The sequence below is a fragment of the Scyliorhinus torazame genome, chromosome 14, assembly GCF_047496885.1.
Source record: "Scyliorhinus torazame isolate Kashiwa2021f chromosome 14, sScyTor2.1, whole genome shotgun sequence".
Lineage (NCBI taxonomy): Eukaryota > Metazoa > Chordata > Chondrichthyes > Carcharhiniformes > Scyliorhinidae > Scyliorhinus > Scyliorhinus torazame.
In genome coordinates this window covers 109210304-109354482 of record NC_092720.1, presented here as the reverse complement: position 1 = coordinate 109354482, position 144179 = coordinate 109210304, and the positions used below count along the sequence as shown (strand labels likewise).

At 46.2% G+C, this 144179-nt stretch overlaps 1 protein-coding gene across 2 annotated transcripts; it reads left to right on the top strand.

The window, feature by feature from the left end:
• The first annotated feature begins 35858 nt into the window (after window positions 1–35858).
• Window positions 35859–142719, top strand: LOC140389954 (SH2/SH3 adapter protein NCK1-like). Of its 2 annotated transcripts, none has more exons than XM_072474653.1 (3): window positions 35859–36099; window positions 139410–140122; window positions 140627–142719. In XM_072474653.1, the coding sequence occupies exons 1-3, from the start codon at window positions 35874–35876 to the stop codon at window positions 140819–140821; spliced, it is 1134 nt and encodes a 377-aa protein (XP_072330754.1). In that variant the 5' UTR covers window positions 35859–35873; the 3' UTR covers window positions 140822–142719. The 2 variants fall into 2 exon arrangements, with proteins under 2 accessions (XP_072330754.1, XP_072330756.1); XM_072474655.1 differs by lacking the exon at window positions 35859–36099 and adding an exon at window positions 73722–73860.
• The last annotated feature ends 1460 nt before the right edge of the window (window positions 142720–144179 follow it).

Sequence of the window (144179 nt, the reverse complement as noted above, 5' to 3'; positions counted from 1 at the left end):
CAGGCATCCCCTCCACTGGGTCCGCAACATACAGCAATAAATCATCTGCATACAATGATACCCGGTGTTCTTCTCCTCCCCTGAGCACTCTCCTCCACCTCCTGGAGCCCCTCAGTGCTATGGCCAGGGGCTCAATCGCCAATGCAAACAGTAACGGAGACAGGGGACACCTCTGCCTCGTCCCTCTATGAAGACGGAAGTAGTCAGACCTCTGCCTGTTCGTGATCACACTCGCCACCGGGGCCCTATGCAGCAGCTGTACCCATCCAATAAACCCTTCTCCAAAACCAAATCTCCTCAGCACATCCCACAGATAGTCCCCCTCCACTCTGTCGAATGCTTTCTCGGCATCCATCACCACCACTATCTCCACCTCCCCCTCTGGTGGGGGCATCATCATCACCCCTAGCAGCCTCCGTATGTTCGTGTTCAGCTGTCTCCCCTTAACGAACCCAGTTTGATCCTCGTGGACCACCCCCGGGACACAGTCCTCTATCCTCGTCGCCATCACCTTGGCCAGGAGCTTAGCATCTACGTTTAAAAGGGAAATGGGCCTATAGGACCCACACTGCAGCGGGCCTTTTTCCTTCTTCAAAAGGAGCGATATCGTTGCCTCCGACATAGTCGGGTCAACTTCCCCCTTTCCCTGGCCTCATTAAAGGTTCTCGTCAAAAGCGGGGCCAGTAGGTCCATATATTTCCTATAAAATTCCACCGGGAATCCGTCCGGTCCCGGGGCCTTCCCCGCCTGCATGCTCCCAATCCCCTTTATCACCTCCTCCACCTCAATCTGTGCTCCCAGTCCCGCTCTCTCCTGCTCCTCCACCTTCGGGAATTCCAGCTGATCCAGGAAACATATCATTCCCTCCTTCCCTTCCGAGGGATGAGCCTTATATAACCACTCATAGAATGCCTTGAACACCCCGTTCACTCTCTCCGCTCCCTGTTCCATCTCTCCCTCCTCATCTCTCACCCCACCTATCTCCCTCGCTGCTCCCCTCTTCCTCAATTGGTGGGCCAGTAGCCGACTCGCCTTCTCTCCATACTCCTACTGTCCACCCTGTGCCCTCCTCCACTGTGCCTCTGCCTTACCCGTGGTCAGCAGGTCAAATTCCACATGTAACCTTTGTCTTTCCCTGTACAGTCCCTCCTCCGGTGCCTCTGCATATTGCCTGTCCACCCTCAGAAGTTCTTTCAACAGTCGCTCCCTTTCTTTACCCTCTTGCTTCCCATTATGTGCCCTTATGGATATCAGTTCCCCTCTGACCACCGCCTTCAACGCCTCCCAGACCACTCCCACCTGAACCTCTCCTACCTCCAGGCCTACCCAATGTGGAGCGTGGTCCGAAATGGCTATGGCCATATACTCCGTCCCTGTCACCTTCGGAATCAGTGCCCTTCCCAAGACAAAAAAGTCTATCCGTGAGTATACTTTGTGAACATGGGAGAAAAAAAGAGAAGTCCTTACTCCTAGGCCTACTAAATCTACAGGGATCTACTCCCCCCATTTGCTCCATGAAGTCCTTGAGCACCCTGGCCGCTGCCGGCCTCCTCCCGGTCCTGGACCTCGACCGCTCCAGCCCTGGATCAAGCACCGTATTGAAGTCTCCCCCATTACCAACTTTCCTGCCTCCAGGTCCGGGATACGTCCCAACATGCGCCTCTCAAAATTTGCACCCCCCCCCCTTGTCGACTAGCCATCTCCTTTTTTAACCCAGCTCCTCACCCGGTTCCCACGTACCCGTATATCCCACCGACGGTGCCCTCCCGCCTCGACCACCCCATCCCAAAACAGCTCCCCCTTCCCCTTAGCAGCAGCAACCCAGTTAACCCCCCCCCCCTCTCCGCTGGATCCCCCTCTAGCGTAATTGCACCCCCCATGTTGCTCCCAGAAGTCAGCGAACTCTGGCTGACCTTGGCATCCCCCCTTGTCCTCGGGCCCCCACTGTGCGAGGCCCCCTCTTTTCCTGCGTCCCAGTTCCCGCCACAATTACCATAGCGCGGGAACAAAGCCCGCGTTTCCCACTCGGCCCCGCCCCTAATGGCGCATTTCCCTTCTCCTTCCCCTTTCCGTCCCACCGGCGCCCACAGTTCCTCATACTCCCCCCCCCCCAACATGGGGAAGAGAGAAAAATTACAGGATCACAGAATTAACAAATTCAAAAATCATCCCCCTCCTTTCCCCTTCCTCGCCCCACATAATCACCCCACCACTTTGTCCCAGAAGCTCTTTCTCTCGCCAGACTATTCCAGCTTCTCGTCCACAATGAATGTCCACGCCTCTTCTGCCGTCTCAAAGTAGTGGTGCTTCCCTTGGTGTGTGACCCACAGTCTCGCCGGTTGCAACATTCCAAATTGAACCTTCTTTTTGTGAAGCACCGCCTTAGCCCGATTGAAACTTGCCCTCCTTCTCGCCATCTCCGCACTCCAATCCTGGTATACGCGGATCACCGCGTTCTCCCACCTACAGCTCCGAGTTTTCTTCGCCCATCTGAGGACCGTCTCTCTGTCATTGTTGCGGAGAAACCTCACCACTATAGCTCGAGGTAATTCTCCAGCCCTTGGTCTTCGCGCCAGAACTCGATAGGCTCCCTCCACCTCCAAAGGGCCCGTCGGGGCCTCCGATCCCATTAGCGAGTGAAGCATCGTGCTCACATATGTCCCGACGTCCGCCCCTTCTGCGCCTTCGGGAAGACCCAGGATTCTTAAATTCTTCCTCCTCGAGTTATTCTCCAGTGCTTCCAACCTCTCCACACACCTTTTGTGCTGTGCCTCGTGCATTTCTGCCTTCACCACCAGGCCCTGTATTTCATCCTCGTTTTCAGCATCTTTGCCTTCACGACCCGAAGCTCCAGCTCTTGGGTCTTCTGCTCCTCCTTTAGCCCTTCAATCGCCTGTAATATCGGGGCCAACACTTCCTTCTTCAACTCCTTCTTCAGCTCTTCCACACAGCGCCGCAGGAACTCTTGTTGCTCCGGGCCCCATAACAAATGGCCACCTTCCGACGCCATCTTACTTTGAGCTTCCCTTCCTTGCCGCTGCTCCAGAGGATCCCCCGTAATCCGGCCGCTATCCTCTCCCTTTTCCATGCGTGTCCGGGGGGGATTCCCTTCTGGTTTACCGCACAGTGTTTTTGGCCGTTCAAATTGCCGTTGGGGCTCCTATTAAGAGCCCAAAAGTCCGTTCCAACGGGAGATGCTGAAACGTGCGACTCAGCTGGTCATTGCCGCACCCGGAAGTCACACTTCCTTTTTCTTGAATGGTATGCTGCCATCCCTTAAAGGCAAGTTACAACAGAGCTGTTTTGAATATTTGCAACCAGCGGCCGAATTATTGCTCATGCGAAGGTGCAGGAAAGGCCAAAGTGCTTGAGTTGGAACCCAGGCTCTTTTGCTTTTCCCCCCATGGCTATCCTTGCTATTGTCAAGCGCTAAGATTTTTTTAAAAGTCAGTTGGGATGCTACAAGGCACTCTTTTTTTTTTAATAAACATTTTATTGAGGTATTTTCGGTATTGTAACAACAACAAAATAAACCATATACATGAAACCATAAACATAGTGCAAAGGCCATTTACTTTTCAAACAGGTCCCACCCTTATTAACCTCCTACTCTAATCTAAACTACTCCAGCCCCCCCCCCCCACCCCGGTCTGCTGATGATTAATTTTCCGCAAAGAAGTCGATGAACGGTCGCCACCTCTGGGTGAACCCTAACAGTGACCCTCTCAAGGCAAACTTGATTTTCTCCAAACGGAGAAAGCTAGCCATGTCCGATAGCCAGGTCTCCGACTTCGGGGGCTTTGAGTCCCTCCAAGCTAATAGTATCCGTCTCCGGGCTACCAGGGAAGCAAATGCCAGAACGTCTGCCTCTTTCTCCTCCTGGATTCCCGGGTCTTCTGACACCCCGCTAATCGGCACCTCTGGACTCAGTGCCACCCTTGATTTTAACACAGTGGACATGACATCTGCAAACCCCTGCCAGAGTCCCCTAAGCTTTGGACATGTCCAGAACATGTGGACATGGTTCGCCGATCCTCCCGCACATTTTGCGCACCTGTCCTCCACCCCAAAGAATCTGCTCATCCAGGCCACTGTCATGTGAGCCCGGTGAACAACCTTAAACTGTATCAGGCTGAGCCTGGCACATGTTGTGGATGCGTTGACTCTATTCAACGCGTCCACCCATAGACCCTCCTCTATCTCACCTCCCAGCTCCTCCTCCTACTTGTGCTTCAGCTCCTCGGTCTGCGTCTCCTCCGATCCCATAAGTTCCTTGTAAATGTCCGAGATGCTCCCTTCTCCTACCCACCCTCTGGAAAGTACCCTGTCCTGGATCCCCCTTAGCAGTAGGAGCGGGAAGGTTGACACCTGTTTACTTAGGAAGTCCCGCACCTGCAGATATCTGAATTTGTTTCCCCTCGCCAACCCAAACTTCTCCTCCAGCGTCCTAAAACTCTGAAAGCTCCCCTCTATAAACATATCCCTCATCCTCTCAATCCCCGCTCTCTGCCATAACCGGAACCCCCCCCCCGCCCGTCCATACTCCCTGGGGCAAACTGGTGATTAGCACAGATTGGGGCCCAAACTGATGCTCCCACTGCTCCTGTCCACTGGCCCCAAACTCTCAGGGCAGCCACCACGACTAGACTGGTGGAGTACCGTGCCGGTGGGAACGGCTGAGGCGCAGTTGCCAACGCCCCCAAACTGGTGCCCTTACATGAAGCCGCCTCCATGCGCACCCATGCCGACCCCTCCCCCACCACCAACTTCCTGATCATGGTTATATTCGCCGTCCAGTAATAATTGCTAAAATGTGGCAACTCCAGCCTGCCCCTCTCCCCGACTCCGCTCAAGCATTATCTTCCTTACTCGTGGGGTCTTGCCCGCCCAGACAAAGCCCATGATCACTCTGTTGACCTGCTTAAAAAAGGACTGCAGAATAAAAATGGGGAGACACTGAAATACAAATAGGAATCTCGGGAGGACCGTCAACTTTACCGTTTGTACCCTCCCAGCTAGAGACAATGGAAGCGCGTCCCATCTCCGATAATCGTCCTTCATTTGATCCACCAGCTGGGCCAGATTCAATTGATGCAGGTGGTCCCATTCCCACGCCACTTGGATGCCTAGGTACATAAAGCTTCCCTTTACTAACCTAAACGGCAGCTCTCCCAGGCGCCTCTCCTGTCCCTTCGCCTGGACAAACATCTTACTCTTTCCCATATTAAGCTTATACCCCGAAAACCGGCCAAATTCCCCTCCAGTCCTCATGATTTCTTCCATCCCCTCTGTTGGGTCCGAAACGTACAGAAGCAGGTCATCCGCATAGAGCGATACCCTGTGCTCCACCCCCCCTCCCAACCCCAACCGATCAAAAGCCTTTTCTGCATCCATTGCGATCACTACTTCCACCTCCCTACCTTCTGGGGACATCATGATCACATTTAACAGCCTTCTTACATTGGCCACCAACTGCCTACCCTTAACAAACCCTGTCTGGTTCTCCCCAATAATGTCCGGAACACAATCCTCAATCCTGGAGGAAAAGATTTTGGCCAGCAACTTGGCATCCACATTTAACAGGGATATCGGCCTGTAGGACCCACACAGCTCCGGGTTCTTGGCCCGCTTAAGAATCAGCGAAATCATTGCCTGTGACATCGTCGGGGGCAGCACCCCTCCTTCCCTTGCCTCATTGAACATCCTCATCAACACCGGCCTCAATATCCCAGAGAACGTGTTATAGAACTCCACTGGGTACCCATCCGGCCCCGGGGCTTTACCCGACTGCATGGCGTTCAGACCCTCCACTATCTCTTCCAACCCGATCGGAGCCCCCAGCCCTTCTACCCGCTCCCCGTCCACCTTTGGGAAATTCAGCCCCTCCAAGAAGTACCTCATCCCCTCCAGCCCCGTAGGGGGTTCCAACCTGTACAGCCTGCTATAGATGTCCCTAAATGCCTTATTCACCCCTCTTGAATCATCAACCAGGTTCCCAACTCCGTCCTTTACTTTCCCTATCTCCCTAGCTGCCTCCCTCTTCCTAAGCTGCTGTGCAAGCATTGTGCTGGCCTTCCCTCCATGTTCGTAAATCGTCCCCCTCGCCTTTCTCAGCTGCTCCACCGCCCTCCCTGTGGTCAGCAAGCTGAACTCCGTCTGAAACCTCCGCCGTTCCCTTAAAAGCCCTGCCTCTGGGGTCTCTGCGTACTTCCTATCAATCTGTAGTATCTCCTTTACCAGTAGGTCCATCTCTGCCCTGTCCACCTTCTCCCTATGGGCCCGGATCAAAATCAGCTCCCCCCTGACCACCGCCATCAGTGCTTCCCACACCACAGCTACTGAAATCTCCCCCGTGTCATTGACCTGCAGATAGCTCTGAATACATTTCCTCAGCCGCTCACACACCCCTTCATCCGCCAAAAGTCCCACATCCAACCTCCAGTGCGGGCGCAGATTACTGTCCTTACTAACCTGCAGGTCAACCCAGTGCGGAGCGTGGTCTGAGACCGTAATCGCCGAGTACCCCGTGTCCACCACCCCAGCCTGCAAGGCCCTACTCAAAATAAAGAAATCAATCCGGGAGTACACTTTATGCACTTGTGAGTAGAAGGAGAACTCCTTCACCCTCAGCTGCCCAGGCCTCCATGGATCCACCCCCCACCCCCCATCAGTTCCATGGACCCTCTTAGTTCCTTTGCCATTGCTGGCACCGTGCCCGTTTTCGAGCTTGACCGGTCCAAGCCAGGATCCATAACTGTGTTGAAGTCCCCTCCCATGACCAACCTGTGCGAGTCCAGGTCCGGTATCTTCCCCAGCATCCTCTTTATAAACTCCACATCATCCCAATTTGGCGCATATACATTTACTAATACCACCTGCTCCCCCTCTAGCTTCCCACTGACACGAAAAGTCATTGGCAAATAGGGTTAAGGAAAATCCCAAGGCTTTTTACACATACATAAAAAGCAAGAGGGTAGCCAGGGTTGGCCCACTGAAGGATAGGCAACAGAATCTATGTGTGGAGCCAGAGGAAATGGGCGAGGTACTAAATGAATACTTTGCATCAGTATTCACCACAGAGAAGGAATTGGTTGATGTTGAGTCTGGAGAAGGGTGTGTAGATAGCCTGGGTCACATTGAGATCCAAAAAGACGAGGTGATGGGCGTCTTGAAAAATATTAAGGTAGATAAGTCCCCAGGGCCAGATGGGATCTACCCCAGAATACTGAAGGAGGCTGGAGAGGAAATTGCTGAGGCCTTGACAGAAATCTTTGGATCCTCACTGTCTTCGGGTGATGTCCCGGAGGAGTGGAGAATAGCCAATGTTATTCCTTTGTTTAAGAAGGGTAGCAAGGATAATCCAGGGAACTACAAGCCGGTGAGCCTTACGTCAGTGGTAGGGAAATTACTGGGGAGAATTCTTCGAGACAGGATCTACTCCCATTTGGAAGCAAATGGACGTATTAGTGAGAGGCAGCATGGTTTTGTGAAGGGGAGGTCGTGTCTCACTAACTTGATCGAGTTTTTCGAAGAGGTCACAAAGATGATTGATGCAGGTAGGGCAGTGGATGTTGTCTATATGGACTTCAGTAAGGCCTTTGACAAGGTCCCTCATGGTAGACTGGTACAAAAGGTGAAGTCACACGGGATCAGGGGTGAGCTGGCAAGGTGGATACAGAACTGGCATAGAAGACAGAGAGTAGCAATGGAATGGTGCTTTTCTAATTGGAGGGCTGTGACTAGTGGTGTTCTGCAGGGATCAGTGCTGGGTCCTTTGCTGTTCATAGTATATATAAATGATTTGGAGGAACATGTAACTGGTCTGATTAGTAAGTTTGCAGACGACACAAAGGTTGGTGGAATTGCGGATAGCGATGAGGACTGTCAAGAGGATACAGCAGGATTTAGATCATTTGGAGACTTGGGCGGAGAGATGGCAGATGGAGTTTAATCCGGACAAATGTGAGGTAATGCATTTTGGAAGCTCTAATGCAGGCAGGTAATATACAGTGAATGGTAGAACCCTCAAGAGTATTGAAAGTCAGAGAGATCTAGGTGTACAGGTCCACAGGTCACTGAAAGGGACAACACAGGTGGAGAAGGTAGTCAAGAAGGCCTACGGCATGCTTGCCTTCATTGGCCGGGGCATTGAGTATAAGAATTGGCAAGTCATGTTGCAGCTGTATAGAACCTTAGTTAGGCCACACTTGGAGTATAGTGTTCAATTCTGGTTGCCACACTTGCAGAAAGATGTGGAGGCTTTAGAGAGGGTGCAGAAGAGATTTACCAGAATGTTGCCCGATATGGAGGGCATTAGCTATGAGGAGCCGTTGAATAAACTCGGTTTGTTCTCACTGGAACGACGGAGGTTAAAGAGCGACCTGATAGAGGTCTACAAAATTATGAGGGGTATAGACAGAGTGGATAGTCAGAGGCTTTTCCCCGGGGTAGAGGGGTCAATTACTAGGGGGCATAGGTTTAAGGTGCGAGGGGCAAGGTTTAGAGGAGATGTACGAGGCAAGTTTATTACACAGAGGGTGGGTGCCTGGAACTCGCTGCCAGAGGAGGTGGTGGAAGCAGGGACGATAGTGACATTTAAGGGGCATCTTGACAAATACATGAATAGGGTGGGAATAGAGGGATATGGACCCAGGAAGTGTAGAAGATTTTAGTTTAGACGGGCAGCATGGCCAGCACGGGCTTGGAGGGCCAAAGGGCCTCTTCCTGTGCTGTACTTTGCTTTGTTCTTTGTTGACCATAATGTACCGACCTCTCATGTCCGAGACTATTCTACCCGCCTCAAACACCACCCGCTTATTGATCAGGATTGCGACCCCTCTAGTCTTTGAATCTAATCCCGAGTGAAAGACCTGACTGGCCCAGCCTTTCCTCAGTCTAACCTGGTCCGTTACTCTAAGGTGCGTCTCCTGCAACATTACCACGTCCGCCTTCAATCCCCTAAGATGCACGAACACACGTGCCCTTTTGACTGGCCCATTTAACCCTCGAACATTCCAGGTGATCAGCCTAGTTGGGGGTCTCATTGCCCCAACCTGCGCCGATCAGCCATCCCCTTTTTTAGGCCTGCCTCCAGCCCGTGCTCCGCACCTCCACCGGTCCATCCCCAGGCAGCCCCGCCCCCCAACCTCCTCTCTGTCCCTCAGCTCACGTCCCTCCCTCATCAGCAGAACATTCACACCACCCCCCCTGGTAACAACACCCTGTAACCCAACCCCTTTACTAAACCAAACATATGCACACCCACCATTGCGCTTCCGTGAGCTAGCTCGCCCAGCTAGCATGGTGGCCCCCATCCCCGGCGCCAGATAGTCTCCCACCTATTGTCGTCGTGTCCCCCCCCCCCCCCCCCCCGCTCATACAAACAAACTCCAGCATCGAACAATCCCCACACAATTGCCCAACAGAAAAAACACCAAGATCAAATATGAGCACACCTCCATCCTCCAACAGTGCAAATGAAAACCTTAGCTCACTCAGCTCTACCGCTGTTCCAAATCAATGCAAACGGCAACACGAACATCTTCCATAAAACATAAAATGAGAAAAAGAAAGGAAAAAAAACCCCATAAACATGAATGTTGCAGCCAAGTTCAAAAGTTATCAGTCCTTCGCCAGCCCTTTCTTTTTCGCCAAGTCCAATGCGACCTCCGGCGACTCGAAATAGAAGTTTTGATCCTCATGCGTGACCCAGAGACGGGCTGGGTATAACAGTCCAAACTTCACCTTTTTCTTAAAAAGGATCGACCTAATCTGGTTGAAGCCTGCTCTCCTCCTGGCCACCTCTACACTCAGGTCCTGGTAAACCCAGGATGCAATTGTCCCACTTACAGCTCCATGTCTGCTTACCCCACTGTAGAATGCGCTCCTTGTCCGAGAACCTGTGGAATCTCACCACCATTGCCCTGGGGGGGGGGGTTCTCCCATTCGTGGCTTCCTCGCGAGTGCTCTGTGAGCCCTATCCACCTCCAAGGGCCGGGAGAATGCCCCATCCCCCAGCAGCTTCACAAACATGTCTGCAATGTATGCCCCAGCGTCCGTTCCTTTGGCACCCTCCGGGAGCCCGACGATTCTTAGGTTCTTCCGGCAGGACCTATTTTCAAGGTCCTCCACCTTCTCCAGGAGCTTCTTCTGCTGGTCCCTCAGCGTCCCCACCTCCAGCTCCACTGCAGTCTGATGTTCCTCATGCTCAGTCAGCGCCTTCTCCACCTTCTGGATCACCCGATCTTGGGCGTTCAATCTATGCTCCAACCGTTCAATCGACTCTTTTATCAGGTCCAAGCAGTTTCTGCGTAGCAAAGCCTTCCCGAATGACTTGCATCAGCTGCTCCATAGATGCTGGGTCGACAAGCCCGAGGTCCGAACCTCTGCCATGCTGTCTTCTGTTGCAGCTACAGCCCAAGCCTTCTCTGTCTTTTTATTTCTGCCCTTACGAACACTTCTAGTCCTCCTCTCCATGCACCGAAGTGGGAATTCAGTAAACAATTGCCACTAACATCCGTTTTACAATTCAAGTCCGGTAGAAAAAACGGGGGAAAGGTCCAAAGGTCCGACCAGAGCAGGAGCCACCAAATGTGCGACTTAGTCAAGTCGCTGCAAGGCACTCTTGACAGCTTCACTGCGGTTTGTGAACAAGTGCAAGAAACCTGGGCGGGATTCTCTCATCCCACGCCAGACCGGAGAATCGGCGTGCTGGGCGCGAATCGCACGAGGACGCCCCGAAGACGGTCCGCCGATTGGCGCGGCGCCGGAGCGATTCTCCGCCCGGAATGGACCAAGTGGCCGCAAAAAAAATCCGATTCCCGCCAGCGCCGTCCATGTGTGGTCTTACCCGGCGGGACCTCGGCGTGCATCTTTTCGGGGGTGGGGTGGAGGGGGTTCCGACCCCGGGGGGGGCCTCCGCTGTGGCCTGGCCCGCGACCGGGGCCTACCGATTGGCGAGTTGGCCTCTCTGGCTGGAGGCCTATTTTGCTCCACGCCGGCCCTGTAGCCCTACGCCATGTTGCATCGGGGCCGGTGCGGAGAAGGAAGACCCACGGCGCCCGTTTGAGGCCGGTATCGGCAGCTGGAGCGGCGTAGGTCGCTCCAGTGCCGTGCTGGCCTCTTGTAGGGATTGGAATAGCTGCTCCTGTGGGGCTGTTGACGCCGTCGTAAAACGCGACGGCGTCAACACTTAGCCTCAGGATCAGAGAATCCCACCCCCTATATCTGTGAATATCATCTGAAAAATTCATTGAGCGGATCTAACCTTTTGTCCCTGTGATTTCAATTAAGGGGACCAGCTGGCTAAAATCCACTTTTGACATTGACTGTCCCAATTTCCCACCATGCTTTAAGATCGACGAGGATCCTTAACTGTTACATTTTTCACTTGACTCATTTGACTGCCCAGTGTTGCCTCCCACATTTCCAGTCACTCACTCATTTCCTTAAATTGAAATCATGTTTCCATGAAGACACTGGAATTGTCCTTTTATGAATATTCCTGGAACACAAAGTAATTAAGTTAATGTAAGCATTTGACCCATCATATGGAAACTCTTCATTGCTGGCTCTCCTTTCTGTGAGCCGCCGTTGTTTCGCTGGCCAGCATCCTGCTGGCAAAATCTGCTGAACTAAAAGTTCACAGGCTCCACATTCAGGACACCAGCAATGTTCTTGGCAATGACAACTGAAGTGCTGCACAGCGATGCCTGTTTTGTTGGAGTTGTCTCTTGAGTCATGACACAGCATCTTTGAATTATCACACACTCTAACCTTTATTTTAAATTTGGATTGTCCTCTAGTCCTTCCCTCGCCTTTCCCATGCAATATACAGCAGTGACTTTGTTGATTAGAGTAAGAAGTTTTACAACACCAGGTTAAAGTCCAACAGGTTTGTTTCAATGTCACTAGCTTTCGGAGCGCTGCTCCTTCCTCAGGTGAATGAAGAGGTATGTTCCAGAAACATATATATAGACAGATTCAAAGATGCCAGACAATGCTTGGAATGCGACCATTAGCAGGTGATTAAATCTTTACAGATCCAGAGATGGGGTAACCCCAGGTTAAAGAGGTGTGAATTGTGTCAAGCCCGGACAGTTGGTAGGATTTTGCAGGCCAGATGGTGGGGGATGGACGTAATGCGACATGAATCCCAGGTCCCGGTTGAGGCCACACTCGTGTGCGGAATTTGGCTATAAGCTTCTCCTCGGCGATTCTGCGTTGTCGCGAAGAATTGCTGAAACTATCATAGCATTTCCTTGAGCTAGTATTTCATAATTTGAGTTCATGTTGATCCCACAGAAGCTGTAATTTGCTAAAGCTCCCCGTACAGTTTCCATTGTGCATTTCTATACATTTGCTTGAAAATCAAGGACCTAGAATTTAAATCTTGCTGTGTAAAACGGGCAACTAAATAGTAGGTGGGAGGCATGAGCTCATTCTGTGTTGGAGGTTTGTGGCCTGTCTTATTGGATTGGACTCGTCTTAAGTCACTACAGCACAGACGGAAGCCACTTGGCTCATTGAGTATACTCGGCTCTCCATAGAGTACTCCTGTCAGTTCTAGTCTCCCACTCTAAACCTGTAGCATAGTGCATTTATTTCTCTCGACTGCCTATCCAATTTTCTTCTGAAATTATTGATTATCTCTGCTTCTATCAACCTCTTAGGCAGTGGATTCGAGGCCATTTCTACTCCCAGCATTTTGAAAAGACGCATTTTCTCACACACACCTTTTTTCTCTTGCCCAATACCATAAATCTATGCCACAGCCCTTGAAAAGCTAATGGCAATCTATTTAAACTTATCATGATCATACCTCTCCTCAACCTCCTTTGCTTAAAGGAACAACCCCAGCTTCTCCAACTTGACTTTGCAACTAAAATTTCCACCATGAATTCCAGTAAGTCTCAATTGCACTCACTCAAGGATCCTTGCATCATTCCCAAAGTGTGGTGAGCAGAACTGGATGCAATTTTCTAGTTGTGGCCTAACCAGATCTTCATATAGGTTCAGCACAGCCAAGATCCTTAGAACCCATATGCTTTGCTAGCTTCTCTCTCAATATGCCCCACCGCCTTCAAAGATCTATGCGCATGAACCTCCTCAGTCCCTTCACACACGTCACAACTATGCCATTAAGTATATATTGTCAGTCCCTATCCCTTCTGGCAAATTGCATTACCTCACTGTATTCCATTCCAATTACCTCTTGCCTGCCCATTTTGCTAGCCTACTGTGTTCTTTTCCATTTGATTGGTATCATCCTCTCTGCTTGCCACATCTCCAAGTTCGGTATCATTGGAAAATTGAAGGCTCATTACTGGATATCTTCTTCAAACATCCCTCATGACCCTCGTCAGAAACCTGGGCACTGCTACAGAGCTGGCCGACAATGGGAGCCATGCTGACAGCAGAAATATCACTCAGCAGACAGTTTGTGTGTCCAAACATCACTTCTGCTTTGACTGTGAGTCCAGACTTGTGGTCAAGTGCTGCACACTACTTAAATATGTATTACGAGCAGCCTACCTTCGCTATCACCTTGGTAGTAGAAAATGCAGGAGGAGGAAGAGCAGACAAAGTGGATCATAAGCAGCATCAACCACTAGTGCCACTAAATGCCAGAATTCTTAAAGAGAGCTCATGCAAGAGCCAATGTTGCAACCTTCATCATCACTGTCCTTACTATGATTGATTCCTGGAATTCAGCCTTTTAGAACTCCTCCTCACGTAGAATTTACAGTGCAGAAGGAGGCCATTTAGCCCATCGAGTCTGCACCAGCCCTTGGAAAGAGCACTCCACTTAAGCCCACACCTCCACCCTATCCCTGTAACCCCATCTAACTATTTTGGACACGTAAGCGCCAATCCACCTAACCTGCAAATCTTTGGACCTGTGGGAGGGAACCGGAGCACCCGGAGGAAACCCACACAGACACAGGGAGAACGTGCAGACTCTGCACAGGCAGTGACCCAAGCCTGGAATCGAACCTGGGACCCTGACGTTGTGAAACAACAGTGCTAACCACTGCCGTCCTGCAAACGTTACCACCAGCACCTAATGCAGAAACAAAAATGTAATGCAACAACTCAGTTCCATCCGTCTATAATATTTGCGAGAATCACTTAAAAATAATTTTTTTAAATAAAAATGTTTTTTTTGTCTGCACTGCTTGTTTACTCATCTTCGTGCTTTGAACTGTTTCCGGGGTGGCTGCAGTTTTGTGAGGTGGAAGGCTGCTTAAATTCCATTGAGGACTCTTCAGATGACTGTGGTAGATAACAGTGAACACCTCTGTCATGTGGCTTCATCTTTGTCCTGGACCAGGCCAATTTGGGTGAACAGACACACTTGAGAAGAGGCATTGTAGATTGGCCTACCTTCTAAGTTGCCAAGTAGTTATGGTCATATGGTTATTTGCAAGAGGGGCAAAAAATTATTTTTTAAACTGCAGCTGCAACTTTCAGTCATGTATTTATTCCATTAATCATTAATCCGACATTAAATTCAATTGGGACACTGTTATCAGTATTGGGAAAGAAGGAGCTCTACCACTGGGCTGGCCCTCACCTGAACAGCGCTCGGACCAATTTCCTGATGAGTCATATGGAGCTGCAGAGAGGGACTTGAATTAAATAGCTGGGCTGGGAGACAGGGTTCACATGAGGAGAGATTTGGAAAGTTAAAGAGCAAGGATAAAACAATAGTGCGATATGGGTATTGGCAACCAGAATGTGCTAGGAAAGGACAGCGTGGATAACCATAAGAATGCACCTGCAAATATGGTCAGAGTAGGGGAAAATGGCTTTAAGCTAGGAGATGGAGGAGGATTTGGGTGAAAGAAGATTTAGAAATCCTAAGATAAAAGTTGGGTAATAGAAAAGTATCTTGTTTTTGGTAAAGACGAGCTCAGTGGGATAGGGAGGGAGAGGCAACAGTGCATCAGAGAGTAAGGTTCATGCAGGGAATGGTAGTAAAAAAAAACTAAAGTCACTTTATCAATCAGGTGGATGAACTAGTGGCACAAATAGAGACAAATCTTTTCGATCTAATCATCCTTACAGAGACATAGACACAAGGTGACCAATGTTGGGAAACAAATATTCCAGGGTACACAACATTTTGAAAAGTCAGCGAGAATGGAAATGGAGGAAGGGTAGCCCTGATAAGTGAGGATGACATAAGGACATTAGTAGTAAAGGATCATAGCTCAGAAAATCAGGAAGTTGAATCAGTATGGGTGGAGGTTAGCAAAGCAAGGGTTAGGAAATGCTTGTGGGAGTAGTTCATGCCCTGGTTCACAGGACAGAATCTCAGCTACCTTCTGGAAGGTAAGAATTGTTTTTTTTAAGGGCCTAATGGGTTTTTAATCATTATTTTTTCTTCCCTTTTAAATCTCTTTGGAAATTCAGATCAGAAAGAATGGAAGTTAAGGCAATTGCATGCTCCTCCTGTAGGATGTGGGAGGTAAGGGACACCACAAGTATCCCCACTGATTACACCTGCGGAATGTGCACCCACCTCCAGCTCCTCGGAGACTGCGTTAATGAACTGGAGCAGGATGAACTTCGGATCATCCGGGAGGCAGAGGGGTTGATAGAAAGGAGTTACAAGGAGGTAGCCACACCCAAGGTTCAGGACAAGAGTAGCTGGGTTACAGTCAGGGGAAGGAATGGGAACGGAGACTGTGAAGGGATTCCCCTTCAAAACAACAGGTTTGTTTCGATGTCACTAGCTTTCGGAGCGCTGCTCCTTCCTCCGGTGAATGAAGAGGTCTGTTCCAGAAATACATATATAGACAAATTCAAAGATGCCAAACAATGCTTGGAATGTGAGCATTAGCAGGTGATTAAATCTGCTAATCACCTGCTAATGCTCGCATTCCAAGCATTGTTTGGCATCTTTGAATTTGTCTATATATGTGTTTCTGGAACAGACCTCTTCATTCACCTGAGGAAGGAGAAGCGCTCCGAAAGCTAGTGACATCGAAACAAACCTGTTGGACTTTAACCTGGTGTTGTAAGACTTCGTACTGTGCTCACCCCAGTCCAACACCGGCATCTCCACATCATGGCCTTCAAAACAAGTATACAGTTTTGGATGCTGTTTAGGGGGGGGTTACCTACCAGAGGAAGGCCATAGCAGCCAGGTCTCTGGCACTGAGCCTGTCTCTGTGGCTCAGAAGAGAAGGGGAGAGAATGGAAAAGAGATAGTGATAGGAGACTCAATGGTTAGGGGAACAGACAGGAGATTCTGTGGTCGCGAACGAGACTCCTGGAAGGTATGTTGCCTCCCAGGATGTCAGGGATGTCTCAGATCCGGTCTACAGGATTTCTAAGGGGGAGGGGGAGCAACCAGAAGTCGTGGTGCACATTGGCACCAACAACATAGCTAAGAAAAGGGATGAGGATCTAAAAAGTGATTTTAGGGAGTTAGGTTATAAGCTAAAGAGCAGGACGAGCAGAGTAGTAATTTCAGGGTTGCAACCGGTGCCACTTGCAAGTGAGGCGAGGAACAGAGAGCGAATGCAGCTGAACACGTGGCTACAGGGCTGGTGCAAGAGGGAAGGCTTCAGATATGTAGATCATTGGGACACCTTCTGGGGAAGGTTGGACCTGTACATGAAGGACGCGTTGCACATAAACTGGAGGGGCACCAATATCCTGGTTTGCCATAGCTCTTCGGGAGAGTTTAAACTAGTTTGGAGGGGGATGGGAACCAGAGCTACGGATCTGAGGATAGGGTAGCTGTTGAACAGGCAGAAATAGTATGCAGCAAGTCTGTGAGGAAGGATAGACAGTTGACCGGGCAAAGTTGCACTCAGTGGGATGGGTTAAAGTGTGTCTGTTTCAATGCAAGGAGAGTCAGGAATAAGGGAGATGAGCTTAAGAGCATGGATCAGTACTTGGAACTATGATATTGTGGTCATTACGGAGACATGGATTTCACAAGAATGGTTATCAGATGTTCTGGGGTTTAGATACTTTAAGAAGAATAGGGAGGGAGGTAAAAGAGGAGGGAGTGTGGCACTGTTAATTAGAGAGTGCATCATAGCGGCAGAAAAGTAAGTAGTTGAGGAGGGTTTGTCTACTGAGTCAGTATGGGTGGAAGTCAGAAACAAGAAAGGAGCAGTCACTTTATTGGGAGTTTTCTATAGATCCCCCAATAGCAGTAGAGAGATGGAGGAACCGATTGGGCAGCAGATCTTAGAAAGGTGCAGAAGTAACAGAGTTGTTGTCATGGGTGACTTCAACTTCCCTAATATTGACTGGAACCTCCTTAGCGCAAATGGTTTGGATGGAGTAGATTTTGTCAGGTGTGTCCAGGAAAGATTCCTGACTCAATATACTGTGCTGTACTGTTCTATATTCTAACAGTAGTTGTGTTGTTGGACAGAGAATTAATCAAGAAATTATTGAAGCATGTAAGAAAGGCAATGCAATAATTGTGGGGCCTTTCAGTCTTTATATAGAGTGGGCCAATCAAATTTGCAAAGCTGATCTGGGAGATGAGATAGTAGAATGCTTTTGTGACATTTTCCTGGGGCAATATGTTGTGGAACCAACTAGGGATAAAGCTATTTTAGACCCAGTATTGTGCAATGAGACAGGGTTAATCAGTAATGTCACTGGAAAAGATCCACTGGGAAATGGTGCTCATAATACCATACTCCAATCACAAACAAGAAGCTTAAATTTTAACAATGCCAAGTACACAGGCATGAAGGGAGAGCTGGCTAAAATTAATTGGGTAAATGGGATAAAAGGTATGGTGGTAAATAAATAGTGGGAAACATTTAAAGAAACAATTCAGAATATGCAACACAAATGTATTCCATTGAAAAACAAAAACCGAGTGAGAAAATCCATCCATGGCTTACTAATGAATTTGAGGACATTATTAGATTAAAAGAAGAGGCTTATATTCTAAGTATGAGGATTGGGACTTTTTATAGAACCCAACAACTGGGGGATGCCCCAAAGATATGCTGGGGAATCACTCTCAGAACTTCCCAGGCAAGGGTTTACCAAACAATTGTCCAAAAGCACCAACTTCCCCTGGACAATTCTGCTGGGATCCATCCAACAAAGCGATTCAAATTGCTTATTTCTGATGGTTCTGCCAATAGTTACTCTGAAAGAGTCAGAAGAGAAAATTACACATAACTTCAATGTAATTATTTTAAACACTCAAACCGAGACCCGCACAGGACACTCCACTCACATTCTGGACCCAGCCATGGGATTCCCCTTACCCCCCCCCCCCCCCCTCCTCCCAAACCTCGACTCTCAGCCACGCAGGATACCCCCTCCAGTTTTACTGGGCCCTTTAAATCAAAACTGTTTTCTGTCAGCCAGTGCAGTAAAAACGAGTATGGCCTCCCTGAGCTCGCTGGAGTTGCACTGCGCTGTGGACTTTGGGGCCTCTTTCTTTGCAGGTTCCAAGCAGCTCCAGCCAGCGGAGATTTGAACAAGTTTTCCAGAGCAGGTCAGTGCTCTTTAAAATCTTGTCATTCCAGCGGGCCATGGCTTTGCACCACTGGGTGGAAGTTATAGCCTAAATAGTATTTTACCGTGGTCACGTAGCACCAATGGACAGTATTGTCTAAGGCCCTGGAAAGTCCCAACATTTTAATTAGATTTTTTTAAAAATTGTTTCTTCTCCCAGTATTGAATAAATGTTTTTCCTTGCTAATGATGCATAATTTAATCTTGATCTACTGCTATCTCTTCCCCCACTTTCAAAGCAAGGTGCAGTGATCTCAATGTATCTTCATAAATAAGGTTGGGTTTTGTCATGATATGCACTCATGCACATAATGAGATACAGACAGGCTGTGACAGACAGCTAGTCAACACACAGGACAGAACACAACCAATCACCAGGCAGAACACGAGAAGGTGGTCTCCCACTATGAAACACACGAGGCATCAACACTCTGCCTCTTTCCACTGATGATAACTGCACTGACAGTCAGGGTGTATATATCAGTTAGCACCTTCTACACGTGGCTCAGAGCTAGTCTGGTCCAGTTAGATATAGTTAGCACACTTAGATTAGTTGAGTGTCAACCCACAATGAACTGTGTGCACTGCTCAGCAAGTTCAATAAAGAGTATTGAACTAACATCAAAGTTTGGAGTCTACTTTCAAGTACAACTGCATCCAGTTGCAGTCCGTGTTAACCCAGGGTGAATAACACGACAGGTTTCATTTAAATGGTACATCAATAATTATTTGAATCATGCAACTAATTGCAGCAGATCTGTGCCGTAATATGTCACATATTTGGATGCTGTTGTACATGTCCACGCATAATGTTTGCTAGTTGGATCTTGAGCATGAAGCATCACCTTTCTTGAAACATAATTGACAAAAAAATGTTTCTGATGAATATGTTTCCAACAAGGGCCTGATTCAACATCAAAGGAGTACAACCCCAAAACAATGTCCGGTTAGGTCAGTGAACTGCTTGTTCGTTTTTGTGTGGTACCAGTTATGTGGTACCTATTATAAAGTGCTTGGTGTTTTTTTTTCAAGTGAGCAAATTTTAAAGCTCAACTTAAAAGGACTTTGTTGAGAAGGAAGCTGGTGGTTGTGTTTGGTGATGCTGTTGCAGATTTGTGGAATGTTTGAATGGACCTGGTTCAGAGGTTGTTTTCATTGATCAACTACTAATGTGTCTCAGGGTTTGTGTGTTTCCCTGCCAGTTTGCACTTCAAAGATTCTGCGTGTTTACATTTTTCTGTCCTAATTTGAATAAGGAAGAACGGAAGCAACTGCAGTCTGATGGCGTATTCAACCACATGACAGTTAAAATAAATTCTGTGCAGTGTTATTGCACAACTCTGTAAAAATAAACTTTAAAAACAATGTAGCCATTGTATCAATCCAGTCTGTCCAAACATATCCTTTTTCTTTTTATATAAATTTAGAGTACCCAATTTTTTTCCAATTAAGGAAATTTAGCGTGGCCAGTCCGCCTGCCCTGCACATCTTTGGGTTGTGGGGGTGAAACCCATGCAGACATTGGGAGAACGTGCAAACTCCACACGGACAGTGACCCAGGGGCTGGATTGGAACCTGGGTCCTCAGCGCCGCAGGCCCAGTGCTAACCACTGCGCCACATGCCGCCCTGTTCAAACATATCCAAATCATTGTCTGCTTTTTACTGCAGAGAGAAATTATGCATTACCTATTTACATCATTGATCTTTATCTTTTTCTTGGGCATGCATGTTCTTGCAGTTCGTGAATGTGTCTATAAGTCTGTTCACTTTAAAGGCTTGCTGATTTGATTTTTTTCAGGTTTATTTTTAACCAATCCTTCCATTTAATATAATGCGCATAACTGATATCAAAATCCCTGGGTGGAACCCTTCATCAGAAAATATGATGGTTTAGATTTTTCCCTCCTCCATTACCCTCACTTTACAAACTTCATTAATATGGGGCCTCGCAGTGAAGCCCCCTCTCATTCTTGAGTAAAGGAGCAGTTCTTTATTGGCCATTTTGGGGGAGTAGCATGGAGGGGGAGAAGGGAGGATGTATTTTTGTAAATTCATCTAATTTCAGAAGTTTAGAATCTTGCTCGGATCGTGAAGGGAGGTTCATAGAACATAGAACATAGAACGTAGAAAATACAGCACAGAACAGGCCCTTCGGCCCACGATGTTGTGCCGAACCTTTGTCCTAGATTAATCATAGATTATCATTGAATTTACAGTGCAGAAGGAGGCCATTCGGCCCTTTGAGTCTGCACCGGCTCCTGGAAAGAGCACCCTACCCAAACTCAACACCTCCACCCAACACCAAGGGCAATTTTGGACATTAAGGGCAATTTATCATTGGCCAATTCACCTAACCTGCACATCTTTGGACTGTGGGAGGAAACCGGAGCACCCGGAGGAAACCCACACAGACACGGGGAGGACGTGCAGACTCCGCACAGACAGTGACCCAAGCCGGACTCGAACCTGGGACCCTGGAGCTGTGAAGCATTGTGCTATCCACTATGCTACCGTGCTGCCCTTAAGAACAAATAAATCTACACTATATCATTTTACCGTAATCCATGTACCTATCCAATAGCTGCTTGAAGGTCCCTAATGTTTCCGACTCAACTACTTCCACAGGCAGTGCATTCCATGCCCCCACTACTCTCTGGGTAAAGAACCTACCTCTGATATCCCTCCTATATCTTCCACCTTTCACCTTAAATTTATGTCCCCTTGTAATGGTTTGTTCCACCCGGGGAAAAAGTCTCTGACTGTCTACTCTATCTATTCCCCTGATCATCTTATAAACCTCTATCAAGTCACCTCTCATCCTTCTCCGTTCTAATGAGAAAAGGCCGAGCACCCTCAACCTTTCCTCGTAAGACCTACTCTCCATTCCAGGCAACATCCTGGTAAATCTTCTTTGCACCTTTTCCAGAGCTTCCACATCCTTCCTAAAATGAGGCGACCAGAACTGTACACAGTACTCCAAATGTGGCCTTACCAAAGTTTTGTACAGCTGCATCATCACCTCACGGCTCTTAAATTCAATCCCTCTGTTAATGAACGCGAGCACACCATAGGCCTTCTTCACAGCTCTATCCACTTGAGTGGCAACTTTCAAAGATGTATGAACATAGACCCCAAGATCTCTCTGCTCCTCCACATTGCCAAGAACTCTACCGTTAACCCTGTATTCTGCATTCATATTTGTCCTTCCAAAATGGACAACCTCACACTTTTCAGGGTTAAACTCCATCTGCCACTTCTCAGCCCAGCTCTGCATCCTATCTATGTCTCTTTGCAGCCAACAACAGCCCTCCTCACTATCCACAACTCCACCAATCTTCGTATCGTCTGCAAATTTACTGACCCACCCTTCAACTCCCTCATCCAAGTCATTAATGAAAATCACAAACAGCAGAGGACCCAGAACTGATCCCTGCGGTACGCCACTGGTAACTGGGATCCAGGCTGAATATTTACCATCCACCACCACTCTCTGACTTCTATCGGTTAGCCAGTTCGTTATCCAACTGGCCAAATTTCCCACTATCCCATGCCTCCTTACTTTCTGCATAAGCCTACCATGGGGAACCTTATCAAATGCCTTACTAAAATCCATGTACATTACATCCACTGCTTTACCTTCATCCACATGCTTGGTCACCTCCTCAAAGATTTCAATAAGACTTGTAAGGCAAGACCTACCCCTCACAAATCCGTGCTGACTATCCCTAATCAAGCAGTGTCTTTCCAGATGCTCAGAAATCCTATCCTTCAGTACCCTTTCCATTACTTTGCCTACCACCGAAGTAAGACTAACTGGCCTGTAATTCCCAGGGTTATCCCTAGTCCCTTTTTTGAACAGGGGCACGACATTCGCCACTCTCCAATCCCCTGGTACCACCCCTGTTGACAGTGAGGACGAAAAGATCATTGCCAACGGCTCTGCAATTTCATCTCTTGCTTCCCATAGAATCCTTGGATATATCCCGTCCGGCCCGGGGGACTTGTCTATCCTCAAGTTTTTCAAAATGCCCAACACATCTTCCTTCCTAACAAGTATTTCCTCGAGCTTACCAATCTGTTTCACACTGTCCTCTCCAACAATATCGCCCCTCTCATTTGTAAATACAGAAGAAAAGTACTCGTTCAAGACCTCTCCTATCTCTTCAGACTCAATACACAATCTCCCGCTACTGTCCTTGATCGGACCTACCCTCGCTCTAGTCATTCTCATATTTCTCACATATGTGTAAAAGGCCTTGGGGTTTTCCTTGATCCTACCCGCCAAAGATTGTTCATGCCCTCTCTTAACTCTCCTAATCCCTTTCTTCAGTTCCCTCCTGGCTATCTTGTATCCCTCCAATGCCCTGTCTGAACCTTGTTTCCTCAGCCTTACATAAGTCACCTTTTTCCTCTGAACAAGACATTCAACCTCTCTTGTCAACCATGGTTCCCTCACTCGGCCATCTCTTCCCTGCCTGACAGGGACATACATATCAAGGACACGTAGCACCTGTTCCTTGAACAAGTTCCACATTTCACTTGTGTCCTTCCCTGCCAGCCTATGTTCCCAACTTATGCACTTCAATTCCTGTCTGACAACATCGTATTTACCCTTCCCCCAATTGTAAACCTTGCCCTGTTGCACGTACCTATCCCTCTCCATTACTAAAGCGAAAGTCACAGAATTGTGGTCACTATCTCCAAAATGCTCCCCCACTAACAAATCTATCACTTGCCCTGGTTCATTACCCAGTACTAAATCCAATATTACCCCTCCTCTGGTCGGACAATCTACATACTGTGTTAGAAAAGCTTCCTGGACACACTGCACAAACACCACCCCATCCAAACTATTTGATCTAAAGAGTTTCCACTCAATATTTGGGAAGTTAAAGTCGCCCATGACTACTACCCTATGACTTCTGCACCTTTCCAAAATCTGTTTCCCAATCTGTTCCTCCACATCTCTGCTACTATTGGGGGGCCTATAGAAAACTCCTAACAAGGTGACTGCTCCTTTCCTATTTCTGACTTCAACCCATACTACCTCAATAGGGTGATACTCCTCGAACTGCCTTTCTGCAGCTGTTATACTATCTCTAATTAATAATGCCACCCCCCCACCTCTTTTACCACCCTCCCTAATCTTATTGAAACATCTATCACCAGGGACCTCCAACAACCATTTCTGCCCCTCTTCTATCCAAGTTTCCGTGATGGCCACCACATCGTAGTCCCAAGTACCGATCCATGCCTTAAGTTCACCCACCTTATTCCTGATGCTTCTTGCGTTGAAGTATACACACTTCAACCCATCTCCGTGACTGCAAGTACTCTCCTTTGTCAGTGTTCCCTTCCCCACTGCCTCACTACACGCTTTGGCATCCTGAATATCGGCTACCTTAGTTGCTGGACTACAAATCCGGTTCCCATTCCCCTGCCAAATTAGTTTAAACCCTCCCGAAGAGTACTAGAAAACCTCTCTCCCAGGATATTGGTGCCCCTCTGGTTCAGATGCAACCCGTCCAGCTTGTACAGGTCCCACCTTCCCCAGAATGCGCTCCAATTATCCAAATACCTGAAGCCCTCCCTCCTACACCATTCCTGCAGCCACGTGTTCAGCTGCACTCTCTCCCTATTCCTAGCCTCGCTATCACGTGGCACCGGCAACAAACCAGAGATGACAACTCTGTCTGTCCTGGCTTTTAACTTCCAGCCTAACTCCCTAAACTTGTTTATTACCTCCACACCCCTTTTCCTACCTATGTTGTTGGTACCAATGTGCACCACGACTTCTGGCTGCTCCCCTCCCCCTTAAGGATCCTGAAGACACGATCCGAGACATCCCTGGCCCTGGCACCCGGGAGGCAACATACCTTCCGGGAGTCTCGCTCGCGACCACAGAATCTCCTATCTATTCCCCTAACCATTGAATCTCCTACAACTATTGCTTTTCTATTCTCCCGCCTTCCCTTCTGAGCCCCAGAGCCAGACTCAGTGCCAGAGACCTGGCCGCTAGGGCCTTCCCCCGGTAGGTCATCCCCCCCCCAACAGCATCCAAAACGGTATACTTGTTTTGAAGGGGAACGGCCACGAAGGATCCCTGCACTGTCTGCCTGTTTGTTTTTTTCCCCCTGACTGTAACCCAGCTATTCTTGTCCTGTACCTTGGGTGTGGTTACCTCCTTGTAACTCTTCTCAATCACCCCCTCTGCCTCCCGGATGATCCGAAGTTCATCCAGCTTCAGCTCCAGTTCCCTAACACGGTCTTTGAGGAGCTGAAGTTGGGTGCACTTCCCGCAGGTATAGTCAGCGGGGACACCGGTGGTATCCCTCACCACCCACATCCTACAGGAGGAGCATGCAACTGGCCTAGCCTCCATCCCTTCTTACCTGACAGAATATAGCTGCCCTGTGGACTAACTAGATCTCCGCCCTTCCAGAAAAAGGTATAATTGCCAAAGAACATAATTTTGGCGGCATGATAGTACACTAGTTAGCACTGTTGCTTCACAGCTCCAGGATCCCAGGTTCGATTCCCGGCTTGGGTCACTGTCTATGCGTCTGCACGTTCTCCCCATGACTGTGTGGGTTTCCTCCGGGTGCTCCGGTTTCCTCCCACAAGTCCTGAAAGACGTTTTTGTTAGGTGAATTGGATATTCTGAATCCTCCCTCAGTGTACCCGAACAGGCGCCAGAATGTGGTGACTAGGGGATTTTCACAGTAACCTCATTGCCGTGTTGATGTAAGCCTACTTGTGACAATAATAAAGGTTATTATTATTAAGAAGAAAAGTGGGGAATTTTGCATCTTTAAAAATTATTTTGTGAAACATTGATCAGGTAACTGTTCGGAATTTGGGAAATTAACAAGGTTAACAGTGAATTTGAGTAGGAAACAAAATAACGGACAAGCAGCAAGACTAGCAATCATCTAGAGGAATAATGAGATGTGTGTTGCCCAGTAACAAGATTGCATCTAGTGAAATTGAGGTGTAAATGGCATTTTCAGAAACATTTGTTTACCGGCGATCAGTGGGGCAAATAATAACTTCTAAAGTCCATGAATTTGAAAGATGCAAACAGCCAAATCCACAGGATGGGATTTCAAAGAGACTGAACAGTAGAACTGCTAGCAGCCTCATTGGGAAAGGAGGCTAGTTCTCCCATGAGGCTGAACCAGGAAGAGACAATTTTACAGCCTTTGTCACCCAAGCAGTATTGATTGGTAACTGTTAGCTGGATTTGACCTCTAGAGTTCCTAAAATTGGATGTTGGGAAAAGGGGTATCTCAGTGAGTTCAAGCAACATGGGTCTATTTTGGGAACAAGAGGTAACTTCAGATAAAATGGTGTGTTGTGTCATTAATATACTTAATATCATAGTGTATATTAGTCTTTTTTTTAACTTTAATAAATATTCTTCATTAATTGTCTACTCAACAACTGGTCTGGTTCCTCATTGGTTTGTACATTGTTCCAAACAATTATACACCACTACAAATCAGTGTCGCAAGATATCCTTCGGTAATATCAGCGGGATTCTTTTTTTTAAAATATATTTTATTGAAAATTTTTTCCCTGAGCAACATTTTTCCCGCTTACAAAACAAGCGAAACGATAACAGTAACAAAACAGAAATTTTAAAACTTTTTAACAATAGTAATAATAGTAGTAATAATGTACAAGTAACAAAACCTCGTACTCTATTGCCCTATACTCAACTGCCTCCCCCTCCCCCCTGGGTTGCTGCTGCTGGTCATCCGTCTTCCCTCTAACGTTCCCCTAGGTAGTCGAGAATTGGCTGCCACCGCCTGGTGAACCCTTGAGCCGATCCTCTCAGGGCAAACTTTATCTGCTCCAGTTTAATAAACCCCGCCATATCGTTTACCCAGGCCGCCAGTCCGGGGGATTTCGCCTCCTTCCACATGAGTAGGATCCTGCGCCGGGCTACGAGGGACGCAAAGGCCACGACATCGGCCTCTTTCGCCTCCTGCACTCCCGGCTCTTCTGCAACTCCAAATAGAGCTAACCCCCAGCCTGGTTTGACCCGGGCCTTCACCACCTGCGAAATCACTCCCATCACTCCCTTCCAATACCCTTCCAGTGCCGGGCACGCCCAAAACATATGTGCATGGTTTGCCGGGCTCCCGCCACACCTCCCACATTTGTCCTCCACTCCAAAGAACCTGCTCAATCTTGCCCCCGTTATGTGTGCTCTATGTAGCACCTTAAATTGAATCAGGCTAAGCCTGGCGCATGAGCAAGAGGAATTTACCCTGCTTAGGGCATCCGCCCACATACCCTCCTCTATCTCCTCCCCTAATTCTTCTTCCCACTTTCTTTTTAGTTCGCCCACCGACTCCTACCCCTCTACCCTCATCTCTCTATAATTCTCTGACACCTTGCCCTCTCCGACCCACACCCCTGAAAGCACCCTGTCCTGTATCCCCTGTGTCGGGAGCCGCGGAAATTCCCTCACCTGTTGTCTAGTAAACGCCCTCACCTGCATATATCTCAAGAAATTCCCCTGGGGTAACTTAGACTTTTCCTCCAGTGCTCCCAAGCTCGCAAAAGTCCCATTTATGAATAAATCTCCCACCTTCCTAATTCCCAACTGGTACCAGCTCTGAAATCCTCCATCCATTCTTCCTGGGGCGAACCTATGGTTGTTCCTGATAGGGGACCCCACCAGGGCTCCCCGCACCCCTCTCTGTCGCCTCCACTGTCCCCATATGTTCAGTGTTGCCGCCACCACCGGGTTCGTGGTGTACTTTTTCGGTGAGAACGGTAGCGGCGCCGTCACCAGCGCCTCTAGACTCGTCCCTTTACAGGACCTTCTCTCCAGCCTTTTCCACGCCGCTCCCTCACCCTCCATCATCCATCTACGTATCATTGCCACATTGGCGGCCCAATAATAATCTCCCAAGTTCGGTAGTGCCAGTCCTCCTCTGTCCCTACTGCGCTGCAGGAACCCCCTCCTTACTCTCGGAACTTTCCCTGCCCACACAAAGCTCATAATGCTCCTATCTATTTTATTAAAAAAGGTCCTGGTGATTAAAATAGGGAGACATTGAAATACAAATAAGAACCTCGGGAGGACCATCATCTTAATTGCCTGCACCCTGCCCGCCAGCGATAAAGGCTGCATGTCCCACCTCCTAAAGTCCTCCTCCATTTGTTCTACCAGCCGTGTCAGATTAAATCTGTGCAAGGTTCCCCAGCTCCTAGCGATCTGAATCCCCAAGTATCGGAAGTTTCTTTCCACTTTCCTTAACGGTAAGCCTTCTATCTCTCTACTCTGGTCCCCTGGATGTATCACATATAATTCACTCTTCCCCATGTTTAACCTATACCCCGAAAATTCCCCGAACCTCCTCAAGAATCGCATAACCTCTATCATCCCCCCCGCTGGGTCCGACACGTATAGCAATAGGTCATCCGCGTATAACGAGACTCTGTGTTCTTCTCCCCCTCTAGTCACCCCTCTCCATTTCCTGGAGTCTCTCAACGCCATGGCCAGAGGTTCAATTGCCAGCGCAAACAACAATGGAGACAGTGGGCATCCCTGTCTTGCTCCCCTATATAATCGGAAATACTTCGATCTATGTCGACCTGTAACTACGCTTGCCGTTGGTGCCCCATAAAGTAGTCTAACCCAGCGAATAAATCCGTTCCCAAACCTCCTTAACACTTCCCATAAATGCTCCCACTCCACCCTATCAAATGCCTTCTCTGCGTCCATTGCCGCCACTATCTCTGCCTCCCCCTCCACTGAGGGCATCATTATCACCCCTAATAGCCGTCGCACGTTAACATTTAATTGTCTCCCTTTTACGAACCCTGTCTGGTCTTCGTGCACCACCCCTGGGACACAGTCCTCTATCCTCGATGCCAGCACCTTTGCTAGCAGTTTGGCGTCCACGTTCAATAGTGAAATAGGTCTATAGGACCCACACTGCATCGGATCTTTGTCCCTCTTCAAAATTAGCGATATCGTCGCCTCCGACATTGTCGGGGGTAGTGTCCCCCCTTCCCTGGCCTCATTGAACGTCCTCACCAACAACGGGGCCAACAAGTCCACATATTTTCTGTAGAATTCCACCGGGAACCCGTCTGGCCCCGGGGCCTTCCCTGCTTGCATGCTTCCCAGTCCCTTAATAACCTCGTCCACCTCAATCGGCGCCCCCAGGCCTGCCACCGCCTGCTCCTCCACTTTCGGGAACCTCAACTGATCCAGGAACTGCCGCATCCCCTCCTCTCCCTCTGGGGGCTGAGACCTATACAGTTCTTCATAAAAGGTCTTAAACACCTCATTTATCTTTCCTGCCCTTCGCACGGTGTCTCCCCTTTCATCCCATATTCCTCCTATCTCCCTCGCTGCTGCCCTCTTTCGCAGTTGGTGCGCCAACAGGCGACTAGCCTTTTCCCCATATTCATATCTCCTCCCCTGTGCCTTCCTCCACAGTACCTCCGCCTTTCTGGTGGTCAGAAGGTCAAACTCGGTCTGGAGTCGTCTCCTCTCCCTGCACAGCTCCTCCTCAGGGGTCTCTGCAAATTCCCTGTCCACCCTTAAAATCTCCCCCAGTAATCTATCCCTTTCCTTGGCCTCTGTTTTCCTTTTGTGGGCCCCAATAGAAATCAGCTCTCCTCTGACCACCGCTTTTAGTGCTTCCCAGACCACTCCCACAGGAACCTCGCCGTCGTCATTGACCTCCAGGTATCTCTCGATACACCCCCTCACTCTTGCACACACTCCCTCATCCGCCATCAGTCCCACATCTAATCGCCAGAGTGTTCTCTGCTCCCTGTCCTCTCCTACTTCCAGGTCCACCCAATGTGGGGCATGATCCGAAACCGCTATGGCTGAGTATTCAGCTTCTTCCACCCTAGAGATCAACGACCTTCCTAGAACAAAAAAATCTATCCGGGAGTACACTTTATGGACGTGGGAGAAGAAGGAATACTCCCTAGCCCTGGGTCTAAGAAATCGCCATGGATCCACTCCCCCCATTTGGTCCATAAACCCCTTAAGTACCTTGGCCGCTGCCGGCCTTCTTCCAGTCCTTGAGCTGGATCTATCTAGCCCCGGGTCCAGCACCGTATTGAAGTCCCCTCCTAAAATCAAATTTCCTGCCTCCAGATCCGGAATACGCCCCAGCATCCGTCTCATGAACCCCGCATTGTCCCAATTTGGGGCATACACATTAACCAACACGACCTCCATTCCCTCCAGCCTACCACTCACCATTACATATCTACCTCCACTATCTGCTACGATGTTCTTTTCTTCAAATGCTACCCGTTTTATCAGCGGGATTCTTAACAGTAACCATGCAAGCAATTAAGAAATTAATGGATAGAGCAAATATGTTGATATCAAACTTCAGAGAAAAGAACATCCCAAAGGACTTCAGAAAAAAATGAAGGATATGGTTAACATCTGAGATTGAGAAGGATGAGCAGTGATAATTCACTACAGTGATGGGATGTAAAATTGGTTTGATTAGAATATGTTTGAGTGCTGTGCCAGGTGGAAACCTGATTTGGAGAAATTTAAACAGGAATTATGGGAAGTTTAGACATAGATTTCGGAGACAACAACACCTTCAAGGAATTTGACGAGGAAGGCGAGCTTGAAGACGGAGCAGTTTTCATGCACCGGAAGATTGAGGGTGGGTATTTTGAGGATGTGGGTAATACTTTTAAAAGAACTGAGGGGCAGTACCTTTGAGTGAAGCATTAACAATGTCCACGAGCCTGGGAATCAGAAAGGGAAGATGGCTGGTCAGCAGTTTAACAAGACTGTGTTGTGATAACCCTCACGAGGATCACGTGGGATCGCTGATTGATCTCCCTGTGAGCTTCGTAGAATAAGAATTCACGTGTTCAACGGGCTGAGTTCCTCCCAGCTGGGGCTCGTTAGAAGGACCTTTAAATGTAGCTCCCAGACCCGGGCCAGCAGTTCCCAATAGTCCTGGGCTGGGACGTTTGTTTTGTGTGCCATGGTAGCGGCTTTACTTTCAGTTTAAAATAAACCAGTTAGGCCTTTCGCTCTGTGCCTCCTGGAATTATTACAGTTTAATTTTTTGTTTTTGCTAAATCAAAATGCTGCAGATGTTAGAAGTATGAAGGAAAAACTGAAAATATTGAAAGTGCTGCAGTAGGTCAGGCAGCTTGCATAGTAAGAACAGACTGATTTGCTTCAGCCCGCGAATATAATTGGAAGAGAAAAGAGACTGCACCCAAATCTCCACAGATGCTGACTGGCTTCCTGTGTGTTTAGAGCAGTTTTTGTTTTTATTTTATTCTGTTAACTTAAATAAGTTGAAAGCTATGATTAATGGTCACGTAGACTCGAGAGGTAATTTCACTAAAACGTTTGTTTTATCTTTCTCATCCTATGCCTATTGACACTTCTATGTCGATGAATAATCATTCCTCTCTCCTGTCGAGCCATCTGGACCTGTAAAGGCTTAATTTCCTGCAAAAACTCTCATTCAAAGTATCATGGTGCATCATTGATTTTGTCTGTATATATGTGTTTGTGGAACCCACCTCTTCACTCACCTGATGAAGGAGCTGCGCTCCGAAAGCTAGTGATTCCAAATAAACCTGTTGGACTTCAACCTGGAGTTGTAAGACTTCTTACTGTGCCCACCCCAGTCCGACGCCGGCATCTCCACATCATGACCAATAATTGAGTGACGAGATGAGATTTACAGCAGAACTCCCGGCTAACTATTTTGCAGCAAACCGTGTCTATTTACAAGTAAACAGAGTCCACTTAAATAGGACTTTATGGCAAATAGTGTACAGTTCTATTTTAAAAGAGGCTCGACAAACCCGGGCAGACAGAACTCCTGACTAAAATACAGCAACGTGTCACAGCAAAACAAAGGGTGATTTTGCTAAAGAACGGAATGAAGTCGAGAACATTTAGCTGTAACTTATTTTTAAAGTCGACCCTTAGCACATATAGCAGTGATTGGATGGGAGGTTCCCCCCGATATATCTCCATTCTGTCCAGGGTTAGAGGTGTGATGATATGGAACCACTTATTCAGTTCCTGGGCAAACATGGTCTGCTTCCTCTGCTTACTTGATGTTACAGCAGCACTGATGTGTTGAGGTTTCAGTCAGGGCAGAACCTCGCCTCCACCTGTACTTGAGTATATTGAGTTTTTAAAAAATGTATACAGCTGAGCCCCTTCGCCTCCCCCCCCCCCCCCCCCTTCCCAATAATATTGAGATAATTTAGTTTGAACATTATTTTGTCTCCTTCCTGCTCTTTGCCCACAAATTCCCCAGTATGTAGTACTGTAAAGTGCTGCTGGATAATGCAATTTGATTTTTGCCTACCGATTTTAAATTTGTTATTACATTTGACTGCAGTCATAGAATTTTACATTGGCAGGGGAACTATTTTGAGCATTTTGCCTTAACCACTTCTATTCTAAAAGCCCTTCTGGATCCTGCTTTCAATGCTATTTGTTAGGGGACCTACCTTAACAGCACTTTTCTTAAAAACAGATGCCCAATCTCTACCTCTACCATTGGCAACCAATGATTTACACCCCCAAGTTGATAACTCATTGGCCAATGGAAACAACTTGCCTGAATTTAAACTACTATTTTGTCTTGTGATTTAACATATTTAAGCATTTCAATGGCGCTGTACTGCTCTTTGAAGCTTCCTCCAATTGCTTCCCTACTTTTGTATCAAAATCCTCCGAGTAAAAGCGATGACAACGCCTAAGTGATACGTAGAAACCATGGGCTCGATTCTCCACTTCGCGACACATAAATCTCAATCGGGCGGAGAATCCTGGGTAACCCAAAAATCGAGGTTTCCACCCAACACCAATTCCGTCGCCATACTCCAGTCCCTCACTGGCAGTGATGTTGAATGTTTGTACCCCATGCTGGCGGGCCCATCCAAAACCATCATTTGCATGGACTTTAATATCATTAGCAGCTTGGGCACTTCATGCTCCACCGTTCCACGATGCTCCATACCTCTTAGGTGGAAGTCTCACGGGTGTGAATTAGTGCAGTTATTTACAAGCATGGCTGCTGAGGGGGAGCGGGAGACTCAAAAATACTCTGAAACAGCCTAAAAATTTGTCAGGCTTCCTGGGGTTGGCTGCCCAGGCCAGGGGCAGTAGCAGGGAGCAACTTGGTGCCAGGTCCATGGACTCGGGGTGTCCCTCTTGCGATTGAGGTAGCCTGGCTCAGACCACCATTGCTGCAGATCCTTTTAAATGGCCTTTGGTTCTACCGCCGGCATGGGGTCCAAACATTCAATATCACTGCCAGTGAGGGACTGGAGCATGGCGGCGGAATTGGTGTTGGGTGGAAACCTCGCAGTCCGCCTTTTAAATAGCCTTTGATTCTACTCACGGGCTTCTGGCTGTTCACTTTGCTCAGTGCTGCCTGTATCTCTTGAATGCTCAGAAGGTCTCTGGTCATCTCAGAACTCACCTAGGCTGCCCTCATACCCCAGCTGTATCATCAAGGGGATAGGCGCAGCCAAGCTCATTTGGGCACTCACCAGGCATTGATGCTCCTCCGAAGCGCTGCCCCACTGTAGAGGAAGCAGCGGATCAGCAGAGCTCACCTCAACCAGAGGATACCATGGCCTTTGGAGCCCTCCCAAGGTCTCTGCCTCTCGGGGCAGAGGCCTCAGCAGTGACCCCCACTCCACTGGATCACCAGCTGTCTCCTCCTCATGAGGCTGGCAGTGCTGTCGGCCTCTGCTTTGACCTCATAGGGAGTGTTCAGGAGGACAGGCTTGAGTCTCCTCCAGCGGTCGGCCGCCGAACCTCACTCTCAGCCTGCCAGCTCAAGATGGCGGTCCGATACTGGAATCCCTCATATTCCATGCTGTGCATAAATTTGCATGCCGTGGAACACTGAATTGCTTACTGCTTTGTTCTCCCAGGGGCAACGTAAATCAGTTGCAATTCGGCTCCAGCGGGAGAACATAGGGCACGATCTTCCCAAAAGGGAACAAAGTCCCTGAGTGAGCACATTTAGCCGCGTATTTCCTGGCACCCTCGTTGAATAAGGATCTAAACGGGGAATTTGCGCCCAAGGCTGCCCATAGCCCCGTTTTTTACAAAGGGGATCCCTGCTCGCCGGAACTCCTCATTGTAGCGAGAGATCAGGATGCCATTTTTAAATGGTGTCCCAATGTCTAAGGCCCATAAAAAAAATTCCCACCCACTCCCCAGCCCGAACGCAACATGGGAGGCTCCAGCACCCCCAACACCCACGGTGGGCAACTCTGGCCCAATCGCACACGCTCAAAAAATGCCAGCTTGGCAGTGCCACCTGGGCACAACAAATGCCAGCTGGCAGTGCCACTTGGGTACCTTGGCAGGGTCCCAGGTTGGCAGTTCCAGGCTGGCAGTGCCAGTGCACTACCCAGCCCAAAGTGCATGCAGCTGGGGGCCTCCGGTCCACTTGGAGATTCCCCCATGGGTGCCTTTCCATCTGGTCCCCGTTTGTGGGGACCTGTGCTAAACGGCACTCGCCTGAAGTCCCCAAGGATTCAATCCCAAAGCCTTCAGTGCCTTGGGAATCTGCACATTAGGGTAACACTTACTGCCTCGCTCTAATGTGCCGATGTGCCAAAAACTGACCCCGCCCATTGTGGGGGAGATTCCCCTTGCAACATCTCGCGAGATTGTGTTGAATCTCGCGAGGCATTGCGAACCGTTTAGATCCCAGGAGCACGGTCTCCTGGCTTTCACCGGCCTCGCTGCACTGCAGCAGGCCTCTTTTCCAGTACAGCGTCTCCCAGCGGGGAATCCGGCCCAACGTGTTGATGCTGGGTCAGAAATGCGTGAGGCTTGCATTCCCATTCGGGGGGTGCTATTTGTGGATCAATTCAGAACATGCTAATGGGCTAGTGCTGTGTTGGTGTGAATTCTGAGCAATTTACGGCCCAGCGGGTGTTCTAAACACTGGTGCCAAAGGAAGAGCTTGGCAGCTGGAGCCGTTTTTAAGCTCACCACTTACCACACATTCACTGAAGCCACCATGGTGGCTCACCTAAGCCTACCACTGAGGTCGGGAGGTCGAGATGGACCCACAGTTCCATGCTAGTAAAGAGTGGAAGGACATGCTCTTCCCCAGAGTGGGCTGCAGACTCAAATCTGCCCACCTGAACACTGCCTGGGAGACGGTGTCAGAGGCAGAGGCAGTCAGTGCTGCCTGTCTCACCAGGAGGAGACAGCTGCTGATGGGTGGGGGTCACTGGTGAATCCTCTGCCCTGAGAGGGAAAGAGAACCAGGGAGGATTCCAAAGGCCACAGTGCAGGTGTCCTCTGGTTGGGGTGAGCTCTGCTGATCCCCTGCTTCCTCTGCAATGGGGCAGCGTTTCTGAGGAGTACCAACATCTTGTGGCCACCTGATTGAACTTCGCCATGCCCATCCCCTAGATGATACAGCTGAGACATGAGGGTGTCCAGAGGGGCGGCCTGGGTGGACTCCGAGATGACCAGAGGCCTTCTGAGCATTTAAAGGACACAGGCAGCAGTGTGAGTAGCCAGGAGGCTGAAAGTAGCACCAAAGGGTTGCGTTTAAAAGACAGACTGCAGCAATGGCGGTCCGAACCAGGCCACCCCGATCCCGAGGGGAACACCCTGAGTCTCCTTTGCATCAAGTCACTACCCGCTATTGCCCCCAGCCTGATAGTTTTCAATAGTTTTTCAATGTTTTTTAGCCTCCCGCTCCCCCTCTGCAGCCATGGCGCCCAGTCCACATTTGTAAATGCTGGTGGTAATTCGCACCCACAAGACTTCTGCCTGAAAGGAGCGGAGCATCGTGGAAGGGCTGAGCATATTGTGTCTCACCCACTAATCAGATTTAAATGAATGCAAATGCCGTTTTTGCATGCCACCGCCGGGGTGGGATGCAAACCTCGTCATGGCCACCAACAAGGGAATGGAGCATGGCTCCTGAATTGGCGTCGGGCGCGGATCTCTACTGCCCGATTGTGGTTTGCAGTTGCGCCGGCACGAGGTGGAACATTTTGCCCATTATCTCAAAAGATTTTCCCTTTTCTATCAATTTTCATCTTAAAACTATTAAAGTTTTGTTTTGCTATCTTTTCGAGATGAGGTTCCTAATTCACAGACTACTTTTGAGTTTGAACTTCTTAAAGCTTCTATTTACAACTAAGGACATTCACACTTTTGAACTTGTTCTTTCTTTCAGCTTTGTAAAGTATGTATACAGGTTAGCTCCCTTCGTAGGAATGTTTTAAACATGGTAATCTATGTTTTTTTTTTACAGCTTTCTGCTGCAATAATAATCTCTTTCCTTTGAACTTGCAGTGCTAAGCCAACGGGAAGATGACGGAAGAGGTGATAGTGATTGCCAAGTTTGACTATGTAGCTCAGCAGGAGCAAGAGCTGGACATCAAGAAGAATGAACGATTATGGCTGTTAGACGACTCCAAGTCATGGTGGCGTGTTCGAAACTCCACAAACAGAACCGGCTTTGTACCATCAAATTATGTGGAAAGAAAAAACAGCGCGAGGAAAGCTTCTATTGTGAAGAATCTGAAGGATACCTTGGGTGAGTTTGTCATTGGTAATATATGCTTCGAGCATTGCGACAGTCAAACTAATTGTGTTTTTAAAAAAAAGTTCCTTTATGTAAACTCAACACACTAAGTATGTTTTTATTGAAAACTCTTCCTGTCAAAGAGTATGGCACCAAATTATGAATGTCAGCAGCCATAATCATGAGGGAATTGTTCCAGCACTGAATGCTGGGAGCCCGAGTCGGTATTTAAATGACTGAAATGGGCAGATGGGTGGGTGGTAATGGTGAAATATATACAATAAAAATACTGTGCCGCTAAATGTAATACTCTTGCAAACATCTGTTCCTTTTTTTAATGTTGCTTTCAGCTTTCATAAACTTAACACCTAAAAATAAGTAGGACAGAATGGCAGATGCACTAGAAATCCTCTCGTACTACAACTTAACCTCCAAATAAGTACTTTTTTTTTTGAGGAAAGATTTATGTAGACTTGTTGCAAAGTAATCAGTTCTTCTGAGTTTTAATATACCAGCCTTGATTATGTGCATTATTTAAAAAGGAGCTTTCAGATCAACATTTATCAACATTTGAAGATGTTGAGCTGCACAATCATGTTTACCTGTGTGTCGCTACTTCTTTTCATAATGCCCACAAAGCAGATTGAACTTAATGTACATTTTTGCCTATTAATAGACTAAATTGATAGCATATATTACAGCCTTTATTTCCAAACGCAGGCAAATTGCCAATTTCTGCCAAAGCGCAGCTAATCATGGATATATTTTCCAAATTAACAAAGAACATTAAATTGTGCAACGGAAAATAATTGATTTTGGAAAAATGGGAATAGAATTTCAACACCAACTAGGTATTGTAAATCTCAAAGGTTTTCACTAATACATTCAGAATCATCTGTAGTCTATGTGGAATTAATCCTAAAACTATAATTTTGCTTATATTTGTACTTTGATGCACATTCTTGCAGATCGTTGCTGACAAATAGCGCAGGAAAATAGTATGGCCAGTTTTAGGAATCAGTGGTGGAGTGTTTACAATAGGGGATAGCTGAGCAAATTTGACTATGTTGTTCATCCGTGCAAATATGATTGAGTTGCAGTGGTAACCGTTCGGCATGTTCTTACTGTGAAAAAAACGACAAAACCAAAATAATGCTCAGCAAAAAAATGACTCCGCGAATATTGCTCAGCACATCCAGAGAACACCGACTGTAGACTAGTGCATATTTTCACTTCCGTTTGCCTCCGGGTCCACGGCCATTTGAGGAATTGCTCCCAGATGTGTATGTGATCTATTCTAATTGATCCTGCTGTTCTACCCACTATTGACCACACAGCCGATTCAAAATTATGTAGGACTTGGTTAGTTTAGGATTTTTAAACCAGCAGTGGGCAATCTTGTTGTTTGTGACATGGGCATCATGGGTTGGTTTCCAAATCTTTAAAAACTGAATTCAAATTTCTCAACAACGAAGGTGAGATTTGTGTTATATTACACTTTGTGGTAATATGTCGTTACTCTTTGCCTCGTATTCCAGAATGGTCTGACAGTGTGATGATCAAGAAACCACCGATCTTTAACTTGAAGCAAAACTGATTTATTGAATAACGATTAAATTAAAAAGAGTTTGCGCACTCTACTGAGCTGTAACGATTAATGAAACTATAATCTATGATTAACTATTTACTAATGAATGCCACGTGCTACTTTTCTCTAACCTAAATTAGTCCTAGAGTTGTGATCGATCTCTCTCCTCTGCTAACACTACCCAAGATTCCCTGAGCTTTGATATTTATACTGGGAACTGGAGGTGCCCTCTAGTGTTTGAATTACACTGAGATGTAATAATTAACCCTTTAGTATTAGGCCTATATACATATTATTACAATTTGTAATAATCTCTATATTATTAGTCCAGGCTTATGGAATACTAATCCAGCAACATAGTGCATTGGTTATCATACCCCTTAGTACTGATGTATTCTTATTAAAAGCCCATTTACTGGACTGCGCTGTATAATTTTGCTGCCTCCCGTACTGGCTGTATTTGGCTTTGGTGAAATTTATGATTCCCTAGGCTGTGGGAATTTTCCTCTCTTTCAACTGTTACTTATTTTAATTGTACTAACAGAAAAGCTGTTTCAGCCAGTCATAACAAGAGAAAAAAAGGATATTGGGAGAGTGACCAGAGGTTTAGTCAAAGTAAGTTTTAAAAAAAAAAAAGTGGTTTCAAAATGAGAAGTGAGTGTTGCGACACAGATGGAGTGAGAGAGTTGCAGAGCATGGGATTGAAAGGGCTGACAGGCAGTGGAGCAAATGGAAGGGAGAATGAGGAAATGACCCAGAGTCAAGAGGAATGAAACGATCCCAGGAGAGCTGTAGGTTTGAAGAACGTAAGAGTTAGAGACTTGGTGAGACCCGGGAAGTTTGATCACTGGGAGGAAATTTAACAAATTGGAAACTTTCGAGTCAGCAAGGAGTTTGGTTAAGCTGAAGTATACAGTGTGTGGAGGATGGGAAGTAACCGGGAGAGCATTGGAATAGGGGAGGCAGTGACGTAGTGGTATTGTCACTGGACCAGTAATCCAGAGACCCAGAATCATGCTCCAGGGACCTGGGTTCAAATCCCACCCATGGCAGATAGTGAAATTTGAATTCAATAAAAATCTGGAATTAAAAGCCATGGAACCATTGTCGAGTGTCATAAAAGCCCATCTGGTTCACTAATATCCTTTAGGGAAGGAAATCTGCTGTCCTTACCTGGTCTGGCCTACATGTGACTTCAGATCCACAGCAACATGGTTGACTCTTAAATTTAAAAAAAATAAATGTAGAATACCCAATTCATTTTTCCAATTAAGGGGCAATTTAGCCTGGCCAATCCACCTACCCTGCACATCTTTGGGTTGTGGGGGTGAAACCCACGCAAACACGGGGAGAATGTGCAAACTCCACACGGACAGTGACCCAGAGCTGGGATCGAACCTGGGACCTCGGCGCCGTGAGGCTGCAGTGCTAACCACTGCACCACCGTGCAGCCCGTTGACTCTTAAAAATGTTGGCCCATTCAGCGAAGCTCACATTCCATGAACAAATTTTGTAAAAAGTTGAGTCTGAAAATGACAAGAGTACCAACATATTGGATGGGCTGAGGCTGGGACAGAAGAAGGCAATTTTATAGTGAAAATAGGCTGTTGTGATGCAGAACGTATGGAAACACAACTTCAGGTGCAAAGATTGAGAAAAGTCTGTGATAATGGCCAGGGAGAGAGATGGAATTTGTGGCGAGTTGTTGCCGATTTTGATGAGTGGAATACTATCCCACCAGTGTCACTAACAACGGTTGCCAATTCTGCATCGGAGACGCCAATAATATTGCCCTTCTTATATTGAGTGGTATTGCTTTTCAGAGTCGCCAGGTATCAGATGATACCACCACAAGGTTCAAACGGATATTGATCAAAGACCCAACAGCCAGTCAGTTAGTTCAAGTTCAATAATGGTTTATTTACACACAAGATTAACTCATACATGAAACATAAAACCCTACAAGCTAAATTACACCAAACACTACAACAACCTGTACTTAACTTTCAGGCACCCGGCTTTGGCAGAGGAACAAGGCCTTTGTTCGGATCTGGAGTGGCTGGGTCTGGAGAAGTAACTTCGGTTCTGCTGGGCTCAGCCGTCTGGTAGCGATCGTTGATCTTGAACTTGCTTCTGGTCATGGTGCTGCAGTTGGCTTCAGGTATAGGACAGGCTGATGTGCCAGGGCCAAATGAGATCAAACACATGGCAGTGTCTCTCTTTATCCTTTGGGGTTTCGCGCTCTTTGGGGCGGTCCAATAATTCGGCAGGCTTCGATCACTGCCTTCGATTTGAGCCAATAAAGGGGCGGGTGCCTTAAGAGCTGGGCGTATCCTGAGCGGTCATTGACCTTTCTGTTTGGGCTTCCTGCGTGAAGGGAGTGGCGCCAATGGGTCTGGAATTGTATCTGATACCTGAGTACCAGTCCTTTGTCCTGGGGAAATGGGTCATTCGAATGCAAATCGGCTAGGGGTTTCGATACGGTCTGGTTCTCTGTTAGCAAATATACATTTAGGCTCTGGATTTGCCTGAATCCTGTATTGGCCATATTTCCCTTGAGTCTTTGCAAGTATCCATGTTTACTTTGTAAGTGGCCATCCCAGATGGCTACAGTCCATCCTCTTGATCCTAAACGTGAAGCGTGGTGGATCACAGTACTGATCCTTCATCTGTTCTTTGGGGTGCCAGGTACCCTTGGTCAGGGACAGGTTCTATACTACTCTGTCCTATGTATTGGAGCATTTACCTAAGTTTTTAATACATCACACATTCATAAATTCTAAAGGGGCACTATAACATTTCATCATTCATTTAACGTCTTTACACAAGGGGAACCTCTAACTGTCCTTACCTAAACTACACTTATGCTGCGAGCTAATAACCAAAAAGAACTTATATTACAGTACAAAAATTTTAAATGATAGCAGCATCACATTCCTACTTAACTTATTACATTTACTGAAAACGCAAACTTTATTCATCAGAAAGAGTTCAAAAAGAGTGTGGGGTCTGTTGAAGTCCATCAAAGGGGGCTCGGAGTGTATATATCGGGGAGTGGGGGGCTCTCCTTCGCCATTTTCGAAGTCTTAAGTGTCTGAATGACACTGCAGAGTATTGCAATAACTAATAAGGCTTCTACCGTGTATGAGAGGGAATACCATCTTATGATGTTATCGCACTATGTGGGGGTATCATTGTTTTTTCATGGGAGGTGTGGTTTCCGGGCTAGGGGTATTGTGTGGTATGGCTGTATTCGGAGCCAATGTGGTGTGGGTTACAGGGGCCATCGACGTTCGCAACTGTTGTGATCTAACGATGATCATGATAGAGGTCATCAGTTCTGTCTTCATCTTGTCTTTTGTTCCTTGTATCCTCGTATATTCCTGGGGGTGCAAGCATAATATCTGTTATTATCTTTGTTTAACATCTCGTTTGTCTGTCTGTTTCTCCTTAATATTAATTTCCCATTAGAATTGTCACCATGTGTGACTCCCTCTGTTAAAGTGCAAGGAATTCTCGCAGCTTGTGGTCAATGCGTTGAGTGGGAGGACAATTTATTCCACCAGCCTTTCTTAAATCACAGCCATGGGAAGTTGAGGCTTATCTTAACCAGCCGAATTTCAGAGCGGCCAGTTTTATATATGTGTTAGCCGCAATCACATTTGGCCTGGGGTGTAACTAGCATATGGAGTCTGTGTAGTGTGACTGAAGAAGAGAGGAAGGAGGACAGAAACAAAAATGAAGTGGCATTGCTGAGGTGTCAATGGCATGAGAAGTGGTGGTTAAGCGCTCACAGTTTGCATGGGGCAGCTGGGACCTTGTAGCTGCTGTGGGTGGTGTTCTCTTTCATATACAGTGATTAGCACTGTGGCTTCATAGTGCCAGGGACCCGGGTTCGATTCCCCGCTGGGTCACTGTCTGTGTGGAGTCTGCACCTTCTCCCCGTGTCTGCGTGGGTTTCCTCCGGGTGCTCCAAAGACGTACAGGTTAGATGGATTGGCCATGTTAAATTGCCCCGAGTGACCCAAAAAATAGGTTAGGAGGGGTTATTGGGTTACGGGGATAGGGTGGAAGTGAGGGTCTAAGTGGGTCGGTGCAGACTCGAAGGGCCGAATGGCCTCCTTCTGCACTCTATGTTCTATGTGTGGGCTAGTCTAGCTGGTGGTGGGCGTCTCCTGTGATCTCAGGTGAAGTGTCCTGACTGCCCACAGTTGTAACATGACCCCTGGTGATGTGGAGCAGGCTCTCTGGTGCATTGCTCCCTTGGGTATGGTTCCCTGGGTGGGGGGTTGGGCTGTTGGTGTCGTTCCTGGTTTGGGGGGTTTTGTCGGCATTCGCCGGCGTAATGTCCCTTTTGTCCACAATTATAGCATCTCTGTGCTCTGTGGTGCTGTCCGTCATGTCTATCTTCGTTTACCCATACGGGGTCCTGACGTGTCCTTACTGGATTCATATTTGCTTCTGCCTTCTCCTACTCTGCCTTTTTATGTAGGGATTGTACCCAAGCTCTAGAAAGTCTCTTTGGAACCCACACTTCATTATGTGTGGCGTCTGAGGGGTCATAATTCGCACAGGCTTTTTAATCTGCATCTGTGGCGTGGGAGACTAAAATACTGGTCCATTTGGTTGTGTTTTCGACATATGAGTGTGCGCGGACTAAATCTCCAATTACCGCTTTGAAATGGATCCAAAGGCGACTGCATATGCAGTCGGATGCTCTCCCTTCTTTTGTCTGCAGCGATTTAGACCTTCTACGGGATCTCCTCTGTTATAACTAATTGCATCTAAAATAGCTGTCTACATGTCCTGGAGGCTTCCTCCTCCTACATCCTGTGGATCGGGTAATGCTGAACTAACGGATGGGTCAATGCTCATCACTATTGGACAAAAACGGACCCATCTAAAGTACTCGAACTATAGCGTTTCTAGTCAATATTTGGAAAGTTAAAGTCCTCCATAACAACTACCATGTTACTTTCGCTCCTATCCAGAATCATCTTTGCAATCCTTTCCTCTACATCTCTGGAACTTTTCGGAGGCCTATAGAAAGCCCCTAACGGGGTGACCTCTCCTTTCCTGTTTCTAACCTCAGCCCATACTACCTCAGTAGACGAGTCCTCATCAAACGTCCTTTCTGCCACCGTAATACTGGCCTTGACTAACAGTGCACCCCTCCCCCTCTTTTACCACCTTCCCTGAGCTTACGGAAATATCTTAAACCCCGGCACCTGCAACAACCATTTCTGTCCCTGCTCTCTCCGTGTCTCCGAAATGGCCACAACATCGAAGTCCAAGGTACCAACCCATGCCGCAAGTTCACCCACCTTATTCCGGATGCTCCTGGCATTGAAGAAGACACACTTTAAACCACCTTCCTGTTGAAACCTTACTCATGACCTCACTCACGACTCTCAATCTCCTGCATACTGGAGCTACAATTCAGGTTTCCAAGCCCCTGCTGAACGAGTTTAAACCCTCCCGAAGGGCATTAGCAAATTTCCCCCCCCCCAGGATATTGGTACCCCTCTGGTCCAGGTGTAGACCATCCCGTTTGTAGAGGTCCCACCGACTCTAGAATGAGCCCCAATTATCCAGAAATCTGAAACCCTCCCTCCTGCACCATCCCAGTAGCCACGTGGGCAGGAGGGTTTCCTGACACAGTATGTAGATAGGCCAACGAGAGGCGAGGCCATATTGGATTTGGTACTGGGTAATGAACCAGGACAGGTGTTAGATTTGGGGGTAGGTGAGCACTTTGGTGATAGTGACCACAATTCGGTTACGTTTACTTTAGCGATGGAAAGGGATAGGTATATACCGCAGGGCAAGAGTTATATCTGGGGGAAAGGCAATTATGATGCGATGAGGCAAGACTTGGGATGCATCGGATGGAGAGGAAAACTGCAGGGGATGGGCACAATGGAAATGTGGCGCTTGTTCAAGGAACAGCTACTGCGTGTCCTTGATAAGTATGAACCTGTCAGGCAGGGAGGAAGTGGTCGAGCAAGGGAACCGTGGTTTACTAAAGCAGTCGAAACACTTGTCAAGAGGAAGAAGGAGGCTTATGTAAAGATGAGACATGAAGGTTCAGTTAGGGCGCTCGAGAGTTACAAGTTAGCTAGGAAGGACCTAAAGAGAGAGCTAAGAAGAGCCAGGAGGGGACATGAGAAGTCTTTTGCAGGTGGGATCAAGGATAACCCTAAAGCTTTCTATAGATATGTCAGGAATAAACAAATGACTAGGGTAAGAGTAGGGCCAGTCAAGGACAGTAGTGGGAAGTTGTGCTTGGAGTCCAAGGAGATAGGAGAGGTGCTAAATGAATATTTTTCATCAGTATTCACACAGGAAAAAGACAATGTTGTCGAGGAGAATACTCAGATTCAGGCTACTAGACTAGAAGGGCTTGAGGTTCATAAGGAGGAGGTGTTAGCAATTCTGGAAAGTGTGAAAATAAATAAGTCCCCTGGGCCAGTTGGGATTTATCCTAGGATTCTCTGGGAAACTAGGGAGGAGATTGCTGAGTCTTTGGCTTTGATCTTTAAGTCATCTTTGTCTACAGGAATAGTGCCAGAAGACTGGAGGATAGCAAAGGTTGTCCCCTTGTTCAAGAAGGGGAGCAGAGACAACCCCGGTAGCTATAGACCAGTGAGCCTTACTTCTGTTGTGGGCAAAATCTTGGAAAGGTTTATAAGAGATAGGATGTATAATCATCTGGAAAGGAATAATTTGATTAGAGATAGTCAACACGGTTTTGTGAAGGGTAGATCGTGCCTCACAAACCTTATTGAGTTCTTTGAGAAGGTGACCAAACAGGTGGATGAGGGTAAAGCAGTTGATGTGTATATGGATTTCAGTAAAGCGTTTGATAAGGTTCCCCACGGTAGGCTACTGCAGAAAATACGGAGACATGGGATTCAGGGAGATTTAGCAGTTTGGATCAGAAATTGGCAAGCTGGAAGAAGACAAAGGGTGGTGGTTGATGGGAAATGTTCAGACTGGAGTCCAGTTACTAGTGGTGTACCACAAGGATCTGTTTTGGGGCCACTGCTGTTTGTCATTTTTATAAATGACCTGGAGGAGGGCGTAGAAGGATGGGTGAGCAGATTTGCAGATGACACTAAAGTCGGTGGAGTTGTGGACAGTGCGGACGGATGTTACAAGTTACAGAGGGACATAGATAAGCTGCAGCGCTGGGCTGAGAGTTGAAATGCAGTTTCGAAAATGGAGTTTAATGCAGAAAAGTGTGAGGTGATTCCTTTTGGAAGGAATAACAGGAAGACAGAGTACTGGGCTAATGGCAGTGTGGATGAGCAGAGAGATCTCTGTGTCCATGTACATAGATCCCTGAAAGTTGCCACCCAGGTTGAGAGGGTTGTTAAGAAGGCGTATGGTCTGTGAGCTTTTATTAGTAGAGGGATTGAGTTTCGGAGCCATGAGGTCATGTTGCAGCTGTACAAAACTCTGGTGCGGCCGCGTTTGGAGTATTGCGTGCAATCCTGGTCGCCGCATTATAGGAAGGATGTGGAAGCATTGGAAAGGGTGCAGAGGAGATTTACCAGAATGTTGCCTGGTATACAAGATGATCAGAGGATTAGATAGGGTGGACAGTGAGAGCTTTTTTCCTCGGATGGTGATGTCTAACACGAGGGGACATAGCTTTAAATTGAGGAGAGATAAATATAAGACAGATGTCAGAGGTAGGTTCTTTACTCCGAGAGTAGTAAGGGCGTGGAATGCCCTGCCTGCAACAGTAGTGGACTCGCCAATACTAAGGGCATTCAAATGGTCATTGGATAGACATATGGACAATAAGGGAATAGTGTAGATGGGCTTTAGAGTGGTTGCACAGGTCGGTGCAGCATCGAGGGCCGAAGGGCCTGTACTGCGCTATAATGTTCTATAAGTTTCACTTCCTCCGGTTCGTCCAGACCGTACATAACTGTCTGTTGTTTTACTCGCTCAAAGAAATGGTGTGGGTCTGCTGTGGGTTGGAATGGTGCAATTTTGGCACAGGCATCTCTCAATTGTGTGATGGATAATGGGGTGGTGTACACTAAATCGGGTTTGTCGTCAATCGGTGACTTGTGCTGCGTGGTGACTGGATTCATGGGGTTGTGCGCTGTCTGTGCAGTCGGTGTGCGGGTGCTTTCCTTTTCGGGGCTTGGGGTGCTCTATTCTGATTTTCGGTATCTTCTACATACCTATAGGCAGTTTCATTGAGTTCCTGCCAACCGGGACCATCTTCCTGGTCTAAATTTGGTCCAAAGGTGTCTCTGAAACCATTTTGCACTGAGAGCAGTGACTGTAACCGTGAAATTTGCTGCCTGCATTTGGAGTGGTTTACTGAACTCTGCCTTTGTTCCGTTGTGGAATTGTGGAGTGCTCGTAAAGCTGCCTTTAAGTCTGCGCATTGCTTTGTTAACTGTTCTACTTGTTGTTCCATCTCTTCTCTTACCAAGACTGCGCGTTGTGTATCTTGGTAGGCCTTATCATATTGTGTCTGAAAGCTGCTTAGGTGAACTAGATGAAATTGGTGTGCCCGTTTGACATCAGCCATCTCCTTGTCTTTTGCTGCTAGCTGCTCTTGGAGTTGCTCATTAACTTTTTCACACTTGCTAATGTTTCCCTCACTCTTCTCCTCTTTCTCAATAAGCTGTCTGCAGAGCATCCTCACGACCTCCTCTGTGCCTCGCAATTGTGCCAGACAGGACACTATTGCCATCGGCTTACGAACTTTCCCTAAATTCTTCTTGTGTATCTCGGTTACGTTGTCCCACCAAGTTTGTCCTATACTACCAGGACCTGACTCTTCATTCGCACAAGACTCAGACCAAAGAGGCCATCCTTTCCCCTTTAAGTATTTCCTCAACTCTTCTTCCCATATGGGACACTGCTCTGCCCTGGTTGGTCGCTGCGACCTCGGGTTCCTGTGGGTTCATAAGGCGTTCCATTGCCTTTGCTGCCATTTCTACTGGTATCTCTTTTCTGTATCCTAAATTTGGGACAGGGGGGAATAGGGTGGCGATGCAAACAGCGGGTATGGCCTAAGCTATTTTCAGGCTCACAAAACTCCCGATAGTTTTACGCAACAAAATCTAACGAGTTTACCTTGTATCGCTGTTAGTAGGCATGCAAATGACTACACACTTCAGAATCTTGGAGGTTTGATCAATCCGGGTCTTACACTTGTGGTTTCTTTCACTTTTCCAATTGGATTTCTAATTCAACATTTTGTGGGTTCTCTCGGAGTGACAAAATCACTTCGAGGTCAAGTCCCGTCAGAGGTCGCCAATTACTGTTGCCAATATTGATGAGTGGAATACTATCCCACCAGCGTCACTAACAACGGTTACCAATTCTGCACCGGAGATGCCAATAATGTTGCCCTTATATTGAGTGGTATTGCTTTTCAGAGTCGCCAGGTATCAGATGATACCACCACAAGGTTCAAACGGATATTGATCAAAGACCCAACAACCAGTCAGTTAGTTCAAGTTCAATAATGGTTTAATTACACACAAGATTAACTCACACATGCAACATAAAACACTACAAGCTAAATTACACCTAACACTACAACAACCTGTACTTAACTTTCAGGCACCCGGCTTTGGCAGAGGAACAAGGCCTTTGTTCGGATCTGGAGTGGCTGGGTCTGGAGAAGTAACTTCGGTTCTGCTAGGCTCATCCGTCTGGTAGCGATCGTTGATCTTGAACTTGCTTCTGGTCGTGGTGCTGCTGTTGGCTTCAGGTATAGGCCGGGCCGAAGAGTGCCGATGTGCCAGGGGCAAAAGAGATCGAACACATGGCAGTGTCTCTCTTTATCCTTTGGCGTTTTGCGCTCTTTTGGGCGGTCCTTCGCTATGGACCCAATAATTCTGCAGGCTTCGATCACTGCCTTCGATTTGAGCCAATAAACAGGGGCAGCACGGTAGCATGGTGGTTAGCACAATTGCTTCACAGCTCCAGGGTCCCAGGTTCGATTCCGGCTTGGGTCACTGTCTGTGCGGAGTTTGCACGTTCTCCCCGTGTGTGCGTGGGTTTCCTCCGGGTTCTCCGGTTTCCTCCCACAGTCCAAAGATGTGCGGGTTAGGTGGATTGGCCATGCTAAATTGCCCATAGTGTCCAAAATTGCCCGTAGGGTGGGGTTACTGGGTTATGGAGATTAGGTGGGGTTACTGGGTTATGGGGATAGGGTGGAGGTTTGGACCTTCGGTAGGGTGCTCTTTCCCGGAGCCGGTGCAGACTCGATGGGCCGAATGGCCTCCTTCTGCACTGTAAATTCTATGTCTATGTCTAAAGGGGCAGGTGCCTTGATGGCTGGGCGTGTCCTGAGCTGTCATTGACCTTGGCTGTTTGGGCTTCCTGGGTGAAGGGAGTGGCGCCAATGTGTCTGGAATTGTATCTGATACCCGAGTACCAGTCCTTTCCCTGGGGAAATGGGTCATTAGAATGCAAATCGGCTAGGGGTTTCGATACTGTCTGGTTCTCTGTTAGCAAATATATATTTAGGCTCTGAGTTTGCCTGAATCCTGTATTGGCCATATTTCCCTTGAGTCTTTGCAAATATCCATGTTTACTTTGTAAGTGGCCATCCCAGATGGCTACAGAATATGTGCAGTTTACAGAAGAGAATGAAAACAGTACCTTCTGTCTCTGCAGTGTTTAGTTGGCGGAAACTGTAACTAATTTAAGACTGGACATAGCTAATTTAAGACTGGATGTTGCAGAGGCACAGGAGAGTGGGGCTCCATTGTGGTTGGCACACTCCAGCCATTTTTTGCAATGGATAGCCAAACTAATTCTGCACAAGGTGTGCTTAGATTAGCAGCCCTTGTATTTGAGGAAGTGAAGACGGGGCCTTGCCAAGAGGAAAATAAGGATGGGAGAGTGTAAAGGTTTTAGTGAGGACATGTTTCTACATGTTTCTTAAAAGGTTAAGTGGGGTTATTGGGTTATGGGGATAGCGTCGTGGTGGCTTAAGTTGGGTGCTCTTTCCAAGGGCTGGTGCATACTTTATGGGCCGAATGGCCTTCTTTTGCACTGTAAATTCTATAATAAGCTGTCAGCAAATAATTATAGTTGGAACAATCTGACATGTATTGAAAAAATTGTCATGATGTTCTATTCCAAATGAACTCTCAATCCCAATTGAAAATGTTGGGTTGGGATAAAGAAGGAAGTTTTAAATTTTCGTTAACTTGGTTATCCTTGGACTTCCGGTGACGGCAGGCGGGAGGCGGCCGCACAATGGAGGGCTCCCATTCGGGAACGGCATTTTGGGGGCTTTAAGCCCAGCCCCAGGGTCCACGGAGGCGGCAAAAGCAGGGAGAAGGCACAGAGGCGGCATAGTGAAGGCACAGTGAAGAAAAATGTCGAGGGTGAGCAAAAGAACGTCCGTAAGGAAAACAGCTGAAGGTCCGTCGGGGAGTGGAAAGGTCACCGTGGGGTCACCAAGGAAAATGGAGGCTGGAGCACCAGGGGAGGCCGCATTGCTTACGGCTGAAGAAATAACTAAGGTGATGGCTGCGGAATTCGAAAGGCAGTTTACAAAATACATGGAGACAATGAGGAAAGAGATGAGAGAGGTTTTGAGTGTGCTGGTGGAGGAGGTGATTTCCCCGGTGACTAAGGCGGTGGCGAGCGCAGTCGCGGAGGTGCGAGAGCAAGGGGAGGTGCTGAAGGAAGTGGAGGAGATGTTATTGCAGCACAGTGATCAACTTGCCTCGATGGGGAAGGAGATGCGGAAGGTAATGGACATTAACAAGGATCTGCGAGGAAAAATGGAAGACCTGGAAAACAGATCCAGGCGACAGAATTTGAGGATTGTGGGGCTGCCCGAAGGAGTTGAAGGACCGAGGCCGACTGAGAATTTTGCCGCGATGCTGGCGAAACTATTGGGGGAGGGGGAGGATCCATCCCGATATGAACTGGATCGGGCTCATCGGTCGTGGAGGCCTGTACCAAAGGCGAGTGAGCCATAAAGGGTAGTGACTCTGTGCTTCTGTAGGTATAGTGTGAAGGAGAAGGTCCTGAGCTGGGCAAAGCAGAAGCGGGTGGTGCAGTGGGCTGGTATATGTGTATACCAGGACTTCACGGTGGAGCTGGCGAGGAGGCGGGCTGCCTTCAACCGGGTGAAGAGGGCACTGTACATTAGCAAGGTGCAGTGCGGCATTGTATATCCAGCGAAGCTGAGGGTGACTTACAGGATCAGGGATTTTTATTTTGGAACGGCGGAAGCAGCGGAGGAGTTTGCGAAGGCAGAAGGGCTGTGGCAGAACTGAGAAATTGAGAAATGGTCACGTGCCGATGTAACCTCATGACTGTATTTTCTTCTTTGTTTCACTGCGTGCGGGTGTATGAGCTAAAGGAGCCAATGTTGTATATATTTGGACTTTGACTTGAAATGAGGGCTCTTTGGGGTGTAGGTGGGTATGCAGGGTTTTTGTGCTAAAAGGGGATTTCTGGGCTTTCCTAGGGCCGGGCAAGGGGGAAAGGGGCCCGGGTGGGGGCCTCAATGCTGACCGGTTTAAGCCAGCCAGTGAACGGGAGTGAGGTGGGGGGGAAGGGCTGCGGCCATCGGAGCCTGGCAGAACAAGGTCCGAGTGGTCTAGCTGGGGTGGAAAGTTCAGGGGAAGGAACAGAGGTTGGGGGAGGAGTTTTACAAGAGGCAGTGGACGGGAGGAGTTGGAGACTGGGGGGAGGGGGATGGGTACAACTCTTGGGTATCATGTACGGTACTCTTTCAGAGGTTGGATGGCATTAAGTGTAGGGGGGGTGGGAGGTGGAGTTGACTCTATAGGTCAATGGTGACCATGGGCGGTCCCGGACTCCTTTTTCCCTTTCTCCTTTGTTTTTTGTTTCCACCGTGGGAGGGTTTGTTTTATTGGATGCATATATTGACAGGTGGGCCGTTGTTTGGGGTGGTGGGAGGATGGGATCGCTGGTATTGTTAAGGGGATTGATTTTGTATTTGTTACCGTTTACTGTTTGTGGGTGGGGTGTAAATTTTGAAAGAAAATGTGAAAATGGAGAATAAAAACATTTTTAAAAAAAAACTTGGTTATCCTTATTTCAACTTCTCTTTCTCTCTCTCTGTCAAACCAAATGAAAGCATCTTGAACAATTCAAAGAATTTTCAGGAAAAGTATATGGTTTCATGCATAAAACATGAAAATTACACTGCATTCTTATGAATAGTTTATATCATGTTTTGATGACAGATGAAAGACATGAATGTTGCACTACACAGAGGTGATTGTTCTTAATCCAACTTCGTCTTGGATTTAGACATTAATTGGAGTGGAACAACAACCAGTGCGTTCCCCACTAATTGTAAAGTTAAACTGAAAAGAATTTGCCATCTTGATTCACTGAACCTTGAAGCAACTGTGTCAAATATGTCTCCTTACACAAATAGAAGGTCTGACTCATTATAAGCTGAACCTTCAATTGAACCAGTCTGATTTTTAGGTATGGGTTTTTAGACATTGAGCTTACTCCTAACCCCTAATTAAAACAGCTTGTGACCTGCCACAAATACTGAGATGCATGGCTGATTGGTAAATGGGCCCTCAAGTCACTGATTTGCTGTATGACTCACTTGTGCTTCCTTAAACGTATAGCCTGTTTAAAATGTGCCTCCTAAAACGAAACACAACTTTGTTTATTTAAACGGGGTTAGAGTCAAATCTCAATCCTAACATCTCTGCTGTGCTGACAGCTCCTTTAAAATTGGAAGTATTATACGTGAATACTGTTTGTGACTTAGCAGTCCAAGTTGGCAGGTATTGGCCACTTTACTTCTGCAGTTCTCTGCAGCCAAGTGGAATGTCAGCGCAATAAATCCCAGTTGAAGTTCACCTCCAATGCAAGAGACCACTTTTCTAAATACTCTTCTGTTACTCCTGCAGAAACGGAACAGAGTTCCATTCATGTCAGTGATACTAGTCCTCTGTGCACACGTGATTTTAATTTATGTTGACCGACTGATTGGCAGATTCAACGTCACACAATCCCCTCAAAATGATAGACTCTGCATGATAGAAAGCAACCAAACGTTGTGCCTTGTGATGTTTTTGCCTGTGAATATCATTTTGATGATGTACCAGCCCTGTGGCCTTCAACATACATTGTTCAAGCTGGATTTTCTATTGACTTATTAATTATTATTTATTCTTGGCATGCTTCAGTAATTTCAATTACATTATCCACTCGAGCGTTTCAGAGAGAGGTTAAACTTCACATTATTGGAATGTAAAAGCCCCCAAAATGGGGCCAGCTACCTCTTTGGTAAGCTGTGGAATGAATGACTAGATTTTTACCTAAATGTTGTGTGGCCTCTGGACTTTGAATAGAAGCAGCCACTCATTATAGTTGTTAACTTTCACTCAGTTAATGGATTAATAAAGAGGGCCTCACACACACATGCTGGACTATCAATGTACCTTCCAAACTTAAGAGTGCTTCCTCTTAGAAGAATAAGGACAGAAGGTTCTTGGGAAAGCCGCCAGCTGCAGGTTCCCCTCTTTCCCATCTTGGAAAAATATTGCAATTCATTCCTCGTTGCCGAGTCAAAATTCCTACCTAACAGCAGTGTGGCTGCATGACGGCTACATCCTGGGACACTCTGAGATCCCCAGCATCTTCGAGGTCTATCCCAGGATGACTGATTGGCTCTTGGGAGATAAGGGGTATCCACTGAGATCCTGGCTGATGATGCCAGTGTGGAGGTCGGAGACAACAAGGTCATGTTGCCACTCGTGCTGTCATTGAGTGATGCTTCGGACTGCTCAAAATGTGGTTCCGATGCCTGAACCGTTCTGGTGGTGCACTGCAGTACACCCCCAGAAGGGTCTCTTGCTTTGTGGTGGTCTGCTGTGCCCTCCACAACCTGGCACAGCAGTGGGGCGACACGCTGAAGAAGGAGGAAGGACATGCGGCCTCATCTGAGGAGGAGGCAGACCAGGAGGGGACACAGGACGAGCCTTGACAGGATCCACAAGAGGAGCTGGTGGATGGAGGACAGGCAATGGCAAGGGTCCGGCATATCTGGCGGACCAGGAAGGCTCTCATCCTCAGACGATGCTCATAGGATGAGGCTTTGTTCATCAGCTCACCCCCTCACCTCTCCCCCCCACCCCACCCCCACATTTGTTCAGCCCCGTCACAATCGCTGCATTCCCCCAAATCCCTCCACTCCCCCATCCCTTCTGCATCCCAATCCCCCCCCCCCTCATATCCCCATTTCTCGCCTTCCTCCCTGCCTTTCCTATTTCACCCTCCAAGGGTCTGTGTAACATTGCCTCAGAGTGAGGAGCCAGTGTCAGCATTGTCAGTGGGGCAATTTACAAGGCAGGAGAGTGATGATAACTCGTTGTGAGGTAAGCTTTGGTGCTCCTCCATTTATGCCAAAGTCTGACTCCTGTCTTTCTGGTGACAGCGCACTCATATCCATCCTCTGAAAGGGGTCTGCATCAGGACCACTATGCTCGGGGAGGGGGAAGGTGTTGGGGGGGAGTAGAGGGCAACAGGGGGTGTTTTAATTGTGCGCATCTGACATTTCCATTCCCCCTAGCTACAGATAGTACCCACTTAGTGATCCTCTCTCTTGATCTTTTGTAGCCTACGGTTATGTCTAGCTGCGTCCCCAGAATACACATCAGAGGTAGAAGCAGCCTTCTGTTTTCCGCACCCTGTGGCCTTTGAAACCCTTGGCAGATATCTTTACGAGGGCCTGGAGAAGGGGGGGCTCCGGCCAATTTACCAGTGTCACTGGCATCACAGTGCTACCCTATTCTGCCCGCTCTCTTTGGGTGCGTCGGCGTCGAGAGGGGAGGATTAGAGAAGAACTGGAGATCGCCGTCAATTCCTTGGTGGCATGCCCCAGGTTGACCTCCAGCGCTTCATCCTCCCTGGCGATGTCAGTAGAATCCTGGGGGTCTCCATGGGACAGAGGCACAGCTAGAGTGAGCACCAGAGGCCTGTTAGTCATCTGGCTCTGCCAGTCCTGTTGGCAGCCCATGTTCTGCATCATGGCGTCGACGCTCTCAGCGTTGGTCCTCCATGACTGGGCCATGTTCTGAAGTGTCTCAGCAAGTCTAACTATGTCTGGAACATGCCCCCTCAAGAGACTGGGACATGATGTCTAGGCCCTCAGCCGTGGTCATCACAGACTGACAGACTGAACTACGCCTTGGTCATCGCCACTCAAGACGCTGACATCGTGCTCCAGGATTTCCACTGCGGCCCTCACCCAAACATCTTTGGCATCATCTCCAGTGCCTCCTCCAATAGCTGACATCCCCTCCTGAATCTCATGGCTGTGTCCTCTCATCTGCATCAGCTCTCTAATAACAAAGTCCAGACGCTCAGCATTGACTGGAACTGAGTCCTGGGATCCAGCAGACCTCCGACTGCTGACTCCCTTAGATATTCCTGCCTCCACCTGATGTGTATCAGCTACAGTGTGGTGCTCACCAGATTGTGCCTCAAGAAGCCTGTCCACTATTGTCCTCCACAGAAGTATGTGTCTCTGCGCTGGGGGAAGGTGGGGGTGATTCGGTGGAGATTTCCCCCCATCCCATTCTTGGCCCTTGCCCATTTATAATGGGCTATCTTCTCCAGTGAGGACAAATATAGGGCTTTGTGAGCCGCACACCTGATGGGTCGCTTTTGAGGGGGGGGGCCCAAAACAGATAACAGGTGTGGCACCTGGACATGCAGAGGCTGTGCTGGTGGGTGCCATTGTGTTCAGAGCAAGCACGAAGGTCGGATGCGGGTGCGAGATGTCAGACAGTGATTTGCGTGGTGGGCTGGGGTGGTTCAGGAATTTGAGGGGTGGCAGGCAGACCTGATGCCAGAGGAGGTAACTTTACCACGCAGCTCGGTGGAGGGCGTTGATCATCTTCCGACATTGGACGGTAGTCCTCCTGGTCATGCTACCTGCGCTGACAGCTGCCACTGCCTCCAAGGTGGCATTGGTGACCCAGCTGCTGGTCCGACCACCTCAGGAGAACAGGATGTCCTGTCAAGCATTGCCATTGAGAAGCCTGGCCAGGTTGGCATCCCTAAAACGAGGAGCCGGTCTGCGCGCTGCCATGCTTGTGTGTTGACTGGGAGTGAGCGGTGAGGGAGCGTTTTAAAACAGCTTGTTAGCGGCGATGCGATATGGCCGAGTCTGGCGAAACCGATGCCAAGGCAGCCAGTAAGAAGCCCATGGAGACTCATTTCCGGCACTAAGTGCATTTAAATACGGGCCGCGATCTCCCCAACGCAGCCATCAAGAAACACCCCAATTGTGCCCAAAATTACACTTAGAAATTCTTCTGTTAAATCGGCCCATGGAACCTTTATCCTTTGAATTCTTATTTTCAACCCTCTCTTCCCGTGCATGTGTGTGTGTGTGTGGACAGAGGGTGGGGGGCAGTTAAAATTGGGGGATTAGGAATTAGATAATAGTTAACCAGTTGTATTTGCTGCATATTTCATGATAGTTCTTGTTATAAATAAAAAGTAATTCTGTTTAAATTTACACACCTGGTCACCGTAATTATTGGACAGCCAATGACCAAAGACGTCGGTTATTTTTCTAACAATTATTGGTTAATTCAATTGTGTTGCGACTCTGGGTCAAGGGGAGGGGGTTAGGAATTGACCACACCCTAGCCCCAGGGTGTTGTAACAATGGAAACTGCAAAGTACCTCTTTCTAATTTTCCTCTTACCTTTGCAAAGAAATACACCCACCCATTTGGGTGTATTTTATCTTGGCTGGTTGAATTTGGGTTTGATGCCACCCATTGGTGAGACTTGGTAATGTTTTAAGGTGTTTTGCAAAAGAACTTTGAATCATTCGGCAGCTTTAAACCCGTAGAGTTCAATGACCTGCAAATCTTATGAATGCGAAAGATCCGTAAATGTTAATGAAAGTGAATCGTGACTCTAGCAGGTTGCACTTGTGAGAACATTGCTAATGTGCTCATGGTTTCATCCCTTATTTTTCCTGGCAGTTTTTTCTTCTCCCCCTGTTAAAGGGCTAACCCTTTGGGGTATTATTTCATGGGAGGTTTGGTCCTTCCCTGTGACCATTCTTTATGTGAGCTAAATGATGAGTTGGTGAACTATGCTTTTAGCTTGCAGTATCACACCTTCCCCAATCCACTTCTCTCACGCACACTTTGAAACGCAAGGTTACTGGATAATTAAGGTGGACACCATGGCTTACTTTCCCCTGCCTACCCCAGAGACACTGAAACTTACCTGGTCTAAGTTACTTGCGGAGAGCGCCCAGGTCGCCCACTATATATTTCTTGTGAATCTCGGAGGTGGAAAATATCAAAGCCAAATTGTTTCTGTGCAGTCTAAAAGTACTAATCAGAATAATTTGCAGTGATCCACTGAAAATAAATATTGTCCAACATATGACGCACATAGTCACTCCACTGTATGCCGTTTTGAGTATTTTATTCTCCCAGATTTATGGGTCAGGGTCTTGAGATGCTAATCCCTTGTGAGATATCTTTCTTTATTTTGGCGATAATTTCCCTCATTAATTTATTTTCAACTTCTTTGGAGATGGTGAGCAAATAGCATCTTAGTTAGTTTACCTTGATACACCATGGACTAGTAGCTTGAGATTTGTCTTTCACCTTTGGGATAATCCAATTTGATTATCTGACTTCCAGGTGAATACTAGTTTGACTCATCACTCTGGATGAATTTCCGAGTATGAATGGTAATGAGTGTGTAAAGATGTGCTGCTAATAAGCTGTTTTCATTCACAATAATTAGACCTGCACAATCAAATTCACACTTGGAACAAAGGATACTGGAGAGGTTAGTGGGCAGTGATTCGGATAGCCTGAGCCACCATTTAGATTCTCCACAAAATGCCCCTGTCTGCCTTCGAACTAGGTTACCGTGAAAAATATTTTTACTGTCTGCATGCCAAACTGGACAAAAAAAAATGTAACTTTTATTGCAGCAACTACAAGTTTGAGTATAGAGTCATCCATCTTAAAGACCACTCACCGATAATACCATCAATACATTTTTAGTTCTTTAGAACACAAACCCAAAACTGTGAGGTGATGCATTTTGGGGATGGGGGGGGGGGGCAACTAACAAGGTAAAGGAATGCACAATGAACATGGAAATGCAGAGGACAAAGGGAACTTGGGGTGCATGTCCATAGAACTGTGAAGGCAGCTGGATAGGTAGATGAGGTGGTTAAGAAGGCATATGGGATGCTTGCCTTTGTCAGCCCAGGCATCAAAAATAAGAGCAGGGAGGTTATGATGGAGCTGTACAAAACGCTTGTTAGGCCACAGCTAGAGTACAGTGTGCAGTTTTGCTTGCCACACTATAGGTAGGAAGTGATTGCACGACAAAGGGTACAAAATTATGATGGCCATAGAGAATATAGGAAGAAACAATTCCCCTTAGTAGAGGGACCAATAACCAGGGGGCTAAGCTTTAAGGTGGCATAGATTTAAGGAGATTTCCAGGGAATTTGAGGGGAAACCTTTTCACCCAGAGTGGTGGGATTCTGGAACTCACTACCTGAAAGGGTGGTAGAGGCAGGAACTCTCACAACATTTAAAAAGCATTTAGACGATCACTTGAAATGCCAAAGCATACAAGGCTACAGACCAAGTGCTGTAAAACGGGATTAAAACAAACAGATGTTTGATAACCACCGCAGACATGATGGGCCGAAGAGCCTCTTCTTTTTTTGTTGTAAACTCTTATGACTCGAACCTTTCTGACGCTGCCCCTGAACGCCATTATGCTGGATAAGTTTAACAAAGAACAAATTATTCATACAATGTGTAATGAGTGAGAGCTGTGGCTAAGGTATCTGAGTCAACGTTGTGAGTTCAAGGCCCACTCCAGGACTTCAGCACAAAAGTCAAAGCTGATGCTCGTTGCCCGACTGAGAGAGTGCTGCACCATCTTTCAGATGGAACGTTGGATAGTGTTGCATTTATATAACACCTTTCATGACCATCAGTTGTCTCAAAACACTTTGCGGCCGATGAAGTATTTTTGAAGTGTATTGACTGTTGAAATGTACGTATGCTTACCCAAATCAAGCTACTGCAGACAGCAATGTGATAATGATCATTATGTTGATGAAGGGATAAATATTGGCTATTGCATCTTGGAGAACTCCCTTGCTCCTTCTGGAAATAGTAGCATAGAAGAGCTCTGGGAACACTGAAGTTGTATGCATGTGTGCATATTGTTTCTCACCAGTTCTTTGGGGTTAAAATTACTCCCAGTTGTTTTCCCATGAGTGGTTGTTGAACACGATCTGAAGTGACTAACCTGTTTGGGGCATCAGTTTCAAGTTCCATCTGAAAGATGGTGCAGCACTTTTTCACTTATGCAACGAGTGCCAGCCTTAACTTTTGTGCTGAAGTCCTGGAGTGGGACTTGAACCCACAACCATTGACTTGGGCATCACAGCCACATCTCTGACTTATTACATATTTTATGAATAATTCAAGATTAAATAATATCGTTATCAGTTTTTAATTGCTACCACTCCATATGCTGCATATTTATATGCCAATGACCAGAGTGTATATTCTTGTTTTTTTCTGCATCTTTTATTTCTATGTGCTGCTGCAGTAGGACAATAAACTGATTCAAAATCTCCCTGGTATTAACTGGTCAGGAGAAGTAGCACGTGGGCAGTGAGTTGCTGGTCTGTCTTTCTTCCAGAATTTCTAATAGTTTTTAGAAAGTATTTCCTTTGATAGCTGCGTAGATTAATCCACTCAGCTGTTCATTGTGCTGCTGAATTGCAGTAGAATCCCTGCTTGATTCTAATATGTACTGAGCTCGTTGGTCTTAGGATTCAGGTGCTCAACAATTGATGGCACTGCTCTCCGCCTAGAAAGAGAAAAATGTCAGCCAAGTTTATCACTGAACCACTCATGGGAAAACAACTGGGGGTAACTTTAACCCCGAAGAACTGGTGGGTTTGGATCTGGTGGGAATGATATACACCCTTGCATGAACGTCAGTGTTTCCAGAGCACCTCCCCACTGGTAATTTGGAAACCTTGCCCCAGTACATATTGAAGCCTGCATATTTGCACAATATCAGATTTACTGGTCCTTTCTGTTGTTCTCCTTTTCCAACTCGGCTTGGCTGTGTTGCATGATGGTACTCATTGTCCTGTCTTATACCTGAAGAAATGGCAAGATGCTTGTGTGTTCAAATCTCACTCCAGAAACTTGAGCATGTAATCCCAAGCTGACATTCCAGGGCATTATTGAGCTTGTGCTGCACTGGGAGTTTAATCTTTCAGATGAGTTACTAAACTGAAGCCCATGGGGGCGATTCTCCACTCCCACGCCGAAGTGACTGCGCCGTCGTGAACGCTGTCGAGGTTCACGACGGCGCGGAACGGCCCCGGTCCCGACCGATTCAGGCCCTGACAATGGGTCAGTATCGGGGCCGTGTCATCTACCCGCGCCAGGCCTTGTCGCCCGCGTAAAAGCGGCGCCGCATAGATGACGCGACCGGCGCCACATAACGGACGTCATCCGCGCATGCGCGGGTTGGCCGGCGCCAACCCGCGCATGCGTGGTTGCCGTCCTGTCCAAATCCGCCCCGCAAGAAGATGGGGGACGGATCTTGCGGGGCCGCGGAAGGAAGGAGGTCCTCCTTCAGAGAGGACGGCCCGACGATCGGTGGGCACCGATCGCGGGCCACCCCACATTGCAGGTGAAGCCCGGTGCAGGATCCCCCCCTCGCCCCCCCACAGGCCGCCCCCCCCCAGCGTTCACGCACCGCCCACGACTGCAGCGACCAGGTGTGGACGGCGCCGGGGGGAACCCGCCGTTTTGGCCTGGCCGCTCAGCCCATCCGGGCCTCAGAATCGCGGGGGTGCTGGAGAATCGCCATTTTGGGTGTCTCCGGCGATTCTCCGGCCTGCGGCCAGCGAAACTCGACCGGGCCGTTCCCGCCACTTGGGAGAATCACGGGAGGGTGTCGGACCAGCGTCCCCGGAAATTTTGGCGGCCCAGGCGATTCTCCCAACCGGCGTGGGAGTGGAGAATCGCGCCCCATGTGTGGTGGATGCAGAGGATCCCATTGCAGTTCTTGGAATGATAGGAGAGAAGTTCTCCACTGTGTCTTGGAATGATAGGAGAGAAGTTCTCCACTGTGTCTTGGAATGATAGGAGAGAAGTTCTCCACTGTGTCTTGGCCAATGTGAAAATTCCTCACTTCATAAACTGATTTTCTTTCATTATTGGTTATTATTCCATTTTTGTTTCTCAAGCCTTGCTGTGCAGATTGACTGCAGTGGTCCCTCTATTGCAACATGTCCACATTTCAGAAGTACTTAGATAAAAGCAAATTACTGCGAATGTTGGAATCTGAAACAAAAACAGAAAATACTGGACAATCTCAGCAGGCCTGACGGCATCTGTGGAGAGAGAACGGAACTAATCTTTCGAGTCTGGATGACTCTTTGTCAAAGCTTTGACAAAGAGTCATTCAGACTCAAAACGTTAGCTCTGTTCTCTCTCCACAGATGCCGTCAGACCTGCTGAGATTGTCCAGTATTTTCTGTTTTTGCTTCAGAAGCACATAATTGGCTGTGAAGTGTTTTGGGACGTCCTGAGATTGTGAAAGGTGCTACATTATTGCAGGCCTGTCTTGTCTATTGGGATAACAAATGTGTTCAAGAAGCTTTGTATACATGAACCACTGACTTCAGAAGTGAAAACAATGAAAGCAAAATATATGCTCATACCAGACTGGACTTTCTGTGCTATGCATGGCTGGTTAATTTGGTTCTCCTCAGCATCACTGTGTTAGTTAAATGTTAAATCACAAGTACGTTGATTGATTGATTGATTGATATTTATTGTCACATGTACCGAAGTACAGTGAAAGGTATTTTTCTGCGGCTAAGGGAATGTACACAGTACGTATATAGTAGACAAAAAAAATAGAGTTGACAGAGTACATTGACAAATGGTACATCAACAAATAGTGATTGGAGATCAGCATAGGGCGCCCTGAATAGTGTTCTTACAGGGAACAGATCAGTCTGAGGGAGAGTCGTTGAGGAGTCTAGTGGCTATGGGGAAGAAGCTGCTACTGTGTCTGAATGTGTCGTGGAACTCTTGGCCTCTTTTAAGAAAACGTTACTTGTTGCTAGCGCTCTACTTTCTGGGACACCTGATTCTGTGCCAGAAATGTAAAAAATGAAATTGCACACTCCACATGTCCTTGCAGAATGCCTGATTTCCAACAATAACGTACAATCTATCCACGACCCATTTCTGATTGGTCTTCATGCTGACAGAAGCTTGATGGAAGGGAGAACTCCACTTATCTATACTTCTCATCACCATGCCATATTAAAGTGCTTTGAAGCTCATCTGTGTCCCAATTTGTCTTTTTGTTCCCTCTTTTCCCCTCACACAAACACCCTCCTTTTGAGCACTTCATCCTCCACAATCTCTCCTTGATTTAAGTGCCTTGTTGTCTAAGTATCTTTCTCCCACAACCATATTTAGTCTACCGTGAACTATATTCTCAAGCTATCTTCATTTTTCACTCCCCTCATTCTCTACCAGGCAAGTCAATGATTTTAATATCACTTCAAATTCTCTTGCCCCACTATTTCTTCAATTGGACCATTGAAGAAGCTCCTTTGCACCGGCTCCCTTTCCTCCCAGAGCTTACAGTTTTAAATCAATGGTGTTAAATTCTTCCATGGCCTTACTTTAGTGTCGCAGACCCCTGAGTTTTGTTAATCATTCTCGATGATAACCAACACAAACCTCCTTTTTGGTGATGTAAAATCCTCTGCATTCTCCACACTTTCAAAAAAAAAAATTAAGAGTACCCAATTATTTTCATTTCCATTATGGGGCAATTTAGTGTGGCCAATCCACCTAAGCTACACATCTTTAGGTTGTAGGGGTGAAACCCACGTAGACGGGGAGAATGTGCAAACTCCACACGGACAGTGATCCAGGGCCGGGATTCGAACCCAGGTCCCCAGCGCCATAGCCCCAGTGCTAACTACTGCGCCACATGCCTCCCTGCATTCTCCACACTTGACATTGTGTTAATAGTATAGCTGACCTGCAGTTATGAAGGGGAGCATTGTACTTTTCCATAAATAATATTTTCATATTCAGTTGATAATATACTTAATCATAACACAGCAGCATTTTGCGTTAGATTTGCATAGTGACCTTGATATAATTTGAGGAGTCCATTTATGAAGGAACAATTCTTGAATATTAAATTGGGAGGAGAACATTGTGGTGTTTCATAATTAAAAGCTAGTGTGAGAGTCAACTTGCTTATTCGATTTAGATATGTCAACATTACAGTAAACTGGGCTCCAACCTGGTGCACTATTTGAAGTTTGAATCAGTAACTAGGCTACAGTAGTAATTGCTTGGGAGTGGGGTTAGAAGAGGAGGTTGTATAAATAACATTCTATGGTTGTGCAAGACTATTAGTTACATTAAAATCTTTCACTGGTTATTTTCCCTGAGGGTCAAAAACAACATACTTGGTGGACTTTGTGCTATCATTATTAATAGATCCATCTATCTTAGTGCTGCTACCCCATAAATTTCTTCCTGAACAATATTGCAAACAAGTCCAGATTTAATTTGTTATTTATTTCCAGTGATCAACTTCTGTTTGGTTTTCGTGCATTTTTGAATAACTGTGTAATGTAGTCAGCCACAAGGTCTCTAATGGGAACACCAAAATATTCATAGACATTAGAAAAGTAGTGTCTATTTGGGAGGAAAGGGGAGAAATATGTAACTTGGGTCTTGGTATTGGCAGGTCTATTTCCATCCCTGGAAAGTTGACTCACCTATGGGGCGGCACGGTGATACAGTGGCTAGCACTGGTGCCTCGCAGGGCCAGGGACCCGGGTTCAATTACAGCCTTGGATGACTGTCTGTTTGGAGTTTGCAAGTTCACTCCCTGTCTGCGAGGGTTTTCTCTGGGTATTCTGGTTTCCTCCCATAGTCCAAAGATGTGCAGATTAGTTAATTGGCCATGCTAAATTGGGGATGGGGAAGGGGAATGGGTGTAGGCAGGGTGCTCTTTCAGAAGATTGGTGCAGACTCGATGGGCCGAATGGCTTCCTTCTGCACTGTAAGAATTCTATGATTCTATAATCAAGGGACTTAAATTAAGAATTGGAATGTTGGAATTGGCCAGTTCTAATATTTGGATTTTTGAGCTTGAATGGAGATTTGAGTTTTAATGGTCTCTTTCTTCATTATTATTGTGGGGCGGCATGGTAGCACAGTGGTTAGCACCGTTGCTTCACAGCGCCACGGTCCCAGGTTCGATTCCCGATCACTGTCTGTGCGACGTCTGCACATTCTCCCCGTGTGTGCGTGGGCTTCCTCCGTGTGCTACGGTTTCCTCCCACAGTCCAAAGATGTGCAGTTTAGGTGGATTGGCCATTCTAAATTGCCCTTAATGTCCAAAATGGTTAGGTGGGCTCACTGGGTTGCGGGGATAGGGTGGAGGTGTGGGCTTAAGTAGGGTGCTCTTTCCAAGGGTCGGTGCAGACTCGATGGGCCGAATGGCACCCTGCTGCACTGTAAATTCTAAGTTCTAATTCTATGTTCTATTCCAGTGCTGTCATGGCCAGCCACACTGCCATAAACATTGGGTTATTGTCAGGAAATCAGGTGGTTTTAAGGGATCTATATTTGTATTGTTAAATATTAGAAATAGATTTAAGAGGATTTAATTTAGTAGTTCTGTGTGAGAAGAGTAAAGCTAAATTCATATTAGAAAAAGGTGTTTGTAATTGTAGGGCTTTTTTTTCCAATTAAGGGGCGCATGGTCAATCCACCTACCCTGCACATCTTTGGGTTGTGGGGGTGAGACGAGGTGAGAATGTGCAAACTCCATATTGACAGTGACTCGAGGCCAAGATCGAACCCGGGTTCTTGGCGCCGTGAGGCAACAGTGCTAACCACTGCAGTTCAAATTGTGCTTCTATTGTGCTTGGAAAGTAACATGAAAAGTAAACATGAGGCTGGAGAAATAACGGGCTGTTGCTTAACAACCAGAGGCAACTTTAAGGTAGGAAGGCTCTTTGAGTGTAGTTTTAGCTGAATTCATAGCAGTTGGGTGAGGAAGCGATAGAATGAACAGTTCAAAGTTCTGCTATAAGTAGGAAAGCCATATAATGTAGTAATGCACAAAAGCAAGCTCCAGAGGAAACATAAAGAACATCTAGTTAAGGAACCTAGAGAAATGAAGAGAAGATCCCAAGAGTGGATTGGCCATGCTAAATTTCCCCTTAGTGTCCAACGGTTAGGTGGGCCGAAGTAGGGTGCTCTTTCAGAGAGTCGGTACAGATTCGATGGGCTGAATGGCTTCCTTCTGTCTCTGTCCTTTGGCTGTGACACAGGTTGTGACAACCTGTCCAGGGAAGCATTGTTTTAAAGAAGATTTTAAAGCATGACGTCTTGAGAGTGGAGTTTGGAAGTCCTCCTCATCTGGGGGGGGGGGAGAGTTTTGAGGAGAAATCCATGGAAGATCGGTTGAGCGGCATCGGCCATTTGGTTTCAGAGTGGAATGTGATAATTGAAAACTCTAGATATTTGTGAGGCTAAAGGGGAAGTAAAGGAGAATTGTACTAGAATTGAACTTTTCCTGTTGAAATAATAACTTTCCTTGTTGTAAAATAATTAATTAGCAGTCCTGCGACTCTGTTCCTCCACATTTTCTTTAAAAGTAAAATGTTACGGCCTTCTGAGCGAGGGTTCCATTCTGGAACCTTCCTGTCCAGTAGTGACACCAGCTGGAATCCTAGCACCATCCAAAACTCTCCTAAATGTATCCTAACTTGCACCAGGTTTTTAGAAAATAAATTTAGAGTACCCAATTCATTTTTTCCAATTAAGGGACAATTTAGCGTGTTCAATCCATTACCTTGCACATCTTTGTGTTGTTGGGGCGAAACCCACGCAAACACGGGGAGAATGTGCAAACGCCACACGGATAGGGACCCAGAGCCAGGATCGAACCTGGGACAAAGAACAAAGAAAAGAAAAGTACAGCACAGGAACAGGCCCTTCGGCCCTCCATGCCCATGCCAACCATGCTGCCCGACTAAACTACAATCTTCTACACTTCCTGGGTCCGTATCCCTCTATTCCCATCCTATTCATGTATTTGTCAAGATGCCCTTTAAATGTCACTATCGTCCCTGCTTCCACCACCTCCTCCGGTAGCGAGTTCCAGGCACCCACTACCCTCTGCGTAAAAAAACTTGCCTCGTACATCTACTCTAAACCTTGCCCCTCGCACCTTAAACCTATGCCCCCTAGTAATTGGACCCCTCTACCCTGGGGAAAAGCCTCTGACTATCCACTCTGTCTATGCCCCTCATAATTTTGTAGACCTCTATCAGGTCGCCCCTCAACCTCCGTCATTCCAGTGAGAACAAACCGAGTTTATTCAACCGCTCCTCATAGCTAATGCCCTCCATTCCAGGCAACATTCTGGTAAATCTCTTCTGTACCCTCTCTAAAGCCTCCACATCCTTCTGGTAGTGTGGCGACCAGAATTGAACACTATACTCCAAGTGTGGCCTAACTAAGGTTCAATACAGCTGCAACATGACTTGCCAATTCTTATACTCAATGCCCCAGCCAATGAAGGCAAGCATGCTGTATGCCTTCTTGACTACCTTCTCCACCTGTGTTGCCCCTTTCAGTGACCTGTGGACCTGTACACCTCGATCTCTCTGACTTTCAATACTTTTGAGGGTTCTACCATTCACTGTATATTCCCTACCTGCATTAGACCTTCCAAAATGCATTACCTCACATTTGTCCAGATTAAACTCCATCTGCCATCTCTCCGCTCAAGTCTCCAAACAACCTAAATCCTGCTGTATCCTCTGACAGTCCTCGTCGCTATCCGCAATTCCACCAACCTTTGTGTCGTCTGCAAACTTACTAATCAGACCAGTTACATTTTCCTCCAAATCATTTATATATACTACAAACAGCAAAGGTCCCAGCACTGATCCCTGCGGAACACCACTAGTCACAGCCCTCCAATTAGAAAAGCATCCTTCCATTGCTACTATCTGCCTTCTATGACCTAGCCAGTTCTGTATCCACCTTGCCAGCTCGCCCCTGATCCCGTGTGACTTCACCTTTTGTACTAGACTACCATGAGGGACCTTGTCAAAGGCCTTACTGAAGTCCATATAGACAACATCCACTGCCCTACCTGCATCAGTCATCTTTGTGACCTCCTCGGAAAACTCTATCAAGTTAGTGAGACACGATCTCCCCTTCACAAAACCATGCTGCCTCTCACTAATACGTCCATTTGCTTCCAAATGGGAGTAGATCCTTGGTGCCTTGAGACTGCAGTGCTAACTACTGGGCCACCATGCTGCCCTAACGTGCACCAGGGTTGACTGATGAGCATTGGTTCCTGGCCCAGCAATCAGTGAATTTGAAATTCTCACCCTTGTTTTCAAATCTCACAAACAACCCAAATGTCGCATTCTACTTTCTTCCTGACCTTCTGACCAAGCAAGTCAGCTGGGGGTTGATATTTCCCATTTCCTCCTGTCCACCTCCCCCTTCCCAGTCCTGTTGTGTGCTCCGTCAGTGATTCTATCGTTTGCACATCTCACTCCAGAATGCCCAACCACTCATGAATAGAGCCTTTTTATGATTATTGCAATGACATTGTGGCATTGACAAAAACCTGTCTGAGGGCTGATGACACCTTTCCCCTAAATGAAGCTTCCCCTCCTAGTTGTACTTTTACCATTGCAGTCGGGGTGCAATTCTTGTCGCCAGATCACACCTTGACCACACATTTGTCCTGTTCCACCCAACTCCCCCACCTATCATTTAAAATGCTTGTTCTTTATCATCCATCCAATTACCATGCCAATTTTATCAACAAGCTATCTTTACTGTATTCTTTCCTTATCCTTTGCAACGAGCAATTTTTCCATCCTAAGAAAGTTTAACCTCCACCTCAGTTCATCATGCTCTCTCTCTCTCCGCTGAATTTACTGCTCTCCAAAATACACAACTTAATCAGTAAATCATCAGGCTCTGTGGATTGTGCTGCAAAGATTTGAATTTACATGAAACTTCAACACAATCCTGAAATTGCAAGATGATATGGCTGCAAACGTTGTGATGGGAAACCTGAAATAAACCCCTTCAAAATCTGGACCAGGGTCAAGCAAGGCTCTGTGATATTGCCATCCTATCTAAAATATACTTGACAGTGGCTGTTCACCTCATCAAAGATCAAGTACCATCTGTTGTCAGCATTAAATACTACCTCGATGGAGAACTCTTTAACTTCAGCTGCCTCCATGCCACATGGGATGTGGGCATTGCTGGCTAGACCAGCATTTATTGTCCATCCCTAGTTGACCTTGAGAAGGTTGCATGTGATGTAGTTACACCTACAGTGCTGTGAGGGTGGGGAGTTCCAGAATTCTGAGCCAGTGATATATTTCCAATTCAGGGTGGTGAATGGCTTGGATGAGAACTTGCAGGAGGAAGTATGCCCATGTGTCTGCTGTCCTTGTCCATTAGCTGGTAGCAGTCATGGGTTTCGAAGTTGCTGTCTAAGAAGCCTTGGTGAGTCCCAGCAGTGCATCTTGTAGATGGTACACACTGCTGCCACTGTGCTTCAGTAATGGGCTTTTCACAGTAATGCATTGTTAATGTACTTGTGACAATAAAGATTATTATATAGTGGAAGGAATGAATATTTGTGGATGGGGTGCCAGGTGGGCTGCTTTGTCCTTGATGGTGTCGAGCTTCTTGAGTGTTGTTGGGGCTGCTTTAATAAACCTTACTGGCTTATCCTATTTTTCCGAGCCTGTCTTCCCAGCCCTTTCTGTAAGCCACAACACTACGACTTCATATACCCAGCTATATTACAATGAAAGCATTTTGCGTTTTCTTGTCCCTCTACCACTATCGTTGGTTCCCTTTTTACTCTGAGGCACGCCCTCCTTAACATCGCCGACTACACCTCCTCTGCATTGACCCCCTCGGATCGTCTTGTGTCCCAAGTTTCTATCCTTCGCAGATTTAAATTGCTATCAAACATTAAACTTCCTGCTTTATGAACCAATTCAAAATTGTCAGCCATGTCTGTGGCCGGTCTAGCCATTTTAGCTCTCTGCCCTTCCACGGGTTCTCACTACGTGGAAGCGAACCATTAAATTCAACCAAAATAATTATTTCCCTACTACGCTTTTGACTGGGAAGTATTTTTCTTCCTCAAGACCTCCCCTCAACTCCTGCCTTTAACTTCAACCTTTTAAGTTGTTGTACCAGTTTCAGAAGTTCAAATTCTCTTTCCTTTGCTTCATTTGCCATCTCCATTTCTTTCAGTTTTTGCAGCATACCTTGTTCCTTCCTACTTCTCTTACATGGGGGGCAAGGTAACACAGTGATTATTAGCATTGTGGCTTCACAGCTCCAGGGTCCCAGGTTCGATTCCCAGCTTGGGTCACTGTCTGTGCGGAGTTTGCACATTCTCCCCGTGTTTGCGTGGGTTTCCTCCGGGTGCTCCGGTTTCCTCCCACAGTCCAAAGATGTGCAAGTGAGGTGGATTGGCCATGCTAAATTGCCCTTAGTATCCAAAAAAAAGGATAGGTGAGGTTACGAGGATGAGGTGGGATGTAGGCTTAAGTAGGGTGCTCTTTCCAAGGGCCGGTGCAGACTTGATGGGCCAAATGCCCTCCTTCTGCACTGTAAATTCTATGACTATCTATGACTATGATTTCCAATTCTTTCAATTTTAATTGGTTTTGAGCTAATTCTAATGGGTTAGACTGTGTTACTGGTAAGTTGAAATATTGAGCTATGATCTGTATTACCTCTGCTTTCTTTGCCCCTTTTGGTAGGGCAAATTGCAATTTCTCTACCAAACTCCAAAGCTTTGTTTTTGGTTCCCTTTTTAATTTTTAATTCCTCCCAAGTCATTTTCTCCACCCAGGACATCTTTTGCAACTCTTAAGGATCATTTCCAGTCGCTCCCTATTAATATTTCAACCCCGGAAAGAATGCAATCAATCCACACCCTTTAAGTTCGATAACCCCAAGCCAAACAAGAAATTATACTAAAAAATCTAGGGACAGCCCCCTTCTTTTTTACGAACGCCTGGTCAGCCCTCAGCAAGGGCTAAGATGCTGAACCAGAGGCATAAATGTTATAAGTTTTTAAGGCTGTGCTGAAAGATCGATTCGTTCTGGGAGTGAGAATATGAGAAAAAAATGCTTAGTTACTTTAAAAACAAAACTTTATTAGAAGAAACAATAACAAAATTCAAACATTTACTTCACAGTTCAAACACTAACAAGATTGTCCCGAATGACAATGGATCTCATGTGAAATCACCTTATGCATTCCCTGATGAGTTTAATTCTGAATGGGACCATATGACTCAGCCAAGTGTGGGTGTATCCCTGTGATTCTGCTGCTACCTGCATTTTTTTTCAGTCTGTTTTGACCCCTAAATTGCCTGTTACACATTGGACCTCATTTCTGGGCCCAATTTCCTAATATCTCCCTATCATGACAATCTGAGCGAATATCCCCAATTCTGACTTTATGATGGAAGGAAGCTCATTGATAAAGGAGCCGAAGATGGTTGGGCCTAAGACACTACTCTGAACTCATCATAAATATACATGATCTATAGTTTGTGGATGACTGCAGTGCTTTTGCCCACTCTGCACAAAATTTGCACGTCACTCAATCTTTTCAATTCCGCACACATGAAATTTCGCCTATCCTTGAAAGTTGTGTTTATTCACTCATGGGATATGGGTGACGCTGGTTGGACCAGCATTTGTTGCGCATCCCTATTTAACCTTAAACTGACTGGCTTGCTAGGCCAGAGGGCATCTGAGTCAAGCACATGGCTGTGGATCTGGAGTCACATGTAGCCCAGACAGGTAAGAATGGCAGATTTCTTCCCTAAAAGACATTAGTGAAGCAGATGGGTTTTTACGTCAATCAGCAATGATTTCATGGTCACCATTAGACTTTTAATTTGGATTTTTATTGAATTCTAATTTTTCGATCCGCCATGGTGGGATTCGAACCCGCGTCCCGAGAACATTTTCATAGTTTTCTGGAGTGCTAGTCCAGTGACCATATGACTATGCAACTGCCAAAACAAAAACCTATATGTCAACATTTACCTAATCAGCCAAATATTCCACTTCCCATATATATTGAAGGAGAGACTTTGGAATATATTGAGCACTTCCCATGCCTTGGCAGCCACCTCTCTCAAAGCCCACCCTTGACTAGAGATCCAACACTGAATCAGCTGCACCAGCTCAGCTTTCTACAAACTATGGCAACGAGTGATTCTCAACAAGGACCCTTGCGAATCAACAGATGTCCCAGTGTACAGAGCAGTTGCCGTTACCACACCACTGTACAACAGTGAGCCATGGGCTGTGTAGAGTGTGGGAGAAATTCCATACCCCCGTGGTTACACAATGCCTTGATTTTATAAAAGTTATTTCCTTCCATGGCCTGGTCCCTTCCTATCACTGTAATCTCCTCCAACTCTCGACGTCTCACCTCTTGACTGTCCCTGATTTTTTTTTTTTTATCGGTTTACCATTGGTGGCTGTGCCTTCAGCTGCCTAGATCCTGAGTTTTGGAATTTCCTTCCTACACCTCTCTGTTTCTCTATCTCACTTGTCTCTGTTAAGGTACTCATTAAAACCTGTATCTTTGTCCAAGCTTTTGCTCAGAAGACCTAAATATGGCTTGGTGTCATATTTTGTTTCCTAGTGCCTCTGTGAAAGACCCTGGGATGTTTTATTACATTAAATGTGCTGTATTAATGCAAGTTGTTGCTATTCTTGGCTCTTCCCCTATCTCTGTATCTCTACAGAGCTTTGGGATTTCTGCACTGCTCCATTCTGGTCTGTGGCACATCCCCAATTTCTTTTTAAAAAAAAAAAAAAGAAATTTAGAGTACTCAATTCATTTTTTCCAATTAAGGGGCAATTTGGCGTGGCCAATCCACCTACGCTGCACACCTTTGGGTTGTGGGGGTGAAACCCAAGCAAACATGGGGAGAATGTGCAAACTCCACACGGATAGTGACCCAGAGCCGGGATCGAACCTGGGACCTCGGCACCATGAGGCAGCAGCGCTAACAACTGGGCCACCGTGCTGCCCCACATCCCCAATTTCAATCAGCCCATCGTTGGAGGTCGTGCCTTCAATTGCCTCAGCAAAAGTTCTCGAATTCCCTCCAGAAACCTCTCTGCATTTCTCCTCTGCATTTCTCCTTCCTTTTTTTTTTAAGGACAATTCTTAAAGCCTAGCTCTTTGAGCATGCTTTTGGTCACCTACCCTATATGCGACATTGTTGTCAGATTTTCTCTCCTGTGGAGGAGTTTTATTTTGTTGAAGGCACTATATAAATGGTTGTTATTGCAGTCTTTCGATTAGGATTTTGTGGTTGTAATGATGGCAATACTGTCAGCAATCAGTACAACTTTGACATTAACAGCACTTGCTGGAGTGTGCATTTAAACATGGAAATCCAAATTTGTTTTTTTTGAGTAGTTTTTCCAATCCTCCAAAGGATGCACTATTAAAGTCTCCAGCATTGGAAATCTTGGTACTCACATGCATTGATGTGAACTTTCACTTTGATGTATTGGTCTCATTGCAAAAACCCCTGGGAAAAAATATATAACTGGGTATAACTGGGTTTTCAATTGCATACTAAGTTCAGGATTACTGCTGAATAACCTCTCTAGTCTTGAAAAAAATATTTTTCGGGAAGTCAAATTTCTCTGTTATGACAATTCCATTGATGGTTCAAATTACAAGAACATTTTTCAGTGTTATTTATAATATTTAATTATGACATTATCCCTTGGGTATGTCCCAATCTTCATTTTGGTCTCTGTTTGAATGGTGATCAATTTTTACTTCTAGGTTTCCTGTGGGAATCTGGGAATTGTCAGCAAAGTGGAGTTGAGGTCAAAATGTACCCAGGAATTTGTTGAATGGAGCACCAAGCTTGAGTGGCCAAATGGTCCACTCCTGCTCCTAAATATTATGTTGAATATTGCTGAGAAGAGCTAAAGCTTTTTGCCCGTCAGTCATCAGGATAAACCCATAAATGCTGAACTTCAAACGAACGCAACAACTTGTACTGTGGGAGAAAAGGGTTGGCAAGTTCATCCTGATTGACCGCAGCAATGCCATGGGAAAAACAATGGGGAACTATAAACTCCCCATGTTTCCAGATAATTCAAATAGGTATAAAGCTTGAATAAATTCCTTTTTGTTTGCAATGAACAGATCCCCTGCATATGAATGTATGTTCCTTCTAACAAACATAAATGAATCACGCTACCAGCTCGGGCAGCACGGTAGCACAAGTGGATAGCACTGTGGCTTCACAGCGCCAGGGTCCCAGGTTCGATTCCCCGCTGGGTCACTGTCTGCGTGGAGTCTGCACGTTCTCCTCGTGTTTGCGTGGGTTTGATCCCGTTTCCTCCCACAGTTGAAAAACGTGCAGGTTAGGTGGTTTGGCCATGATAAATTGTCCTTAGTGACCAAAAAGGTTAGGAGGGGTTCTGGGTTACGGGGATAGGGTGGAAGTGAGGGCTTAAGTGGGTCGGTGCAGACTTGATGGGCCGAATGGCCTCCTTCTGCACTGTATGCTCTATTACATAGCTCGACTGATTATCTTAAAACAGTTGTTAATCCACTCTTGTAATGTTCAGGAAGTGCTGCCCAATCTCAGAGTCACATCTAACAGCAAGATATTTTGATTTGGGTTCAGCAAACGCGGGCCGATTGAATATGGTCTGTACTCTACCTATTAGGAACAATGGAGTAAGAAGCTTCTTTGATGCGATCAGCCAATGGCTGAAAACGTACGGCCTATGCACCTAACATCACAACCGGCACCATACGCGACGTTGCTCAGTTTGTGTGGTGAGCAGGATGTCACTTTTGACTGATTGTAGCATTGTGTTAGTGGAAAGTGCCACTTGTGTAGCTGGGGCCAGTTTTCTACAAAAAAAGGAATATGTTCAAGCCAAGTGAATCAGATTGCAAACCCTTTATTGAGCTACTGAACTGTGCTTACATAGTTTTTGAAGAACGTTATGATTTTTACCCACTAAATATCCCCCCCCCCCCCTCTGATAGTATTGATTGAATGAATGGAATGGAATTCCTGAAGGTCATCTCTTACTACACGACCTGTCTGAACTCGGCTATCTCAGCATCAACCAGGGTCAATCTTGTGTCCTTGCTGCTCTGTATGGTTCAGCTGCTTACGGATGAACTTGTCAAAACTTGACATAAAAGCTTAGTCTGTTACAGCTGCAATTAAATGGATGTGGGTTGCAGAAATGTTGACGATGCATGTAAAGTGCCAGAGTAATCGTGAAAAAGTGCAAGTATTCTGTCGATGTTTAACATGTGAACACTCTTGGAACATTTTCGTTTTTGTATTTTTGGCATTTTGACAGTTTGTTTAAACTGAACAGGAACTGGCATGTTATGCAATTTAACTAAATAAATCTATTAATACATTAATATGATGAAACCACACCATCGTGGGGGTTATCAAGCTATTCGTCCACACTAAGTTGAACTGGGTTGGTGGGAAACTGTTACTGAGTTTGGATGTTACCAGCTGAAATAAAAATCATTGCTGAGTTGAATAATGGAGCAATTTATATCTGAGGGGAAGGGACTGGACGATAAAGGGGGAGGGGAGGAAATAAGAGTGGGAGTTGAAATGTTAATGCCCTGCTTGCCCTGATTCTGATTGATAGCCACTCTTGTAACGAGTAAAGTGTTCTGAAGTAATGTAATCACTGTTACCGTGACAACATGATTCACTTGTTGGACAGGTTTTTATAAGAGTTCAAGTCAAATCTTTATGTTGATTGGTTGGGAGTTATCTGGAATCCTTTGGGTGAATATGGTATCAAGTCACATGCTCTTGGGGTGGGGAGTTTCGAGGCTGTTAATTGCTGCAAGATTACTAGAAGTTTCTATCGGACTCTGCGTATCTGAGCTGAACAGAGGCAACGGAAAACAGAATGGAACCAGTTAATATTATCAAACAGTTCTTTGGTAAGTTGCTAGTTTCTAATAAATGAGTGCGCCATGGTACATTCAGTTTAATGAAAACAATTAGGAATTGTCATTCAACTCGCTTACATTTGCTGAGTTAGGTGCACTGTTGATTTAATTTTGCGTTTGACTTTTAATAGCGAGCGTTATATTGGATTTATTTTACCTTCCACTAGTTGTCAGTTGTAAACTAGTAGGTATCCTATGGTTAAATGCTGTCAGGGTTTTGAACTTTTTTTATCCACCCGATTAAATTGCGAATGCCGAGAGCTGCAATAACATGGCATTCCAACGCTCAAATTCACAGCTTTTTGCTTGAGCCTGGAATTAAGATTATTTCTGTGGTTCCATCAATTTGTTAAATCTTGACTTCAAGTGAAACCTTTTCCTTCCCCATTTCAAGCTGCACACTTGTTAGTGGGAATTTTTGATAAACCTACCGCAAAGATTTGACCATTGGTGGTCACTATGACATCTGCTGAACATGTAATGGGAATTGTTTGCTTCCTTTACATTTTATGCTGAAATCGATGGCAAATAATGTTGAAGAGCCACATTAATTAATTTACATTAGATATTTTGAAACTGAGGCACTATGAATATTTTAGATGGGATAAAAGCACCCAATAAATTATCCTGATGACTTAGTTTGCCCAATGATTAGGTGAACCACACTGACTAGATTTATTCCTGGTCTTGACCTTAAACTGAGGAATTCCCTTCCTCAACTCCATCTCTGCCTTTATATCTCCCATTCCTCTTAACTGTCTCTTCGATCAGTATTTTGCTCACCTGCCTGATATCTCCTTATGGCTTGGTATTGCTCTGCTGAAGTGACTTGGGTTAGATTTCAACAGTAAAGACACAATATTAATGCAAGATGTTGTCTTTATTGAATCAGCCCTCGATTAGGGTGGAAGAAATTGGCTTCTTGCTGGACATAACCTATGTTGTGTGAGTAGGCTTTATTGCCATATCTCATTGTGGCTGTCAAGCCACACGTGTAATGTTGGTGATGTACCAAGGAGAGGGAGCAAGCCCAGAGCCAGTGGGAACATGGGCCCTGATGTTAACAACATGAGGGGGGCTTATTTACCTTCAATCCGACCCAACCCACCCATTTTTTGGAGGTGGGGTTAAAATTCTCCCCATAACTTGAGTAAATGATTAATGTTTTCAGGAGGGATGACGGAGTTTGGGAGGGTGGGAGGAAACAGGAAAGGAAAAAGACTCTGACTGTATTCAAGCCACAAATATTTTTGGAGGGGCTCTTCTGATAGAAAATGTGGAACTAAGCTGTTAGAGATTCAGGAAAGTATCCGGTTTAGTGTCAGTTTATGAGGATTATCTATGATTATTAATGACCCATATTCTAGGGTTAACTGAGGAGAGCCAATGTCCCTTTATCTGACTGACCCTCAGCCAGTGTGCATTTGTGAACATTGGTTAGGACAAGTTTAAGTGTGGCTATAATTCCCCCATAGTATTGTTCATTTAGATTAGAAATAAAATACAAGGAGGCTGTGCAGCTTTAAAATCTCCTCAGAAACATGAGACTAAAGACAACAGCAGGTTTCTCTGGAAAAATTTCTAAGTTCATTTGTGGTGGGTCTTTCAGGGAGTTTGCTGCCGGCAAGTTCCCCACCGCTATTCAATGGCACTTAGTCATTTTTTTTAATGCCCTGTGGAGTTTCTCACCGGTTTAGCCCACGAAAAGGAAACAAAGTCCCCGAGCGAGTGCGTTTAGCCATGTATTTCATGGCGCTCGCAGTGCTGAGAAATACATGGCTATTCACCGTGACTCACTTTGAATAAGGGGTCTAAACATGGAACTCGCGGCCAAGGCGTCACATAGCCTTGTTTTTTACAATGGGGAGTTCTGCTCGCTGGAACTCCCCATTGTAGCGAGAAATCTCGTGAGGCGTTGCAAGTTGGGTAGATCCGGGGAGCGAGTCTCCCAGCTTTCACTGGCCACGCTATGCAGCACAGCGTGGCCGGAAAATTGCGCCCGTAGAATCCCTTTGAATTTTTTTTTAGCACTGGGAAGTTGAACTCCGAAATTGGGCCGCCAAGTGAGGACATCCCGCTATTGGGTCCTTGGGGAGGGGGGGATCTGGGGGGCCCTATTCAGGCCCCTCCAAGCTCCCTTAAGCATCCCCCCCTTCCAAGACTCCCACCCTTCACCCCCCCCATTCTCCCAGAGGCCCCTACGTACATGCCCTGCACACCGCACCCTTCAAACACCCCTCCACCCTCTCAGGGGAACAGCCCCCCCCCCTCAGCTCCTTGGCAGTGCCACCCTGGCACCTTTTCAATGCCACCCTGGCACCCAGACAGTACTCCTGCAAGCTGGCAGTGCTAGGGTGGCAGTGGCAGCTCTGCAGTGCCAAGGTGCCTGCGTTCCAGAGGGAGGGCTAGGGGACCACCCTGCACTTACCCTGACCACCCAGGGGCCTCCGATTGCCCGTGAGACCCCCCCTGGGTGCCATTCTGATTGGCACATGTTTGTGTGGACCAGTGCTGAATGGCGCCCGACTGCGACCTTCTTGGGGAGTCCGGTGGATGCCGCGTATGTTTGCCAAAGCCGGTTTAAAACCAGCTTTGGCGCGCGCTGTTTGGCCCCACTCCTTGTGGGTGGGATTCGGACTCCGACATCTCACGGGACTTGGGTGAATCCCGCGAGGAGTGAAGACTGCCAGGAAGCCCGCGAGAGGGCTCTCCCGACATTCACCGGCCGCACCGCACTCAAGGGAGAGGGCAATGCGGCGGTTGATCGCACCAAATATTACTAGTAAGAAATATATTTGAGTCATGCAGAGCATTTTGGGTACTTAAGGTTTTAATTCAAGTTTATACAAGATATTCCCGATTAACCATGTTGAGAATGCATTATGAATGAAGAGATACACTTTATTTCAATTTATATTGTAAATTTCCTCACCAAATTCATGAATCACTCTTGATGCATTCATAGTACTGACAGCAATGTTCAGGGAATGATGTTATGTAAGCCCGTACACCTGTGCTGACTTGCTCTAAATGACAAGCCTGGCAGATTCGAGGTGCAGAACTGCAGAATATTTTTAACCTTGAAACTAAAATGTATTTATTGTTGGAGTGAGATGAGTGCATACAGTAGTGACCAGGACTCGGTTTGGGAAAGAGCAGTGCCTTTGTGATCAACTGAATACCAAAACAAGGCACCACTATTTGAATTAAAATGACACCAGATATAGTGAGGATGTCAGAGTTGCAAAATGTAATTGCTTTTAATGTGTAGGTTATTGCCCTGAGTGCCTTCAGTAACTGCTGCTGTCAGTGAATGTGGCTGAAATTCTTACTATCCAGAATACGTTGTCATCCAGTTTCTTTACGTAGACCTGGGTCCGTCAATCTGTCCTTCAACGTGTCTTATGGCACGACAGGACAATTTGCACCTTTAATTGTTCTCAGTCAGTCGTGTGATTTTTGTTTTGGAGTAAATTTTCTCCTACCAGTGTAGATTAGGACAGTGCATTATTGTGTAGCTTCATTCAGAGATGTTAACCTGTTGCAGATTGGCCCAAATGGTTCAATGAGTGGTCGGGTCTGGAATACGCTGCCTGGAAGTGTGGTGGTGGAGACAGATTCAGTCGAAGCATTCAAAACAGTGTTAGATGTTGACTCAAATAGAAATAACGTGCAGGGGAATGGCACTAAGTCATCCCAATTGGAGAGCTGATGCAGACGTAATAGGCCAAATGGCCTCCTTCTGCGCTGTAACAATTCTGTGATTAAATAACCAATGAATGTAGTCATTTGTTCCATGGAGGGGATGAGAGGAGGGTCAACCCCACCAAACTTCTGAGCTTGCTGCATTATTCAAAGTTAAGTTTCAGTAGCAACTACTGTAATTTGTTTGGAAGTACTGAGCACCGTCTTTTAGCATTAATTAACCCATCTATAATGATGGTGCTCAGAACCCATCTGTATAATGATGGTGCTCAAATCAAATGCATTTAATGCTGAATTTCCAGAATTATGCTGTTGCATAATGGATGCGTTGCCCTAATCATCCTTTCCATAATACTTTTCCTTGTTTATTTTTCTTACTCAGAAAGTAACTCTGTTTTTTTCCCAGATTGGGCATTGTTTGTCAAATTATGCATTGTTCATAATATCATGATTATCAGATGTAATAGAGTATCTGCTAGTTCCTTTGATCCTACTGGATGTCCTATAGTAACATCAGGACTATAGCATGTAAATATTTCATTTCATATAGTTTGGATATGGCCGTGCACTTTCACATAAATCCTTTCACTGTATTGTCAGCATTGCAATATTTGGAATGTGTACAAATTGCCAGTATTAGAGATTATGAGACAGCATCAAGGATTCTTGGTTGGTATCAGAGGTTATGCAGTGTTGATTTGGGGATTGAAAATAGTAAAATAAATTCCATTTGAAATTCTCACTCTCACTCTCTCACTCTCACACTCACACTCACACTCACACTCACTCTCTCTCTCTCTCCCCCCCCCCCTCTCTCTCTCTCTCTCTCTCTCTCTCTCTCCCCCCCCCCCCCCCCCCCCCCCCCCCCAGCCCCTAGCAGAATTTTATTTTCTCTTGGTTATATTTTGCTTCCATCCAAATTCAGTTGGTGCCCCTCTGTTCAAATGCATAATCCCACTCAGGCCCAAGGTCCTTTTAGGACTGAGGTGAGGAGAAATGTCTTCACCTCGAGAGTGCTGAATCTGTGGAATTCACTACCACTGAAAGTAGTTGAGGCCAAAACAAGAAGGAATTAGATATAACTCTTGGGGATAAAGGGATCAAGGGATATGGGGGGGTGGGGAGGGCGGGGTCAGGGTATTGAACTTGATGATCAGCTATGATCACAGTGAATGGTGGGGCAGGTTCGAAGGGCTGAATGACCTCCTATTTTCTATGTATGTTTCTCAACACTGCTGATGGCTACCACTAACCATTGGCATCCAAAATGTTAGAGAATGACAAGGTTACAAATACATGGAGGCAGGTGAACCATTGAATGTGTACTATAATAAGACTTAATGTTGGAGGACCAATAATTTACCAAAGATTATGCTTGTAGGGATGCTCTAATTTGCTGTTGAGCTATTGGTGTTTGTTTACACCTTTCCTCCATCCGTCACAAATACAAATACTTGTACATTGCAGAGTTTGTGGTGAGACAGTCAATCAGCATGTTATGTGCTCACATACTGTGCCTCTGATGGAATGAACACGGGGTCATAATCATTGATTGCTCAATGGTTTGTAAATAGTCATAACTTGGTCATTACATTCTCTTAGGAGGGAAAATCAGAGCTAATTCCAGTGATCTATCTCAGTAACAAAAGTATTCTGATCCAAGTTGGCTAAATTTGCTTGATTGGAATTAGTGGTGTGAGTTTTACGACCCCCTATTGGGTGTGTCTTTGGTGGGATGTGGGGAGGAGGCAGGTCAAATATAACAGTCCACCATCTGTCCTCGCTCTCCTGACCCATTCGCGAAAAGGTGGGAGGGAAGGGGAGGTACCTCCATTGAGGAGTGCCCTATGCAAACCGGGCACCCTCGTTTGCTTAGAAAACCTGATCCCCACCACAAATCCATTCCCATATCTCCCAAGGGTCTGTGATCCCTCCCCAATCAAAACGCCTAGACTCCTCTCACTTCTGGGTCCATGGTGCCAATTTTGTGGAATTGCTTGCAGCCCCAGCAGTGCCTAGCCCTGAGTTCTGGTGATGCTGGGATTGCCAGGACCAATCCAATTAACCAACAGCTCTCCAGGGTGGGACTGACTTTTACAGAGGGGAGGACAGTCCCACTCTCGGCTTGTTGAATTCCACTCGGGTGACATTACCGCTATGGGGGTGAGTGAGCTTTTCGAATGTTGGTCAGTATAATGCATTGGGTGAGCAATGCGTTATACCGTTCATTGAAACAGAAACTGCTGGAAAAATTCAGCAGGCCTGACAGCATCCATGGAAAGAAACCAAGCTAATTTATCGGGTGCGTACGATCCTTCTTCAGAGCTTAAAATACCGACTTGAAAGGTCAACTTGTTTCTCTCCCAACAGACACTGCGGGACTGACTGAGTCTTTCCAGAATTTCCTGTTTTTATGTCAGATTTCCAGTGTCTGCAGTATGTGCCCACTGGGGATTTTACCTTTATTGAGTGTCACTGGGAATTTTACTCTTATTGAATGTGCCCACTGGAGGTTTTACTTTTATTGAATGTCCCCACTGGGGGTTTTTGCCTGAATTGTGCGACTGTTTCCATTTGTTTATGAAGCAAGCACTCAACCCTCATTTTATTGTCAAAACAACCTTTGTGAACGAGTCTGTGGGAAACTTGGGTCGAGATGCAGTGGAAAGTTTGCTACAAAAGTAGGTGAAAAATATTTAGTTCTGTGAGGCAGGTGCAGCTTCATGTATATTGTGATTTTCTAATTTCTCCCATCTAATTGTGTGTGCATGCCGCCTTCGGCACTGATTTATTTCACATTTTTGTCATCAATTATTAATAAAACCTGCAAAAATCTTAATCAACTGGTACATTTCTGTTGTACGACCAAGTCTTTTCCTGCTGATACATGATATAGATCCATTTCTCGGGCTGTAGATTGTATATGTGCTGCTGTTCAGCAACATAATCCACAGATTTGACATCAGTTTCCATGTTTAATCTGAGGAGATACAGCTCTGCATCTCACCACCGCATCTCTCAACCTCTCCACTGCTTTTGCATTGTCAGTCTGCTGCAATTGTGGATCAACTCAAATTTGCTCCAACTAAGTATTGGGAAGATTGTAGCCATTGGATGGAATCCTCCAATCCTGCCAGCAACGGGAAGCTTGGTGGGCGGGGAAAGGAATTTGGCATGAGGCCAAAAACTAGTATCCCAACATTGGGATGATGTTCAGGAATTTTGTTTTTGGGACTTCAAAGGCAGGTCAAGCTTCCAGATCAACAATGTCGGGAAGCCCTTTAGAAGGGCTTTAGAATATTAAGAAGCAGGATCTCCGGCAAATTAATATAAGATTGAAAACCTAAAGTGATTGGCACATATTCGGTGCAGATGTCCCATCTGCTGGTGAGTGCTGCAACCTGAACTCCTGTCTGACACCCCTGTGCACTCACACACCTCGACTGCCTGATGTTCTTAAGTGTCAGTGGGAATAAGCTGTGCACTTGCCCTCTTCCTCTTCCGAAACTGCTGAGCATTTCTGTGCTAGGCCCCATGGATGCGCACCTTTGTTGTTACCCTGTCCATACCCCACCATGGTCAGACTGGAGGGCCTCCTGCTGCCATTCTCTGGAAACACCTCTCACTTTTCCTGGCCAGCCTGGAGAACAAGGCTTCGCTGAACCATGGAGCCACACATTTTATTCTTTGGGACAGCCAGACTGAAGCTCCTAGTTTGTACTGAGTCACTGAGTCAATGGTTTCCATTGTATAGAGCCCGGATGTTCAACTCTTGAGGAATGGCAGGGACAGCAACTTTCTTGCCACTCTGCCACGAGATTCGCCGTGCTCTGCGTGGATAGCCACTGAGCAGAACCACACAAGATTGCGCATGTTTAGCCACTGTCACCCCACCCCCCCAGCGGAAATAACTCCGACTTCTACTCCTGCACCAAACTTGGAAAATTCTATTATTATTTTTGGCCCTCATTTACTTTTTGAAGTTTGGGAATAGTGCTTTGAGATTTTATCAAAATTACTAAGTTATTTCATTTGACAAAAAATATATTTAAGTTTCTAAGTGGTAGTTTGGTAGTACAGAACGTATAGCTGAAAAAAAGAGACACTGTTAAAGCTTTACGTCTTGCACTCAATGGGAAAGATTCTAAGAATACCAATTGTAAAGGGAACAACAGTTAATACTGCAAGAGAATAGACTGCTCATTGGTTGTCAAGTGGTCTCTGGGAGAGATCATGGAGAATGCACCAGGGAACAGTTAACTTCCAAGCTTTTGTTTAAATACAAACCAGGCAGGCTGACTCTGATCAAGGTTTTGTTCTGGGGAATGAACCAGGGAATGGCGACCCCCCCCCCCCAACTTTTGTTTTGTTGAATAAGATGCAACACATGGGCATGCTCTTTCTGTCAAAGGGGAGGGTTGTGTATAGATGTAGCTTCAAGTGCTTCAATGTTTCAATGAAGCTTCTAGTAGCTTCTAATACTGGCAAGTGAACCACGCTTGGTATTCTTGTGAATCTGTTAGAATCACAGAATTCCTCAGTGCAGAATGAGGCCATTCAGCCTATTGAGTCTACATTGACTCTCTGAAAGAGCACCCTACCTAGCCCCACTCCCCCACTTTATCCCCACAACCCCACCTAACCTACACATCTTTGGACTGTGGGAGGAAACCAGGGAGGCAGAAGGTACAAACTTCTCACAGACAGTCATCCAAGGTTAAAATCAAATTCGCGTCCCTGGCTGTGAGACAGCAATTCTAACCATTGTGCCATCATGCTGGGTTCTGATGAATATTCAAATTTTCAATGAAATTCATTAAATTAATCATCTTTTGAGACTACACTTGGAACAGTCTCAACAATTCCATTGAAGTTCAATGTTGACTACAAATTTAAAATCTCGTCTGTATATTTATTGACTGTCTGTATTAATCTGTCTCGTCTGTATTAATTAACCAACACAATACTTCCAAGCACAATGTTTCAAGTTGTTTGTTCTTTGGATCCCTAATTATGATGCCATAAGAATGTTTTTTTGCATGTGCATGACTTTGCTGCTGATAGTCATGGCTTATGTTTTGCTTGTGCCTTTTGCCCATAAAGGAAGAAGCTATAGGGAGAAGCTATTTGAACTAAATTTTAATGTGTTTTTTTAAATTAATTTACAGTACTCAATTATTTTTTTCCCAATTAAGGGGCAATTTAGTGTGGCCATTTCACCTACCCTGCACATCTTTCTGGGTTGTGGGGGTGAAACCCAAGCAGACATGGGAAGAATGTGCAAACTCTGCACGGACAGTGGCCCGGGATCGAACCCGGGATCCTTGGTGCCGTGAGGCAGCAGTGCTAGACTAACCACTGTGCCACCGTGCTGCCCTACTAAATTCTAATGTTGGCTAATTTCTTGGACATCAAAAGATTATTAAGACGTGTTAATTGTGTCTACATGCAGGATTTTTTAAGATTGGTTTGGAGGGGGAGATTGAAAATGTAATGCATTTTCCAAACCAGAGAACTGATTTTCAGAGGTCTCCAGTACATGGATCAAAGGATTGTGTAATGCACCAGAAGCAATACGCCTGCAAACGCAACTAAATTTACATCTTTATGATAGAATCATAGAAGTTTCAGTTCTATATAATAAGCATGGAGATCCTCTTTTTTTCTTCAAGACTTTGTATATACAGGACCCATTTGGTTGAAGTCAGAAACTGCTGACTGGAATTGCCGCGCACAAAATAGTTGATGTGGCAGAATATTTGATCAGAAAGGCTGGTTATGAACAGTTTGCCACAGTTTACAGTAAATACATTTTATGTTGGCTTTTGTGAACTCTTTTTAAAATGCATTACATCTATTCAATGCGTTTTGGAATAGATATCATTGAGAAAATATAGTTGGCCAATCTTCGTTCACTCCTGTAGGCGGTATCTACATCTCCACCACTGGGGGGATGTGGGATCAATCCATATAGCAGAATACAATTTTTTTGTTAGTTGTCTCCGGGTTTTTGCCTCCTGCCCTACCTAGAATGCCATCCCACCTCACAAATCATTTTGTAGACTAGAACGTCCTTGTATCCATCCTAAATTTTCTGGTTAAATGTTCTATTTTTAAATTCTCATCCTTGTTTTCATAGAATCCCGAAAGTGCAGAAGGAGGTCATTCGGCCCATCGAGTCTGCACCGGCCCACTCCCCAGCCCCACCTAACCTACACATCTTTGGACACCAAGGAGCAATTTTAGCATGGCCAATCCACCTAACCTGCACATCTTTGGACTGTGGGAGGAACCGGAGCACCTGGAGGAAACCCACGCTGACACTGGGAGAACCTGCAAACTCCACACACACAGTCACGCAAGGCCGGAATCGAACCGCAGTCTCTGATTCTGTGAGGCAGGAATACTCACCACTGTGACACCGTGTCGGCCAAATCCTTCCATGGCCTGAAACTTCCCTATCACTGTAATTTCCTCCAGCACCGCAATCCTCTTGAGATATTTGTGCTCCGCTAATTCTGGCCCCTTTGCATTCCCTGATTTTTAATCACTCCAGCATTGGCGCCCATGCCTTCAGATGATTAGGACATAAGCTCTGGAATTTGCTCCCTATGCCTTGCCTCCTACTTCACCGTCCTCCTATTACAATCCCGGACCAGGCCCCATCAGTTGCTAGGATACTGGACAGAAACCTCAATATTTTATTTCAATTTTGAAAGACTGTGAGGAAAAGATACTTCCCTCCAGGAGTGATCCCACACAAATTGGGATATGGTATATTGAAACAAACTTTATTACTAACACAGGATTAAAATATCTTTAGCATCACATGAGAAAATAGCTTGCAATTATCCATTAAACAACGCTTAACAATGACAGTGAAACACTAATTCCTAACTCTCCACTCAAGGAACACCCACCTCGGGTCACAATCCACTTTTAAATACAGTTACCGGTCTCGGGAATATTTGCTGTAAAGAGATGTCTTGGATAAACCACTTTGAGAAAGTGATACCCTTCAGGACCCAGCTTGCAGACTTTTGCCTCTCTCAAACTTGCTGCCTTTGAAATTGTAACTATCCTGTTCACAGGCAACTTTTTAACTTACTGTCTTGATCATCTGCTTCTGGACTGTCCCCAGTCAAATCTTTAACTGAATTATTTTGAAAGAAATTGCTAGTCTGTACACCCAACAGATCTAACCTCACTATATTGACAGCAACTGCTTAAAAAAAAGATGAAACTTTTTAAACTACAGAATTTGCTTCAGCCCCTGCCTCCTCCTTAACTACATCATCTTACTAAGCTGAACAGGCCTCTAATTATCTATTCCCCAGGGTACTCTCTTAATATGTACAAAGGTCTTTTAGCCCAAACTTTTATGATGCTTTAATTGCACCTCTCTTTCCAAAGAGGTCTAGCTGCCTTGCAAACCAGGATTTTTTAAAACATGACTACAGTAGCACACATTATCTCAGACTTTTAACCCTTACTGCATCAAATACATATAATACGATACACCTGAAATTCCTACATTCATCACACTCCTTTAAGACGCTACTTAAAATCTACCTCTTTGACCAAGCATCTGGTCATTTGACCTAACCATTTGGTCCCTCATGGTAGACTAGTACAAAAGGTGAAGTCACACGGGATCAGGGGTGAGCTGGCAAGGTGGATACAGAACTGGCTAGGCCATAGAAGGCAGAGAGTAGCAATGGAAGGATGCTTTTCTCATTGGAGGGCTGTGACCAGTGGTGTTCCACAGGGATCAGTGCTGGGACCTTTGCTCTTTGTAGTATATATAAATGATTTGGAGGAAAATGTAACTGGTCTGATTAGTAAGTTTGCAGACGACACAAAGGTTGGTGGAATTGCGGATAGCGATGAGGACTGTCGGAGGATACAGCAGGATTTAGATTGTTTGGAGACTTGGGCAGAGAGATGGCAGATGGAGTTTAATCCGGACAAATGTAAGGTAATGCATTTTGGAAGGTCTAATGCAGGCAGGGAATATACAGTGAATGGTAGAACCCTCAAGAGTATTGAAAGTCAAAGAGATCTAGGAGTACAGGTCCACAGGTCACTGAAAGGGGCAACACAGGTGGAGAAGGTAGTCAAGAAGGCATACGGCATGCTTGCCTTCATTGGCCGGGGCATTGAGTATAAGAATTGGCAAGTCATGTTGCAGCTGTATAGAACCTTAGTTAGGCCACACTTGGAGTATAGTGTTCAATTCTGGTCGCCACACTACCAGAAGGATGTGGAGGCTTTAGAGAGGGTGCAGAAGAGATTTACCAGAATGTTGCCTGGTATGGAGGGCATTAGCTATGAGAAGCGGTTGAATAAACTCGGTTTGTTCTCACTGGAACGAAGGAGGTTGAGGGGAGACCTGATAGAGGTCTACAAAATTATGAGGGGCATAGACAGAGTGGATAGTCAGAGGCTTTTCCCCAGGGTAGAGGGGTCAATTACTAGGGGCATATGTTTAAGGTGAGAGGGGCAAGGTTTAGAGTAGATGTACGAGGCAAGTTTTTTACGCAGAGGGTAGTGGGTGCCTGGAACTCTCTACCGGAGGAGGTGGTGGAAGCAGGGACGATAGTGACATTTAAGGGGCATCTTGACAAATACATGAATAGAGGGATACGGACCCAGGAAGTGTAGAAGATTGTAGTTTAGTCGGGCAGCATGGTCGGCACGGGCTTGGAGGGCCGAAGGGCCTGTTCCTGTGCTGTACATTTCTTTGTTCTTTGTTCTAACAACTTCTTATGTAGCATAGTGGCATATTTTGTTTGTTCATGCTGCTGTGAAGTTCCTTGGGGCACTTTGGTGCTACATAAATAGAAGTGGTTGTTGTTTGAACGTGTATCTTTGTATTCCTAGGGCAGCATGGTGGCAAAGTGGTTAGCACTGCTGCCTCAATTCCGGCCTTGGGTGATTGTCTGTGTGGAGTTTGCAATTCTCCCAGTGTCTGCGTGGGTTCCCTTCCGGGTGTTCTGGTTTCCTCTCTCAGTCCAACAATGTGAAGGTTAGGTAGATTGGCCATGCTAAATTGTTCATTGGTATCCAAAGATGTGCAGGTTAGGTGGGGTTATTGGGATGGTGTCCAAAGATGTGCAGGTTAGGTGGGGTTACGGGGATTGGGTCTAGGGAGGGTGCTCTTTCAGAGGGTCAGTGGCAGTCTTGATGGGCCAAATGGCCTCCTTTTGCACTTACGGTTCTTTGTTTCTGTCATAATTTAACTTGAAGTAACGTTAATACATATAATTAGCATTATAATACCAATTACTACATTACAGCAGTGTCCCTTGGTTGCTGCCTTTCAAGGTGTTGAAGGTGTGTGTAAAATTGTGAAAATGTCGGGCGCGATTGAACGGCCTAGTCCCGGGGGAGTCAGTGATGCAACAAGGCCATTAAATCTTGCAAGAGGACGATCGAACAAGATCTATCCTGAATTACGGCATGGAACTATGATGCAATTGCGCAGACGCGGTTAAAGGAAGGACAGGACTGGCAGCTTAAAGTACCGGGATATCGTTTTTAAAAATAAATTTAGAGTACCCAATTCATTTTTTCCAAATAAGGGGCAAATTAGCATGGCCAATCCACCTAGCCTGCATATCTTTGGGCTGTGGGGGTGAAATTCACTCAAACACGGGGAGAATATGCAAACTCCACACGGACAGTGACCCATAGCTGGGATCAAACCTGGGACCTCGGCACCGTGAGGCAACAGGGCTAATCCACTGGGATATCGTTGTTTTAAATGGGACAGAAGGGGAAACAGAAGAGTTGCATTGCTGATTAGGGAGCAGATCACAGCAGTGTTGAGGGAGGACACATTGGAGGGATCTTGTAGTGAGGCATTATGGGTTGAGCTAGGAACAAGAAGGGTGAAATCACAATGTTGGGAGTGAACTTTAGACCTCCCAACAGCCTGCAGCAGAGAGAGGAGTAGTTGTGTAGTCAGATACTGAAACGGTGTGAAAAAAGCAGAGTAGTTGTGATGGGCTATATTAACGTTCCACCATATTGACTGAGAATCCCTTACAGCCAGGGGCTCAGGTGGAGAGCCATGTGTTAGATGTGTCCAGGAGGGCTTTTTGATACAGTATGTTGACAATTCAACCAGGGAGGGGCCCATACTAGACTTGGTATTGGGGAATAAGCAAGCCAGGGGATTGATGTTTCAGTGGGGTGAATTGTGAGCTTAGCGACCATAATTCCATAAGATTTTGGGTAGTCATGATAAGGACAATCGTGGCCCGCGGATGAGGGTGCTTAATTGGGTGAGGGCCGATTTATATCCAAATTAAACAGGAACTGGGGAATGTGGATTTGGAGCGGCTATTTGAGGGCAAAGCCACATCTGATGTGTGGGAGGCTTTTAAAGGCCAGTTGATTGAAGTGCAGGACAGGCATATCCCCACAACAATGAAGGATAGAAATGGCAGGATTCGGGAACCATGGATAATTGTTGAAGATTAATCAAAAGGAAAAAGGAAGCATACGACCGGTCTAGGCATCTAAAAACTGACGAAGCCCTTGAGGAGAACAGTGAAAGTAGGAAGGAATTTAGACTTGGAATTAGGAGGGCTAAAAGGTGCCATAAAATATCTTCAGCAAACATGGTCAAGAGGAATCCTAAGGCTTTTTATGCATATATTAGGAGGAAGATGGTAGCAAGAGAAATAGTAGGCCCACTTAAGGACAATGGATGGAAGTTTTGCGTGGAACCACAGGAAGTGGGTGAAATCCTTAATGAGTACTTTGTATAGGTATTCACCAGGGAGAAGGACATGACAGATGATGAGGTCAGGGATAAGTGTTTGAACTCTCTTGAGGACGTCAATATATCAAAGGAGGAAATGGTGAGTAGCCTAAATTGCATTAAGGTAGACAAGTCCCTGGGGCCAGATGGAATCTATATTACTGCAGGAGGCATGGGGATAAATAGCTGCCACCTTAACAGATATCTTCACATCCTCTTTGACCACAGGTAAGGTTCCAGAGGACCGGAGAGTAGCCAATGTTATTCCCTTGTTTAAGAAAGGAAGCAGGGACAATCCAGCAAATTGTAGGCCGGTGAGCCCAACATCAGTGGTGGGAAAGCTTTTGGAAAAGATATTGAGGGACAGGATATATGCATATTTGGAGGAAAATGGACGAGTTAGTGATGGGCAGCATGGCTTTGCACGGGGAAGTTCACATCTCACCAACTTGATTGAGTTTTTTTGAAGAGGTGACAAAGAGAATTGATGAGGGAAGGGTTGTGGATGTAGTTTATATGGGCTTTAGTAAGGCGTTGGACTAAAACTAAAATTACATGGGATTCTGGGTGGGCTGGCTAGATGGATACAAAACTGGCTTGGTTATAGAAGACAGAGTAGTGGTGGAAGGGTGTTTTTCTGAATGGAGATCTGTAGCTAGTGGTGTTCCACAGGGATCAGTGCTGGGACCTCTGTTTGTATTATATATAAATGATCTGGAGGAAAATGTGGATGGTCTGATTGGTAAGTTTGCAGATGACACGAAGATTGGCGGAGTTGCTGATAGTGCTGAGGATTGTCAGAGGATGCAACAGGATATAGATAGATTGGAGACTTGGGCACAAAATCTTTTAAAAATAAATAAATTTAGAGTACCCAATTAATTTTTTCCAATTAAGGGGCAATTTAGCGTGGCCAATCCATCTACCCTGCACATCTTTGGGTTGCAGGGGCGAAACCCACGCAAACATGGAGAGAATGTGCAAACACCACATGGATCGTACCTGGGACCTCGGTGCCATAAGGCAGCAGTGCTAACCACTGTGCTGCTCGAATTTGGGCACAGAAATAGCAGATGGATTTTAGTCCGGACAAAAGTGAGGTGATGCATTTTAGGGGATCAAATCTAGGTATGAATTATACTTTAAATGGCAGAACCCTTAGGAACATTAACATACAGAGAGATCTGGGCGTGCAGGTCCTCAGTTCCCTAAAACTGGCAACACAGGTGGCCAAGGTGATTTAAGAAGGCATATGGCATGCTTGCATTCATCAGCTGGGGCATTGAGTACAAGAGTTGGGGAATTATGTCACCGCTACACAAAACCTTGGTTAGGCAGCATTTGGAGTATTGCGTGCAATTCTGGTCACCACATTATCAGAAGGAGGTGGAAGTTTTGGGGAGGGTGCAAAGAAGCTTCATCAGGATGTTGCCTGGTCTCAAGGGTGCTGGCTATGAGGAGAGGTTGAATAAACTAGGATTGTTTTCACTGGAAAGACAGTGGCTGAGGGGAGAACTGATAGAGGTCTACAAAATTATGAGAGGCATCGACTGGGTGGATAGTCAGAGGCTTTTTCCAAGGGTGGAAGTGTCAATTACAAGGGGGCACGGATTCAAGGTGAGAGGGGGGAAGGTTTAAGGGTTTCACTGGTGTGTACCTGGAACACGCTGCCAGAGGATGTTGTGGAAGCAGGCACATTAGCAACATTTAAAAGGCATCTGGAGGGGCATATGAATAGGGAGGAAATAGAGGGATACAGACCGGGTAAGTGCAGAAGGTTGTTTATTTTTTTTTTAGTTAGGGCATGATGATTGGCGCAGGTTTGGAGAGCCAAAGGTCCTGTTCCTGTGCTGTACTTTTCTTTGTTCTATCTTGTGAGACGTTGTGACCTGGATCCTGCCCAGTGAGGGCAGATTTGCATATTAGTGAGCAGTTAGCTTCACTTAAATATGTCTGTGAACCCGGGATCGAACATTCATTCCTGGGAGACCTCGCCATGGTGCCATTTAGCACTGGTCCACACAAACATGGACCAGGCATACAGGGTGTCCAGGTGGCACTGCCAGCCAAGGTGCCCAGGTAGCAGATTTCTGGGGATTGGGACCTGGGATGCCCTGCCCTTATGAGGTGGGGCGATGGGAGGTACAAGGACCCCCAATCGATCATTTGGGGCATTGTAGGGGGGAAGCTGAGCTAGTCAGTGTGGAAAATGAACGTTTAAGTGCGGCCTTGGCGGAGCATTCCTCAACGTGCCAAAAAATAACAAGAGTCCCGTTTAATAGTGGGGTCGTTCTCGGCACTGCAGGCTCCGAGAAACGTGCCGAAAACGGGACTTTCCCCGCTCCCCCCACCACCCCCCTTTAAATTATACCCGTAATGTTTTCCATGTGCGTAATGGATAGCCAAAAATGTAATACTCATTCATAAAACAGCAACTTAAGACCTAGTCTTGTTCTGCATAATTGACGTAATAAATGAAATGCTGTCATGATAAAGAAAATTGGGTGCATTATAAACTATGAATGGTGTTGATAAGGCTGAGGCTTAGACATCAGTATAACAAAAAAAAACTAAATTCTGACTTACCTAGACCTCTGGGTGCTTTGGTTTCCTCACACAAGTCCCGAAAGAGGTGCTTGTTAGGTGATTTTGGACATTTTGAATTCCCCCTCAAGTGTTCCTAAACAGGCGCCGGAATGTGGCGACTAGGGGATTTTCACAGTAATTCATTGCAGTGTTAATGTAAGTCTACTTGTGACACTAAAGATTATTATTATTATTCAATGTGGTAGAATGCAAGTCCGAGGAAGTCCTGATCACAATTGTACGCAGTTCTAATCACTGAGAAACAAAAGAAGACATTCCTGCACCAGAGGCATACCAGCGAATTTTCACAAGGCTCATATCTGGGTCATGATTCTGAGGAAACACTAGTATTTTAGTCTCAAAAAGAGGTATGTTAATAATAATCCAATAATAACCTTTATTATTGTCCCAAGTAGGCTTACATTAACACAGCAATGATTTTACTGTGAAAATCAAGGAAATGGACATGGTAAATATGGAATATCACTTAGAAATTAAATTGCAATAATTGAGCGAGGAGATTCACAACGAGGCAAATTTAAATCTGAAATATTTCTTCACATGAAGAGTGATGGCTTGGAATCAACTTTCAGATAGAAAGGTGGAGCCAAATTCCCTGGTCCCAGTTAAGAGCATTTCTGCATCAAATTGGGCAAATTATCGTGTCTTTCCAGATAGACAAGTTATGATGATCTTCATTGGAAATAATCTTGTGACTATAAGAGGCCATAGATCAAGGGTGGGATTCTCTGTTGCCTGACGCCGAAATCAGGAATGGCGATCGGATGGAGAATGGTCCCCGATGCTGAAATCACGGCAGGCGCTTGTTTGACACCAAGTTGCGATGCTCTGCCCCCGCCAGGTCGGCGTTGTGGAGACATGCGGCGTGTGCAGTCGCAACCTTGTTGAAATGTCGTTTGTGGGCCCACTTGTGATGCTGCACCTCCGATGGACTGAGTTCCCGACAGTGGGGGCCATGTGAGATCTCAGCGGTCGTGAGCCTGGAGTGGCGGCTGAGGAGAGAGAGGGGGGGCATCCGGACGGTGTCCAGTACGCCACACTCGGCTGAGATCCAGTCCACTGGCCAGGGGGCTTCTGCTGGGGGGAGTGGTGGGGGGTGGCCAGGAGGTGGGCTGTGGGGTCAGGATGGGCAGGTACGTGATTCAGCACAACTGCCATCATCTTTCCTGGCGCGATCAGTGCCTGTGTGGGGGGTGCAGGCGTACGGGCGGCTACAGCTTGTCAGCCCTGCACATGTGCCGCACGGACCCGACGATTCTCCAACCGTTTTCCGCGCATTCTGCGGGTATTTCAGGCGGTGCCAGTGCTAGCCCCTCACCGGTAACTGAATCGGTGCAGGTTTCGTGCCGATTTTCCCATTGTGAAACACCACGGATCCTCCGTTAGCGTCGGCACTTCGCCTCAGGAATGGAGAATCCAGCCCTAGGTACCATTAAACTTATTTCTACCAGTAGATTTAATGCAACATATTAGGGAGGTGGAAAATGTGACACGTGGTGGAAAAATTGAGGAGAGAGCAGTATTGAAACTTGCCGTATTATCGAACCTCTTAGCATCAACTTTGGCACTTGAGTAGACAGGGTAATCCCAGTTAACATGTTTCAGTTAATATTTATTTTTAAAGCTAATGGTGTGGTCAAGAACAGAATTATGCATTGGATTGTGAGGGAGGTAGAAGACTGGAAATTATAGGCCAGTTAGCCTGACTTCGGTCATTGGTGAGACTTTAGAGTCCGTTATTAAAGATGAGATCGCGGAGTGCATGGTAAAATAGGACTGAGTCAGCATGGCTTTGTCAAAAGGAAGTCATGTCTGGCAAATCTGTTAGAGTTCTTTGAGGAGGTAACAAGGAAGTTAGACAGAGGAGAACCAGTGGATGTTATTTATTTAGATTTCCAGAAGGCCTTTGACAAGGTGCCGCATAGGAGATACAAATTAAGAGCCCATGGTGTTAAGGGTAAGATCCTGGCGTGGATAGAGGATTAGCTGACTGGCAGAAGACAGAGAGTGGGGATAAAGGGGTCTTTTTCAGGATGGCAGCCGGTGACTAGTGGTGTACCTCAGGGGTCTGTGCTGGGACCACAACTTTTCACAATATACATTAATGATCTGGAAGAAGGAACTGAAGGCACTGTTAAGTTTGCAGATGATACAAAGATCTGAAGAGGGACTGGTAGTATTGAGGAAGCAAGGGAGCTGCAGAAGGATTTGGACAAGCTAGGAGAGTGGGCAATGAAGTGGCAAATTAAATACAATGTGGAAAAGTGTGAGGTTATGGTCTTTGGAAGGAGGAATTTAGGCATAGACTATTTTCGAAATGGGGAAAGGCTTAGGAAATCACAAGCACAAAGGGACTTCGGAGTCCTTGTTCACGATTCTCTTCAGGTTAATGTGCAGGTTCAGTCGGCAGTTAAGGCAAATGCAATGTTAGCATTCATGTCAAGAGGGCTAGAATAACAGACGAGGGATGTACATCTGAGGCTGTATAACGCTTTGGTCAGACCCCATTTGGAGTATTGTGAGCAGTTTTGGGCCCTGTATCTAAGGGAGGATATGAAGGCCTTGGAAAGGGTCCAGAGGAGGTTCACAAGAATGATCCCTGGAATGAACAGCTTGTCGTATGAGAAATGGTTAAGGGCTCTGGGTCTGTACTCGTTGGAGTTCGAAGGATGAGGGGGGATCTTATTGAAACTTGCAGGATACTGCGAGGCCTGGATGGAGTGGACGTGGAGAGGATGTTTCCACTTGTAGGAAAAACTAGAACCAGAGGACGCCATCTCAGACTAAAGGAATGATCCTTTAAAACAGAAATTAGAGAAACTTCTTCAGCCAGAGGGTGGTGAAACTGTGGAACACTTTGCCGCAGAAGGCTGTGGAGGCCAAATCACTGAATGTCTTTAAGACAGAGATAGGTAGGTTCTTGATTAATAAGGGGATCAGGGGTGATGGGGAGAAGGCAAGAGAATGGGGATGAGAAAAATATCAGCCATGATTGAATGTCGGAGCAGACCCGATGGGCTGAGTGACCTAATTCTGCTCCTATGTCTTATAGTCTTATGGATTTAAAACGGGGCAATGCCGTGAGGACCTATTGAGCTCTTATTGTTAATACAGAGTATGTAACACACCTCTGTTCGTTCTTTTCCCCAAAAGCAATGCCACTTTTATGTATACATTGGGGAAAACAGGAGAAATAATGCTGTTTTAAGCCACTTATGGAAAGGTAATTCATTTTTTTTGAAGCCATCAGTTAGCCAAGATTTACTTGTGGAACAAACATAGTCACACCTCTGTTGCAACATGTTAGTTTGAACCTATTGTTCTGCATTTTTATTCCATCCCAGACTTCCTGGCAGATAGCAGTGACAAATCGTGGTTAATCAGTAAGCACAAATTCTAGGGTGTGCAACGGTGAAAAATTACCAAATTGACTGGATTTCCAAGTATATTCTGATGTCTGAATGTGTTGTGTGTTTGATTGCTTGAACTCCGAAGGAAACATTTGGAAAGTTAGTACCATGAATTAGCACCATCCCTTCTCTGGCATCTCTTTTCAAAGACGTTTGAACGTGTGGCGGTGTCTGTGGGAGTCTTGGGTAAAATTAGTTTTTGCAAGACAGTTAGCAGTGAACTTGTGTTCACACCTCTTATCACATACCTCATTTTAGTTGGCAAGTGTTGCTCAAATACATCATAAAACAGATGTTGATGGAAATGATCCAGTGGGTTGAAGTGTGCTATTCCTTAGTCGTCTGATCACATCTTAAGCTTGTTTCCATAGTTTTATCTTGAGAATGTCAGCTGCAGTTGCGATGAAACAGTACTAATGCTTTCAATCCTGATTCATTTTTAATATACTATAGACGTTATAATCTGCCACATGGAATTTTTTATAAACATTTACTTCTGGGCTGCAAGAAAGCAAAGCACTCAAACATGCACGGTAATGGGTGGCACGGTAACACAATGGTTAGCAATGTTTCTTCACAGCGCAAGGGTCCTGGGTTCGATTCCCGGCTTGGGTCACTGTCTGTGCGGAGTCTGCACATTCTCCCCGTGTCTACGTGGGTTTCCTCTGGATGCACCGGTTTCCTCCCACAAGTCCCGAAAGATGCGCTGTTAGGTAATTTGGACATTCTGAATTCTTCCTCTGTGTACCCGAACAGGCGCCGGAATGTGGCAACTAGGAGCTTTTCACAGTAACTTCATTGCAGTGTTAATGTAAGCCTACTTGTGACAATAAAGATTATTATTATTTGCCCAAGTTACATTATTGCTCACTAAGTTAGATTATTGCCAAATGAACAATCTCGGAATACTAACTTTTCTTGATAGGTAACACAGTAAAGGGCAGCAGCTTAGTATGTTGTTTCCTCAGCTCTGAACAGTCCTATTCCTTCAATGGTTATTGATCATTTGGATGTATTTGTAACTCCATACACAAGAAGTTGAATGAGACTTTGAAACCTTGAAACCTGATAACCTATGTTCAACAGTGTGTGGTGTATGGTTTTCAAACAGTGAGGGAAATCATACCGAAATTAGATAATGTCCTGTTTCAATCTCTACACACAGTGGGTGGTAAGTCTGAAAGCCAAGCAATCTATTAAATTTGGGGACTGTTGTGAAACTATGCTTTAGATCAAAGAATTATTTTTTGAATTACTAATCCCAAATTTGATTTTAAAAGACTAAAGTCACAATACAGTGGCTTGTGATCTTAGTCAAAGCTGGCCGCACAAGCATCACTGTACTTCTACAATCCAAAACCATTGAAACGAAGACAACCTGTCCAAAAAGCTGCACGAGGAACAATTTTGAGCCTTTGAAGGAGTACAAATGGAGGCCATGTCCTATCCAATTAACAAAGCATCCAGACAATCCTCTCAGGAATTGGGGTTATTCCTACTTGTTCAAGCATGGCTTTCTTTCCTAACGCTTTTGTACTGGCATTTGTCAGAACCCTTGTCAATAATCTGGTCTGTTGGTTTTACATATTTCATGGCTGAATATGATGCATGCCACAGTGGGAATTATGTAATAAGCCATACATCTATACTGTACCAAACAGAGCTGTTTCTTAACCCAGGAAAAGTGTGACTAAAATGATCTAATTTCCAACTAAATTCACAATTAAGCCATTGATATAGCCTTATCAAATGGCAGTATGTGGTGTTTTATCCCCACAGCTGGAACCTGTGCTGGTCCTGTACCCAAGAAGCTGCATTGTAGGGATTGAAAGTTTGAAAAATATTTCATTCACTTTTAAGCTGATAACATTAAAACTGCTTCAGCTCTCAAACAAATGAACATAGAAATAGGAATGGGCCATTCAGCCTCTCAGACATGTTCTATGGTTCCATTAGAGCATGATCAATCTCAACTTCATTTGCCTACCTTTTGACCCATATGCTATGATACTCTCGCCTAATAATAGCCTGTCCATCTCGGCCTTGAAACTTTTAATTGATCCAACATTCACTTCATTTTGAGGAGACTATTCAATGTTTCTGTGACCCGCTGCTCATAATCCTCTCCATGTTGGGTAAACCAAAGGCAGGTGAGGTGATGCCATTGCCTGTCCTAATATCATCTCTGGCTCAGAGTCAATTTTGTTTTGCTCCTTCCCTAGCTCTAATTTTAAGATTGTACCCTTATATTCAGGAATCCATCACTAGAGGAAATAAGACGAAACAAAATAACAGTAGTAGGCTATTCAGCACTTTGAGCCATTTAATAAGATCATGGCTGATCTTCTGCCATATCTCTCTGACCCTTGAATTCCCTATTGGTTTAAAAACCTATCTATAATAACCTTTATTGTCACAAGTAGGCTTACATTAACTGCAATGAAGTTACTGTGAAAAGCCCCTAGTCACCACATTCTGGCGCCTGTTCGGGTACATAGAGGGAGAATTCAGAATGTCCAATTTATCTAACATCACGTCTTTCGGACTTGTGGGAGGAAACCTGAGCACCCGGAGGAAACCCACGCAGACACGGGGAGAAATTGCAGACTCTGCACTGGCAGTGACCCAAGCCAGGAATAGAGCCTGGGACACTGGCGCTGTGAAGCAACCGTGCTAATCACTGTGCTACTGTGCCGCCCTATCGATCTCAGTCTTGAACATGTCTTTTTTTAATAAATATATTTATTCAAGTTTTTCAACAAAAAGAAAGCAACAAGAACACAACAAGTAGAAATTATACATTGGATTGCCCCCATATACAGTAACCCCCCATATAGCCGTAAAAAGCACAAATAGGGGGAACTCCCCCCACCCCTGGGCTGCTGCTGACCTCCTCCTAACGCTCCGCGAGATAGTCTAGGAACGGTTGCCACCGCCTGAGGAACCCTTGCACAGAACCTTGCAAGGCAAACTTTATCCTCTCCAGCTTGATGAACCCTGCCATGTTATTTATCCAAGCTTCCACACTAGGGGGCTTTGCATCCTTCCATAGTAGCAAAATCCTCCGCCGGGCTACCAGTGACGCAAAGGCCAGAATACCGGCCTCCTGCACTCCCGGCTTGTCCGATACCCCAAATAATGCTAATCCCCAGCTCGGCTTGACCCGGGCATTCACCACCTTGGACATAGTCCTCGCAGAACCCCTCCAAAACCCATCCAGTGTTGTGCACGAACAGAACATATGGACGAGATTTGCCAGGATTCCCGAGCACCTCCTACATCTGTCCTCCACTCCAAAGAACCTACTCAACCTCGCCCCTGTCATATGTGCTCTGTGAGTAACCTTGAATTGTATTAGGCTGAGCCTGGCGCAAGAGGAGGAAGAATTAACCCTACTCGGGGCATCAGCCCACAGACCCTCATCTATCTCCTCCCCAAGCTCCTCCTCCCACTTGCCCTTTAACTCCTTCACCGAGGCCGCCTCCTCTTCCTGCAGCTCCTGAAAGATCGCCAAAACCGAGCCTTCTCCAACCCATACACCCAAAATCACCCTGTCCTGAATCCCACCTGCCGGAAGCAGCGGGAACTCCCTCACCTGCCGCCTCACAAACGCCCTCACTTGCATGTACCTGAAAGTGTTTCCCCGGGGGTAGCCCAAAATTCTCCTCCAGCGCCCCATGGCTCGCAAACGTCCCATCGATGAACAGGTCCCCTGTTCTTCTAATCCCTGCCCGATGCCAGCTCCGAAACCCCCCATCCTTCCTTCCCAGGACGAACCGCTGGTTCTCCGAATCGGGGACCAAACCAAGGCCCCCACCTCATCCCTGTGTCGCCTCCACTGCCCCCAGATCTTCAGCGTCGCCGCCACCACTGGACTCGTGGTGTACCTTGTCGGCGAGAGCGGCAGGGACGCCGTCACCAGCGCCTTCGGGCTCGTGCCCACACAGGACGTCATCTCTAGCCACTTCCACGCCGCCCCCTCTCCCTCCATTACCCACTTACGGATCATCGCCACATTGGCTGCCCAATAATAGCCACACAAATTTGGCAGCGCCAGCCCCCACCCCCCTGTCCCTGCTACGCTCCAGAAACACCCTCTTCATCCTCGGGGTCTTATTCGCCCACACAAATCCCATGATGCTCCTCCTTACCCATTTGAAAAAGGCCCTGGGGATCAAAATGGGAAGGCACTGGAACACAAAGAGAAACCTCGGAAGGACTGTCATTTTTATTGACTGCACCCTACCCGCCAGTGAGGGTGGCAGCATATCTCATCTTTTAAAATCCTCCTCCATCTGCTCCACCAACCTTGTCAAATTAAGCTTGTGCAGTGCCCCCCAACTCCTAGTTACTTGGATCCCCAGGTACCGAAAGCGCCTTTCCTCCCTCTTCAACGGTAACTCGTCTATCCCCCTTCACTGGTCCCCTGAGTGCACCGCAAAGATCTCACTCTTCCCTACGTTGAGTTTATACCCCGAAAAGTCCCCAAACTCACTAAGGATCCGCATGACCTCCGCCATCCCCTCCACTGGATCCGCAACATGCAACAATAGGTCATCGGCATACAACGACACCCGGTGTTCCTCTTTCTCTCCCTCCCCCCCCCCCCCCCCCACCCCACCCCCCCCCCCCGAACCAATCCCCTCCATTTCCCGGACTCCCTCAGTGCCATGGCCAGCGGCTCAACTGCCAGTGCAAACAACAAGGGGGATAAGGGGCACCCCTGTCTCATCCCCCAGTACAGCCAAAAGTACTCCGACCTCCGCCGGTTCATAGCCACACTCGCCACCGGGGCTCTATATAGCAGAATGACCCAACTGATGAACCTCTCCCTGAACCCAAACCTCTGCAACACTTCCCAAAGATACTCCCACTCCACTCGATCAAAGGCCTTCTCCGCGTCCATAGCTGCCACTGCCTCCGCTTCCCCGTCGACCGGGGCCATCATAATCACATTGAGGAGCCTCCGCACATTTGTATTTAGCTGCCTACCCTTCACAAATCCCATCTGGTCCTCCTGAATCACCCCCGGGACACAGTCCTCAATTCTCGTAGCCAGCACCTTCGTCAGCAACTTAGCATCAACATTGAGGAGCGAGATCGGTCTATACAACCCACATTGCTATGGATCCTTGTCCCGCTTCAAGATCAAAGAAATCAGCGCCCTGGACATTGTCGGGGGCAAGGTCCCCATCTCCCTTGCCTTATTAAAAGTCCTCACTAGCAACGTGCCCAGCAGGTGCACGTATTTCCTATAAAAGTCAACCGGGAACCCAACGGCCCCGTGGCCTTCCCCGCCTGCATGTTCCCCAATCCTTTAACCAGCTCCTCCAGCCCAATCGGTGCCCCCAAAGCAGCCACCTGCTCCTCCTCCACCCTCGGGAACCTCAGCTGATCTACGAATCGTCGCAACCCCTCCTCCACAGCAGAGGGCAGTAGAGCGGAGATGCTGACTGGCTGTTGTGGGGGAAATCTGCATACGCCGTTGTGCTCACCCTAACTTGAAGGTGGTTTGTGGAGGAGCTGTTGTCAAGTGACACTTAAACCCGAAACACTTCTTCAGTGTTTCCCTCACTACCCCCTCCTCTAACCAAAAAAACAACAACTGTTGTAAAGATCAAGAGGAAGACTCGAGAGCAGGTAGAAGTAGAAAGAAGTTGAACCGTGACATCATGGCCTGCAGGTAAGGGATTGGCTGGTGACTGGTAAGTAGTTTTTCTTTTATTTTCCCTCCGGTGTTATTGTGCGGGGCGCAGAGGTTGCTGAGTGAGTGCTTGCTGAGAAGGGGAGTTAATAACAGGTAAGCTCTTTCTTTCTTTTTCTTTTTTTATCTAGAGGGGATGGCAGGGAAGGTAGTGCAATGTTCCTCCCTCCTGCAGAATGTTTGAGGTGAGGGACACCGTCAGTGTCACTGGTGATTTCATCTGTGGGAAGTGCACCCAGCTCCTCAGAAACCGCATTAGGGAGCTGGAGCTGGATGAACTTCGGATCATTCAGGAGGCAGAGGTGGTCATAGATAGAAGCTTCAGGGATGTAGTTACTCTGAAGAATAAAGACAGATGGGTGACGGTGAGAGGGGCTGGGAGGAAGCAGTCAGTACAGGGATCCCCTGTGGTCGTTCCCCTTAGTAACAAGTATACCGCTTTGGATACTGTTGGGGGGGACTTACCAGGGTTAAGCCATGGGGTACAGGTCTCTGGCTCAGAGTCTATCCCTGTTGCTCAGAAGGGAAGGGGGGAGAGGAGTAGAGCAGTAGTCATTGGAGACTCCATAGTTAGGGGGATAGATAGGAGATTCTGTGGGAACGAGACAGACTCGCGGTTGGTGTGTTGCCTCCCAGGTGCCAGGGTGCGTGATGTCTCGGATCGTGTTTTCAAGATCCTTAAGGGGGAGGGGGAGCAGCCCCAAGTCGTGGTCCACATAGGTACCAACGACATAGGTAGGGATAGGGATGTAAGGCAGGAATTCAGGGAGCTAGGGTGGAAACTTAGATCTAGGACAGAGTTATTATCTCTGGGTTGTTACCCGTGCCACGTGATAGTGAGACGAGGAATGGGGAGAGAGAGGAGTTGAACACGTGGCTACAGGGATGGTGCAGGAGGGAGGGTTTCAGATTTCTGGATAATTGGGGCTCATTCTGGGGTTGGTGAGACCTCTACAAACGGGATGGTCTACACCTGGACCAGAGGGGTACCAATATCCTGGGGGGGAAATTTGCTAATGCTCTTCGGGAGGGTTTAAACTAGTTCAGCACCGGCTTGGGAACCTGAATTGTAGCTCCAGTGTACAGGAGGTTGAGAGTAGTGAGGTCATGAGTAAGGTTTCAAAGTTGCAGGAGTGTGCAGGCAGGAAGGTGGTTTAAAGTGTGTCTTCTTCAATGCCAGGCGCATCCGGAATAAGGTGGGTGAACTTGCTGCATTGGTTGGTACCTGGGACTTCGATGTTGTGGCCATTTCTGAGACATGGATAGAGCAGGGACAGGAATGGTTGTTGCAGGTGTCGGGGTTTAGATATTTCAGTAAGCGCAGGGAAGGTGGTAAAAGAGGGGGAGGGGTGGCATTGTTAGTCAAGGACAGTATTACGGTGGTAGAAAGGACGTTTGATGAGGACTCGTCTACTGAGGTAGTATGGGCTGAGGTTAGAAACATCAAAGGAGAGGTCACCCTGTTGGGGGTTTTCTGTAGGCCTCCGAAAAGTTCCAGAGATGTAGAGGAAAGGATTGCAAAGATGATTCTGGGTAGGAGCGAAAACAACAGGGTAGTTGTTACGGGGGACTTTCCAAATATTGATTGGAAACGCTATAATTCGAGTACTTTGGGTGGGTCCATTTTTGTCCAATGTGTGCAGGAGGGTTTCTTGACACAGTATGTAAATAGGCCAACGAGAGGCAAGGCCATATTGGATTTGGCACTGGGTAATGAACCAGGACAGGTGTTAGATTTGGAGGTAGCTGAGCACTTTGGTGATAGTGACCACAATTTGATTACGTTTACTTTAGTGATGGAAAGGGATAGGTATATACCGCAGGGCAAGAGTTATATCTGGGGGAAAGGCAATTATGATTCGATGAGGCAAGACGTAGGATGCATCGGATGGAGAGGAAAACTGCAGAGGGTGGGCACAATGGAAATGTGGAGCTTGTTCAAGGAACAGCTACTGCGTGTCCTTGATAAGTATGTATATGTCAGGCAGGGAGGAAGTGGTCGAACAACGGAACCGTGGTTTACTAAAGCAGTCGAAACACTTGTCAAGAGGAAGAAGGGGGCTTATGTAAAGATGAGACATGAAGGTACAGTTAGGGTGCTCGAGAGTTACAAGTTAGCTAGGAAGGACCTAAAGAGAGAGCTAAGAAGAGCCAGGAGGGGACATGAGAAGTCTTTGGCAGGTAGGATCAAGGATAACCCTAAAGCTTTCTATAGATATGTCAGGAATAAACAAATGACTAGGGTAAGAGTAGGGCCAGTCAAGGACAGTAGTGGGAAGTTGTACTTGGAGTCCGAGGAGATAGGAGAGGTGCTAAATGAATTCACACAGGAAAAAGACAATGTTGTCGAGGAGAATACTGAGATTCAGGCTACTAGACTAGAAGGGCTTGAGGTTCATAAGGAGGAGGTGTTAGCAATTCTGGAAAGTGTGAAAATAGATAAGTCCCCTGGGCCGGATGGGATTTATCTTGGGATTCTCTGGGAAGCTACGGAGGAGATTGCTGAGCCTTTGGCCTTGATCTTTAAGTCATCTTTGTCTGGGTGATTTAGCAGTTTGGATCAGAAATTGGCTAGCTGGAAGAAGACAAAGGGTGGTGGTTGATGGGAAATGTTCAGACTGGAGCCCAGTTACTAGTGGTGTACCACAAGGAGTTGTTTTGGGGCCACTGCTGTTTGTCATTTTTATAAATGACCTGTAGGAGGGCGTAGAAGGATAGGTGGATAAATTTGCAGATGACACTAATGTCGGTGGAGTTGTGGACAGTGCGGATGGATGTTACAGAGGGACATGGATAAGCTGCAGCGCTGGGCTGAGATGTGGCAAATGGAGTTTAATGCAGAAAAGTGAGGTGATTCATTTTGGAAGGAATAACAGGAAGACAGAGTACTGGGCTAATGGTAAGATTCTTGGCAGTGTGGATGAGCAGAGAGATCTCAGTGTCCATGTACATAGATCCCTGAAAGTTGCCACCCAGGTTGAGAGGGTTGTTAAGAAGGCGTACGGCATGTTAGCTTTTATTGGTAGAGAGATTGAGTTTCGGAGCCATGAGGTCATGTTGCAGCTGTACAAAACTCTGGTGCAGCCGCATTTGGAGTATTGCGTGCAATTCTGGTCGCCACATTATAGGAAGGATGTGGAAGCATTGGAAAGGCTGCAGAGGAGATTTACCAGAATGTTGCCTGGTACGGAGGGAAGATCTTATGAGGAAAGGCTGAGGGACTTGAGGCTGTTTTTGTTAGAGAGAAGGTTAAGAGGTGACTTAATTGAGGCATACAAGATGATCAGAGGATTGGATAGGGTGGACAGTGAGAGCCTTCTACCTCGGATGGTGATGTCGAGCACGAGGGGACATACCTGTAAATTGAGGGGAGATAGATATAAGACAGATGTCAGAGGTAGGTTCTTTACTCTGAGAGTAGTAAGGGTGTGGAATGCCCTGCCTGCAACAGTAGTGGACTCGCCAACACTAAGGGCATTCAAATGGTCATTGGATAGACATATGGACGATAAGGGAATAGTGTAGATGGGCTTTAGAGTGGTTTCACAGGTCGGCGCAACATCGAGAGCCGAAGGGCCTGTACTGCGCTGTTATGTTCTATGTTCCCCGCTTGGGGCTCAGATCTGTACATATCCCCATAGAAGTCCCTAAATAACTTGTTTATTCTCACCGCACTCCGCACCGTATTCCCCCCTCTATCCCTAACTCCATCAATCTCCCTCGCTGCCTCCCTCTTACGAAGCTGATGTGCCAGCATCCGACTCGCCTTCTCCCCATACTCATAAACCGCCCCTTGCGCTTTCCTCCACTGTGCCTCTGCTTTCCCCGTGGTCATCAAGTCGAATTCCGTCTGGAGGTTCCGTCGCTCCCTAAGTAGCCCCTCCTCGGGGGGCCTCTGCATAACTCCTGTCCACCCTTAAAATCTCCCCCACCAACCTCTCCCTCTCCCTCCTCTCTCTCTTTTCCCTGTGGGCCCTAATGGAGATTAGCTCTCCCCTGACCACCGCCTTCAATGCCTCCCAGACTACCCCCACCTGCACCTCTCCGTTGTCATTAGCCTCCAAGTATCTTTCAGTGCACCCACCCGCACACCCCTTCATCCGCCAACAGTCCACACCACAGCGGGCGCTGGTCCCTCCTCCCCCAACTCCAGCTCCACCCAATGCGGGGCGTGGTCCGAGTTGGCTATGGCTGAATATTCCGTTCCCCCACTTTAGGGATTAGCGCCCTACTCAATGAAAAAATCTATCCGGGAGTAGGCTCTGTGGACGTGGAAAAAGAAGGAAAATTCCCTGGTCTGCGGCCTGGCGGGCCTCCATGGATCCACTCCCCTCATCTGGTCCATAAACCCCCTAAGCACCTTGGCCGCAGCCGGCCTCTTGCCCGTCCTGGACCTGGAACGGTCCAGTGCTGGGTCCAGCACTGTGTTAAAGTCGTCGTTCTCTCTCTCTCTCTCTCTCTCTCTCTCTCTCTCTCTCTCTCTCTCTCTCTCTCTCTCTCTCTCTCTCTCTCTCTCTCTCTCTCTCTCTCTCTCTTTCTCTCTCTTTCCCTCCCCCCCCCCCCCCACCCACACATTATCAAGCTTCGTACCTCCAGATCTGGAATCCGTCCCAGCATGCGTTTCATAAATCTGGCATCATCCCAGTTCGGGGCATATACGTTTACCAGTACCACCCGCACCCCCTGCAACCTACCATTCACCATCACATATCGACCTCTATTATCCACTACAATATTCAGTGCCTTGAACGACACCCGCTTCCCCACTAGTATTGCAACCCCTTTGTTCTTCGCATCCAGCCCTGAATGAAATACCTGTCCTCCCCATCCCTTTCTTAACCTGACCTGATCTGCCACCTTCAGATGTGTCTCCTGGAGCATAACCACGTCTGCCTTCAGTCCCTTTAAGTGTGCGAACACCCGGGCCCTCGTGACCGGCCCGTTCAGGCCCCTCACATTCCAAGTTATCAGCCGGATCAGGGGGTTACTCGCCAGCCCCCCTGCCGACTAGCCATCTCCTTTTCTAGGCCAGCCACGTGTCCGCGCTTCCCGCACCCTCCAGTCCCGCAGGCAGCGGACCCCCACCCCGACCACCTCCCCTACTTCCAGCTCCCCTTTGGCCAATGCAGCAGCAACCCAGTTCTCCCCTCCACCCCGCTAGATCCTCGTTTAGCCATTTTGCTCCCCCCATGACACTCCCGTAAGTCTGCTGACCCCGGCCTCTCCCGCCATTCCATCGACCCCCCCCCGCCCCCCCCCCAGTGTGAGAATCCCCTCACCCCTTGGCAGTCAGTGTGCGCTCCTCTCCAGCACTACCCTCCTTTCTTTCCCCCCCCCCCCCCCCCCCCCCAGGGCCCAGCCCCCATCCTTCCCTAGCGTGGGAAAAAGCCCGCGCTTTCCGTCTGAGCCCGCCCCGCCCCCTCTGGCGCAGCTCCTTTTTGCGGCCTTGCCCCAACTCCCCATCCCCGGGCCTCCACCCCCTCTCATCCTCCGCGGGGCCCTGCCCCTCCAACACCGATGCCCACACTCTCCCACAGCCCCCACATCAAATCCATTCATCCATCCCCACCCAGCACCAAAACAAAAAGAACATTCCCCAAACGCAATAAACACAGTAAACATCCCCCCCACGACAAGCCTTCCGTTTGAGTCCAACTTTTCAGACTGGATAAAGTTCCATGCCTCATCAGGCGTTTCAAAATAGTGGTGCCGATCTTGGAACGTGACCCACAATCGTGCTGGCTGCAGCATCCCGAACTTCACCCCCTTCCGATGGAGAACCGCCTTAGCCCGGTTAAAACCAGCTCTCTTCTTAGCCACCTCCACACTCCAGTCCTGGTAAATACGGATATCCGTGTTCTCCCACCTGCTGCCCCGCTCTTTTTTGGCCCATCTCAGGGCATACTCTCTGTCCATAAAGCGGTGGAACCTCACCACTACAGCCCTTGGCGGCTTGTTGGCTTTAGGTCTCCTTGCCAGGACCCGATTAGCCCCATCCAGCTCCAGGGGCCTCAGAAAAGCTCCCGCGCCCATCAGCGAATCGAGCATCGTGCTCATATATGCCCCGGAATCGGCCCCTCCACTCCTTCAGGGAGACCCAGAATCCGAAGATTCTTCCTCCTCGACCTATTCTCCAGGTCCTCACATTTTTCCTGCCTCCTCTTGTGCAGCGCCTCCACCTTCACTGCCAGGCCCAAGATCTCGTTCTCATTCTCCGAGGCTTTTTGCCGCCCCTTGGGCCTTCTGGGTCTCCACAAGCTTCTCAATCACCGCCTTCATTGGAGCCAGCATTTCTGTCTTCAGCTCCGCAAAGCAGCGTTTAAGGAATTCCTGCTGCTCCTGCGACCACTGCGCCCATGCTGCTTGGTCTCCACCCGCCGCCATCTTGCTTTTCCTCCCTCGCACTTTCCGTGGCACCAGGAGCATTTTTTTAACCGCTCCACTCCTGGTCCAATCCATGTAATGTTGGGGGAACCTTGCTGATACCTTCGAACAATTGCCATTGGGGCCCCTCTGAAAAGCCCAAAAGTCCGTTCCTGGCGGGAGCTGCCGAACGTGCGACCTACCTAGGCATTGCCGCAACCGGAAGTCAGTCTTGAACATGTCTAAGGACTCGGCTAGCACAGCTCCCTGTGGTGAATAATTCCAAAGATTCTCCACTTCCTCAAATCTTCCTCAATTCAGTCTTAAATGACCACCCCCTTATTCTGCGACTATGACCTCTGGTCCTACACTGTTCCGTGAGTGGAAACATCCTCCCAACATTTACCCGATCTAACCCCTGAAAAGCTAGTGTTTCAATCATTTCACATCTCAGTGTTCTGAATTCCAAAGAGTACAGACCCAACCTGTTCTTTCCTTGTGTGGTTGTACCTCCATACCTGGGACCTAATAAATCTCAGTATACTTTCTTCAGTGATAAACTATCTTTCCTTCAATAAGGGGACCAAAACACAGAATTCTACACATTTTTTCTGTATCTTGCTGCATCTCAACCTCCAACTATCCAATCATTTCAATCGCCTCAATTATCTCAACACTAAATGCACAAGAACTGAAACCTATTTATGGAAATGTTCCCATTATTTAACCCCCTATGTCCCAATAGTGTTCTGTTGAATCTGCTGTATTCGCTCCATAACAAATATATCCTTCCTGAGTTGTAGTACAAAACTGACAGAGCCGTGTTTACGAAAGTCAGTTCTGGTAGATTACTGATCAAACCCGAGAAGGGAAATTGAATTAATAAAGGTGCATAAGGTGAAAGAGAGGAACGGTAATCACAAAGTAATATTGGTTTTAAGTAGTATTTATAAGAAGACAAAGTTGTTTGATAATTCCAGAGTTTTGGTCTTAAACATAAATGCATGGACTACCAGTTTGGTTGTATAGAGTCAAATCATCTTAGCAGATAAAAATGAATTGTCTTTGGTCAAAACTGACACCCCCATCAGTTTCCACTACACCTCTGAGAGAATATAGGTAATTTAATGCTCTGATCAAGCTGCTGCTGTTGGCAAAATACCAAGTAAAGGCATGTCATATTCATAACTTTGAACATGGATTGTATTCATAATGGAATTTACTGGACCTGCCTTTATTTTTTTTATTAAACCATTTTTTAAAAATGGTTATATAAAGATGGCTAAGGTGGCTGACTTAGTTAGTGACTTTGTAATTCCTGCCCAGACTACCTTGAGCCTCCAGAAAAATAGGGTTAAATGCCTGTGGGCAAAGTGCCTCCCACTTAACTGGGCATACCAAGATGAATGGAATTTCAGCCTGCTATTGTTTGTGGACATGCCCATAACTCAAAATCTATGCACCCCAAGTCTCTGAGCTTGACATTTAACAAAAGAAAGCTGTGTGAGTCAGTTGATCATAAGTAGGTATGAACCAAGCTCCATCCATTACATATTTTACAGCTTTGGATTTGGATTTTTGTTTATTGCCATGTGTACCAAGGTATAGTGAAAAGTATTTTTCTGCAAGCAGCTCAACAGATCATTAAGTACATGAAAAGAAAAAGGAAATAATAACTGGATAACACTGGCAATGGGTGAAGCATACAGGGGTGTAGTGTTAATCAGGTAATTCCATAAGAGGGTTGTTTAGTAGTCTGGTAACAATTTGTGCATATTCTCAGACTTTTGTATCTCCTGCCCAATGGGAGAAGTTGGAAGAGTGAATAGGCCGGGTGGGAGGGGTCTTTGATTATGCTGTCCGTTTTCCCCAGGCAGCGGGAGGTGTAGATGGAGTCAATGGATGGGAGGCAGGTTCATGTGATGGAGTGGGCTGTGTTCACGACTCTCTGAAGTTTCTTGCAGTCTTGGGCCGAACAGTTGCCATACCAGGCTGTGATGCAGCCAGATAGGATGCTTTCTAATGTTAATGTGGACATGCTGAATTTCCTTAGTTTCCAGAGGAAGTATAGGCGCTGTTGTGCTTTCTTGGTGGTAGCGTCGACGTGGGTGGACCACGACAGATTTTTGGAGATATGTACCCGTAGGAATTTGAAACTGCTAACCATCTCCACCTCTGCCCCGTTGATGATGACAGGGGTGTGTACAGTACTTTGCTTTCTGAAGTCAATGACCAGCTCTTTAGTTTTGCTGGCATTGAGGGATAGATTGTTGTCGCTGCACCACTCCACTAGGTTCTCAATCTCCCTCCTGTATTCTGACTCGTTGTTATTCGCGATCTGCCCACTATGGTCGTATCGTCAGCAAACTTGTAGATGGAGTTGGAACCAAATTTTGTCATGCAGTCACGTGTGTACAAGGGGTATAGTAGGGGGCTAAGTACGCACCCTTGCGGGGCCCCAGTATTGAGTACTATTGTGGAGGTGGTGTTGTTTATTCTTACTGATTGTGGGCTGTGGGTTAGAAAGTCGAGGATCCAGTTGAAGAGTCCTAGGTTTTGGAGCTTTGATACGAGCTTGGCTGGGATTATGGTGTTGAAGGCGGAGCTGTAGTCCATAAATAGGAGTCTGATGTAGGAGTCCTTGTCGGGATGCTCTAGGGATGAGGGTAGAGCCAGGGAGATGGCGTCTGCTGTGGACCGTTGCGGCGGTATGCGAATTGTAGTGGCTCAAGGCGTTCTGGGAGTATGGAGGTGATGCGCTTCATGACCAACGTCTCGAAGCACTTCATTACGACTGAAGTCACGGCCACCAGACGGTAGTCATTGAGGCACGTTGCCTGGTTTTTCTTTGGCACCGGTATGATGGTGGTCTTCTTGAAGCAGGTGGGGACCTCGGAGCGGAGTAGGGACAGGTTAAAGATGTCCGCAAACACATCTGCCAGCTGGTCCACGCAGGCTCTTGGTGCACAACCAGGGATCCCGTCCGGACCCGCTGCCTTCCGAGGGTTCATTTTCAGGAAAGCCGATCTGACTTCGGAAGCTGTGATGGTGGGTATGGGTGTATTATGGGCTGCTGGGGCACTCGACAGCGGATCGTTGGTTTCCTGCTCGAACCGAGCATAGAATGCATTGAGTTCATCGGAGAGGGGTGCGCTGCTGCTGGGGATACTGCTCGGCTTCACTTTGTAGCCCATTCTGTTGTTTAGGCCTTGCCACAACTGTCGAGAGTCTGTAACACTAGTCTGTGACTCTAGCTTGGTCTGATATTCTCTCTTGGCATCTCGGATGGCTTTGCGGAGATCATACCTGGATTTCTTGTATAGGTCAGGGTCGCCTGACTTGAACTCCTCAGACCTGTCCTTCAGTCAGGAGTCAATCTCACGATTGAGCCATGGTTTCCGGTTGGGGAATGTACGTACTGCTTTCTTTGGCATGCAATCATCCACGTATTTGCTGATGAAATCTGTGATGGTGGTGGCATACTAATTTAAGTTGGTCGCTGAGTTCTTAAATATGGACCAGTCCACTGTCTCCAAGCACTCACGTAGGAACTCTTCTGCTTCCTCGGAACAGCACTGCATGACCACCTTAGCGGGATTCTCCCTCTTGCGTTTCTGCTTGTATGCTGGGAGAAGGAGCACCGCTTAAGGTCTGATTTCCCAAGTGCGGCCAATGGCTTCCACCTTTAAACCAGTCGGGAGGACAATAGAAGTAATGATCATGTGACCGAAGCAGTCTTTCGATAACAAATCATATTTATCCCTAGAACCAGAGTGAAATCAGGTCCGTCTACACAGAATGCCGATTGCAAAAGGGAAAGAAGGTTGTAATGTAGTCTTTCCCAAAAAAAACTAGACACAACAATATCTTAGTTTCCTTTTCAAGTTCACCAGTACAGAAACTTGACCTTATGGTTTTTTAATAAACTGCAAGTATTTAGATTTGAGACCTGCTGAACAGTCTACCTCTATGAGGGAATCCTGCAATAATCCTGATATATCTCTCCTGATATTAAAATCCACCTACACTGCACTTCAGGAAACACATTCTTCAATGGGCCCGCAATGTATGCTTCCTTCCTAGTGCAAGCTATCTACATGAAATACAGGGCTTTCAGGGTGAACGTATGAGTAAATAATCTTCTTTATTTCAACTTATGAAAAACGTGCTGCTGGTTACTCAAATTGACTGTATTAAGATGTTTAGTAGCACACTCACATCTTCCTTTTCAAAAACACTGATTACAGACAGCCAGGAAAGAGAAGGGTTTTAGCAGTCCTCCCTCATCCCTGTTCAAAACACTGTTGAGGTCTATCTTGTAGTATGAACAAACTGACAATATTGCTATTATCAAACTACTTTGCAATAGGGGTGTCAATGGCAGGTTATCAGTATTATAATAACAATCCTTATTGTCACAAGTAGGTTTTCATTAACACTGCAACAAAATTACTGTGAAGATCTCCTAGTCGCCACATTCCGGCACCTGTTCGGGTACCACAGAATGTCCAATTCACCTAACAGCACGTCATTCGGGACTTGTGGGAGGAAACCGGAGCACCCGGAGGAAGCCCACGCAGGCACAGGGAGAACCTGCAGACTTCGCACAGACAGTGCCCCAAGCTGGGAATCAAACCTGGGACCCTGGCGCTGTGAAGAAACTGTGCTAACCACTGTGCTACCATGCTGCCCTATAGACTGAAGGCATTGATTAAATACCATTGATGTCACCATGTAAATTGGCCTTGAAAAATCCCTGGTGTCCAGTTATATGGTACCAGTAAGCAAAACATGCATTTTTGAGGTGAAAAATTGAGGCTGAACAGTAATGTGAGTTTATCATGTGTTATGGGCGAGGCTTTTCAGAACCCCAAAATGTATCATGGAGTTCAACCAACCACACCCTTTAATGTATTTGTTGCTTTTCCTAGCACACGGCTTGCTCCCTCGGTGTGATATTACAATTGCGGACACGTGGGTTTTTAAACACAAAACACTGTTTATTCCATGAACTCAACTTAACATCTTAAATAAACATTGGATCGTTTAACACCCCTTACTTCAAAGATAACTCAGAAAATATTGCAACAGTAAATACTTCCTTAAAATGTTCCTTCAAACTTCCAAGAGACTTAACACCTTTAAACAGTATCACATCAGGTTAAAGGATACATATAGTTTCTGTAGAATGGCAGAGATATATTAGCTTGGTTGATTTCTGCTCCAGCACCTTGCTTTTCTTCATGCAGCTCTCTGGAAACCCACAGTCACACCCAAACTGCTTTCTCAAACCTGGCTTTCTACTTTTTAATCAGCTCACAGCAAAACAACCAGGCACTTTTAAACTGCTCTCAGCAAAACCAGCCAGGTTCCTTTTTTAGCTGCTCTCAGCAAAACCAGCCAGGTTCTTTCAAAACTGAAACTACAAACCTGCAAAACACCGCTTGCAAAATGGCTGAACTGAGCTGACCTCCACCCACTCTATGACATCACTGTTTTCTTAAAGGTACATTGCTTAAACTTCCAGTTCTTAAAGGCACTCTCGCATGACACATGTCATAGCTAAAAATGGGAGGTGACTTGAATGCCGCATGTAGGCAAAAATATGATATTTTGGGGGACTGGAAAAATGGGGCAATCTTATACACCAGATTGACACACATGGCGTGATTTACAGTATCTTGAGTACATTGAAAGAGGTTTCTGGGACATTGCCTGTTGGTTAGGGTGGAGGCAAATATTTGTATTATTTTAAGATCGGCATCTGGTTTCTTACTTCGAATGTCTTCAGAGTGAATTAACAAAAGGCTCCTTTCCTCCAGTCAAAAGAATATGCGGCAGTAAAGGTTAATAGACTTAATTGCTAGTTAATCTCTCTGCTTTACAGATCAATGATGTCTCGGCTTTCCAGATTTACAGATTACAAGATGATCAGCGGATTAGATAGGGTGGACAGTGAGCCTTTTTCCTCGGATGGTGATGGCTAGCACGAGGGGACATAGCTTTAAATTGAGGGGAGATAGATATAGGACAGATGTCAGAGGTAGGTTCTTTACTCAGAGAGTAGTAAGGGCATGGAATGCCCTGCCTGCAACAGTAGTGAACTCGCCAACATTAAGGGCATTTAAATGGTCATTGGATAAACATATGGATGATAAGGCAATAGTGTAGATGGGCTTTAGATTGGTTTCACAGGTCGGCGCAATATCGAGGGCCGAAGGGCCTGTACTGCGCTGTAATGTACTGCGTTGTAATGTTCTATGTTCAATGTGCTTCCACTGTTAAATTGCTGGAGCCACTAACAATGTAATTCAGAGTGACAGCAAGCCCAGTTTGGTGTTACAAGTTCATATTTGTAGACCCGTGTCTTGGATCAGCTGGTATGCCTACCTTTGGAACCATTTACAGTCCATTAACCATCATTGGGAGCGGGTAATTGGACTCTGGTTGGCTGAGGGATTCTAAGTATTATATTCCCTGCTCCCCTTTTGGGTCAGTCTAACAATTAAAGTTGAACTAAATTTACTTTGTATATTGCTGAAAAAAGAGACATGCTGTCAAAGCATTACTCTCATCAGGACAATTCACAGGAATATGAAGTTGTAAAGGGAACAACCACTTTATACTGCATGAGAAGTGAGTTCTGATTGGTTGGAAAGCAGGCTCTGATTGGTAGAGGTACATGAGTAACTGATCGCTGATAGTTAACTGCCAAGCTTTGTTTAAATTAAAACCTGGCTAAGGCCTGGAGAATGAATCAGGGAATGGCTGTCCCCAAAGTGATTGTGAAGTTGAAGAATATGTGAGAATATTTGTAGTTTCTAGCACACATAAGTGAGCCACACCAAGAGGCTGACTGATAATCTTAATGGTTATCACTGTCACCATTCTTAGCACAATCAGGATTGTTTAGCAAGTGTTGCCCAATCACAGAATCAACAACTGTAAAGTCTCAGGCAAGCGACCATTCGGAAGCGACGACTGTAGAAAAAGTTAGCTTTATTTCCTTGTATATTTACACCTCCTAATCCCCAAAGGGTATCCCTTGCCCGGCCCACACTTGCTCCGGGGTATTTATGTCCCAGTAGTCTCTGGTTTAACGGGGTTGCACCGCCCCTCTAACCTGGGTGGATCGTACTCTGGTGAGGCCACAGGGACTGTTGAGGTTGCAGATTCCTCGGCCTTGTGGGGTTATAACATCCCCCACCCCACCACTGCCAAACCACCAAATCCAATATGTCTTGCATTTCAACGGCAAGAGGGGAGAAATCCTTTTGCTCTCTTCTCCCAGGACTGTCTATCCACAATCTGCTGTTTTGAGCCCGGAGGGGTATAACAGGCCGGGGAGCGTCGTTTTCGGGCCGAATGTTTTGAGTGGCTTTGCTGTGCTTTGCCCTGCAGTCACCACCGGACCTGTTTCAACTTCTGTGGGTAAAGCCTCCATGTCTGACTTGTTTTCGAAAATCCCGAACTTGTAAAGGCGGTGCCATTGTCTGATAGGGTCGGATGAGCCGACCACCCACATCTCCGAATCGAGGGGCTCTGCTGCCTCGCCAGGTATCAACGGCGTTGTTCTGCAGGAAGGGCACTACTGACCTTGGGACCACAACCAGGGGCTCGGGCACCTGTACAGGCCTGCTTTGGAGATGGTACATGTGTCGGTTAGAGTCCTTTCCTTGTACCCGTACAGAATATGAGACTTGACCGGACCATTTTATTGCAATATTCCGCCTGCGAAATTCCAGATGTAAACGGCTAGAAATTCCCAAATGTATGTTTTGTTTTGTTCCAACCTGTTCCTGTTGGTCGCAGATCCTTTCTCCGCTGTCCGGTGAAATGAGGCTCGACTGCGTGCGCAGCCAACATCCCATCAAAAGCTCTGCGGGCACTACCCCAGTGATTTGCGTGTGATGTGGTTCTATAGTTACAGAAAAGGAAGCGGGTGAGGCAGGTTTCTGGGGAGCCCAGGGTCTGTTTTCACATCCCAAGTTTAAGCATCTGCACAACTCGTTCGGCCTAACCATTGGATAACAGGTGATGGGATGCGGTTCAAACATGACGGACTCCATTTTGTTTTAGAAAACCTGCGCATTCTGAACTTGTAAAGGCGGTGCCATTGTCTGATAGCAGTGCCTCAGAGAGTCTGTGAACACTGAAGGATTGCCGGAGCCACTCGGTGGTGGCTCATGATGTCGTCGAGGTCATTCGGTGAATATCCATCCATTTGGAATGTGCGTCCACGATGATTAGCTACATGGCTCCTTGAAAAGGCCCCGCGAAATCCACAGGGAGACAAGACCATGGGCAGGCAGGCCATGTCCCATCCTCGTCGCCAGTGTCAGGCAAGGGACCACTCTGAAGCAGCGACTGTAGAAAACGTTAGATTTACATCTCCCACTCCCGAAAAGATCTCACGTGTGGGCCGGGTATTTATGTCCAAGCAGTCTCTGGTTAAATGGGGCAGCTCGGCCCCCTCATCTGGGTGGATTGTACTCCAGTGAGGCCACAGGGACTCTGAGGTTGCAGATCCCTGGTCCTCCTGTAGGGATATAACACGTATGTTTTGAGTACTGCAATCATGGATTGACTGGTATGGTCATTGCCTGTTGCAAACACGGTCTGCTAGTCTTTGGGATGTATAGCATAAATATCTGGCATCAGAGTAGCACTAAAAGTCATCTACCACAACATTCATTTGTGTGATGGATAGAATGACTTAAATTTACACTGTAATTTTCTCAATTGTTCACTGTCTTTCCTTTTGAAGGAACTTACACCAAAAGCACATTCATTAAAATTTATTGTCCATTTGGAAATATATTGAGGATACATTGCTCATTTCTTAAAAGTCCCATATAATGAAAAAACAAAAGAAAGGTTAAATCACCTAAGCAAGCCAAAAATGATGATCACAAGTTTAATGATCATCTTCAGGAATGCATTGATATCACTTTATCACTATCTCAGAAGAAATGTTAACAACTGATGAAAACCTTAAAGAATGTAAACGAACCAATGAGCAATGTAAAATCTCACATTACCGCAGTGCAGCACCATCGTAATCACACATTAGACATACAATTTAAATATAGATCATGTTTCATAACTGCACTCACCAGTGGCCATGAACAGGCTGTGGTCTCTCCCTCTTCAAGACTGGGTGAAGCAACACTTCAACCCAGGGTCAGTGTGGAAACACTGGTTCTTAATTTACACTCATAATTGCTCACAGCTGTCAGTACATCATCAGTGATCTGCATAACCGATGTGTTGTTTCCCTATCCCTTTGTAATCTTTGTGATTAATACATTTTCACTTAGATATTTGATAAAACGTAGCATAAGCATTGTTCCACAATGTTCTTGGAGGACTGAATCCAGATTTACAGTTTGCATTCAGAATTAAACAACATATTGATTAGACTCTGCTCAATACATTGAACGCTTCTGAAGTGTTATATAATTCGATCAGCATGAGCTGAAAATATTGCAATATGACAACTCTCAATAATACTAGGGGTGGAATGGACCAGTCCCGTTGCGTCCGAAAAGCAATGCGGCGCAAAGCGGCTGGTAGATGCTGGGAGATCGTACTTCTGGGATCTACCCGGCTCGTCACACCTCGGGAGACCTAACACGGTTCAGCACTTGTGGGGGCATCCTAGGGGATTGGAGGCCCCCAGGTACATGCCCTCTGGGTAGGGTAGTACCCTGGCACTGGTGCCACCCAGCCATCCTGGCACTGCAAGCCTGGCACCAGTGCCAAATGGCTGGGACACTGCCAGGATGCCTGGCTCGCACTGCCAGGGTGCCAAGCTGGCATTTTTGCACGGAAGTGCCCTTGCATGGGTGCTGGGTGGGGGGGACCCCCTTTTATAGTGAATTGGGGGTTCCGGGTGTCATGACGGGGCTCGAGATCGGGACGTCATTTAAAAAGGCGGAGTTCCTCGATGCAGAAAAGAGGGCTAAATGCAGTCTCGTAATGGAGTCCCTCGCTGAGGCCCCTGATCTACCCAGTTGGATGTTGGATAGCGAGGTATTTCTCGGAGCTACAAGCACCGGGAAATGCCCGGCTAATCTCTTGCTATAGACTCTGTTTCCATTCAGATAATCGCGCCCTATGTATTTGTTGTTACCTTCCTGATCTGGAGAAGCTGTTCGTGTAGAAGGGAAACAGAAAATGGCAAATGTATCATGTCAGCGCCTGAATAAGTTGAAATTAACTGTCAGCAAAGTGGTATCTGGATAAATGCATTTACACTCTCTCCACAATCCATTCTTCTCCTTCTCCATTTTTAAACCAGGAAAGTTAATCACTATAGCTTTCTGTGGATCATGCAAATTGCGTGTTGCCAAGTCTGAAAAGTAATTGTTCAGATTTACCAAGTGGTACTGTGAAGGCTTTGATACTGATATTTTTGAAAGGAAAGTTTTGTTTCACTAGTTGTGAATTGCTAAATATTCTAGATCTAGTTGGATCTTTTGGAGATATTTCATTTACAGTTTGCCTACTTATGTGTGCCTATCTTTGTTTTATTTGTACAAACAGCAGCTTCACGTCACCAGCTAATAATCTTACATCTTTAAAACATATATAGTTACTTCACTTGCATAGTTTGAAAAACAAGATCCCAAAATAGTTCATTTGAGCATTTATCATTGTCACCATGTAAAACAGCAAATTATGAAATTATTAGAACATAGCACTTTACTGCTAGTTAATAGCACTGTTCCACCTAAAACAGGTGGAGCGGTGCCATTGAACCATTCAAGCTAGCCCTAAACTGAATTCTGAGCCGTGCGATTGTGGCATTCTTGTGGGCATAGGCGTAGGACAATGTAGTTCAGCTTTGCATACTTAAGATTCCATTGACTATTTAGAGGGTATAATGTTTTCTTTCTGATGCGAAAGGTCCTACAGAAGCTAGATAAAGATTTTAGTTTGAAGTTGTTTCATTTAAAGTTGTACTTTTTTCAGGGACGCAACTACAATACTAAAAAGAGTAATAGTGAGGAATCTCAAATTTTTGACAGCATTTTAACTGTGGTCTTTCTACAGTTTCATTGTCGTTTCCACCAGCTTTTTTCCCCCCGATAGATTTTTATCAGCTGTGTGTCATTAAAGGACACCGTCTTAATATTAATTTCATCATTGAGCTTCAAACTTTCAAACGATCAAAATGATTTCCAAGTGTATGCGTTATAGGGTTTAGAATTCAATGTGTAATCTGGGAATTAACAAGACCGTATTGGTGATTTACTGGTTGGTGGAAGAGGATCACTATTCAGAAACCAAAATGCACAATACATTTGTTTTCATATAGCAAGTAATTGATCTGTTTGTAACCAAAGCAACTAAAGGCAATTGCAAGTTCCCAGTAGAGATTGAGGTAAATTCCTGAAGCTTCTGTATAGCAGCATAATTAATTCTTTCCATTTGTTTTTGATGACGTGATCAAAATTACTTAAATGTTGCAGACCTTGGGCAGAATTTTACTCGGGGCAGGTTCTGGGGGGTAATGTGAAATTTCAAGGACAGGATTCCCTTTGGGTTCCCACCCGCTTCAACCTGTTAGTGATTTTATGCTGGGATGGGAAGCCCACATTTACCCAAATTAAGGCCCTTGAGGCTGCCTCAATGGTTTGGCTGACAGGCAGATGAGAGCTCAGGGAGAGAAATATGAAAATAGAATAATCTCTTTTTTTTATTCAGGGTTTGATGGGTCGCGGCGGGAGGATGGTTTCTTCCATCAGATGCTCCCTTCCCGCCTCGGTGACTTCCAGACCCCCCTTCTTACACCTCCCCCTGCCCCACAGCCTATCCCCAAGACCCCAATCACCTACCTCGTTCCCCATCCTCCTGCCACTGCCCACCAAGACCCAGGAATTCATGTCAGGCAGCTGGCTGCAATACCTCTTCTGGTTGCTTCAGCACTCTTACTGGAGGGACTGGGTTGGCTGGTAGCTCTCCAAGGCGAGACGTCCTCCCAAGTTAAGGGTGGTAGTCCCACCTTATGCCATGCCAATCAATGCACATTAGAGCTTAACATGGCATCGGAGTTGCAGGAGTCGGTGTTTCCCCCGACTCTTCGGAACGCGGGGGCCAAGATTTCACTAGCCCAAAAATGCAAGCCCTAATCTTTCTTTTAAATTCAGTGTGGTGGGGATACTTACTTGCTTTCAAAAAAACAATCTAAAGTTTACCTGTATTTGTTTGAAAGGAATATCTGGAGTCCAAAGAAATATTTTAGAATTTGATCAAATAATATTAATAATTATTATTATTAATTGAAGAAATATTTTAGAATTTGATCAATGTGAAGAAGTTACACTCCAACACAAAATAAATTTTTAAAATCTCAAAGTACAACCGGGAGGTACAATTTCCAAAGAAGTTCTCAACTTGTGTGCAGATGTAATCCATGCAATTTGTAACCTGGATAGTGACTTCTGTAGATTCTGTGAACAGCAAATCAATGAACTCTTGTTATTAAATCCTGCCTGCAATAGGATATGATACATTTCCAAATTACTTTTGGAAGTTGCTTTAATCACAGATTCTATCTGTGAACTGTTAAATTTGACAAACTTGTGTTAGGAATTGTGCATTGACACTTGATATTTTTCTAGTCAAAAGGAAGGTTTGGTAAAGCTATTTGAGCTTCATCTAATTGTCACTTCAGAAATGTAAAATTTAATTTTGCTTTTAGATGTGTTATTCGTAATTCAAAAGGGCCTCACCCAATAGTAATATCATTGCCATTCACTCATTTCCACATACACTTTTGAGAAGCTTAACTGTGTTTTATTTTTGAGTCCCGTGCATCAAGTCCTGTGCAGTTTTCTAAAATCAATGCTGAGTTGAGTGCAGGACAGGAATAAAATGTAATTATTACCATGCATTGCCCTCTCTGTGGGAGACCTTTTAACACTGTCATAGGGGGTGAGATTCCCAACAGATGAAGATGAGCATTGACAGAAACCGTCCCCGAGAACAATTATTACTCCCACAATATTCCACATCCGATTGCTACAGTATTCTGAGAAGGAACATGGGATTGAGCTAATGGCTGTGTTCATAAGGAATGGCAGATGCACGGAACTTTCCTGGAAATTTTATTGTTGAGTTAAGCAAAGTTTACAAGTGTTCTTTTGGGCCGCCATTCTACATGATTCTTACAAGCAGGCACCTGAATAGTCTTGCATAGTTGTGTGCATTTAAATAGCATTAAGTAGTCAAGATTAACAGCTAGAATAGTTCTTAAATGTGCTGGGTCACTGAGAGTAGAAGATTGATGAGTTTGGGGGACAAATAATTTGGGCAATAAGTCACCCAATGCCCCTCCAGGATTTCCTCATTATGAGGAGCTATGGATGTGATTTGATTTTTTTCTGATAGCTTTAAAACCTTGTTTGGGTGAAATTCCTTGACATCAGGGTCTCCTGAGCCCTCATCCAAATGATCTGGAATATATGGATATTTTGATGAAAAGTGTTGGCAAGCTATTTGACTGCGGGGAACGTTGCAGTCTGCAGTGTACTCCTCCACTATCCCCATACAGGTGTTTCCAGCCTGGGTCTCTGGACAGACATTGAAAGCAGCAGCTTGGTTTGACTTCCCCTATTCCTAATGCTACCTGTTGACGGCAATTGAAGTCCATTTCTGCTGCCTTGAGTAAGACCTAACTGTACATACCAAGAATCCAATCTGTTTCCTGTATTGCATGGTTCAGCTATTCACAAGTAAAATCAACTCGGTCATAAGGAAAGTAGTGTGATGTTTATATAAATCATATGTGTGGAGACCTATTTATATACACCACAGCCATATGTATACCATAAGTAGAATATATAGGATATACAGAACAGGGATAAATGAACTATTGCTGTTTGGATTGTGATAGTGCAATTGTTAGGATTCTCAAGCGGTCCCACTGGGAGATAAAAAATTGTAGCTCAAAGTTTACAACTTCAGTATCTTGCATTGTATTTCGCCTATTTTCTTTGAATTCACACATGGTAACTCTTTGGTTTGTGTTAGTTTCGACAAAAGAGAGGATTTTAATGTTTTGAGATTTCTGACTCCGTTTAAACAGATTGTTAATTAGAGACCAACATTCCAAATTGAACATCTGTTTGCATTAAAAAAAATGTACTAACAGAACATGGAACTTGAAACTATTGTTTCAGAAAGCTAAACATTTGATGTGGAACCCAACTAGTGCATGCCCCAAGCTATTCTGAGTCATTCAATCCAGTATGTCTCTGGGTGTATCCTCAATTGTTTAATAATCTTGCAACCCATCCAAATCTCAGGTTTTCCATTACAGATGCAGTAGAAAAAATGTTATATTCAACTGGGTTGAAAAAGTTATTTTTGCAAATATGCAGAGTAAGGGTCTCAACTGTAACTTGGGATGGAGAATCGGATGCATTTTAAATCTGAAATGTGATTCCAATGTTATTTGTGAAGCAACATTTTTGACCAAATGATGAAGTTCAGAAAAACTTGTGATAAAAACGAGGAAAGATTGTCACTTCTTTAAAGAAAAAAGCAGCTGAGGTATGTAAACGGAGCTGCAGCAGGTAAATTCTGCTAGTATGAGCATGCAGATATTCTAGATGCTGTTTTAACTAGAGGGACAAGGCAGGCACTTCAAATTATGTTTTATCGTAGTTACTGGAATTTTATTTATGATGAATAAGAGGAAAAATTGAAGTCATTCTGTATAATCTGACAAATCAGAATATGCTAAAAAATAATTGCTTTCCTGAGATCAGCTTTGTTTTGTTGCCACAGCAGCAGACTGGTGAGCAGGTTAAATGTTTTGTTTGTTGTTTCTGTGGAAAGCTTTTATGTAACTGATGGAATCCCCCCCACCCCTGAACAAACTGTGGTGCAAGATCAGAATTCTACTGCTGGCTTTGTATTACACCAACAGAGAGCGGTATTATTGTATGCCCGATTAAAATAAAACCACATACAGGCATCCTAGTAGATATGCTGGAGTGTTGGAAGCCTAACTACGGGCCTGAGTATTAATAGTAATTTCTGTAATATGGCTTCTTATACATTTCCTAACAAATATTTAGCTCAGTGGGCTAGACAGCTGGTTTGTGATGCAGAACAAGGCCAGCAGCGCGGGTTCAATTCCCGTACCAGCTGAGAATTCTAAATTCTCCCTGTGTACCCGAACAGGCGCCAGAATGTGGCGACACGGGGCTTTTCACAGTAACTTCATTGCAGTGTTGTAAGCCTACTTGTGACAATAAAGATTATTATATTATTCATTATGTTTTGACATTCTCAACTAGATTGAGGAAAGTGGGTAATGGGTATAGAAGAAGAGAGGTCCTGCTAATTTTCCCCATTGACATTTCTGCTATTTATTCTCCATACATTAGCTAAGTGGCTGTTATTTATATTTGAGTCTGGTGAAGGTGATCGCACCTCATTTGTGAGTAACATACTGCACTGGGCCACTTCTAGGTTTTTATTCTTGTTATTCAAGGCTTATGAGGCAATTTTTCTGCACCTTCTGAGATTGACTGACCATTGATGCTCTTGATCATTATGGCTCTGTCAGTTAGTTGCTGGTGAACTTGTTGAACCATTGAAAATTTTTGTTCATCTTCTTGGAGCGCGATCCAACAGCCACGCTGTGCCAGAAAAGCAGCACACTGTGGTGCAGCGCGGCCGATGAATGCCGGGAGACCCTGCTCCCGCAATCTACCTGACTCGCAACACCTCACGAAATCCACCGAGACACCGCAATCCTGCCATTGTGGGCGGGATCACTTTTTGGCAAATCTGCATATTGGAGCACGACAGTTGGTCTGACTCTAATGTGCAGATTTCTGAGGTACCTGAGGCTTTGGCGAGCTCCGTTTAGCACTGGCCCCCCACAAATGGGGACCAGACAGAACGGCACTGGTGAGTGTCTCCCAGGGGACTGGAGGCCCCCATCGGGATGCCCTTTGGGTAGATTGGTGCCCAGGCACTGCTGGTGACACCTGAGTACCCTGGCATTGCCAGCTGGCATGGACACTGCCTGTTTGGCACTGCCAGGGTGTTTGCACGCGGGAGATTGGGACGGGGGTGCCCTGTGTTTGTGTTGGGGGAGTGCCGGGACCCTCCCATAGTGCATTCGGGCGGGGGGGACGTCGGGGGCATCTGACATCAGGACGACATTTAAAAATGGCGTGCCAATGGCGTCCCGATCTCTCGCTACGCTGGGACGTTCCACTGTACAAAACGGGGCTATGTGCAGCCTCAACTGTGCTTTTCCCGTTCAGGCCCTTGTACAATGCGAGTCGCGTTGAATAGCCATGTGTTTCTGGACACGGCAGACGTCAGGAAACTTGCGTCTAAACGGGTTCACTAGGGAACATTGTTCCCTTTTGGGAGGATCTCTCCCTAAAAGGTATGCATATATTGCAACTTGTTTTCCAGACAGAGCAAAAGGCAACTTTAAAGGAAGGAGCTAAAGAAACTCTGAGAAAGATATGTGTTATGGTGGGAGGCTGTGCTCATTGTAGCACTAAGGTGTAAAGATTTGGCAGAAAAATGGTTTCGGACCTTCACAGGTTAATAAATAACAAGTTGTACACCCCTGGATTCAGACATTAATGAAAAGATGATTGCACTCTGGACACCCTTTCTGCACCCAGAAATGGAAAGACCAGAGAAGGTCTAGCAGAAATGTTAGTAATCTGGAAAATCTATTATACAAATTCCACTTTGTAAGCATTCATCAGTTCTTTTATATTGGGCATGAAAGTTGACCCAAAAATATTCAAACAAAGTTATAAATATCAGAAATATCATTAAATGCAGTGGTTGCCAATAGGTAACTATGCAGAGTAAGGTGCGTTGCCAGGAATACTGATCTCTGTGAAGGTTTGCTTGAAAACATGGTTTAACGCTAGTGTACAACTTGGGGCACTGTCACAAGGGATGAGTTGTGCCGTGCAATTGACCATGCTTTGTCACTAGTTGTTGCATGTAATCAATGGGCTGTGTAGCTTTGAAATGGTCCTTTAGGTGTCATACAAGGCAGTGTGTCAGGCTGTTTGACAACAAAACATGTATTAAAGCAAGGAATTGGGTTCAGTAAATATAATTAGAGAATGTGCAAATGCAATTATTCGGGGAAGGGGCAGCACAAGGTTTATTTTTGTTCCATATCTGCGATTGTAGGATCTTTGGGTTTCGTGCCTATCAAATCAATTGGTCCTGGACCACATGAATCTGGCATCATCCTCTAATTTATGCACCATCTTGCATGTCATTTTTTATCGTATACAACCTTTAACCTGATTACTGACATGATATAGAAATAAAGTAAATAAATAATGTTGCCGTAGAGAAGACGAGCCCTCATGCCAGTACGGGAATTGAACCTGCGCTGTTGGCCTCGCTCTGCATCATGAACCAGCTGTCCAGCCAACTGTGCTAAACCATGTTGTTAAAGCATAGACTGCTCAGGAGTCAGCAGGTTTAACTAGTTACAGTGGTTTAAATATTTCTCTGTTTTGGAAATTATCACATAGGCACTTTTCGAAGTGTGATCTTGCGCGTGCTGTGAATGGAATGCTCTGTGCCTCAGGGCCAATGTTCCTCATTGATTTGGAGATTTGATTCAAACGAGTAAACTGAAGAAACACAGACTGCCACTTGTGTATGACTGGCCTTGGTAGCTTTTTGAAATCTTGGAATGAGGTTCTTTCATGAGTTTTGTTTTGTAGCATATCTTCACAATTTATTTTCCTTTCGGGAATACGGAGAGGGGGTGGAAGGATTCCTGGGCTGATTATCAACCTTTAATGAGCAAGTTTCTTTTGAACAAGTCCCTGATCTATCCCCAATAGGCAAGTAAACAAGTTCTTCATCAATTATGTCTTCCAGGCAGATGGGGTGAACTAAAACTCTTTGATCATCAGATTAATCCCATCGACAGTGTCATAATATCCACTCATGTATATAATGAGATACAGGCAGTGATTGACACACACGATAACCAATGAACACACACGACACAGAACAACCAATCACCAGACAGGACACCACCACTATAAAGCCCACAGGGCATTAAACTCACTCTCTCACAGGACAGCTACTGAGATAGTTAGAGTGCACAAGCCAGTGAGCACCACCTCCATGAGGTAGAGAGCTAGTCTGGTCAAGCCAGTAGGTCAAGCCAGTAGGAGGTTATCAGTTAGATTAATAGAGTGTCAACCCACAGCAGATTATGTACTGCAATCAGCAGGTTCAATAAAATCGTGTTGGACCATCTCCTGTGTCGGAAGCCTGTTTCTAGTTTCACAGCATCCAGTTGCAATCAACGTTGAACCAACTCACAACACATCATGGTATCAGGGAGCTATTAATTCTAACAAACCTACCTCGAGTGAATCTGCAACCACCAGCAAGCGTCCACCCAGCGGCATGGAAAAGATCCGGCCTCCTCCGGATCTCCGGCAACCTCGGCGCCAACTGGAAAGTCTTCAAACAGAAGTTCCTCCTGTATATCGAGGCCTCCGACCTCGAGGCAGCATCGGATGCCAGAAAGATCGCACTGTTCCTGTCGACTGCGGGGGATCAAGCCATCCACATCTATAACTCGCTCACATTTGCCGATGGCGAAGACAAGACTAAGTTCAAGACAGTTCTGCTAAATTCGACAGCCACTGCGAAATTGAGGTGAATGAGAGCTTTGAAAGGTACATCTTCCAACAGAGGCTTCACGAGGCAGAAAGGGTGCAGGCCATCGCAGAAATGCAAGGTCTGAGCATCGAGGAGAGTGGCCGTTTTGCGCGCTTTTCCCGGGTCATGCGCGCCACGACCGGTTGGACGATGAGGCCGAAGACCATAATGTGTATGTGCGAATGCCGGCTGACTGCACTGCGCATGCGCAATGGCGCACGGAACGCGCTGACGTCAGCGTCATGACGTGTCCAAATTGTGGGTCCGCCCATTTAAAGCGGCAACGTCCAGCCAAAGGAAGGCGATGTCTACAGTGTGGAAAGCCTGGGCATTACGCGGCCTTCTGCAGGTCCGCTCCACCGAGCAACAGCCAGCGATCCCAGCTGCCGCACAGACGTGTCCGCTGCGTACAACAAGGCATGCAGGATTCTGATCCCGACAGCCCAACGGACCCCGATGCTGACTGCCTCGAGTCTCCATATCGGGTGGGCATCATCACCACACGTGAGCTGGTCTCCACCGCGCCTGTAAACCGCCTTTCAATCCTGTGTGGATCCTGACGACGAATGGTGTGCTGTCATCACGGTCAACCAGCCTCCCATCCGATTTGAATTGAACACTGGCGCGTCTGCAAACCTCATACCACAGTCGGACCTCAACAGCATCCGAGACCAACCTAGCATTCTTCCACCAGCCTGCCAGCTCCTTGACTGCAATGGTAATGCCATAGCTGCCAGTGGATCGTGTCAGCTAGATGTATCTCACAAGGCAATCAAGGCGACATTAAGATTCAAGATCGTCCAGCCTGACCAGGCATCCCTGCTCGGTGCTCGTGCATGCAAACTCCTAAATCTGGTCCAGCGAGTCCATGCCATGTCCTCGACACCGGCGACGGCCTCGCCCAATGCGAATCTCCAGGCTGAGATAGACAACATTCTCACACAATACCACAGTGTGTTTGATGGGATGGGCACGCTCCCATATCGCTACAAGATATTGCTCAAGCCGAATGCCACCCCAGTCATCCATGCACCACGCCGAGTGCCGGCTCCCCTCCAGCTACGAAAATGCAGCTACGAGAGCTCCAAGGCCAGGGCATCATCTCAAAGGTCACGGAACCCACAGACTGGGTCAGCTCCATGGTCTGCGTCAAGAAACCCTCTGGCGAACTCCGCATTTGCATTGATCCTAAAGACCTCTGCAACATAATGCGAGAGCACTACCTGATCCTGAAGTGTGAAGAATTAACCTGTGAGATGGCTCGTGCCAAATTCCTTACCAAGCTGGACGTCTCGCGCGGTTTATGGCAGATACAGCTGGACGAATCCAGTCGGAAGCTGTGCACGTTTATCACTCCATTCGGCAGGTATTGCAACAACCGCAAGCCTTTTGGTATCATCTCAGCTTCCGAAGTATTTCATCGCATAATGGAGCAAATGATGGAGGGCATCGAGGGGGTGCGAGTCTATGTGGATGACATGATCATCTGGTCCACGACGCCCGAGGATCACATCGCTCGCCTCAAACAGGTTTTCCAGAGGATTCATGGAAATGGTCTCGAACTAAACAACAGGGCCAAATGCTCATTTGGTCGGTCCGCAATCACGTTTCTGGGTGACCACATTTCACAGCAGGGTGTGCTGACAAGGTGCTGGCAATCAATGCCATGAAGACTCCAGAGGACAAAAAGGCGGTCCTCCGTTTCCTCGGGATGGTAAATTTTCTCGGAAAATTCATTCCCAACATGGCATCCCATACCTCCGGCATCTCGTTAAAAAGTCAACAGTGTTCCAGTGGCTTCCCACACATCAAGCGGAGTGACTTGAGCTGAAGGCGAAGCTCACCACAGCCCCAGTACTGGCGTTCTTTGACCCAAACAAGGATACCAAGATATCCACAGATGCAACCCAGGACGGCATTGGGGCGGTGCTCCTTCAGCGAGTCGACATCTCGTCCTGGGCTCCAGTGGCATATGCATCCAGGGCCATGACTCCGACCGAACAACGGTATGCCCAGATCGAAAAGGAGTGCTTGGGTCTCCTGACAGGAATAATCAAGTTTCATGACTACGTATAAGGTCTGCCGAAGTTCACGGTGGAAACAGACCACAGGCCTTTAGTCCACATAATCCAGAAGGATTTAAATGACATGACACCTCTGCTGCAGCAAATTCTTCTTCGTCTCTGCCGATATGACTTCGAACTCGTCTACACACCGGGTAAGGAGTTGATCATCACGGATGCCCTATCCCGATCCATCACCATGCCGTGTGAACAGGGCAACTTCATTGAGGCACAGGTGCAGTTGTGTGCCAGCAACCTCCCAGCCACTGATGAACGAGTTGTCCAAATACACGAAGAAACTGCCAAAGATCCTCTACTGCAGCACGTGATGCAACACCTCGCCCATGGCTGGCAAAAGGGGCAGTGCCCCCAGTTCTTCAACGTTAAGGACGAGTTAACGGTTGTTGAGGGGATCCTTCTTAAACTAGATAGAATCGTCATTCCCCAAAGCATGCAAACCATGGTGCTCAGACAGATCCATGAGGGTCACCTTGGGGTCAAGAAATGTCGACGCAGAGCTCGGCAGGCAGTTTACCGGCCTGGCATCACCCAGGACATTGCCAACACTGGCTTCAACTGCACAACATGCCAGAAATTTCAACCAGCTCAGCCCAAGGAAACACTGCAACAGCACGAGATCATGACTTCTCCGTGGTCCAAGGTGGGGATAACCTCTTTCTTTTTTTTTTAATAAATATTTTATTGAAATTTTTTGGTCAACCAACACAGTACATTGTGCATCCTTTACACAACATTATAACAATACAGATAATAATGACCTTTTTTATATAAACAAAAAACAATAAATAAATATTAAATAACAAAAATGAAAACTAGCCCTAATTGGCAACTGCCTTGTCACAGGCTATACCCCCCCCCCCCCCCCCCCAAGTCCTGGGCTGCTGCTGCTGCCTTCTTTTTTCCCCCATCTATCTTTCCGCAAGATATTCGACGAACGGTTGCCACCGCCTGGTGAACCCTTGAGCCGACCCCCTTAGGACGAACTTAATCCGCTCTAACTTTATGAACCCCGCCATATCATTTATCCAGGTCTCCACCCCCGGGGGCTTGGCTTCTTTCCACATTAGCAATATCCTGCGCCGGGCTACTAGGGACGCAAAGGCCAAAACATCGGCCTCTCTCGCCTCCTGCACTCCCGGCTCTTGTGCAACCCCAAGTATAGCCACCCCCCAGCTTGGTTCGACCCGGACTCCTACTACTTTCGAAAGCACCTTTGTCACCCCCATCCAAAACCCCTGTAGTGCCGGGCATGACCAGAACATATGGGTATGATTCGCTGGGCTTCTCGAGCACCTCGCACACCTATCCTCCACCCCAAAACATTTACTGAGCCGTGTTCCAGTCATATGTGCCCTGTGTAATACCTTAAACTGAATCAGGCTTAGCCTGGCGCACGAGGACGACGAGTTTACCCTGTTTAGGGCATCTGCCCACAGCCCCTCCTCAATCTCCTCCCCTAGCTCTTCTTCCCATTTCCCTTTTAGTTCGTCCACCATAGTCTCCCCTTTATCCCTCATTTCCCTATATATATCCGACACCTTACCATCCCCCACCCATTTCTTTGAGATGACTCTGTCCTGCACCTCTTGTGTCGGGAGCTGCGGGAATTCCCTCACCTGTTGCCTCGCAAAAGCCCTCAATTGCATGTACCTAAATGCATTCCCTTGGGGCAACCCATATTTCTCAGTCAGCGCTCCCAGACTCGCGAACTTCCCATCCACAAATAGATCTTTCAATTGCGTTATTCCTGCTCTTTGCCACATTCCATATCCCCCATCCATTCCCTTCGGGGCAAACCTATGGTTGTTTCTTATCGGGGACCCCCCCAATGCTCCGGTCTTTCCCCTATGTCGTCTCCACTGTCCCCAAATCTTCAGTGTAGCTACCACCACCGGACTCGTGGTATAGTTCCTTGGTGAGAACGGCAATGGGGCTGTCACCATAGCCTGCAGGCTGGTCCCCCTACAGGACGCCCTCTCTAATCTCTTCCACGCCGCTCCTTCCTCCTCTCCCATCCACTTACTCACCATTGAAATATTAGCGGCCCAATAATACTCACTTAGGCTCGGTAGTGCCAGCCCCCCCCTATCCCTACTACGCTGTAAGAATCCCTTCCTCACTCTCGGAGTCTTCCCGGCCCAAACAAAACCCATGATACTCTTTTCTATCCTTTTGAAAAAAGCCTTCGTGATCACCACCGGGAGGCACTGAAACACAAAGAGGAATCTCGGGAGGACCACCATCTTAACCGCCTGCACCCTCCCTGCCATTGACAATGCTACCATATCCCATCTCTTGAAATCTTCCTCCATCTGTTCCACCAACTGCGTCAAATTTAGCCTGTGCAATGTGCCCCAATTCTTAGCTATCTGGATCCCCAGGTAACGAAAATCTCTTGTTACCTTCCTCAACGGTAGGTCTTCTATTTCTCTACTCTGCTCCCCTGGGTACACCACAAACAGCTCACTCTTCCCCATGTTCAATTTATACCCTGAAAAATCCCCAAACTCCCCAAGTATCCGCATTATTTCTGGCATCCCCTCCGCTGGATCCGCCACATATAGTAGCAGATCATCCGCATATAAAGATACCCGGTGTTCTTCTCCTCCCCTAAGTATTCCCCTCCATCTCCTGGAACCTCTCAGCGCTATCGCCAGGGGCTCAATCGCCAGTGCAAACAGTAATGGGGACAGAGGACATCCCTGCCTTGTCCCTCTATGGAGCCGAAAATATGCCGATCCCCGTCCATTCGTGACCACACTCGCCACTGGGGCCCTATACAACAGCTGCACCCATCTAACATACCCCTCTCCAAACCCAAATCTCCTCAACACCTCCCACAGATAATCCCATTCCACTCTATCGAATGCTTTCTCGGCATCCATCGCCACTACTATCTCCGTTTCACCCTCTGGTGGGGCCATCATCATTACCCCTAACAGCCTCCGTATATTCGTGTTCAGCTGTCTCCCCTTCACAAACCCAGTTTGGTCCTCATGAACCACCCCCGGGACACATTCCTCTATTCTCATTGCCATTACCTTGGCCAGGACCTTGGCATCCACATTTAGGAGGGAAATTGGTCTGTAGGACCCGCATTGTAGCGGATCCTTTTCCTTCTTTAAGAGAAGCGATATTGTTGCTTTTGACATAGTCGGGGGCAGTTGTCCCCTTTCCTTTGCCTCGTTAAAGGTCCTCATCAGTAGCGGGGCGAGCAAGTCCAAATATTTTCTGTAAAATTCAACTGGGAATCCGTCCGGTCCCGGGGCCTTTCCCGTCTGCATGTTCCTAATTCCTTTCACCACTTCTTCTACCGTGATCTGTGCTCCCAGTCCCACCCTTTCCTGCTCTTCCACCTTGGGAATTTCCAGCCGATCCAAAAAATCCATCATTCTCTCCCTCCCATCCGGGGGTTGAGCTTCATACAATTTTTTATAAAATGTCTTGAACACTTCATTCACTCTCTCCGCTCCCCGCTCCGTCTCTCCTTCCTCGTCCCTCACCCCCCCTATTTCCCTCGCTGCTCCCCTTTTCCTCAATTGGTGTGCCAGCAATCTGCTCGCCTTCTCTCCATATTCATACTGTACACCCTGCGCCTTCCTCCATTGTGCCTCTGCAGTGCCTGTAGTCAGCAAGTCAAATTCCACATGCGGCCTTTGCCTTTCCCTGTACAGTCCCTCCTCCGGTGCTTCCGCATATTGTCTGTCCACCCTTAAAAGTTCTTGCAGCAACCGCTCCCGTTCCTTACTCTCCTGCTTCCCTTTATGTGTCCTTATTGATATCAGCTCCCCCCTCACCACCGCCTTCAACGCCTCCCAGACCACACCCACCTGAACCTCCCCATTGTCATTGAGTTCCAAGTACTTTTCAATGCATCCCCTCACCCTTAGGCACACCCCCTCATCTGCCATTAGTCCCATGTCCATTCTCCAGGGTGGGCGCCCTCTTGTTTCCTCCCCTATCTCCAAGTCTACCCAGTGTGGGGCATGATCCGAAATGGCTATAGCTGTATATTCCGTTCCCCTCACCCTCGGGATCAATGCCCTACCCAACACAAAAAAGTCTATGCGTGAATAGACTTTATGGACACAGGAGAAAAACGAGAACTCCTTACTCCTAGGTCTACTGAATCTCCACGGGTCCACCCCTCCCATCTGCTCCATAAAATCCTTAAGCACCTTGGCTGCTGCCAGCCTCCTACCAGTCCTGGACTTCGACCTATCCAGCCTTGGTTCCAACACCGTGTTAAAATCTCCCCCCATTATCAGCTTTCCCGTCTCTAGGTCCGGGATGCGTCCTAGCATTCGCCTCATAAAGTTGGCATCGTCCCAGTTCGGGGCATACACGTTTACCAAAACCACCATCTCTCCCTGTAATTTGCCACTCACCATCACGTACCTGCCCCCGTTATCCGCCACTATAGTCTTTGCCTCGAACATTACCCGCTTCCCCACTAATATAGCCACCCCCCTGTTTTTCGCATCCAGCCCCGAATGGAACACCTGCCCCACCCATCCTTTGCGCAGCCTAACCTGGTCTATCAGTTTCAGGTGCGTTTCCTGTAACATAACCACATCTGCTTTAAGTTTCTTAAGGTGTGCGAGTACTCGTGCCCTCTTTATCGGCCCGTTAAGCCCCCTCACGTTCCACGTGATCAGCCGAGTTAGCCATCATCTTTTTCCAGCTTCTCACCCAGTTCCCACGCAGCTGTATTTCTCCCAGACGGTGCCCCCCCCGCCCATCCTTTCCCGTATCCACTCCACCCTTTCCCCAGCAGCAGCAACCCAGTAATTCCCCCCCCCCCCCCCGCTAGACCCCCCGCTAGCATAATTACTCCCCCCATGTTGCTCCCAGAAGTCAGCAAACTCTGGCTGACCTCGGCTTTCCCCCGTGATCACGGCTCGCACCGTGCGACGCCCCCTCCTTCCTGCTTCTCTATTCCCGCCATAATTATCATAGCGCGGGAACCAAGCCCGCGCCTCTCCCTCGGCCCCGCCTCCCATGGCCAACGCCCCATCTCCTCTCCCTCCCCACCTCCCCCCATCACCACCTGTGGGAGAGAGAAAAGTTACCATACCGCAGGATTAAAACATAAAACCCCTCTTCGCCCCCCCCCATTCGCCCCACCACTTTGTCCAAACGTTCATTTTCATAATCCACTCATTCCAATTTTTCTTCTACAATAAAAGTCCACGCTTCATCCGCCGTCTCAAAGTAGTGGTGCCTCCCTTGATATGTGACCCACAGTCTTGCCGGTTGCAGCATTCCAAATTTTATCTTCTTTTTGTGAAGTACCGCTTTGGCCCGATTAAAGCTCGCCCTCCTTCTCGCCACCTCCGCACTCCAATCTTGATAAACGCGGATCACCGCGTTCTCCCATTTACTACACCAAGTTTTCTTCGCCCATCTAAGGACCATTTCTCTATCCTTAAAACGGAGGAATCTCACCACTATGGCTCTGGGAGTTTCTCCTGCTCTCGATCCTCGCACCATAACTCGGTATGCTCCCTCCACCTCCAACGGACCCGTCGGGGCCTCCGCTCCCATTAACGAGTGCAGCATCGTGCTCACATATGCCCCGACGTCCGCCCCCTCCACACCTTCAGGAAGGCCAAGAATCCTCAAGTTGTTCCTCCTTGCGTTGTTTTCCAGTGCCTCCAACCTCTCCACAGATCGTTTCTGGTGTGCCTCCTGTATCTCCGACTTCACCACCAGGCCCTGTATATCGTTCTCATTCTCTGCTGCTTTCGCCTTCACGACCCGAAGCTCCTGCTCCTGGGTCTTTTGTTCCTCTTTCAGCCCTTCAATCGCCTGTAATATCGGGGCCAACAACTCTTTCTTCATTTCCTTTTTTATCTCCTCCACGCAGCGTTTCAAGAACTCTTGTTGTTCAGGGCCCCATATGAGACTGCCACCTTCCGACGCCATCTTGGTTTCTGCTTGCCTTCCTTGCCGTTGTTCCAAAGGATCCGCTGCAATCCGGCCACTTTCCTCTCCTTTTTCCATCCGTGTCCAGGGGGAACACCCTTCTGGTTTACCGCACGGTGTTTTTAGCCGTTAAAATTGCCGTTGGGTCTCCTATCAAGAGCCCTAAAGTCCGTTCCACCGGGAGCTGCCGAAACGTGCGACTTAGCTGGTCATCGCCGCACCCGGAAGTCGGGGATAACCTCTTTCACGCAAATGGGCATGATTACGTGTTCTTGGTCGACTACTTCTCCAGCTACCCGGAAGTGGTGAAACTGTCCGACCTCGCGTCCAAGTCAGTCATCAAAGCCTGCAAAGAGACGTTTGCCAGGCATGGGATACCACTCACAGTAATGAGTGACAACGGTCCATGTTTCTACAGCCAAGAGTGGTCCAACTTTGCACGATCCTACCACTTCAGGCATATTACATCCAGCTCCCATTACCCGCAATCAAACAGTAAGGCCGAAAAAGGGGTCCATATTGTCAAGCGGTTGCTCTGCAAGGCTGCAGACTCAGCCTCGGATTTCAACCTGGCGCTGTTGGCATACAGGGCAACCCCTCTTGTCGACTGGTTTGTCTCTGGTGCAGCTGCTCATGAACCGCAACTGAGGACGACTGTTCCAGCCATCCATGTTCCAGACCTTGACCACCTCACGGTGCTGCAGAAAGTGCAGCGATCCAGGGACCAGCAGAAGATCACATATGATGCTGATACCATGGATCTGCCTGCGCTGGCTCCAGAAGATGTTGTTCGTGTCCAGTTGCCTGAGGGAGGCTGGTCAGCCCCAGCTGTTGTCGTCAGACAGGCTGCCCCCAGGTCTTTCATTGTTCAAATGGCTGATGGCTCCATTCTACTGTGCAACAGGAGGGCGCTACGAAAGTTCCCTGCCCACCACCTGACCACACTTCTCCGCATGTCATCATGCCGCCTCAGGACATCTCTCCCCACGTGGCCACCGATCTGGCAGTGATCCCGCCTGTCCACGAGGCCACCGAAATGGCAGCAATCCCGCCTGACCAGGTGCTGGCGTCCCCCCCCCCCTCCACCTCTGAGGCGATCGACAAGAATCTATAGAATTAAATCTTGTAAATTTTGTTCAGTTTGCTCTGTATCTGCACAACAGACACCTTCCCATGTACATCTGTTCATTCATTCACCACTTGCACATAGTCATGCATGTATATACCGCCACGTTCTAAAATTTATTTTAAAAAGGGGAGATGTCATAATATCCACTCGTATATAATGAGATGCAGACAGGCAGTGATTGACACACAGGATAACCAATGAACACACACGACACAGACCAACCAATCACCAGACAGGACACCACCACTATAAAGCCCACAGGGCATTAAGACTCTCCCTCTCTCTACAGGACACAGCTACTGAGATAGTAAGAGTGCACAAGCCAGTGAGCGCCATCTCCATGTGGTAGAGAGCTAGTTTGGTCAAGCCAGTAGGAGGTTATCAGTTAGATTAATAGTGTCAACCCACAGCAGACTATGTACAGCAATCAGCAGGTTCAATAAAACAGTGTTGGACCATCTCCTGTGTCGGAAGCCTGTTTCTAGTTTCACTGCATCCAGTTGCAGTCAAAGTTGAACCAACTCACTTAACACATCAGGCAGTGTGTTTGTTTTCAAAGAGACATCTGGCAAAGATTCGGAGATAATGAGAAAAGGTAAAATAGATAGTTGAAGGAAAGGTGAATCAAGGAATATGCAAACAGGGCAGACACGGAGTATTGGAGCTGTGCAGGTCTTAATTCAAGAATGGTGCAAATGCCATTGAAGTTCTGTACTACAATAATTACATCTATAAATGGGTAGATAATGTAATCAACATTCCCAAGGTGCTTCACAGGAGCATTCTGAAACTAAATATGACACCAGGCCACATAAGGAAATGTTGGAGCAGATGACCCACCGCTTGATCAATAGGGAGGTGGAGAGGTGTAGGCAGAGAATTCCAGAGATTAGTGCCTAGACAACTGAAGGCACTGTCACCAATGGTGGAACAACTCATCGTGAATCACAGGAGGCCAGAATTAGAAGAGCACAGGTACCTTAGCTAGGGCTCGAAGAGATAAGGAGGGAAAGACCATAGAGGGATTTTAAAATAGAAGTGTCGTCCGGAGTCAATGTAGGTCAGCAAGCACAGTGGATTGGGGAATGGGACTTCCCACTCTAGCAATAGGTTTTTGGATGACCTCAAGTTTATGTAGCATAATGTGGGAGACCAACTAGGAGTACATAGGAATAGCTGAGTCTAGAGGTGGCAAAGGTATGAGTGAGGATTTCAACAGCAGGTGAGCTGAGATGGGTGAAGTTGGGCGATGTTATGGAGGTGAAAATAGGCAGTCTTCTTGATGGCACGAAGGAGGTTGAAAGCTCAACCCGGGGTCAAATACAACACCAGATTGGCTTTGTCTCCGACTGTTGCCAGGGACAGGGATGGGGTTGGTAGTTATGGAACAAATTTGTATTGGGAGCAAAATCAATTAATTCAGTCATTCCAATATTTAATTTAACCATGGGCAGCGGTCCCTTCAGTTGCATAGGCCCCAAGCCCTGGAATACTCTTTCTACACCTCTTTGACTCTCTACCCCACTTTTGTTCCTTAAAAAATTCCATCAAACTTAACTCTTTGATAAAGCTTGTATCATCTCATACTGTCTGCTTATGTGATTTGGTATTCTACTTTGTTTGATAATGCTCATGTGAAGAGCCTTATTATTCTATTATATTAAATGCACTATATAAAAGTTGTTAATGAAGTAGAGATTATTGGTATTTGTTGTATTGAATGCAACTTGGCTCATCGTCAGAACTGTGGACCATGTGTCCCCTCACCTCCTGTCATGCCCATAGGAAACTTCACAACAGTGGATACTCAATGCTGACACTCTTCCAGCTGTCTGAAAATGGTGTTACACAAGCATAGGACCAGCGACTGACAAAAAAAGCCTTTGGATCATTGTGCCTTTCCCACATATTTGTATTGTGGAACCTGACCTAAGTGTGCTTCCTTGTCCTATAATGAAGAAAGCGAGAGAAGAATGAGGAGAAGCAGAAAAGAAGAATGAAAAATAATCCAAAAAGGAAAGATGCAAAGTAACAGTGAATGAATCTGCCCCTTCAACCCCAGTAATTTTGATGCGGAGTAGATAGTTGAGTTTATTGCTGACTTTGAGCGCAATCTTCGCAACAAAGTCCCCGAGTGAGTGCGTTTAGCCACGTGTTTCCTGATACTCGCAGTGCCGAGAAGCAAATGGTATTCAACATGACTTGCTTTGGAAAAAATCCCCGACCTCCCCTCCCCGGCTCAATTGCACGCATGCAAAAAATGCCAACTTGGCACCCTGGCAGTGCCAACCTGCCAATAGGTACAAAAGGCAGTCTCGGTCCATCCAACTCGCTATGGTGGATTCCTTGCTTTCAGACCGCTTCTCTCAGCGCACCCATTCAAATAATTCTCATCCGTAGTTTCTTTTTAATTTTCCCCAAACCACCTCCCTTCATCATTGTCTTAATTTTATATTTTAGTTTGTGTCTATTTCTGTTTTGGTTGGACAATTTTCTGTGCTCTGTGGTAGATTTTATTCAGTAACTACCCAAATATTTAGAAATGTGGGATCATTTTCTGATCTTTTAAGTTCCACTGAAGGGTGAAGCCATTGTATGGAATGAAAATAGAACCAAAGAACCAAAGTTCCTTGTTATGTCATGCAAGTATAAAGGATTTTGTTTTCGAGGTTAGCCAGGAGGAGAGTAACTGGTTGCCAGGAGATGGAGCCTACAGCAGCTAATGCTTTACGTAAGCTCAAATTTCAGTATGTTGGCAAATTGAGCAGTGTTAAAATTGAGAATTAGGTTAGTATACATGGCATATATCTGCTTCCTGTTTTATTCCGTATCGATATCATGAAAGATTTGTTTTCTGAGCTGTACCAATTGCTGGTTTGTTGCTACCACAGTCAATCTTTAAATAACTACGGCAACAATCTATTTGTGACAGATAATAGAACTGTTATCAGAACTGTTAACCAAAGACTATCACAGCAAATGTATTTAAAAATGAAAAGAGAGCTTTCAAAGACACTTCCGTGCTACTGGCTGGTTATTTGAAACCATGGAGATGCAAAGGTAGATTTTCCTCTTCCACGTCATAATTGAGTGGTGAACTTTAAAGTGAAATAGATGGAAAGGTTTGAGCAGTTTGTGTCTGATTTTGTGATGAGGGTTTACACCCCAGCGCTGAAGGGGGCAAACCGACTCTGATGTTAAACCAGATGGCTACATTTCAAGGTGAACTGCATTTTCAGTTTTTGAGGATTCTGATTTTCAAAAGACTGTTAGAATTTTAAAGCTATGCAAAAGGAGGATTTGATCTTTATAATTCCTTTTGATCAGTATTGGCCAACAGAAACAAAATCTTCACAGCACAAATTTATCAACAGGCTTCCATCTGATTGGCACTGGTCCAGTATTTCTGCTTGCATCCACTTGTGTGGCTACTAAAAGAATTTACAGGTATATAGCATCTCTCAAGACTGCAAGACAGACCCACAAACCTTTATGTACTTCATTTTGACATGTAGTCACAATTATTTTGTAATCACTTGTAGAGAACTAGGTCCCACTTATGTGATAAATCTGCTTTGGTGATGGTTGATGAAGAATAAAAGTTGGCCACGACTACTCTACACTTTATTAGTATAGCACAATAGGATTTAAAACACTCATCCAAAGGGTCAGTCCCTTTGACAGTAACAAATTCTCAGTAATGCACTGTCAGTCCAGATTAGGTGTTCAGTCCTTGGGTCCAATTCATCATGTCGGCCTGTGAGACAAGGATTATGTAGTAAAATTAATGATACAAGACTGGACTTATAAAATTATACCCATCTTAGTTGGGACTTGAAGAAAGATTATTTATTGACTACAAAACTATGATTGTTCAACTGTATAACCATGTCAGAATTGCCGAGATTCACTACTTTTACTCATTAAGCACAAATGTCATTCATGTGCATGACCAAGTTGCTGCTCTTAAGAAGCAGACCCACTAAACATGACAGAAAAAGTTGTGGCTTGTCCATTTCAATGCAATTATATTTTATTGGGATGGTAAATCTTAACTACTGCCAAACAACTTCTATGGCAATGAAAATTAACAAGTGTGGGGTCTCATTCTCATTCAATCATATTTTAATTATTGTCAGAAGCATTAAATAAGGCTTATTTTTCTTTACGTCAGTTTATTTCTGTTAATTTCCCCTTTATTTCCCTGTCTTTGTTTTGCTCTCTGAGCATGATTTGGCATTGAATGAAATATTTCACTTTGCATCCATGGTTTACACCTAGGCTGTTCATTATCAATTCCTCAGTTTGGTTGGGGAAACATACAGTTGCTAGCCCAATTCATACAGGTCCCAGATCCCTTGTTGAGGGTACTGTGTTGTTTGCCTTTTAGTACCATAAGTTCCAGTGCAAAATTCCACAGTCTATTGCCAAGTGTTACTGTAATGAACACCCGCCATTCATTTACTGCTGAAAGCTGATTTGTGGTGCTAGTTCATGTTGAGGCGCTGATGATTTTTGCTGAAGTTGTTTCAAGCATATCAGTGGTGCTATGGTTAAAATATTTGACTATGGTATGTAGCAGAACCGAGTCTGATGTGCTCATGCATGCACTATTCAAGATGCTTGTAGGATAAGGAGCACTGGCCTTTTTTAATCAAAAAAACAAACTGCTGCCACATCCTCTTCTACTCCTCTCCTAAGTTCAGGAACTTAGCAACTGATTACTATAATTGATCTCTCCCAATAAGCTGAAATAATATAGCTCAAACCAGGATCCTTGCGGACCTGCATCGCTTAGGGCAGCAATGCAGTTGCCACATCCGATCTTATCTAGTGATAGCTTGTTTGGAAAATGCCAGTTGCAACGAAACAAATTGTTTGATGCAAAGTAAGTACAAATGTGCTGAGCAATTAGAAATGTGAGCACTTCCAATTCTCCAGGAGAGATTTTTGAAGCAATCACCCTTGTTTTTTATATGGTTATAACTATAGTTGAATGGAACTAATTTATCCCGTGAAATATTGTTCAGTATTGAAATATTGTTCAGTATTGAAATAATGTCCTTGTGTGTGCCAAGTGAAGTTGCGAACATGGTTGATATGTGCAATGCAGTAATATTTTCTTTCTTTTAAGGAATTGGAAAAGTGAAACGGAAACCAAGTATTCGTGATACTGCATCCAATGCAGATGTGGATGGTTATGCTGACAATGGAGAACGTCTTTATGATTTGAACGCTCCAGCTTATGTCAAATTTAACTACACGGCAGAGAGAGATGATGAGCTTACGTTGGTTAAAGGAACTAAAGTTACCGTCATGGAAAAATGTAGCGACGGATGGTGGAGGGGTAGTTATAATGGACAAACTGGTTGGTTCCCTTCAAATTACGTTATGGAGGAACCAGAGGGAACTGCAATGGAACCTGTGGGCTCGTTAACAGAGAGACTAGCAGTTGTGATCAATGCACACAACGCAAAAGTACTTCATGTTGTGCAAGCTCTGTACCCATTCAGTTCTTCAAATGAAGAGGAGCTTAATTTTGAGAAGGGCGAAGTGATGGATGTTGTTGAGAAACCAGAAAATGATCCAGAATGGTGGAAATGTAAGAAAGCTGATGGGCAAGTGGGTCTGGTACCGAAGAACTATGTGAATATTGTGCAGACGTCACCACCAGTCATTAGCGTTGGTCCAACACCACCTCGATGTGACTACATAGGAGCAGCAACCACTGGGAGGTTTGCTGGTAGTCCATGGTATTATGGAAAGATTACAAGACATCAGGGAGAAATGGCTCTGAATGAAAGGGGCGTTGATGGAGACTTCATAATTCGAGACAGCGAATCATCAGTAAGTAATAGATCAGTTATCTTCGAATTCTGATTTTCCATTTTCAACTAACTTTTTACAGTATTCCAATGTTCCTAATTGGTGGTATGACAATATTTTACACTTAAATGTATACACTTAACTTTCTTTAATACATGCATTCCTTGCCTGTTATGATTGTACCATAAGTGAATATAACACTGATATATAAATCTGATTATTTTTTTTTCCCCCCCTACTCAACTTCTATTATACATACAGTGCCTTGTTCTTTTCCCTATGAATTGAATCATGGCATCAAAAAGATTTACTGATCATCTTTACAATTTGGGTAGAGAAATGTAGCTTTTAATATAGAAGGTCAGTGACTACCTATGGGGTTCGAAGTAAGAAGTTGATGTAATTCTTCCTATTGTCCAGTGATACTCCAATGACGCATTGTGCAAAACCAGATTGGAGTCAGCACTCGTGTGCATTTTTGGAAAGGAACCTAATCAACCTTTTTATTTTCACTTTTCTTCACAGCCCAATGACTTCTCGGTTTCCTTGAAGGCCCAAAATAAAAACAAACACTTCAAGGTACAGTTGAAACAAGGTCTCTACTGCATTGGACAGCGCAAGTTTGACAGCATGGAAGATTTAGTGGAACATTACAAAAAGGCTCCAATTTTCACAAGCGAGCAGGGAGAGAAATTATTCTTGGTTAAACCATTATCTTAATGTTGATGGGAAGAATCCACTGAAATGGATTGTTCTTGCAGGGAAAAAAAAGCAATGGAGGCAAGGAAAATCATGATTTTGTTTTCAGACTTACTGGCAATAATGACCTAAACCAACGGATTCACTTTTCATTTTTCAATTTGAAACTACAACTTGTGTCCCATTTGCATCGTACTTCTGTTTAATTTTGGATAACTCTCTTGTATGTTAAAAAAAAAATGTTGTGCCTTGCTTCTGTTGAGCTGCTCATTGTGAACACACTGCCTACCAATTCCTTCTACACTTGCTCCAATAATCTTGAATCTTTTTATATTTCACTTGCTATATAAATATTATATATATATGTATTTCACTTATTATGTCTTACTACAGATCTTTGATTATCTCCGTGCTTAGGACCTTGTTGACTAGCTCGTAATGTGTGAGATGTGAGATGTGTATTTGGAATATTCATTTGGCTTTTCTCAATTTGTTCAGTTATACACAAAGAATATAAATCAACCGTTTGAATTATTTTGGGAGAGGTGCAAATTGCGTCCGGATATGTGCTCGAATGTGACATAAAATGTGGACATCCCAGATTTTGCCTTAAAATCTTTCAAACCAAAGGCTGTGCATAATTGCTGTAATGGTAATGTTCAGTTCAATCACACTTTGGTAGGTCCTGCATTGGGGTTGCGACTTCAGTAATATCCTTAAATACAGCCAAAAAACATTTTAACTCCTAAATCGATAACATGACTGCTTTGAATTGTTTTTTTTATGGTTGATTACAGGCTCCACTTCAAAGCTTGCTTTGATAATGGTTCATATTTAGGGGTGCATCATGTATTGTGTTGTTTATCTTGCAATATAGTTGTAAAGAGTATCTCATTTAACAGGTATTCTACAGTCACTGATTATATCAGAAGTAATTTCTTTCTGTTTTTTCTTTTCAAGCAGCTCCAATTCTATGCCCAGAATTTTGGGCTGCGTAGTTGTCGATCTGGCGTCCATAATGCACCTTTGCTCCTATAATACTGTACAGGCCACTGACTCACTATCATGTACATCCTGAACGATGCAGTGAAACCTCTTTCTTTTATTTTCGGGAAAGGAGGGGCAAGAGAAATAAACCAAGGTAGTCGGTTACTCAGACGCGAATGTGACGACACATCATTTGTGTACTACAGAAAAGTAGAGTATCAATAGAAAATCTGTGTCTGAGTTATCAGAATTTTGAATGATATTATTTATCTTTTAATTTATACTTAAAAGTCAATCCCATATCCGATTCATTCAAAAAGATGGTGTGTGTTTTTACTGTTTTTGAGATATCAATTGTACCAGGAATTATACCAGAGGGTCAAGGAGAAAGATGTTGTACTGTGTCTTGTGTAACTTAAAGACCAGAGATCAGAACCTTGTTGGAAGTACCGACTTAAAGAACCTATAAAGCAGCAATGTGCTGACACTAATTTCCTATCCTGCTCTGTGATTGTTTGATATCAGGAATGTGAAGGGTGAACGATCCTTAATAAGAGTTGTTGGAGCATATTTTTATATATTGAATTTTAGGCAACGTAAGGGTTTCTGAACCCTGGTCTTTTGATGTTTGATATTGTTGTAAACCTATAGAAAAAGTTGTTGAGTATAAAGTGGCGTTTGGAAAGCTTTACTCAAAGCCATTCACGTATTGTTTCTAATCCAATTTTTGTTAACTGAAATTGTTTAATCATATGTGTACATCCCTTTTTTTTTAAATTCAAGGATAACTGTTAAAGTATAAAATACTGTGAAGTCAAATTATGTTTTGCTGTTCTTAGTGCAGCAGATGCCCTACATGCTTTTAGAAACTTATAATTTCCTAGTATGGTTGTGTTTAATTATTGCAAAACTCAATAAAGTTTGTAAATCATCTTGTCCTAATTTTATTTTATCGCCACTCTGAGAAGCTTTTCCTGAATTTAAATGTAGCTTTTTAGCTCTATCATTTTATTAATATCATATTGTTGCAGGACAAGAAGACACATCCAAACGTTGTTCTGCAGGATGCTGAGTAAAAGAATAGTTAAGTTGATTCCAACTTGTCTGAAGATGAGAGTTGACAATGTGAAGTGTAACACTAAACTTCCTCTAACAAGAAGCAAAAACAGGCAACTTTTTTTTTCGCAACCTGGTGTCACATTCTTAACACAATTCTTAGCACAAAGGGGATCTAGATGTGATTTGCCTTAAATTAGTTTTGAAGTTCCTAATACTTTGCTGCTGCATTCTGAATTAGTTATCAAGTGATGAAATGGATGGTTGTTTTATGCTGATACTAAACATTAGCAAGCGGGACAAAGAGACAGTACAAAATAGATTGGCAGCTAACATATAAGGCTGAATCCAAAGTTCTTATATCGGCATATTGACAGTGAAATGGTTAGAGAAATGGTCCTGATTACGGACCAAAATAGAATCAAGCCATCTGAAGCAGAAGGGATGGCTGAACTATTAAATCAGTACTCTGCAATAGTATCTAACAAGGTGGAGGACATTATCAGAGCCTTTGTAAGCAAGGAGGATGTTGGGTGAAATAAAAATAATGAGAAGATACTAGAAAGGCAGGCAGGCTGAAGACCAGAAAGTGAATAAGCCACCTGGATGAGATTATTCTCCGGGGCCTCTGCGATTCTCCGCCTCCGCTGCGCCGAGTTCCCTACATCACAGTTCACTTGAGCTTTTAAAAATCGTGAAACCAGTGTGGTGGCTGCTGAGGGAGAGAGAGGGGGTACGGAAGATGTTCAACATTGCCATAGTTTGCTGACAGTTCTGCTGCTGGCCAGGGACTTATGTCAAGGCTGGTGGGAGTAGCGGGGCATGGACAGGAGGTGGGCTGGGGGTCGGGGTGGACCGGCACAGAACATAATTGCCAGAGCTGCAAAGGCAGCCATGCAGCTGCACACATTGCTGACAGCCCACTGTGAACTTAGACCACAGATCGTATGGATGTCCCCCTAGGCCACCCCCTTGGGTGCCCTCTGGCCCCAGCCAACCCATCAGCTGTATGGCCATGCGCCACCACAACCAGTGCCAACCTGTTGGCTGTGATGAGTGCGCAGCTCGTAATGTGTATGTGCGGCTGCAGCTTGCCAGCCTCCTGAGTGTTGATCACATACCCTGCACTGTTTTTCATTGGAATCGATTGTGTTCCACGTGGCGCCAGTGCTAACCCCACCACAGTCGCTGATTCGGTTCAGGTTTGGCGGCAGGTTTTCTGTCGCAAAAGTCCACGAATTCTGCGCTGGGGTCAACACTTGGGCTGGGATTCTCCGGAAAAATTTCGAAGTGTGGTAGCGAGCGGGAATTGCCACGAGTTTCCCAGCACTTGGCC

Bases quoted from the DNA above. Each gene is read 5' to 3' on its own strand.
- LOC140389954 (XM_072474653.1), top strand. From the start codon at position 35,874: ATGACGGAAGAGGTGATAGTGATTGCCAAGTTTGACTATGTAGCTCAG. The intron at 36,100-139,409 runs GTGAGTTTGTCA...CTTTCTTTTAAG, and splicing joins GAATCTGAAGGATACCTTGG to GAATTGGAAAAGTGAAACGG. The intron at 140,123-140,626 runs GTAAGTAATAGA...TTTTCTTCACAG, and splicing joins TTCGAGACAGCGAATCATCA to CCCAATGACTTCTCGGTTTC.